General features: G+C 38.7%; 1 protein-coding gene across 1 annotated transcript; it reads right to left on the bottom strand.

Annotated features, from left to right (window-relative positions):
- Nucleotides 1–1,227: 1,227 nt before the first annotated feature.
- RLF (RLF zinc finger) lies at nucleotides 1,228–88,835 on the bottom strand. The gene is made up of 8 exons (XM_036102849.2): nucleotides 88,554–88,835; nucleotides 56,298–56,452; nucleotides 55,168–55,249; nucleotides 51,177–51,309; nucleotides 43,701–43,903; nucleotides 21,646–21,782; nucleotides 11,115–11,256; nucleotides 1,228–6,112 (listed from the first exon to the last, which is right to left on the bottom strand). The coding sequence occupies exons 1-8, from the start codon at nucleotides 88,788–88,790 to the stop codon at nucleotides 1,463–1,465; spliced, it is 5,739 nt and encodes a 1,912-aa protein (XP_035958742.2). The 5' UTR covers nucleotides 88,791–88,835; the 3' UTR covers nucleotides 1,228–1,462.
- Between the last annotated feature and the right edge of the window lie 25,443 nt (nucleotides 88,836–114,278).

Below are 114,278 nucleotides of genomic sequence, written 5' to 3' on the forward strand. Positions count from 1 at the left end.
AGATCTTAAAATTCTAACCATAGGCCTAAGAAAGGAATGTTAGGACTGTCGGAATCACTTCATTACTAGCTAATGAAAGCGACTTGAGAACCTCACAAGGAACAGAAAATAAAGCTGCTGTATTTGTAAGAACCCATGCTTTCCTTGTCATCAGACATACATGGCTCACAGTCCACTGAGGCTCAACACATCCAAAGACCAAGCTCATCTTGGCTTTCCATCCTCTTCCCCCAAATTCATTTCTTCCTTTTGTATTCCCTCCCCAATTGGATGCATCACTACTGAATCTTCCAGTTTTCCTCAAAATATTTTTTTCACCCTCCAAAGCCTAACAACCTTCTCTTTAAATTTCTCAATTTCATCTCCTCTTCCTTGTGCTGCAACCAACAGTATAAAATCTCATCACATTTGCCTCAGGTACTTCAACAGTCTTAGTATGTTTCCATTCTCAGCTCCTCAAATCATACTCAAGTGATCTACAACTTGTTATTAATTTAACATTATTACAATTAACATCATGTTATTTTGTTCAAATCCTTCAAAGGCTCTCAGCTGCCTGTGGACTCAAGTCCAAACTTCTTAGCATTCATGGTTGGGTTCCTGCCCATCTCTCTCTACAATAATCTCATCCACCTCAGTGCTCCCCTTTCATTGCAGCCTACCAAATTATTTGTAGTTCTCTGGAAACATGACTACATCCATCTATGCTCTTCATGTCCTGCTTGGTATTCTCTTTCTACCCAGGTAAATCCTGGACATCCTCTTTTGGGAGCTACCTTGACTCTCAGAGCTAATTACTCAATTTCAGAATTTTCTTTGCACAAAAATTTTAAGACAATAGTCATTCAGAAAGAAGCTTCATCTAAATGGTTTGGTTAATAAGAAACAAAAAACTACTGGGGCAAAATGTAAGTGCACATTCCAGAAAAATACAAGTGCAGTTTCAGTTTATGTATGGCATGAAAACTCATTATGAGTAAACAAGAAATGGGTGAAAAATTGTAATTTATTGAAACTCAACTCAAAAAATATAAGATGCTGTAGTGTACAATATATTACACAAAGCACCCTCAGGTGCACATTCAAGTCAAGTAAGAACTCCATATCCCTTTCCCTAGCCCTCCCACCCTGGGATCTTAGTATTTGTTCCATATACAATCATGCACACTTAATTTGAAAAAGGAAGCCCCAATATATTTTGATGTATTAATTAGCACCAAACAAGAGTACAGTTCCATTTTTTTAATAAACAAACAAACAAAAAAAACCCCAATCAATAAACCAACTGGAGAGCTAATGGACTCAGCCAATACTGCTGACATAGATATTATACATTCATGTAAATACACAGCCTATTCTACCCTAAACAACGGTGTGGCTGGTTCTCAGCCTTTGTTCAAGTTGGCAATTGTCCCCATGTTGCAGTGTTGGAGCCAGTCTGTTTCTAAAACAAAATTGCTATTTAGGAACTTCCTACACAAAGCTCATCTGTCTTTTTTGTTGGAAACAAGTCTAAAATTGGTGTGGAAAACTTAGATCTTTCAAGGACAACCACTGGCCGAAGATAATGAAGCTGTTTTAAGGCAAGCTCTCCACAGTCTGTTAATGCTTTGTCCAATACAACCCTCAGGTTTTCCAAGGAAGGAACTGTTGCTGTCTCAGCTACTATCAAAGGTGGGATTGCAGTCAGGTTCTCATGAATTGCAGAGTCACTGGAAGAATGAGGTATGTCAACTTCAGGGTCATTGTCATTCACCATATTATTTGCCATAACACTCCCTGTTAAGTCATTACTGGGTTGTGAAGAATTACTTAATGTTAAGTGCTCCGAAGGCTCCCAATCATCAAAATCATCTTCTTTCTCTTCACTTTCCTGAATAAATTTCAGAAATGAAGATTCAAATCCCATAGGTTTATAAGTCTTCAAGTCAAATGACCTGGGCTGTGGATGCTTCCTAAAATTCTCTTTTGGGACATGGGTTGAATTTTTTACAGTGTTTTCTTGCCCTGAACTTTGCTGCCCAGTTTCAGAGTCTTTAATCCTTGGTAAAGGCAGCTGGAAACTTGTGAAATAAGTCCCACTTTCAATCCCACTAGGATTAGGTATGGAATTTTCTATTTTACAAGGAGGAGGCTGAACTATATTACATTGTTCCAAAGAAGTGGTTTCTGAACTATGATTACATTTCAAAGTTCCTCTGTAGAGCAGATTATCTGCATCAAACACTGGTTTGCTTTCTGTACATCCTTTCTGACCTCCCTCCCTTTCCCCTGGATGAAGGGAATCCGTGTTCTGGGCAGTCACGCTACTGTCACCTGGGGAATGGCTGTGCTTTGTGTGCTCTGATTCACAGCTATTTTCTTCTTTCTTTATACAAGGCTCTGCTTCAGAAGGGGGCTCCTCCTTAATTTTGGTACCGTACTTAACACAGACGACAAGATTTTCCATCTGTTGCTCTAAATAGGCACTACTCATCTGATGGGTGCGTTTATAATGCCTCACTATGCTGCTCTCCAACTTCACCACAGATAAGCATCCTTGAACCATGCAGGGGTACTGTGTGTGCTCAGACTGCTCCACACACATATGAAGGGCTTCGGCTCTTGTTTTAAAACTAATTGGAGCCTTCTTTTCTTTGATTAAACTACATTTTTTAGCCTTAGCATTAAATGATCTCCTGGTAGTCTGATGTTCATGCCCTTGAGCGAGTGCCGTTGGACATACCTTTTCACTCCTTAGTAGCCTTTCATTTGCCACTTTTTGGCTTCTAAACAGATCATCGTAATAGTCCTTATGTCGGTAATATACATGTTGAGAATAATTACTCCGATGGGTGAAAATCTGGCCACAGCCATTAAGATCACAATGAATTTCATAATCTGAATGTATTTCTCCTTCAATATTATGCTGTTCCATCAAGTGGTGCTTCAACTTGCTGAATGTATAAAAAACAGCAGGGCACTGAGGCTGGTTACAGGAAAACCTTGCTGCAGATTCAGCTTCAGAAAGCACTTTAGGCTCTTCAATATGGTCTAGGTTATGAGAGTCACTACAGTGCTTAGCAAGAGCTTTGGAACACAGGAAGCGTTTGTTACATTCCTTATATTTGCAAGCAAATATCTTTTTACATTTGACAAGTTCCCTTTTGGTTCTTGCTTTGTCTTTCTCTAAACATAATTGTTCTTTGTTGTACTGATGTACAGTTCTGTAATGACGAATTAAGCCTTTTAGATTGGTGAATGAGGAGTTACAAGTTTTATGGATACAATGGAATGGTTTGTGATATTTATTCAAAATATAGCAGAGATTTCCTTTGGCAACAGTTCTCCTGCTACCTCGTCCCTCTCGTCCTTCACGTTCTTCTCTATGGCTACCTATTGGTGATGAAATATCAGAGGTTTTACTTTCCGTTTCTTCACAAGATGACTCCAAATCTGTTTCTGAACTGCATTCATCCTTTTTAGAGTGACAGTGTGGCTTCTCAGAGTTACTGTTGGGATCACCGCCAAGTTCTGCAGAGCAATCACCTTTCAATCTGTCTACTGAGCATGGGCCTTCATGATCACATTTTTCATTATCTAACAGTTTGTGAGTTACTCTGTCACTGCCAATTTGATGTTTATTTTTATAATGAATCCTAAGGTGTGTTTTTCTTGTAAATGACCTTTGGCAAATATGACACTGGAATGGGGAATACCGATGTTGAAACATGGTTAACTGAAGGACTTTTTCTTTTGAATAATTATGTTTTTTAAGATAATGCATTAACAAAGCCTCTCTGGTCACAAATTCATATTTGCATCCTTGAAGCTCACAGAAAAAAGGCTTAGCTGCCAACTGTGCAAGGTACTGACTTGGCATATTCTCATCTTGATTCTGAAAATTAAGGTCTGAGATAGTAGGTGAAACCGATTGAAGAGACTTAGCACCACTGGATGGGTACCCCTGCAATGACCCTGAGAAAGATCCGTGTGTTATTGAGTTTTTCAAGCTTAAATGTTTCAAGCGTAACAAAAGTTCCAACATGGTATCCTCTGTACATGGCCTTTTAGAAGCACAAATGGAAGCTTCTGAGGAATAACCTTGATATTCTCGTTTGCATTTAGTATGAATATTGTGATCTAGACCTTCATCCGGAGAGTCACTGTTCGTGTCTGAGCTGGGTTTAGGTTCTGCATCAAACTTTTCAGTTGTTTGATTATGTTCATTACCCAAACAGGGAAAGAGATCTTTTGTCTTTATCTTTTTGGGTTTGAAATGGTATGGATGAACCTTCCGTAGATGTTTTTGCATCCCTCTTGCATTTTTGTACGTGGAACCACAGCCATCAAAACCACAGGTAAACTTAGTCCCATCAAAACAAACTGCCACATTGGAACATTTTTCTTTTAAACTGGAGGGCACAAAGACTTTCTCATGAGATAATAATATATCCTGCATGGTTTCAGAGTGATCCAGTGTATCAATTAACTCTTCATTCATGGAAGCTGAAGAGCTATGACTTAACTGATCACTAGAATTACTGTCACTGTTTTCTTTCAGATTTTCTGCAGTTTCTATTTGAGAACTAGCTGATCCTGCACAGAAAAGAAGATCTTCAGGTAAATTTGATTTATCAGTTTGGTCAAGTAGATGGGGCTGATCAATACAATCTTGCTTTTCACCTGGTGCAGCCTCCTCAAGTTTCACCGATTTCTTCACATCTCCATTCGAACTTTCAACATTATGCACTGAGAGGTGATCCTGGTATTCAATTTTGGAATAATAGAACTTTTTACAGCCAACAAAGTTGCAGGTGTAAGACGCATCCCTAAAGTGTTGTGCTTCATGGTGGTAAAGCTGTCCCAAGTCACTGAAAACAATATTACAGCCATTTAATTCACATTTATAACGCAGATCATCATGTTTTTGCTTATGGTTAAGTAGTTCATTCACTGATCCAAACCTTGCATAACAATCTATAGATACACACATATAAGGTTGAGGACCACAGTGCACTTGTTCATGCTCCCGCAGGTGAAAAGCAGACATGAAATGTCGTCGACAATAAGTACACTTCTCTCTTCTGTTTTTCATATCCAAGTAGTGCTTGGCATTTTCATCATTATTTTGGTGTTCAGCTTTAAGATGCACACTTAAGTATTTAAATTGCTTAAATACACGGGAACAGTCTGTGCCAGGACATGGGTACAAATCTCTGTCTTGCAGGTGGCAATCTTCTAATTTGCTGAATGTGACATATTCATGAGACTCTCCTTTGGCTTGTTCATCCAATGACTGGTTTTGCTCCAGGGTTGCAGAGGGGCTCTTGGGACAAATTCCCTTTTGAGAGCCTTTCAACAGTAATTTCTTTCTAGAGCGGTCCCTTCTGCTTGGTGGCATTTTAACATGTTCCATCACATGAGGAACAAATATTTCTTTTCTCTTGAATTTTTTAATACAAACCGGACAGGTATAAATTCCATCTTCCATATGCATCTTAGAATGATGAAGAATCCTGGCCTCTATACATTCCCGCTTACATAACAAACAGAAAAATTTATACTGAAGCCACCTCTGGTATCGTTCAGAAGAACCAATGGGTTTTTTGTCTCTTTTCTCCTTATGCTGATCTGTCAAATCTCTTCTTCTGTATTGTTTATCTTCTTTACCTTCCTCATAGTCACTGAGAAATGACTCTAAAACATCTGTGTCATTAATAGACATTTCATAGCCACTTAGATCATCATCAGAATCAGAGGCTTCTTGTCCTAGCAGTTGGTGGCAGTGTCGTTTTAAAGTTTTCCAGTCCCAAAATTCAGGATCAAAAGGCCAGTGGGCCTTTAAAGCTAGTAAGAGCTCACATCGGAGAGAATTTGGAACTGGTGCATTTTCTTCATCAAATTTTTGATCTGGTTGCAAATACAGTTCTTCCAACATATTAAATCCATCCAAACTGGGTTCAATTAAGAATTCTGTAAGCTGACAGGCTCGTCTGACTTCTAAATCTTCTGGTAAAAGACAAGCAATTGTTTTACAAACTGATGCCTTCATTTCTTCATCCTCACTTGATCTGAGTTGAAGAGCTCTGACACACAGTAAAATTGACACCCCAAGACCAGCATCTTGTGCCTATAAGAAAAACGGGGGGGGGGGGTTATTATTCTTTTTCATTATGGAAATATTACATAACTTTCACTGGTAAGACATACACTTCTCAAAACGTTTAGAGTTCTTAAAATTATCTTTAATCTTTCTTCCTGCAAGTTACATTTAGATCCTTCTTGTCTCAACATGCAAAGGACTGGATTAGATGTTACAACCATGAACAATAACAATGTACATTTACAGAATGTCCAACTTCATAAGGCACTGCATATAAAGCAATCTCTAACCCTCAAGGAATCTGCTTATATGCCAAATGTATAAACAATAAAGGTACATGAATTCAAAGGAATTCAGGATAAATAAGGTCATTGAAGGATTCAAAAAAGAATTGTCTTAAGCTGGTTAGGAAGGACAGGGCTTAAATAAATGGGTATAAGAAGGAACACCTGTATAAAAGTGAGTCTAGGATTGAATTCAATTGAAGAAACACGTGTGTCATGAACAGCTGGGTGTTTTCAAAATCTCAAGGCTAAAATAAATGATTCTCCCCATTTCTTCCCCCGCCGTTTTTTAGAGAGAGGGAAGGGGCTGAGGAAGAGAGAGAATCTTAAGCAGGTTCCACGCCCAGCATCAAGCCCAATGTGGGGCTGGGTCTCACAAACCCTGAGATCATAACCTGAGCTGAAATCGAGAGTCCAGTGCTTAACTGACTGAGCCACCCAAGGGCCCCTCCCCATTTTCTCCTAAAAGAATTAGTACTTTAGTACTAATTAGCTATAGGTGTACTGTATCTCAGCTTCCCACGGGGAAAACAAGATAAATTTTAAAATCTCTCTATAGCAACAGGTTCTCAGAAACTAATCAAAAATCAGGAAAAAGATCTGGTCATATGTGATAAAAGGCTAGTGCATACAAGATGACTTACGTGAGAGGCTGAAATGGAATGTGAAAATACTATGAGCAAAGACAAGTGGAATTATACGGCAGAGTGGCTTAAAATACAGTACTTAAGAGCATAAAAATTTTTTAAAAAAATAATCTCAAACAAACAAACAAACAAATAAGTAATCTCTATGCCCAATGTGGGGCTCAAATTCATAACCCCGAGATCAAGACATGCGTGCTCTACCAACTGAGCCAGCCAGGTGCCCCAAGAGCACAGAATTTTCAATCAGACTTTGATGGCCTTTGAACCCCAGCTTCACTGCAGTGACAAGTTCTTAACTCCTAAGCTGTTGCTGCCTCATCTATAAAATGATAACAGCAGTGGTAATACTAGATTTCCCTCCTAACATTATTATAAAAATGAAGATAAAGTGATTACTACATTGCTGGCATATTGTTAAGTATTCTGATGAATACCATGTAAAATAACAGGATAAATTCTACTGTTCAAATCGGTAATCAATTTGTTAAGCAATTATTCGTTGGGCACCTTTCCAAATTCTAGGAACACAACGAAACAACTATCATCAATTTACAAAACCCTTACTACATTCTAGGCACTACTCCAAATACTCTTTTTATACATTATCCTCATTTTATAGATGAAGAAACCAAGGCTCATCACGTTAATTGCCCAATGTCACCAGGTAGTGAGCAGAGGAACAAGGATTTAAACTTAAAGCAATCTTTGTGCATAACCTCAGTTCTTAACCACTTTATAGCCTATAAGAATTCCAAAGGTTATCTGACATGGCTATAACCTATGTGCCCTGGATATAATATGCCACACCACTCTTGTTTTCAGCTACCTGATTTAAAATCAATTTAGTCATGTCCATCAATGCCTTCAAAATTCAGCTCCACATTCCATAACCTAATTCTAATTTATTCACCACTGTTTTAACAAGTAACTTCTTGTTATACCTGTTCAGAATGTATTAACAGTGTTTTTAGACTGTTTTTTTGAAAAGTGCTTAGTGATTTCATAGATTTTACCATTTCAACCAGATTTGGCTGTTTAGGAAAGAATGGACATTCTTTGCTATTTATCTCAGTCTTCTAAAAAGGAGTTTTAACAAATTAATAATAATTTGTTGAGAACCTATGAGTTATTTTAAAACTTACTAGACCCTTCAAGTCCCCTGTGCTCTGATTTACAAATGATAATCTTCTACCATATTATGCAATTTGTCAAAAGACCCATGGTCTAGTCCTGACTCTGCTGCAAACTAGTTTTATGATCCTTACAAGTCACACACCTCTAATTTTCAGCTTCTTCATTACTAAAGAGAAGGAATTCAACTAGACAAAGTCTTGTTTTGCAAACAGTAAGCACCGTATGTTCCACCAAAAAGGGCCATATGGCCAAATAAACTGGATTCAAGATGATCCTTCTTATTACTTTCATTTCAAAATATAACCTCATCTACATCCATTCTGTCATACTATTTTTAAAGTCTAACAACTCTAAGCACCCGATTTTTTTTTTTAAAGTAGGCTCCATGCCCAACGTGGAGCCCAACTTGGGGCCTGAACTCATGACCCTGAGATTAAGACCTGAGCTGAGATCAAGAGTCAGATGCTCAACCAACTGAGCCACCCAGGTGCCCCTACTCTAAGCACCTTTATGTGATGATCTGGTTTAAGCTATTTATAGAAAATGGAAGCCCAGAAAATAAAAAGGTACTATATAAAGCCCTCTCCATTATACACTCACTGTTGCCTTCTGCAAGAGGCCTAAACCCCACATAAGCTTTTCAGCATCATTAACCTGTTCCATCCCAAGGGCTATGTCACTGGTTATTAGTTGTCTCCCAATATCCTCTCCCCTTTTACTACAAAAACAGAATGACTGATTTCTATCTGGTTACAAAGTAATCTGAAATAATGAATATATCTCATCTCCCTTGCAGCTAGATACGGTGGTGTGTGTGTGTATTGGGAGGGAGTGAGAAAAGATTTATCATGGTGTGGTTTGTGTAGTTTGCCCCTCTCTCCTCGCCCCCTGCCACCTTGCTATCTAGAATGGAGACATGATACCTAGGACTGGAATAGTTAGGTCTTAGAATATGAGATGGAAACTTGTGTTGATGGCAGACAGACAAAAGGAACCTGGGTTTCTGGTATGTGGAGCCACTAAAAAGCAACTTTGGCCACTCTGCCTGGTTTATCTACCTATATGAGAGGGGGAGAAACTTCCATCTTCTTTAGACCACTACTATTGTGGGATATCTACCATTCATTGCAGAACTAGATCCTAATTGCAATAGGTTAGATCATCTCTCCTTAAAAACCCAGAGGTGAGTCTCTCAATTTGTAAAGAATTCTACACTCACTCCCCTTCCACCTACCAGTCCACACCTTTTCTACCCTTCAGGCTAGTTATCATGAATGATTATAGTGGAAGTACCCTAGACTAGGCTTAAAGAGAAATGGGTTCTGGTTATGCAAGTGGACAGCAAATTCCTTAGTCTGTGTCAGAAACCCATTTTCCCTAGTTCTCTAGTAGCTTTCCCATTTTCTGTGGTTTCTCATGGTAAGTAGAATTCTAAGATGACCTCCAAGTGACCCTCACCTTTGTATGATCTCCTCTCCTCAAGTTTAAGTGGATCCTGTAAATATGGTACCCATTCCTATGATTATGTAGATAGGTGCATTACCTAGGTGGGCTTGACCTAATCATTTAAGCCCTTTAAATCTAGGTCTGGAAGCCAGATTCGAATTAGGAGAATTTCTTATACCTCTGCTGGCTTAAAAAAATGCAGGTATGGGACGAGGGAGGCTTCTAGCCACTGAAAACAGAATGTGGCTGAGAAAATGAGGACCTCGGTCCTACAATCAAAAGGAACTGAATTCTTTCAGCAATAAGAATATACTTAGAAGCAGATTTTCCACAAAGCTTCTAGATAAGAACGCAACCTGACCAACACCTTGATTTCACCTTTGTGATACTCTGAGCAGCAAACCTTGCCATGCTGTGCTACACTGTGTCCTACAAAACTGTAGCTAACAAACTGGGTGTTGTTTTAAGTGCTAAGTTTGTGGTGATTTCTTATGTAACAATAGAAAACTAATACTTTCCTTAAAGGTTACAAAACTTTTTAAAGGCCAGTTCTAAAACTAATTTTTTAAATAAGTTCTATAATTACTTGCACATGTTGTTTCTGTGACAGAAGATACAACTGCATTCACAGTGATTAGAAATAATTATCACCTAACTTATCTGACCACAAATTTACTTTTAATAAAATATTTTACCTTTTCCAGTCTTCCCTGGAGAAGTCCAAACCAACAAACTTCAAATAAAATATAGGCTACAGACATTTACAACATTAAAGGAGACTGGATTTATCAACGATACAACTGTGTCTTGACTTTAGTATAAACAATCCTTGGATGTTGTCAAAGAAGTAACCCATAAAACATACCCATTAACCATTACAGATATGGGTATATTGAGAGCTCAGTCATGAGCAGATACTAAAAACAACATAAAAATAGAGCACAGTATAAGATTCATCCTGAATCTCTAGGCTGGTCTTAATATATATATAGGGCTGAACTCAAAACACAAGGCTTTATATATGGCACTTCATTTCTTTTTAAGAAATAAATATTTCTGCACAGAAGTTCACTATTTGTATAGAGTTGATTCTGGAACTGTTCTATTACTTCAAAACTTAGAAAATGTATCACTCCATTCTTAAGGAAAATACAAAAAATACAAATGTATTTTCTTCATTTATAATAATTATGTTAACATGTAAACAAACATGCCTGCATAAAAAACAGAAAATCGTTCTAGTAAAAATAGATATAGAGTAGTTGAGGTGACAGCCCAAAAACATAATCTTCCTTTCCTCTAATGGTCTGTCACTTCAAATCATTATTTTCCATTAAGAAAAGCTGTGGATTCCAGAAGGTCAATCTGCAGAAACGGCTAGATATGTCCAATTCCATAATCTTATTAAAGTCCATTATTTCTCATTTTCCCTCATCTAAGAGGAGTTGCCTGAGAAGTTATCTTCCCACTCATTTCTTCGTTTCAGGACAATCATCATAAAAAAGCAAAATTACTCACTTCAGTTTGTATAACTCTAATCAGGCAAAATAAATGCTGCTGTGTTTTAGCTATGACACCAAACTGACGACAGCGCTCCAAAAAAGTGTCTAAAGAAGGGTCAATTCTTCTTTGCAGTTTACTCCAAAAGAGAGTCAATTCCCTATAAAAAGAAAGATTAAGGTAAAACATTTAAAGCAACTGGTATTTGCTGTCCACCTCCCCATTCCATTTTGGTCTTTTATTTGTAAAAATAAGCAAAAACTAGGGAAAAAAAAGCTATCTATATTCCCTATTGTGTCCTCTCAAACTGGTAAAATTGTTGAGAATCCTCCCTGAAAATTCCACCACTTCTTTCTTCTTTGCGGTGGGGAAAAGTAAAAACAACAAAGACTACTTCCTTTATGTTGACTTTTTTAAGTGGGCTTCATGTTAGGCTAGGCGTGGAGCCCAACGAGGGGCCTGAACTTACAATCCTGACGTCAAGACCTGAGCTGAGACCAAGAGCCAGACATTCAACCAACCGAGCCACCCAGGCGCCCCTTTATGTTGACATTTTAAAACACTAAGATCCCGTAGTGTTCCAAAAGGTTTTACCCCTTACACTGGTAATTATACTGACTGAATTAAAACCTTATCCTAGTGGGCAGGGATCATCAAACATCCCTACACCGCTAACAAAATATATACACCTAATAAATATCCTAACAGTATACTTCTCCACGCTAATCTCCTGCCCCTTTCCGGCTCTAAAATGTCATGATGCTACTTAGGCATGTATTTGGGGATGTTTAAATATTTACTAATACAATTAGTAAAACGGCTCTCTTGGAAATGGCTAAAATACAAGAATCCTACAAATATTCATCATGGAAACAAAGAAAAGCTTGGAAAGATTAAGTTAATTAAAAGCATTGACTGGGTTAAGAGAAAACTCTTAAGGAAAAGCACTAGAAACTCAAAAATACCTAGGAAAAAAATGCTAATATGAACGTGAAATATGAATGCAAGGTAAGTTACTTGGTAAAACTAAAGAGAGAATGTTAGCGCTTAAAAAAAGTGACTTTTTTTCTGTACACTCCAATATATACTGTAATATTTGTTAAATAATTTTCATTAAAAAAGTATTATTTTCACAAGCCAGTTCTAGAACACTAATGTCTTACTGCTGTTAAGACTATTCTAGGAAGCTGGGCACAAATACAAAGCTTAACAAATGAACATATTTCTTTTTATAACAGAAAATAAACATATTTAACAGAACTTATTATACTTTTAAAGAGGTAACTGGGGTTCTCATATTGTGAAATTCTTACAAACATATAAAACTTGCCTCAAAGATTGAAATGGATAAACACCTTAAAAGATACATGATGAAAGCTTCTAATATTTTGTGATGGCAAATTTGAGTTATAATAAATAAAATTAACTTGAAATGACTTTAAATATTTGTCTTTGGTGACTAGTGTTGCTTTCCTAACCAGGAAAAATAAAAATTGAGACAGGTCACCTTTGAAAAGAGCTACTGGCCAGGCAAGTAACCGGGATGACTGTTCATTTTTAAACTCACAAGATTGCTTCTTTTAGATGTTAAGTACCTTAGTAATAAAAAGTTTTGAGGATAGTGCAAAATTCAGAATAACAAAGGAAGTGGAGAATTATATATGCTCAGAGATAAAAAGGAGTTCTATCAAAATATGTGTATAAAATCTAACCTATTTGAAAAGAACAAAATTACCAAACCAGTAAAACCTGATTATGAAGAAAAAAGAAAAGGACAAGGAATATCTACAATCTAAAATTCATCAATTGGCTAGAAGTTTAAAGTTAGGCAAATCTGATAAAGTGATTAAGTAGAGTTAAGAATTAAAAGTCTCTCAAGTAACTTTTTTTTAAAGATTTTATTTATTTATTTGTTTGTTTGTTTGTCAGAGAGAGAGAGCACGAGCACAAGCAGGGGGAGCAGGCAGAAGCAGCAGCAGGCTCCCCACGGAGCAAAGAGCCTGATGTAGGACTCGATTCCAGGACCCCGGGATCATGACCTGAGCCGAAGGCAGATGCTTAACCAACTGAGCCACCCAGGTCCCCCTCAAAAAATTTTTCCTAAGATTTGTTTGTTTTAGGGGTGAGAAAAAAAGGGAGAGGGAGGGAGAGAATCTCAAGCAGACTCCCTGTTGAGCGAGGAGCCCACCACGGGGCTCGATCCCATGACTGAAAATGACTTGTGAGCTGAAATCACAAGTTGGCCACTTAGCCAACTGAGCCACTCAGGCACCCATTAAATTAAAAAAATAAATCAGGGGCACCTGAGAGTGGCTCAGTCGGTCAAGTGTCTGCCTTCAGCTCAGGTCATGATCTCAAGGTGCTGGGAAATAAAACCCACATCAGGCTCCCTGCTTGGCAGGGGGCCTGCTTCTCCCTCTGCCTCTGCACCCCACCCTACCCCCGCTTGTGTGCACGTGTGCTCTGTCTCTAAATAAAAAATAAATATTTAGGGGCGCCTGGGTGGTCCAGTCGTTAAGCATCTGCCTTCAGCTCAGGTCATGGTCCCAGGGTCCTGGGATCGAGCCCCGCACTGGGCTCCCTGCTCAGCGGGGAGCCTGCTTCTCCCTCTCCCACTCCCCCTGCTTGTGTTCCCTCTCTCACTGTCTCTCTGTCAAATAAATAAATAAGTAAAATCTTTAAAAAAAAATAAAGAAAAAATAAATATTAAAAAAAATAAAATAAATCAGAATGTCTAGGGCTTGATTTATTCCAAATTAAATATTTCAAGCTATAGTTATCTTAAATCCAAATACCCATGACCAGAAAAGGTCATTGTTATCATGTATTTTGTTTTTATACTTATTTACACAATTACACTTCAATAATTTAGAACTGCTATTACCTACCCAAACATATAAACTTGCCTGAATGAAACCAAAACAAACAGTATATTACTCTTGAAAATGCCACGATGCCATCCATTCACATATGCACACTGGAAAACTGAAACCACCAATAAATAGTAACTCAGAGCCTGCTGGATCATACATGCAGCACTAGGAAGGACAAACACTTCTTCAATTACTACAATGATACGATTTTTTAAAATGGATAGCCATTAAAGAATATATATTGAAAATGATTCCACTGTATGGATGCTTCCAATGTTCAGATAATTATTAACCCAATGCCTCAAATTAGCCCCCTGCCTACCTCAAGTCAACAAATTATACACAAATTAATAAAAACTGGAAAGGAAATTTAGTTCTATTAATAGTGGGAAACACATTTTGGCAGAGATCTAGCTACCAAGCAAGAACTTTAAACTACACTGTGTTACGGCATAGCAGGAAGCCCGTGGAGTCCAGCTAATATGTCACACTGATATCCAGAACTTAGGCACTTTGGGAATGAGGCAAAGAAAACTCTGTGGAATTAAGGAGTGACCATCCCTAAAGGCAGCTCCTGCAAATACAGTAGTTGATTCTCATGATTTTTTTTTTTAACTTTTTATTTCCAACAAAATTGGGTTAAATAAAACATATATGGTGGTCTTTGACAGGCACTGAGGGCAACATACATGTTGACCCTGGTATATCAAAGTCTAGACTCAAGGCTAGGAAAGAATAGGCATGAAATTATATCTGAAAAACACAAATGTACAACATACAAGATTTAAACTAAGTTCTAAGAAAGCAAAGATCAACCTATCAAACTTGCTGAAAGCTTTCTGTAGAGGTTTAAGGTTCACCTGTATGAACTTTATTTTAAAAGTAGCAGTAGTAAAAATAAAATAAGATAAAAACAGGGAGGCAAACCGTAAGAGACTCTTAACTATAGGGAACAAACTGAGGGTTGCTGGGGGGGGCTGGGTGGCAGGATGGGGTAATTAAGGAGGGCACTTTATGTAAGTAAGCACTGGGTGTTATATGCAACTGATGAATCACTAAATTCTACCCCAGAAACTAATAATATACTATATGTTAACTAACTTGAATTTAAATAAAATAAAAATAAAAAATAAAAGTAGCAATAGTAATTACACATCTATATGTATACTGTCCCATTCAAAAATAGTTATCTTTATAATTTTTGTGGTTACTCTAATATTACCACTGCAGACATCTATAGGAAACTCATTCCTCCAGCACATCTTTGATTTTTGCAGAGAGCCAAAACTCATTTGGGGCCAGGGTTAATGAAGAAGCTAAGCAATATACCTTTTGAGATCAATAATATGGTGACTGCTATAAAGTAATATATTTTATTGTGGTTTATAAATATCTCTGAAGAAAATTTCTCTCGGGGCGCCTGAGTGGCTCAGTCGGTTAGGCGTCTGCCTTCGGCTCAGGTCATGATCCCAGGGCCCTGGGATCGAGCCCCGCATCGGGCTCTCTGCTCGGCAGAGAGCCTGCTTCTCCCTCTGCCTGCCACTCTGCCTATCTGTGCTCTCTCTCTATCTCTCTGTCAAATAAATAAATAAAATCTTTAAAAAAAAAAAAAAGAAAAAGAAAATTTCTCCCTCTCTTTTTTTTAAGATTTTATTTATTTGAGAGAGAGAGAGAAAGAGAATGAGCAGGGGAAGGAGAGGGAGAAGCAGACTCCCCACTAAGCAGGGAGCCCGACTTGGGGCTCGATCCCAGGACCCTGAGATCATGACCTGAGCCGAAGGCAAATGCTTAACAACTGAGCCACCCAGGCACCCCTAGTATATTTTTTAAAAAATAAGTGACTGCTTTTGTCAGATTCCAAATATTCCATATAACCTACTATCTTCAACACAGGAAATTTCTAGCATTTCTAGCACAACAAAAGAATCTATCCTATCTGAACAGAATTCCTGAGTTTCATTTTCTTTAGTAAAATTCACTGTTTTGTTGTAGTTATTCTAATTCCAATATCCAATATCCCAAAGCAAAACAAACAACTATGAAAACAACACAAGGGTAAAAAAAAAAAATGTTTCCAAATTTGAAAACTTTAGATCCTATTCTCTTTGAATTGCTTGGAAGAAGCTTAGTTTTAACAAAGTGTGAAGTGACTTAATATTTTCTTTACTCATTATAGCTTCTCAGGAGGCCAACAAGAGGGAAATCCCTGTTAATCCCTTCCTGCTGCAGGGGAGCAGCATTAATCCTAGAGCCACTAACATTCTTGGAAGGGCTAATGTGGCTGAGTGAAGAAAGGAAGAAAAAAAAAGTTAGGGGTCACTCTAAAAGGGAAGCTCTATCAGGAATATTAGAAGAACTGTATGACTATAGTTTTAAAATTATTTTGTAATCAAGAAAAATCTCAAATAAACAACCTAAACTTACACCTAAAGGAGCTAGAAAAAGAACAGAGACCAAAGCCAGTAGAGGGAAGGAAATAAAAAAGATTAGAGAAGAAATAAATGAAACAGAAACTAAAGAAAATAGAACAGATCAATGAAACCGGGAGCTGGTTCTTTAAAAAGATCAACAAAATTGATAAACCTTCAGCCAGACTCATTTAAAAGAAAAAAAGGGGGGGGCTCAAATAAATAAATCAGAAATGAAAGAGGAATAATAACTGACACCACAGAAATACAAAGGATTACAAAAGAGTATTATGAAAAATTATATGCCATTAAATTTGACAACCTAGAAGAAATGGATAAATTCCTAGAAACATATAACCTTCTAAAACCAAATCAGGAAGAGACAGAGAATGTGGACAGATCAACTACTAGCAGTGAAGCTGAATCGGTAATCAAAACACTCTCAAGAAACAAAAGTCCAACACCAGATGGCTTCATATGTGAAATGCCAAACATTTAAAGAACAGTTAATACTTATTCTTCTCAAACTATTCTAAAAAATAGAAGAGGATGGAAAGATTACAAATCCATTCTACGAGGCAGGCCAGCATTACCCCAATACCCAAACCAGGTAAAGCCTACACAAAAAGAAAAATACCGGATGATATCTCTGATGAACACAGATGCAAATATCCTCAACAAAATATTAGCAACCAAATCTAACAATAAATTTTAAAAAATTACTCATCATGATCAAGTGGTATTTATTCCAGGGATGCAAGGTGATTCAATATTCACAAATCAATCAACATGATATGTCTCATTAATAAGAGGAAGGATAAAAACTATATAATTGTCTCAACAGAAGCAGAAAAAGCATGTGATAAAGTACAATGTCCATTCATGATACACACTCTCAACGAAGTGGGTTTAGCAGGAACATACCTCAACATAATAAAGGCCATATATGAAACACCCACAGCAAACATACTCGATGGTGAAAAACAGAGCTTTTCCTCTAAGATCAGGAACAAGACAAGGACGTCCATTCTCATCACTTTTATTCAACACAGTACTGGGAGTTCTAGCCACAGCAATCAGACAACAAAAGGAAATAAAAGGCATCTAAATTGGTAAGGAAGAAGTAAAACTTTACTATTTACAAATGACATGACACTATATACAGAAAACCCTAAAGACTCCACTAAAAAACTATTAGAACTCATAAAAATTGAGTAAAGTCGCAGGATACAAAATTAATATACAGAAATCTGCTGCATTTCTATACATTAATAAAGTAGTGGAAAGAAAAATTAAGAAAACAATCCCATTTAACAGCTGCACCAAAAAGAATAAAATACCTAGGAATAAACGTAACCAAGGAAGTAAAAGACCTGTACTAAAAACTATAAAACACTGATGAAAGAAATTGAAGATGAAACAAACAAATGGAAAGAGTCCATGCTTATGAGTTGGGAAAACCAATTATTGTTAAAATGTCCACACTACCTGGGGCGCCTCGGTAGCTCAGTTAGTTAAGCGTCTGACTCTTGATTTCAGCTCAGGTTACGATCTCAGGGTTCTGAGATTGAGCCCTGTGTCGGGTTCCATGCTAGGCATGGAGCCTGCTTGGGATTCTCTCTCTCCCCCTCTCCCTCTGCCCCTCCCCAACCCCTCTCCCACTCTGTTAAATAAAAAGTCCACACTACCCAAAGCAATTTACACATTCAGTGCAATCCCTATTAAAATACTGATAGCATTTTTCACAGAACTAGAACAAATAATCCCAAAATTTGCATGGAACCACAAAAGACCCCAAATAGCTAAAGCAGTCTTGAAAAAGAGGAACATGGAGGTATCACAACCCCAGATTTCAAGATCATACTACAAAGCTATAGTAATCAAAACTGTATGATATTGGCACAAAAACCAATACATTATTCAATGGAACAGAATAAAGAACACAGAAATAAACCCACACTTTTATGGTCAATTAATCTACAACAAAGGAGGCAAGAATATACACTAGGAAAAAGACAATCTCTTCAACAAATGGTGTTGGGAAAACCAACACAGCTACATGCAAAAGAATGAAACAGGACCACTTTCTTATAGACCATACACAAAAATAAACTCAAAATGGATTAAAGACCTCAATGTGAGACCTGAAACCATAAAATTCCTAGAAGGAAACACAGGCAGTAATCTCTTTGATATCAGCCATAGAAACATTTTTCTAGATATGTCTCTTATGGCAAGGGAAACAAAAACAAAATTAAACTATTGAAGACTATACCAAAATAAAAAGCTTTCACAGTAAAGGAAACCATCAACAAAATGAAAAGACAAGCTACTGAATGGGAGAAGATATTTAAAGAAATTATACAACGGAACACACACAAAAACAAATAACCCAATTAAAAAATGAGCAGAGGGGATGCCTGGGTGGCTCAGTTGGTTAGGTGTCTGCCTTCGGCTCAGCTCATGATCCCAGAGTGCTGGGACTGAGTCCCGCATCGGGCTCCTTGCTCAGTGGGGAGCCTGCTTCTCCCTCTGCCTGACAGTCCCCCTGCTTTTGCTCTCTTGCTCTCTATCTCTGACACATAAATAAATAAAATCTTTAAAAAAAAATGGGCACACAAAAATACACTTTTCCAAAGACATATAGATGACCAACAGACACACTGAAAAGATGTTCAACATCACTAATCATCAGGGAAATGCAAATCAAAACTACAATGAGGGGCAACTGGGTGGCTCAGTCAATTGAGTGTCCAACTTTCGGCTCAGGTCATGATCTTAGGGTCATGAGCTGGAGCCCAGCATTGGACACCACACTGGGCCTGGAGCCTGCTTAAGGTTCTCTCTCTCTCTCTCCCTTTCCCTCTGCCCACCCCCCCTCCTTGAGAGTTCTCTCTTTAAAAAAAATAAATAAATAAAAAATAAAACCAAACAAACAAAAAAAAACCCCACAATGAGATATCACCTCACACCTGTCAGAATGGTCAACATAAAAAACACAAGAAATAACGAGTATTGGCCAGGATGTAGAGAAAAAGGAAACTTTGTGCTCTGTTGGTAGGAATGTAGGCTGGTGCGATCACTCTGGAAAGCAGTATGGAGGTTCCACAAAAAATTAAAAATAGAATTACCATATGATCCATATGATCCAGTAGTTCCACTCCTAGGTATTTACCAAAAAAACACAAAAACACTAATTCAAAAAGATATGTGCACCCCTATGTTTATTACAGCATCATTTACCATAGCCAAGATATGGAGGCAGCTCAAGTGTCTATCAACAGACGAATGTATAAAAAAGATGTGATATATATATGTGTGTGTGTGTGTATACATACAATATATATACATACATATGGGATATATATACATATCCCATAAAAAAAGAAGGAGATTTTGCCATTTTTAACAACATGGATGGATCTAGAGAGTACAATGTTAAGTGAAATCAATCAGGCAGAAAAAGACAAATACCATGACTAAACTCATAGATGGAATTTAAGAAACAAAACATATGCACAGAGGAAAAAAAGAGGCAAATAAAAAAACATTCTTAAACACAGAGGACAAACTGGTGGTTATCAGAGGGGAAGTGTGTGTGTGGGGGGGAATGGGTGAAACAGATCAAAGGGATTAAGAGTATACTTGCTAAGATCTCTAATCTGTAATGTATGAAAAAAAAAAACCTCCTCTACTTAATTTAATGATCAAAACCCTTACTGCTACTTAACTCTTTTTATTTGTATCACCTCTTTTTTAGTATCTTGACAAAATGCCCATAATGATTATTACAAAATATATTTAACTCCCTATTCCACTATCTCCTTTCTCATAGGAAATATAACTCTGGCATTGTGGACTGAGTGGTAGAAGACTACAATCTGAATTCTGGCCCTGTGCCAAGAAAACAACCAAAGGAGAAGAAAAGCACTGGATTAGCAGTCAAAAATCCTGGATGTGAATCTTAGCTCTATCACTTTAGCCTTAAGATCCTGGGCAATCACAAGACTTCTCGGATTCCTCTGTCCTCCACTGCCTCATCTGCACAATGCTAATTATGAGGATTGGGTAGGATAATTTACAGTACACAAATAATTTTTTTTTTTTAAAGATTTTATTATTTATTTGACAAGAGAGAGACACAGTGAGACAGGGAACACAAGCAGGGGGAGTGGGAGAGGGAGAAGCAGGCCTCCTGCGGATCAGGGAGCCTGATGCGGGGCTCGATCCTAGGATCCTGAGATCATGACCTGAGCCGAAGGCAGATGCTCAACGACTGAGCCACCCAGGCGCCCCCACAAATAATATTTCTATGCAAAATAGTACATAAAAAGAAATAAAGTAGCATAAAATGCTAATAATAATAAAATTGTACAAATACACACAGATGCTCCAAAAGGAGATCAATGAAGGTTAAAGTACACCAAGGGCTTTCCTGGGATTTCCTATAATCAAAATGCTCATTTTCAACTTCAAGCCATCCTTAGGTTCTAAAATGCTCAAGGTTTCTCCCATCAAGATCATGCAAATACAACCCATTCTTTGAATTAAAGCTGGTAATACCTCCTCCTTGACACCTTTCTTAAACATACAGTGAGAGCACCTTTCTCTAGTATCCTATAGCATTATCCATACTACTAATATGATACTTATTGACAGTCTTACATTCTAGAGGTTTCCTGTGTACCAGTCTGTCCCTTTGGCCTAAATAGATTCCATACAGTTAGAATGAAAGATCCATGGTTTACACTCACTGTTTCCTTCTTAGCAACTAAGTACTCTGTAGGCAAACAAGATATAAATTGAATTAAAACTAAAATAGTGCAATTCTGCTAATATAGTACCAAAATTGCAAGAGATTACTATTCAAATTGATTTCCTTCTCTAGTGCAAGGTTGACCTAGAAACCTACATAATTAGTGGGTTTCCAAATAAGAGGGGGAAAATGACTACCAGAAGATATAGTAAGTGTAAAGGAAAACGACCTAACACCAATTTGTTTCATGTTGCCATAATTTTGTCTTCAAAGACAATGTATCTTAAAGTTAACAGAATGATCAAGAGGAGCTCAAACTTTACCTTCACTTTATTTCTGGACTCTTCTGGAAAAAACTAATAATATTTTTAATTAAATGGTTTAGCTTCTAAACAAGATTTAATTCACATCAGTTAGGCTTTAAATTTGAAACAAGCCAATGTTTTACATAAACTCTAAATGCCTTACTCTGTGCTAAACAAATAAAGAGAATAAAAAGTAAATATACTTACCAAGAACAATATACACTTGCAGTTTGGAGCTGCTGGGTAAGGTAAGTCGTACAAAGAACAAATGCTGTGTTATCCTGACCCTCGGATTCCAGATTACATATGATGTCTAGTATTTCCTTGCAGTCGACCTTTGCAATCTATCAAAAATGAGAAGATGGAGTCAAAAAGAAAATGGTGACTTTCCTGTAAATTTTGTTATGAGATATGAAGCTTCTTTTAATGTTTTCTATCTTTGATAATTGATGAGGCAATTAGAAGGATATAATTTTCTTCTATTAACTCATGGCTGAGTCTTCTGGAATATTTCATATAAGAAAATATTAAAGAGAACACAGTAGACACTATAAGGAAGTTCCACTGTAGTCCCAATGCGGATAAAAACATTTTTGTACAGTTAAAAAAAATTATTCATGAGGCGCCTGACTGGCTCAGTTGGTACAGCATCCAACTCTTGATCTCGGGTCTGTGACTTCAAGCCCCACAATGGGCGTGGAGCCTACTTAAAAAAAAAAGAATTATTCATGAACACTGCTACCATATAAATAAGTCAAATTATACATAATAACTTCAGATTATTTTCACCTGAAGTACCATCACTTTTTTTTTTTAAGATTTTATTTTTAAATAATCTCCGCACCTAATGTGGGCCTTGAACTCACGATCCCAAGATCAAGAGTTGCATACTCCTACAACTAAGCCAGCCAGGCACCCCTATTTCTCTTTCACTTTTATTCAAGTCACTCTAGTTACAGATAGAAAAATACAAGGCTTATCCTTACTGCCAGTAAGGCTAAAGGAGGCCAGTTGAGAAACTGTTTTAAATTCAAATGCTTTCTCATACAGTTAAGGAAAAAAAAAAAATCTCTGGTATAAGTGGATTTTCAAACAACTAAGACACTTAGAAATACATTTTTTCATTTATGCTATATATAAGAAATCTTAAAACCACCTCTGGGCAAATCAGAGTTTTCTGGGGCTCTTTTTACATACTAATAAAACAGGAGAATAAGGCCTCTAAAGACCGTTTCTCAACTCTTTTTATCACTTCCCTATCTTAATAAAGAAGATGAAGGATAATCTCTCTGTCATTTGTCTATGTGTCAGCACTATAAATGTTAATTATACCAGACACCAAATGTACAAAACAATGTTAAATTTCAGGATAAATGAAGCATATATCAGGGTAAATGAGGTATGTAAGAGTTAGCTCATCTCTTCCAAAGTGCTATGCAGTTCCAGTAGGTGGTTCTAAGTCTCTAATTTTAGTCATACCCTCAGGTAGGCATAGAAAGGCTTCTTTCAAAGTTTAGCTCAAATGCCATTTTCTCAGAGAATCATCTCACTTCTAAGACCATGTCAGAATCCCCATCAAAAACTCTATTCTCATCAATTAAAAAAAACAAAAAACAACTCCAAAAGTCAACTATACTTCAATTAAAAAAAGACAAACCCACATTTTTGTAACATTTATCACAACTGCAATTCAATCATTAGATGAAGAACTTACTAGCATTTGTCTTCTCTGCTAGAATGTAAAATTAATGAGGTCATGGGCTATGTATACCTTGCTCAAAACTCAGCACCTAATAGTGTCTGAAACACATAAAAGAATAAGTAGGTGCTGATGAATGGAGTAAATGAATCAACTTTAATCAGGGTAAAATGTTCATGTTTACAAAGTAAACCTCATACAATTCTGTGTTTTCTCATGTTTTCAAAGACAATGCAACGACACAGTAAGCAGTATAGTACAGTGGTTAAAAGCAATCATTCTAAAACCAGATTGTGTATATTCTCTTCTCAGCTCTATAGCTGCTAGCTGTGTGACCCTGGATAAGTCACATAACTTATTAACTCTATGTATCAGTTTCCTCATCTAGAAAATGGAAATAAGGGATGCCTGGGTGGCTCAGTCATTAAGCGTCTGCCTTCGGCTCAGGTCATGCTCCCAGAGTCCTAGGATCGAGTCCCACATCAGGCTCCCTGCTCCGCGGGAAGCCTGCTTCTCCCTCTCCTACTCCCCCTGCTTGTGTTCCCTCTCTCGCTGTCTCTCTCTCTCAAATAAATAAAATCTTAAAAAAAAAAAAAAAATGGAAATAATAGGACCTCCCTCATGGAGTTATTATAAGAATTTAATATGTTTTAGTACAGTATGGTGACTATAGTTAATACTGTATTGCATATCTGAAAGTTGTTAGGAGAATAGATCGTAAAAGTTCTCATCACAAGAAAAAAAATTTGTGACTACGTACGGTGACAGACATCAACTAGAGTTATTTTGGTCACCATTTCACAACATATACAAATATTGGATATTATGCTGTATGCATGAAATAATACAATGTTAATGTGTCAATTATACATCAATAAAAAATGTGGTATCTGTGCCTATTACAGTTACAGCTAAGTCTTAAAAAATATGTTCTAACAGGAATTGGCTAATAGGGAGCATGTTAAAAGAACTGTTAAAAACTGTTTTCATGAAACATATAAGAAAAAGAAAAAAAGAAAGTCAACCTTAAGAATACTAGAAAGCATTTCAAAAGATCACTCTCAGATGCAAGACCACACTTGATGCAAATTTGTATCGAAGGAGTACTGAGAGGTAAAGTTAAGTTGTTAAAGCCTAAAACAAAGTTAAATTCAGTTTTCAGGTAAGGAAAAAAAAAAAAAAAGACCTCATCATACTTAATGAAGATGGAATTTTACTGATGCCCTAAACAACCATAACCTCATTCACAGCTAAATATATCAGAAGGGTCATGCAGAGACAAAAGGCCCACGATAGGGTGTTTAAAACTGAAGTGACTGAGGGACCAAAATGAGAATTCCACAGCAAGAGAAAACAACAGCTGTTCCACAGCAGCCATCTACCATCCAGGCCATGTTCAAGCTCCTGTCCAAAACCAAGAATCCTAAAATTTGATTTTGCAATGTAACAGCAATATCACATCTCTACACTGAGAAATAGCATGAAAAACTCTCTAAGTCAGACATATAAATCAGAATGGAAAGAACATACAACTTGCATTTCTAGAACATTTTTTATCCTTTTCAAATAACTTGAATGAGATAATTGTACTATCTCATTTTATCAGCATGATAAATATGTAAAATTGGCAAGGGAGGCAATATTATTTCTACTTCACAAGTAAAAGATGAGCCTAAGAAGAGACTATTTCTCATCTCCAGTCAACTGTGGCTAATAATCAGAAGAGTAAACAAAATGAAAAATGAATCTCATGTTATTTTATTCCCATAGGGAAGCTCTTACATTTTAAAGGGGTACAATTCAGAGAGGAGCTTTCACCTTGGAACCAAAGTGTTAAGAAAAACAGGACAAAAGTGAAGGAAGCTAGAAATACAGATTTCAAGTCAAAATTCACTAATCTAAAACGATGGGGAAGGAGATAATGATATGAAAAACCCAGATTAGTAGTTTATAAGGCATATATAGTTCTATTATTTCCATTTATTACAAATACTCTATGGATGAACACTACCTGTTAGTATATAGTAAGCCTAAACAAACAGCTCTCCTCCTCTCGCACAGCTGATCCTCCCCATCCTTCAACATTCAGTGGAAACTTTCTTCATCATGAAGTCTTCCTTATAGATTACTCTAGTGTCCAAGATCTCTTGCCCTGCTGTGAATTCACAGCATCTTATCAACATTTTTAATTGGGATATTTTTTATTCTACTTTGGGTCAACTTTAGAACTAATGACTCATACTGGCCTTTTTATTACTTTCCTGTTTTGAGCTTTTAACTTAAGCTCTCCAACTAGACTATGAACTCCTTGGAGACAAGACCATAGTCTTCCAAATGATATCCAAAATCCTCTGTGCACAAAATCCACAGGAAAAAAACAGCCATGTTAAAATTAAAATATACACGTGTTTCAAAGCAGTGCTATTTACTAAGTACTGGGGATACAAACTAGCCTGATTTCTGCCTTCATGGAACTCACAGCTGAGTCACAGATAATAAATGAGGAAGCAGGCAATTGCTGAGAATTACAATGTATGTTAACTGCTACAATGGGGATGTACAGAGTATTTTAAAACTACCTTTGCAGGTGCCTGGGTGGCTCAGTTGATTAAGTGTCTGCCTTCGGCTCAGGTCATGATCTCAGGGTCCTGGGATCGAGCCCTATGTGGGGCTCCCTGCTCAGCTGGGAGCCTGCTTCTCCCTCTCCTTCTGCCCCTCCCCCCTGCTCGAGTGCGGGTGCTCTCTCTCTCTCTCTCTCAATAAATAAAATCTTTAAAGAAAAAAAAAAATAGGACTAGTTTATAGTAGGGTTTTGTACAACCTTCCAATTCAAGAACTCATTTGCCTCACACATACTTATCGATGCTACTAACACAGGGGCATCCTTCTCGACTTTTTTCACTTTCGTTTAAGTAATGAAAAAAATCTGATCGTTCTTACAAATGAAGAAATTGAATCCTTCAATCTGTTACCTACTCTTCCTGATTCTAAATCCTTTGAAAGCTGGTACTGTATCTTATCTCATGCTTTTATCCCACTTAGTGCCTGCTTTAGAATCTTTATGTGACAAGTAAGCATTCAGTTAACATTTTTAGTTAAAAAGAGTATCAGTATTTTGCCCCCAAACCCCGTATTTTCTTGAATACAGAAGAAAAAGAGTTATGATAAAAGAAACAAAAGTAAGTAACAGGAAAATAAAAAATAGAAAAATCCAGTAAATTAAAATGACACACTTTTAACACTTCAATAGTAAGTATGATTATACTACTGGTCCCCAACCTCTTCTAATAAATACCTTAAGACCACACACTAAAAACCAAATTTATGCCATAAAATACTTTTCAGTTACTGTAAATTGAGGTCACTGACAAGCTTCTGAGAATTTCAATGAGTATCAAGGAAATACCTGCATAGGTACTGAAAGAATTTTTTTGTCTTAAATAGGATTCATATCTCTGTGCTTTACATTCTGTAGCTATTAAGACGAGCAGGACACATGCATCAAATAATTAAGTCTTTGTTTACTATCTTGCCTAGTAGAATATACGTTCTGTCAGGGCAAAAGTCTGTTTTTATTCACCAGTGTATCTTCAGTGCCTACAATGGTACTAGACACCTGGGGGAACGTCAATAAATATTTGTTGGAATAAAAGAACCACAAGATAAATAACATAGAGGCCACAGGATAAATAAGTGGGACAGAATGGAGACAAAATTAATGTGGACTAGAGTAAGCAAAGAAGGCTTCAAGGAAAATAGCTCTTGGGGGATATCAGGGTCTAGATGCATATGGGCGGGGATGGCCTGAAAAGAAAAAAAAAGATGCCAGAAAGAACGAACTATTAAATGTAAGAGTAATCATGGAATAGGAGGCGGGGAAAGGTTATGTGATGTAATTGTAAAGAATGATATTTACCACTAAAGCTAGCATTCAGTGAATAAAAGATTGGATTAAGTAAGGTTAGAGACTTTGGACAGAGCACAACTGCACACTAGAAAACATCTAAATAAGGCCATGTCCTAGAGTTGTGTAGTTTCATACTATACAAAGATAACCAGCTAAGGAGGTTAATGGAGGCTGAAATTCAGTCAGCTTGCCAAGCCCTAAGTTTTGGCATGAGATGCTCTTCCTCACAGAAGGGAGACCTTGGGAAGGCAACCATGTGAAAGAGGAGGTACTTTTTGCCAATTTCCATAAAGGTACCATATAGGCTGACAATAGTGGGAGACTGGAGGACATGTGATTGTTTTGTTTCTAAGAGTAGTCAATAAACATTTACTGAACTGAAATGGAAGGACAGTGAGCAGAACCAGCCAAGAACTTAAAAGCACCTGAAAGACTGGTCAGGAACATTCATTCCACACCTTAAGCCTTCAAAATTCTAACTAGTTCCCTCAGATTTTTCCTTACCAAAATCAACTTCATAACAAAGTCTGATAAGCTTAATGACACAAAAATATAAATCATGCATAAGCACTATCAATGGCATTTGTATTTAGAAGAATCAAAACTTTCAGCGTAAGGAATAAAGTGCTGTCTCTGGCTCGGGGGCGCCTGGGTGGCTCAGTTGGTTAAGCATCTGCCTTTGGCTCAGGTTATGATCCCAGGGTCCTGGGATCAAGCCCCGAATTGGGCTTCCTGCTCAGCAGGGGTCTGTGTCTTCCTCTCCCTCTCTCAAGTAAATAAAATCTTTCAAGAAAAAAAAAAGGAGGGGCGCCTGGGTGGCTCAGTCGGTTAAGCGGCTGCCTTCGGCTCAGGTCATGATCCCAAGTTACTGGGATCGAGCCCCACATCGGGCTCCCTGCTCTGCAGAAAGCCTGCTTCTCCCTCTCCCACTCCCCCTACTTGTGTTCCCTCTCTCCTGTCTCTCTGTCAGATAAATAAATAAAATCTTTAAGAAAAAAAAAGGAATAAAGTGGCTAATGCTGAAAATTCTGGTGGCAAAGATGAAAACGTACCCTTACCCTATGGATTTTATATATATAAAAACCATATATATATGTGGTGTGTGTGTATATGTATGTATGTATGTATGTAGTTACATACCTTCCTGCCAATCCTGGTGCTGAATAAGTAATAAAGAGTTGGACCTGACAAGAGTAATGCCTGCAAGTTCTCCCGTGGCAAAGCACTTAGAAATCCTGGGTAAAACAGAAATGCCTTTTATAGAATACACAGCCGAACATTCAAGAAATAAAAGAAATCGGGATGCCTGAGTGGCTCAGTCAGTTAAGCATCCGCCTTCGGCTCAGGTCACAATCCCAGGACCCATCAGGCTACTTGCTCCCTCTGCCTGCTCCTCCCCCTTGCTTGCGCTCTCTTTCTCCCTCTCTCTCTGACAAATAAATAGATAAAATCTTTTAAAAAATAAATAAAAGACATCATGAAGGGGAAAAAGTGTTTAAGTGTGAATGGACAACTGCCCTAACTTGCTGGATCATTGTTAATTTCACTAAGAGGCTTGTGTTTTACAACTCATGGATGGGAGATGATAAAGCTTGGACAGGGGAACAGGAAGTTGGCAGTGAGACCTTCTGCATAAAGTTAGAACTCCTAAAGAGCTAAAAACTCAGAGAAAGGGTGATGGCAATCTCATCCTGGGTTCTGCTGGGATAAAAAAAAATATCTGAGAATTTATAACCTGTCCTTCCAACTTGGAATTTGCCATACTACTACTCTGTTGTCTAAAAACCCAAAATGAGAAAAAAGAAAGAAAATAAAAAGAAGGTTCTGGCTGGTAACATCTCTGAACCACCTGGCAGAAGCAAATATAAAACTGATTTATAGAGACATATGCTAAATAAGGCGTATTAGAATTCTCAGAAATAAAGCACTCCTTATTCCCACCCCACCAAAACTGAGTTCACAATCCCAAACTATAAAATGCACAAATACACCAGTCATTCCAGAAAATGCAGCATACACAATAAGCAGCAGAACTAGACTCCCAAGAACATCAGATAACAGAATGTACAAAACAACACAACACAAAGGCTGAACCCTAACCATGGACTTTGGTTTGTTAAAAAAAGAAAAAAAAAGCAGAGGGGCGCCTGGGTGCCTCTGTTGGTTAAGTGTCCAACTCTTCATTTCAGCTCAGGTCATGATCTCAGGGTCATGGGATCAAGCCCTGCTCCCGGCTCTACACTGGGCGTGGAGCCTGCTTGGAATTCTCTCTCTCCCTCTGCCCCTTCCCCCAGCCCACAAGCACGTGCTCTCTCAAAAAAGAAAAAAAAAGAAAAGAAAAGCAGAGAGCAATAGGAGTGATGAAGGAAGGGAGGGAGGGAAGGGAAGAAGGAAGGAGGTATAAAGTCACAAAGTGATATGGAGGAACCTTAAATGCATATTGCTAAGTGAAAGAAGCTAGTGTGAAAAGTCTACATACTACATAATTCCTAGTATATGACATTCTGGAAAAGGCAAAACTGTGGAGGCAGTAAAAAGATCAATGGATGCCAGGGGCTTGGGGGGAGAGAGGAAAGGATGAATAAGCGGAGTACAGGACATTTTTAGGGCAGTAAAACTATTCTGTATGATACTGTGATGGTAGATACATGTCATTTTAAGTTTGTCAAAAACCACAGAATGTGTAATACCAAGACTGAACTTTAAACTATGGATTTTAGTTAACAATAATGTATTAGTTCACCAATTGTAACAAATGTAACAGACTAACGGCAAGATGTTAATAGGTAAAACTGGGATTTGGGAGATATATTTGGGAACTCTATACTTTCCACTCAATTTTTCTTAAACTGTTTCTGCTTTAAAAAAGTCTATTAATTAACAAAAAAGCCTTTAACCATTGTTAAAACTGGATTGTCTTTTTATTGTTGACTTGTAGGAGTTCTTCATATAGTCTAGATTCAAGTCCTTTATAAGATTTTTGGTTTGCAAATATTTTCTCCCATTCTTTATGTTGTCCTTTGGATGGAGCTGGATGAAATCTTGTTTTTCTTTTGTCGCTTATGTTTTTGGTGTCAAATGTAAGAAACAATTACCTACTCCAAGGCCTTAAATATTTATTCCTGTTATTTTCAAGATGTTACATTTTTAGCTATTATATTTAAGTTTATGATCTATTTGGAGTTAATTTTTATATATGGTTTTAAAAGTCAAACTTCATTCTTTTGCAAGTGGATATCCAGTTGTCAAAGACTCATTCATTGAAAAGATTATTCTTTCCCCCATTGAATTGTCTTGGTATTCATATAAATAATCATTTGTCCGTAAGCGCGAAGGCTTATTTCTAGATTCTAGTTCATTGATCTTTCTGCCTATTTTTTGCCAGTACCACAGACTTTATTACTCTAACTTTTTAGTGACGTGTGAGTTTAACAGAGAGAAGGGGCATGAGTTGCGAGGAGGGGAGAGGGAGAGAGGGAGAGAATCTTAAGCAGCCTCTAGAGTGGAGCCTGATGCCAGGCTTATCTCAAGACCCTGAAATCATGACCTGAGCCAAAATCAAGATGCTTAACTGACTGAGCCATCCAGATGCCCCTCCAACTTGTTCTTTTACAAGATTGTTTTGGCCATCCTGGGTCCCTTGAATTTCCACATGAATTTTAGGATCAGCCTCTCAATTTCTGCAAAAGAGGAAGGTGGGGTACCTCTATCTTTACAATATCAAGTCTTTTGATCCATGAACACAGAATGTTGTCCCATTTATTTTATTTTATTTTTTTAAAGATTTTTTATTTATTTATTTGAGAGAGAGAGAATGAGAGAGAGCAAGCACATGAGAGGGGGGAGGGTCAGAGGGAGAAGCAGACTCCCTGCCGAGCAGGGAGCCCGATGCGGGACTCGATCCAGGGACTCCAGGATCATGACCTGAGCCGAAGGCAGTCGCTTAACCAACTGAGCCACCCAGGCGCCCGTCCCATTTATTTTCTTTCAACATTTTATAAGTCCAGTGGCTACGTCTTCTACTTCCTCTTAAAAATTTGTTCCTAAATGTTTTTTTTTTTTAATGTTATTGTCCATGAAATTGTTTCCTTAACTTCATTTTCATGTTGTTCACTGTTAGATGTATATAAAGAAAAGTAATTTTTGTATATTGATCTTACTAGGATTATTTTTATACAAGATAATACATGCAAACAGAGACAGTTCCAATTTGGATGCCCACCTCCCCTTTTCTTGCCTAATTGTCCTGGCTAAAACTTTTAGTACAATAGTGAATAAAAGTGGCAAAAGCACCCATTCTTGTCCCTGATCTTAAGGGAAAACCACTGAATTTTTTATTTTAAATACGTTACTCACAGGTTTTCATAGCTACCCTTTATCAGGCTAAGGAAGTTCCCTGCTATTCCTAATTTGTTGAGTGTTTTTAACACGAAAGGTGTAGGACCTTGTTAAATGCTTTTTCTGCCTCTCTTGCAATGACCATGTGGCTTTTGTCCTTTATTCCATTAATGTAGTGTATTACACTGACTGACTTAAACCAACTTTGCATTCCTGTGATAAATTCCATTTGATCAAAGTATAAGTTGCTAGATTTGGCTTGCTGTTTTGTTTTATTTTGCTTATTAATCAGAGAGAGAGCGTGTACAAGCAGGGGGAGCGGTAGGCAGAGGGAGAAGCAGGCTCCCCACTGAGCAAGGAGCCCAAAGCAGGACTCAATCCCAGGACCCCAGGATCATGACCTGAGCCAAAGGCAGATGCTGAACCGACTGAGCCACCCAGGCGCCCCTGTTTTGTTTTTAAGATTTTATTTGTGAGAGAGAGAGCACATGAGCAGGGGGGAGGGGCAGAGAGAGAGGGTGAAGCAGATTCTCCATTGAGCAGGGAGCCTGACATGGGGTTCGATCCCAGGACCCTGGGATCATGACCTGAGGCCAAGGCAGACGCTTAGCCAACTGAGCCACCCAGGCATCCCTGGCTTGCTGTTTTTTGTTGAGGATTTTTGCATCACTATTCTTTAGGGATTTTGGTCTGTAGCTTTCCTTCTTGTGATGTCTTTGGTTTTGGTTATCAGGATAATGACGGCTTCACAGCAGGAGTTGGAAACATTCCTTTCTCTTCTATTATTTGCAAGACTTTATGATCTATATATATTTTGTACAATTCACTATTGAAGCCATGTGGATGTGGGTTTTTCTTTGTGGGAAATTTAAATTACCAATCTCTTTACTAGTTATAGGTATATTCAGATTTTCTATTTCTTTGTGAGTCAATTTTAATAGTTTGTATCAATTCTAAGCATTTGTCCAGGGTGTTCTCTGTCAAATAAATAAAATCTTTAAAAAAAAAATTCTAAGGATTTGTCCATTTCATCTAAATAAATCTAATTTTTTGGTATTTAATTCTTCATAGCATTCCTGTATAATCTTTTTTATTCCTGTAGGGTCAGTAGTAATGTCCTCTTTCATTTCTAATTTTAGTGATTTGAGTATTCTTTCCTCTTTTCAGTCCAACCAAAAGTTTATCAATTTTATTGATCTTTACATAGAACCAACTTTATTACTTTTCTCTACTAATTTTATGTTCTCTATTTCAGTTACTTACATGCTAATCTTTATTCTCTCCTTCCTTCTGTTTGCTTTGGGCTTACTTTGCTTTTCCTTTTCTAGTTTTTAAGGTAGATGGTAGGGTTTTTAACTTGAGACCTTCTTTTTCAAGATTGACATTTTACAACTATAAATTTCTCTCTAAGCACTGCTTTAGCTGCACCCCATAAATTATGGTATGTTGTGCTTTCATCATTCATCTCAATATATTTTCTAATTTCTCTTGTTTTTTTCCTTTGATCCAATCCTTATTTGGGAAGATGTTGTTTAATTTTTATGTTTGTGAATTTCCCAAATTTCCTCCTGTTACTCGTTTCTGATTTCATTCCACTGTGGCTGAAGAACATACTCTGTATTATTTCAATCAAATTTAAAATTTTTTCAAGGTTTCTTTTGTGGCCTAGTAATGTGGTCTCTCCTGGAGAATGATCCCTGTGCATTTGAGACTAATGTATATTCTGCTGCTGCTGGGTATTCTATAGATGTCTGCTAGGTCTAGTTGGTTTACAGTGTTGCTCAACCCTTCATTTCTTTGTTGTCTAGTGGTTTACCCATTATTGAAAGTGGGGTATTGAAGTCTCCAAATATTATATTTGAATTATCATTTCCCCCTTCAATTCTGTCAACACATATATTTTGGGGCTCAGGTGTTCCTCAGATTGGATAATCTCAATTGACCTCTTTCATTCAAAGTTTGCGGATTCTTTTTTCTAATTCAAATCTGATGTTGAGTCTCTCTAGCAAAATAATTTCAATTATTATACTTTTTCACTCTAGACCTTTATTTGGTTCCTTTTTGTAATTTGTATTTATTTCTCTATTCTATACTTGTTGAGACACTGTTCTCATATTTTCCCTTCATTCTTTACACTTGGTTCCTTTGGTTCTCTGAATATAGAGTTGATCTTCATTATTCACAGATTCTGTAATCACAAATTTGACTACTTGCTAAAATGTATTTTTGATTTCCAAAGTCCACTCATGATGCTTTCAGAGTCATTCATGAGCATGCACAGAGTGGTGAAAAATGTGAGTCCTCTGGTGTGCACGTTCCCAGGTAAGGCCAAAGTGACATTATGCCTTCTAGTTTCAGTTCTCATACTCTAACAAGTGTCTTTTTCATGTTCTATTTAGTGGCTTTTTTTCTTTTTTTGCGTTTTTATGCTTTTCATTGGTGATTTTGCTGTTTAAAATAGCCCCCCAGTGTAGTGAAGTGCTGTCTAAGTGCAAGAAGCTTTGATGTGCCTCACAGAAAAAATGCATGTGTTAGATAAGCTTCATTCAGGCTTGAGTTACCATGCTATTGCCTGTGAGTTCAATGTTAGTGAATCAACAATATATATTAAATAAGGTGTCTTTTAACAGAAGCACACATAGAACAAAATTATGTACTCTTCAGTTGACAAAAATGTCACGACCAGAGCCTTGCAGGAACCTAACCACATATTTCCCCTAGGAGCAATGGTTTCGGTATTTGGTAATTCAGTGTTTGCAGTCAGTATATAGAACATAACTACCACAAATGACAAGAATTGACTATATCTGTAATAGCTGATTTATAATTCTTTGTCTAGTAAGTCCAATATCTGGGTGTTCTTAGGAAAAGTTTCTACTGGCTGTTTTTTTCCCTGTGTATGGACTATCATGTTTCTTTACATGGTAAGTGGATATTTTAAGTAATATATTGTGGCAACTGTGGAAATCAGATTCCCCCACCTCTTTAGGGCTTGTGATTATTACTATTTGTTTGTTTAATGACTTTCTTAGAATAATTCTGTAAAGTCTGAATTCTTTGTCAGATGTGTGGCCACTCGAGTCTCTGCTTGGTTAGCTTAATGGGTGGCTACATGTTCAACATATTCAAGAAATTTACTTAAATACCTGAATAAGTAAGTCCCTGCTTTTGCCAAGCGGCTCTGTGTGTTGGGGCATACTTTCAATATTTCAGTAGGCAGGTTAAAATTCTGCCTTGCCTTTCTTTTCCTACTTGTGCAGAGAGTCTCAGGGTACACAGGAGGTGAGGGATTAGGGCCATCTTGGCCCATTCCTCACCAGACACATAGCCCTGTACATGCATGTTACCTTATAGAATTCTAGGAATATATCAGAGGTTTTCAAAATCCCCTATGGACAACCCATCTCCCAGTTTTTCTTTTTAATCTTTTTGGCCAGTCTCTTGTTAGCCTGACTGGTAATGCCTCCTCAGACAATTGTCTGAGGAAAATTGTCATGTTAAACAATTACCACTGATTGTTTCTGGCAAATACACTGAAGACAGAGCTTTTGGCATGGTGAGCTGTGAGCCAAATAAAGACAAGTCTTGAGAATGGAGCTTTTCAGAAAGATGCCAGAAAGATCAAATACTGACAATTCTCTGGGGATAAGCTTTTGCCGAGTTCCAAAATCCATTCTGCTTCCTCAGCTGGCTGCTAGGCTGCTGGTTTTCATAGCTACTGTAGTTTCGAGGGTGTTTGTTTTCAAGATTACTGTGAAACTGGGGAGGATATGAGAAATAGGGCAAGTTAAAATGCCACCAACTTCACTGTTCTTAGTGAGATTCATCTGTTTTCCTTGAGTAAAACCTCCATGGACTGTAGTAAGCCTTTAGCTAATTTCTGGGGTTCTGAAAAGTTAATCTTATTTGCTCTCTGGTTTCAAATGCTGATAACTTGGATCTCTTAATTTCCCACCAGACCTCTCCCTCTCAGTCTCACAGTATGTGAATACTGTCTCCTTCCTTTTCCTTTTTGTCTTGTTCATCATTGTGTCTCTAGTGCCTAACAAGAGTCCTCCAATGAATATATGTTAAATGCCTGGAAAGCAGGTCTACACTATTTCTTACAATAATATGTGAATCTAAAATTATCTCAAAACAAAGTGTCTTTTGTTTATTTATTTTTTAAAGATTTATTTATTTAAGAGAGAGAGAGCATGCAAGAGCATGGGGGTGGGGGGGGAAAGGGAGAGAGAATCTTAAGCAGACTCTCTGCTGAGGACAGAGCCCGTCACAAGGCTCAATCTCACGACCCTGAGATCACCACCTAAGCCAAAACCAAGAGTTGGATGCTTAACCAACTGTGCCACCCAGGTGTCCCAATGTCTACTTCTATTTTAAAAAGAAAAGAAAAAAGGCAACTTTGGATATTGTAGGAAATGAACTGTGGGGACAAGAACAGATACAATTAGAAGACTTTCATAATAATCAGCCAATTAAACACCAATGGTACAACAGGTAGCCAAGTGGCATAAGAGGAGGTCAGCAGAGGCAGCATATCTGCCTACTTATTTTCATGATTAGGCTACCAAGGTAAACTAGTATTCTGGTCAGTGCCATTACTGAAATAGTTTATCATTTATCTTTCTCTAGATTAGCAGTTTTCAATCTAGTATTTTCCTGATCAGTTCTAAGGCATAATGCAAGTAATTTGTTCCTCATAACGTTTTAAACCTGGGGCACCTGGGAAGATATCTCTTCAAAGCTATTTAAAAGAACTCTGCCTTAGGAAAGAAATTATTTAAATAGGCAAATCCTCAATTTCTTCATATAGCCGTTTTACCTTTAATGTATTTTTTGAGTGTACCATTCATTTCCCATATAATAAAGCAAAATTATTTAGATTTTAATTTTAAATTTAATTATACACTTTGTTATTATTCCTTGCTCAGGATCCATCTTAATCTTGATTCTTATTTAAGCTACACCCCAAATTTCTATGCTCCTGTTTACTTTTTCTTCTACTCCCAAACTGAATTCTCAATGGGTCCTGTTTAAATGTATTTGCTCTGTTTATCATCTATACCTAGTGACTGTGTCAATTCCCAACAGTGTTAGACTAGTGAGTAAATTAAGTCCTGTTTGTCTTTTCATTTCCCCATCAAGAGAAGAAACAAACCTCTCCTGCTGTGTCTATTAACATTAGACACTGAAGATACAGTGCATTCAGGGATTAAAACTGAAATGGACTCCTATCTTAACTATGCCTACAGTTCTACTGACCAATTCCTTGGCTCTTCATAATAATAGAAGTGTTTAAAACATCATTATTCTTATATTATACGTGGAAAACTTGATCTTTGCAAAGATTTCCTCTTTCAGTAATGAAAAAAATATAGGAAATATCCACGTGGGACACTAGGCCATGGCCAAATCTGTAACTTTAATTAAAAACCTTTCATATGGGGGCGCCTGGGTGGCTCAGTCGTTGGGCATCTGCCTTCGGCTCAGGTTATGATCCCAGGGTCCTGGGATCGAGCCCCGCATTGGGCTCCCTGCTCTGCGGGAAGCCTGCTTCTCCCTCTCCCATTCCCCCTGCTTGTGTTCCCTCTCTCGCTGCGTCTCTCTCTGTCAAATAAATAAATAAAATCTTAAAAAAAAAATAAAATAAAATAAAAACCTTTCATATGTAAAATTAATAGCAATATCATCTCATTCAACTCTAAATGAAACTAGAACTTGGGGATTCCATTGACTTCTGAATTCAGGGTACTGAATTTTGGCTTTCAAGCTGATCCCCTCAATTAATCTTAATTGTTATGTGTCTGGCTAAATCTTCCCCATCAGAGGTTTCCTATTACACACACCATTATAGTGATACCCACAGGAGCCAACATACAAGTACTTTTATTCCCAGCTGTTGCTCAAGTTAATTTGACTCTTCTCCTGAACTCAGTTGAAGTAGATGGCAAGTGTGTATCGAACTCTAGTTACCTTAGAACATATGCTGATTTTAAACTCCAATTAATGAACATCTAGTGATTCATTAGTACTTTTCCAAAGCAAATTTAAAAAATTCTCTTTAATTCTGTTGTCAGTTGCAAAAGAAAACATCACTGGAGAAGAGACTAATTATGATGGTAGCAGTGTTCCTTTTAAAATAATTTTATGATGTGTGCTAAATGTTTTTACATTGATATATTTAACTAATTAATCCCAATCATTATAAAACTGTTTTAAATCACACCTGTATATAAATGTATAAATCTGAACAGAATGATGTACCACTAAGATGTTTCCTATTTTAACATGGCTCATCATGTTTACCAACTGGAAGTAAGTTGTACTGTACTGCCAGGAAGCAAGGAGATCTGTGTTACAACCTGGGTTTGAACTCTCTAGTTTAATGCAGGTAGGGCCTTGGAAACATTATCATCTTGGCCTCAGTTTCATCACTGGTAAAACACAGAGGGTTACACTAAATGATATTTAATGTTTCTATACACTGGAAAATCTGATTCTTGTAGAGTAGAGGCCAGCCAACATTTTTTATAAAGTATCAGATATAAAATATTTTCAGCTTCGTGGGCCTGGTAGTTTCTGTTACAGCTACTCAACTCTGCCACTGTAGAGTAAAAACAGCCATAAACCATAAACAAATGGGCATGACTGTGTTCCAATAAAACTTTATTTACAAAAACATGCAGTTGGGTGGATCTGGCCCACAGGCCATAGTTTGCCAACCTCTGTTGTACAGAATCAAATCACATTTCCTCTAACTCCATTCCTTACAAACTCAACAAATTTGTTGAAAGGAATTAATTATGTAACTTCAGGAAAAAAATCCTGTTTTGTTGTCTTGTTATTAAACTAGGACAGGTCATGAATAAAACAAAGCCGATTATTCTCCCAAGTCCTCCCTGTTGTCCACACCACACCACACCTCTGCCATTCTAGTCGGTTAGCAGAACACTCCCATTCTTCTGGTCTCCCAGGCCTTATGAGGCTCTTGACAGCGTCTCTGCACATTATCCTCTTATTTCTGTCCTATCAGCAAGTCCTGTTCTTTCTCCTCTTGCTAAATGCAACTTTTTTTTTTTTTTAAGATTTTATTTATTTGAGAGAGAGAGACACAGCGAGAGAGGGAACACAAGCAGGGGGAGTGGGAGAGGGAGAAGCAGGCTTTCTGCAGAGCAGGAAGCCCGATGCGGGGCTCGATCCCAGGACCTGGGATCATGACCTGAGCTGAAGGCAGACGCCTAACGACTGAGCCACCCAGGTGCCCCTAAATGCAACCTCTTCTAAACCTAATACATCCTCTTTCTGTCTAAGCTTCCGAAAACACTATTTCAGTCATTTTACTTCCTACCTTCAAAACCGTCCTACTTTCTACTGCATCAAATCTTTCTTCTTTAAAAAATATTTAATTATTATTATTACTATTTTTAAGACTTTGAGAGAGAGAGCACTGGCGGGGGGGAGGAGTAGAAGGAGAGGGAGAAGCAGACTACCCACTGAACAGGGAGCCTGATGCTGGGCTCGATCCCAGGACCCCAGGATCATGACCTAAGTGGAAGGCATACACTTAACCGAGAGCCACCCAGGCGCCCCAATATTTATTTATTTAAGAGAGAGAGAGCACGCGTGAGCGAGGGGAGGGGTAGAAGGGAGGGAGAGAGAATCTCAAGCAGACTCCATGCTGAGCACAGAGCCTGATGTGGGGCTTGATCCCATGACCCAGATCATGACCTGAGCTGAAACCAAGAGTTGGATGCTCAACCGACTGAGCCACCAAGCGCCCCTCAAACCTAAGTTCTAATGCACTAGAGTCCCCAAGGACTTCCCCTTCTCCCCACCCAAGAGGTCTTATTTCTCCTAAGACCTCAACCTGTACTCTGCCGTGGCAAGGCGTGCTCTAGTGGCCCCCGGTAATTTATACGTTCATTTCTCTGCCTTTACTATCACAGGCAGTTATCCCAAAACCATTCTTTCTACCCATCCAAACCCTACCATCATTTCAAGGTGCAACTAAAGGATCAATTTTTATAAAGCCTTATATGCCAGTCCACAAAGATTCTACACTTCTACTGAATTTAGGGGCAATAGCATACAGCTTAGTATTTATCTTCCTAGAATTGTTTCTGGCAACCAAACTAGGCAATATATATTCTTCTGTTTTTATCAATGTCTCATACAATGCTACAAACAAAATAAAGTAAGTTTTAAATAAACAAAGGCTGAGACATTAAAGGAAAAGTTGTTACTGTTATAGAATGAAGAGGAATCAACCCATGGTCTAGTATTTTTGCTTCTTCTGAATTCTTCTGGTGTATATCAGGTGTTGAATATAACAATTACTGTAACTTAATTATGATTAAGTTTCCCAAACACAAAATATTGCAGCTGTTATTAGAGGTAAGCAGCCTCCTATCCCCTTACCCTTCTCAACAATGCAAACAAATAAATTAGCAAACAGGCTTATAGTTAGTCTCTCATGAATGCCTATTACGCTGCTAAGTATTCTTCTAGAGTGCAGGGATACAGCAGTGAACAAACCTATGTCCCCATCCTTACAGTTTTCAATCTAGTGGGAGGAAAAGCAGCAGCAAATATGATGTCTAGCGGTAGTAGTAATATAAACATAAAGAAGAAACAGGCAGGTAAGGGGACAGAGAATGAAGGGCCATTTTAGATGTATCTGTATATATTTATAATAATGACAACAGGTATTACTTGAAGAAAAAGAGTGCGAAGTAGGGGGATAGGATACTATTTTTTTTTTTTTTAAGATTTTATTTATTTATTTGACAGAGAGAGACACAGCAAGGGAGGGAACACAAGCAGGGGGAGTGGGAGCAGGAGAGGGAGACGCAGGCTTCCCGCAGAGCAGGGAACCCGATGTGGGGGTCGATCCCAGGATCCTGGGATCATGACCTGAGCTGAAGGCAGACGCTTAATGACTGAGCCACCCAGGCGCCCCTAGGATACTATTTTAGACGGGACAGTGAGGAAGGTCTCCCTGATATGGCAATATTGAAGAGGAATGTGAATGTTAAGGGCACAAGCCATCCAAATGATCTTGTGGAAGGGCATTCCAGGCAGGGGAAATGGCAATTACAAAGCTCTAAGTCAGGAATATGCTTGGTTTGTTCAAACAGCAGCAAAGACAAGGTGGCTAGAGAGCAGTGAGCATTAAGTTGTACAAGATACTGTCAGAGATACTTATAGAAGTAGCCAGAGGCCATGACACACACAATAAAGACTTCTGGATTTATTTTGAAGAAGATGGAAAGCTGTTGAGTGGTTCTGATCAAGGGAGTGACATGGCCCCACTTAAGTTTTAAAAAGATTATTCTAGTTACTTTTGGGAAGAATAAAATGTAGAGGGCAAGAGTGTAAACAAGGAGGCCAGTTCAGAGGCTTGTGGATTCCCCAATGCCTAAGATACCATTTGGCATATAAACCCTTAGTTATGTATCACCTAGGATAATATTTATTACCCTGTATCTTTAATATAATATTAGTGATAGTATACCAAACTCAGGTTTGAATCTCAGCATAACCACTTTCATGTAAGCACAAACCTATTACTTGATCTGAGCGTCTTTCCTCACCAATAAAATGGAGCTACCTCTGAGTTGTGAGAACTGAATGTGACAATCTTTTTTTTTTTTTTAAAGATTTTACTTATTTATTTGACAGAGAGAAAGACAAAGCGAGAGAAGGAACACAAGCAGGGGGAGTGGGAGAGGGAGAAGCAGGCTTCCCGTGGAGCTCGATCCCAGAACCCCAGGATCATGACCTGAGCCAAAGGCAGACACTTAATGACTGAGCCACCCAGGCGCCCCTGAATGTGACAATCTATATAAAGCATTTAGCATAGTGCTTAACATATAGTAAGGACTCAAAAAAATGGCAGCTAGTTATTCACTACCTGCCCACCTCCACTTCCAACACTGAGACTGGACGGCTACAGCCTTCATTCAGAAGAAAGCCCGTAAAAACAAAGCCCTAATATCAGGAAGATCAGGAGCTTAATTACGGACATGTGAAGTCTGGAGATGTTATTAGCCATGTCAGTAGAGATAGTGATTAGGCAGCTGGATATGAGTCTGGAATTCAGAGGAGAGGGCTGGGCTGGAGATTTCAGATACTGACCATAGTTGGTATTTAAAGCCATGGGTCTAAAAGAGATCACCAAGGGAGCATGTATAGGTAGAAAACAGAGGACGCACAAGGAGAGTCCTAAAGTACTGCAACTTTTACTCATCAGAGAGATGAGGAGGAAGAGCAAGGCAGAACTGAGAAAGACTGACCAGTCAAGTGCACAGAAAACCAAGAGAGTAAGTTATATCCTAGAATCCAAGTGGGAAAACCGTTAAAAGTTTAAAAGACAAACAAGTCAGACTAAGATGAAAACTGAGAAATCATCATTAGATTTAGTGATGTGGTGGACTGGCAGGGGCGAACGCCATATTACAATGTGTTCAAGGGTGCTTGGGTGGCTCTGTCAGTTAAGCATCCGAGTCTTGATTTTGGCTCAGGTCATGATCTCAGGGTCATGGGGCTTGATCCCCATGTCAGGCTCTACACTCGGCACAGAGTCTGCTTAAGATTCTCTCTCTCTCTCCCTCTCTCTCTCTCCCTCTGCCCCCCACATCTGGAGCTCTAAATAAATAAATAAAATCTTATAAAACAAACAATGTGTTCAAAGAGAAAAACGTCAGAACAGTAAATTCACACAATTCAATCAAGAAATTATGCTGAAAGGCCAGGAGAAAAATGGGGTGGTCTCTGGAAGGAGAAGTGGAATCTAAAGATTTCCTTTTTAAAGATGAAAGAAAGAACACCATACATGCTGACAGGATGGTTACAGCAGAGGGGTAACTGATGATGCAGTAGAGAAAAGAAGTAGTGTAGCATTATTCTTGAGGGGGTGAGGGCAGATGGGATGTGATACTGAAGTCAAGGGGACTGCCTTAGGTAGGAGAACAGATAGAGTTATCTTTAGTAATGGAAGCAAAGGTATGCATGCATAGATAAAGGTAGGTGAACAGATGTCATGGAAGCAGCTTTGGAAATTCTCTTCCAAATGCCTCAATTTCCTCAGAGAAATAGGGAGAAAGTTCATCAATGGAAAGTGCAATGGGGCAGAAGGCATTACAATATAGGTCTGAAGAAAAATAACAAAGAATGAAATAGTAATCTATGAAGTGGAAAGAGAATGGCCTAAAAAAATTTAGTGTGACTGATTTCAAGTAAAATCAGTAGGCTGGTTTTCTCCCACCCAAGTCTGACCCCACTGGTGCAGGTAAAGATATAGAGGAGGTAAAGATTTAGTGATAATCAGGATGCTGGTTAGTCAAATAAGCACAATTAAGGGAGAAACCAGTGGAGGAGCTGAGGGAGTGATAATTTTGATTGACTATGGAAAAGGAGAGTAAGGAGGGAAATGAGTACATGAGAAGGATGAGGGACAGTGAACAGGTGAAAGGATTAACAGATTTTTGGTCCTGGAGTGAGGGAGGTAGAAAGAGAGAGTTGCATTTGGAACAGGAAATTATATATAAAACTGTAAGTTGAAATTGTCATTAAAGTTTAAGAATTACTTTATGTCATAAACCAGACCCTTGGAATTCTTACCTTTAATAAGAAAAGTTCAGTGTAGAGGTAAAGTGAGAATCCATCTATCAGATCTAAGAGAATTATAGGTAGATGATGGAATATAGCTAGGAACTCCTCATCTTTCTCCGTATAATGTATCAAAAACTATTAGAGAAAGCAAATTCCACTTTTTTAAAGAAAATGATTCAGGTTAAAAAAATGTAATCTGACTGATAAAATAGTTTTTTAAAAAGACTCAATTGCTTTATTATTTTCCATGGTATCCAGTGTGTCCACTTAATAGTTCAAAATGTATTCATGGGTTCTAAAGTCCCACACTTCTCTGCTTACACTTACATGTATGAAGTAACTTAAACTAAAGCTAAATGCCATTCTGTTTAGTTTATCCCTTGATGTCAGTATTAATAATTTCGGCATTTCCCAAACACAGAGAAATCAATTAAAATAACTTTCACATTTGAAGATTTCAAAGCAAACCATTGCCCAAACACATAAATACCCATCTGCATATTCTTTAATTATCCACTTTTCAAATCCACCTACAAGACAACTATATATTCAATCTGTTGAACAGTTATATGCAAGTAAAATGGCACTTTTCAGTAGTCAGGGGAAAAAAAATAAGTCTTGGTTTTCATCCTGCCATGCAACATTTACCAAAATCTATTAAATTCATAAGTGTGAATGAAAAGAGCAGTTATTTGCTTCACTCACCTCCTTAATTGCATCTTCATTAGGGAGAATGGAACATAAGCATGTGATATAGGCTTGCTGAAAAGATGACACATTTGAAATTTCTTTTGATTCTGCACACAGTTTTGATAAAGCAGTGGCCTGAGGGATGCAGTTAGATTTCAACAAATGTTTTATTCGCATCTGCAGAAAGGAAGGTCCTTCTTGTGCAATCAATTTATTGACTAGAAAAAAGGAAAAATAAAAGTTTGATAACATACCTCATAATACATCAAGGTTAAGATGAAAGTTTGATATCTTTTGTTGTTGGTTTGTTGTATCAACTGAATAAAAATTCAGTTGATATACTTAGGAAGTTTATTCTGACCTCAATACTCATCTAATGGAGCAGAGAGCAAAATAAATTTGCTAATGATTCCCACATTACTTAGTAGTTTTATTCTGAACACCAAACCTCTTAATAAAACTACTAACATTTTATCAAAATTAATTATTTGACTTTCTCCTCCCTCACTTTCTGATAAGGATATTAAGGAATACGGAATTGAACTGTAAGCATAAGTGCAAGAAAAAGAAGTAACCTATGTAATATTAACAACTACCACTTGAACACTTTTAGGAGGTACCAAGCTTTAGGCTGAATGTTTCTATATACCTTTCATTTATTCTTCACACCACCACCAAGGCAAGTATTATTATCCCCACTTTAAGGTTAGGAAAATTAATACTCAGAGAAATTAGGTAACTTGCCAAGGATTCCAAAGCCAGTGGTGTTCTTTCCTCTAAACCAGGAATTTCTCAAAGTGTGTTCCACCGACCAAAAGACCTGAGAGATAGTCCTAGAAAAAAAAAGGATTCCTTGGTCAAATCTCTGAACAGTCCTGCAATAAAGAAAACTGTTCACTTTTATTTAACCCAATGTCTCCCAAACTGATTTGACCAGAGAACCCTTTTACACATATTATTAGTACAATGTAAAATATATGTTCCTGGTTCAGTACACACTTTGGAAAACGCTGCTCTAAGCCGTATTAAATATTACGCATCTGACCACTGACTTTTACAGTGTTCCAGACAATCCCTCAATTTATGAACAGCAGATACTCAAAAGTATGTGACATCATTATATACCATTATTTAAAGAATGGATAATATTGTATGTCAATACAAGTCATGAGCAAACAAACTGTTTAGGTGTTTCATCTAAAATAGTGTTTCTCAAACTTGAAAGTGCCTCCTGAATAACTAGGGGTATCTTATTAAAATGCAGATTCTAATTCACTAGGTCTGGAATAGGACCTGAGATTCTGCTTTTCTAACAAGCCTCTCAGATGGTGTCCATGCTACTATGTCTACAGGCCATCTATGGAGTAGAAATCATTAATATTAATGATAAACCACTGCAGGGAGAGGGATAAACCACTGGCCCAGTCTTAACTACATCAAAACTGTACAGTTTTTTATTTTTTCAAATTTTCATTTAAATTCTAGTTAATTAACATACAATGCAATTATTGGTTTCAGGAGAATTCAGTGGTTCATCAATTACATGCAACACCCAGTGTTCATCACAACAAATGCCCTCCATTAAAACCCATCACCCATCTAGCCCACCCCCACCCACATCCCTCCATCAACCCTCATTTTATTCTCTATCATTAAGTCTCTTATGGTTTGTTTCCCTCTCTTTTTCCCCCTCCCCTAGATTCATATGTTTTGTTTCTTCAATTCCACACATGAATGAAATCATATGGTATTTGTCTTTCTCTGACTTATTTCGGTTAGCATAATACACTCTAGCTCCATCCACGTTGTTGCAAATAGCAAGATTTCAATCTTTTTGATGGCTGAGTAATATTCCATTTTGTGTGTGTGTGTGTGTGTGTGTGTGTGTGTGTGTGTGTGTGTGTGTGTATACACCACATCTTCTTTATCCATTTATCAGCTGGTGGGGACAACTGGGGTCTTTCCATAGTTTGGCTATTGTTTATAGTTTTTAAAATTCTTTACAAAACAGGTAATAACCATATATGCACATGACACAAAATTCAAAAAGCACAAAAAATGGTGTAAAGTTAAAGTTGTCTCCTTTCTGCCCTAACTCCAGTACTCTAGTCTCCTTCCCCAAAAACCAATTGTTTCCAATTTCTTGTTTATCATTCCAGAAATATTCTGAGTACAGAGGACCTATTTATTTTCCCACTAAAATATATCATACAGTTCATTCTATATAGGTGGGAAGTGCCCATTTCCTGTGGTACTTCAAAAAGGTCTAGATTCTAGAGCTCCAACTCTGCAGATTTTGATTTAGCAGGTAAAGCCTGGTCCTGGGGTGGGAGGAGGGAGAGAGGGAAGAAGAGAAGGAGAGGGAGGAAGGGAGGAAGAGAAAGGGGGAGAGGGAGAAGGGGAGGGAGAGTGTGTGTGTTGGTTTTAAATTCCATAGATACTCTAATATGTAGTCAAGGTCAAGAAGTATGGATGGAAAACAGATCACTTCCACTTGGATTTTTCCATTTTGGTCTCACAAGCACTAAATTCCACAAAATGAACTCATAATCATATCTCCCAAATAGCTCCTCATTCCTTCTATTTTCAGTAATGGTATTCTCTCAATCATACAGAAATGAAATTTTGGCATTATCCTTCCTTACCAACTCTGTCCTTCAATTATTATTATATCCTTATTGTATCCTAGCAATTCTTTTTTAAACTCTCCAATCTAATTCTTCCATATATTGCCTGCCACATCTGCCACCCCAATATCCTATTCTGCCTAACATCAGATTCTGCTGTTTATTTGTCCTACCAGGTTGTAAGCATATTCACAAATCCCACCATGAATACAGGCATGTCATCTATACATCCTACCCTCTTCTAAATTTTCACAGCATTTTACTTCTTTTACTACACTTACTTTTCTCTTTAAGTACAGGAATAAAGGATTACAGTGTAAAGAGGTTAAGATCTCAGGTTCTGGAACCACCAATGTGAGGCTGAATCATGACTCTGGCACATACTAAGCTGTGAGACCCTTGGACAAATTAACTGACTTCTCTGAGCCTCAAGTTTCTTCATCTGTAAAAAAGTTAGTAATAGCTACCTCACAGAGCTGAACCAATCATAAATGAAATACCAGTAATGCAGATCAGATAGTTAACACAGGGCCAGGCACAGGGTAAATGCTCAATACTAGCTGCTATTATGTTTGTCATCTCCCTTCCTACATCATCAGCAATCTGTAAACAAATACTATGTCTTGTTAACTTTTGTATTCCCTACAGCACTAAGTACGATGCCTTACATTATTAGAGGAGTTTAATAAAACCATGTATTTTGCAACTGAGTGGTTATCACTCTTCAATCAAGAACTTTTAATATCTCCTCACCTGGGTTCAAATTCTGCCCTCCAATTTTAACTATGTGGCCTTGGGCATGTATAATCTTACCTGGTTTATGGACTAAATGAGATATGGAAAGCATTAACATGGTGCTTACCACATAACAAACACTCTAAATTGTAGCTATTATTTCTATGAGGTAAAACTACTTTACTCAATATACTACAACCAATTACACCACTGTATCAACTTTTAACACACAAACCAATGTTACATTTTATTTTTTTTTAAGATTTATTTATTTATTTCAGAGACAGCAAGAGAGTACAGATGGGGGAGGGGCAGAGAAAGAGAGAGTCTCAAGCGACTCCACACTGAGCACAGAGCCCAGCACAGGGCTTGATCTCACGACCCTGAGATCACGACCTGAGCTGAAACCAAGAGTCAGTCACTTAACCAACCAGGCGTCCTAATCTTGCATTTTAAAATTCATTTCAAGTTATACATCTTAACTTTTTTATTTACTTATTTTTAAACATTTATTTATTTTAGAGAGCAAGAAACAGCGCAAGCGGAAGGGGCGGAGGAAGAGGGAGAGAAAATCTCAAGCAGACTCCACACTGAGCACGAAGCCCGATGTGGGGCTCATCTCACAACCCTGGGATCACAACCTGAAGAAAAACCAAGAGTCGGGCACTTAACTTGACTATGCCACCCAGGCGCCCCTTAACTTTGTTTTTTAAAAAGGAAATCCAGCCATACATTTCAATATTTAAAATGAAAATAAAGCGTACAATGACAAGTCTCATTCCCAGCTGTATTCTTTCTGTATTTTTGTCATTTTAGTACAAAATAATTTTTTTTTAATTTTCACTTATTTATTTAAGAGAGTCCAAGTGAGAGGGGCAGAGGGAGAGGGAGAGAGAGAAGCCCAAGCAGACTCTCCGCTGAGTACACAGCCCTGTGTGGGGCTCAATCCCAGGACCCCAAGATCATGACCTGAGCCAAAACCAAGAGTTGGATGCTCAACCAACTGTGCCACCCAGGCACCCCAGTACAAAATAATTTTTTTTAGAAGATTTTATTTATTTATTTGACAGAGACACAGAGAGAGAGGGAACACAAGCAAGGGGAGCGGCAGGCAGAGAGAGAGGGAGAAGCAGGCTCTCCGCTGAGCAGGGAGCCCGATGCGGGGCTCGATCCCAGGACCCTGGGATCATGACCTGAGCCGAAGGCAGCTGCTTAACCGACTGAGCCACCCAGGCGCCCTTACAAAATAATTTTTAATCATATATCCTTTCTTTCACCTATATTCAACAATTGAACTGTTTTGTTGTATTTCTTTACTTAGCTTTTCTTTTCCTGAACCATTTAAAAATAAATCGCAAAGATCATGAGAGTTTACCTCGTGTATACTTCATCATGTAAAAAAATGGTAACATTTAAGGTCGTTAAAAACAGCCTTTTTTTTTTTCCTTTTTTAACAGGAAAGCCCATTTTTGTTTTTACTGGAGGCTCAAGTGGCACATGACAATTCATAAAATGGCTTCAGAGGTAGGGGGTAGAAGGGACACAAAAATAAACTGGGGTGGGAATAAAACCAGGAGGAGGTACAGGAGCTGGTTCCTTGTCAGCCTAATTTAGGGAAAGGAGTTGGTGACTCTGAACAAGGACGGAACCCTTCCTTCAACCCTTAGTAGGGGACAGAGGAAAAAAAACCAAAAGACGGTAGCTTTGGCCCTCTTGAGTCTCAAGGAAAAAGGGGAAAAGCCATTGTTTTGATGTCATAAGTTATGGGAAAGTAGGGGGAAGAGGGTGCCGGGTAGGGTAGAAGTCAATTGGAAAAACTAGCAGATACCAGATGGTAGCTCTGGGTGTCCTTTGAGTTGGAGTTGGAATCACTCCCTTATGGTGGTGGGGTCCCCACTGTTGATGGTGGGCTGAGGTCTCCTGGTCTGTGGGCTGCCTGGATCCAGGCGGCTGTTGCCATCACCGCTGCGAGGAGGGGCAGTTCCGTGAGTCCTGGGGCTCAGGATGGGAACCATCAGTGCAGCCTTAGCTGGGCGTGGTCTTGCCATCCCCACCTTCTGTGATAGGCCGCTGGGGATGGAAAGGCCTTCAGTACCTGGGCTAACATCTGGGTGGAAGAACCCATTATTTCCCTGCCGACTATGCCAGGCAGAAGTGCCAACAACTGGTACTTATTACATACTTCAGTAATAAACTGTTTTTTTAGGGGATGGGGAGGACACAAAATTCAAGAATTCAAAGCAGGAAAAATAAAAATCTTTTGTTTATTTATTTATTTATTCCAGAGAGGGAGGGAGGGAAGGAGAGAGAGAGAATGTGGGGGAGGGGGAGCAGGGGGAGAAGGAGAGAGAATCTCAAGCAGACTCCACTCTGAGCATGAAGCCCAATGCAGGGCTCGATCCGAGCACCCTGAGATCACACTGAGCCAAAACCAAGAGTCAGATGTTTAACCAACTGTGCCACCCAGGCACCCCAGGAAAAATAAAAATCTTTTTTTATCCAAAAAATAAACAAAAGCATTTATTGAGTTCCTTGGAGGCTAAAAAAATGTGTACTTTTATGCTTCTGATTAGTACATCATTGAACAGAGGACAATCAATGAGATGATAGTCACTGCTTTCTAGTTTCAAATATATGTTAATACCTGGGCTACAAGGGCGGTGGAGCCATAAAAGAATCTTCCTAATCTCCTGACCTGAAATTAAGTTAAGGGCCAACTGAGAAAGTAGGCAGACTATATAGGCTTATATGAACTGCCACTTATATGGCAGTTCACAGAATAATTCCTTCGATATGTAGGTGTTCCGTACCCACTCAGAGTCTTATAGATAGTGGGTACTTAATTTTTATTGAATAGATATGATACCACGAGACGTTAGGAGAATAGTGCTTCTCCCCATTTCTTGATTTTTTTCTATATGAAAAGAAATTAAGTACTGTTAATTCCTGAGGTGGGGTGATGTATTTGATTAGTACATCAAGAGAAAATAAAGTGGGGACATTTAACACCACTCCACCCTTCTTCCTCTTGGGCTTAGGCTTGCCTAAGAGAGTAAGCGTTCTTCCCGGCCCTAGTCAAGCCTCGTCTGGACTGGGATCTGCCTAATTCTGGGATTCTTCTGAAACTATTTGGCTCTGTCCTCTAAGCAACTTAAATTAATAAGAAAAGTGATATTTTAGCCTCCATCTATGTATGAAAAGGGATGACATTTACTGGGAACCTCAACAGAAAACAGTAAAACCAACCTTTTTCTATTTAACAGCTCTTTCTCTTATTCTTTTTTCCCTCATCAGTGTGACTAATAAGCAGTAGAATTAGCAGAGAAAAGGAACCAAGAGAAAACTCTTAAGTACTCTTACTGCCAATCTTCTCACTATACAGAAAACCAAACAGCATGTATATAGTAGGTTGTCAAACTTGATGAATGAATAAGATAACTGGGATATTTTAAGGCATCAATATTCAAATTGTCTGTTCAAGACCTAAATTAAAGACATGCCAAAAGTATAAAAACTCTTCTGAACTTCATTTTTATTCCAGAAACATACTTAACAGAATGTGATCCTTTTAATTTTCTACTAACTTAAAACAAATGAAATCACAATTGGTGGTATTAAATGAGATAATTTTGTGTGCCTAAAATGCAAATATCAGTTCAAATCCACAAATCTTCTGGTCTTAAACTAATAATTTTGCAAATAAAAATGTTCATTCTTTGCATTTCTCTACAAAATGCTAAATTCCAATATTTCATACGTTTAAAATAAAAAAGTAATTTTTTTCATGGTCTTAGTTGTAGTAACCAGTGAACAATATATGAGCAAAGCTCTACCATATACCAAAGACTAGAAACAGATTATTCATTTGTATCTCAGGAACTTCATATAAACACTGTTACTCAATGCAACATTTTAAAGTAAGTACAAGGAATATTTAAAACACTACTAAAAATGCAAGAATATTTAGGCAAAACATTAAATGCTAACGGTTAGTTTTTACTATTCAAAGGAGAACAGACTGGGTATAGATACACAGGTGATACTCACAAAATTTTAACCCATTAATGAATTCTAATTCTCTTAGATCTAAATCTTCCTTCAATATAGTCAGTGAAGTTTTAAGGCTTACCTTCTTCTGTTTCTACTGGCTGTTGAGACAGAATTTTAAGAAGAACTGGGTTTTTCCACACCCCTTCCTTGGTAACATGAACCAATATTTGTAGGTTATTATTCCCAAATTCCAATAATGCATCATGTGACTCCTAAAACAAAAACAGCACATCCAGAAAACAGGCTAATAAGCAATATAAAAAAGAGTTTTGCCTTTTCAATGTATCTGAACATCTATAAAAGGAACTTGCATTTCCTAAAAAGAAATAAGCAGGAAAAAAAACCTATCCTCAAAGCTTTGCGAATTGTTACTATTTTCTTTTCTTTTTCTTCTTTTAAGATTTTATCTATTTATTTGACAGAGAGGGAACACAAGCAGGGGGAGCTGGAGAGGGAGAAGCAGGCTCCCCGCTGAGCAGGGAACCCGACGTGGGGCTCAAGCCCAGGATGCTGGGATCATGACCTGAGCTGAAGGCAGATGCTTAACGACTGAACCACCCAGGCGCCCCTATTACTATTTTCTTTAAAAAATGAAACCAGGGTGTTTCCACTATTAAAGGGCACCTTTAAAATGTTTTCTTAAATTCACCTTAGGTAAAATTTTCACCACAATTCAATTTACAACCTCACATTACTAAATTATTTTAAGGCCACTGTTCAGCTTTCTTTTAAAGGATTCTGCAGTACTCACAAAGACAACCTATTCCTTCTAATAGAAATATTACTTAATGAGGCCAATTGACACATTTTTTCATTGTTTAAATTCTTCTATCAAATGATTTTTTAAATGAAAAGTGGCTCTATATAAAATGTCATGGTAAGTCTAAGTTATTGGCTATCATTCTATGTCCTCAGAAAACAAAATATAATTGTCAATAGTTTGTTCTTTAAAATATTTATGTACACAAAGGGTCAGGAGAAAGGGGTCAGAAATCTAACTTGACATAAAAGATTAAGTATATGTCTCCACTGTCCTCTATTACTAGTGAGGATTATTGGTTGTTCCCATCTTCTAAAATTTTAATGTGTTTTCTCTTATTTTAGAATGCTGAAATTCTCAAGAAACATAAGCTCCCATTTACAGCAATATTCTCTGGAAAATATACGTTAATGATGTCCACAGACCTAAGAATATAATCTTATAGTCACTTAAGTGAAATATAAGAAATAAAATTCATTTTTTCCCTTAACTTTAATGTCAAAATTATAGGTTTTTAACACATGCACTCCCAATGTGCTGAGTTACCTTCTGCAGAGAAAGGGTTTAAAATTGAGAATTGACACAGAAAGTGCTATTTCCACTTAATAGTTTACTAACAGCAGTATTTAACCAATGCTGCAATTTTTCCTTTAAGGGCTTGAACTGTCCTCAGGCTTCTTTCTCCTTAACTTAGGCTGACAGGCATTTATTCTACAGTGAAGATGAAGATTCCATGTAAAAATTTCAGAATTTGCAGTGTCTGATTACCTTATATGTAATATTTGACCTGTGTCATCACACTTTGGCAGAAAATAATACTATCCACCATGATACACAGAAACTAAAATAAAAGACCACAGTCAGGGTTAAAAATAAAAGCAGCTTTCTATTTTTCATCTGTTCAAAATACAGTATATTCTGCATAAGAATGATGTGTATAATCCTTTGTTGCCAACAGGTATATATTATAGCAATGTTACTTTTAAAGGGTAATACTAAAGTCTTTAAAAACTATGGTAGAGGGTGCCTGCATGGCTCAGTCGGTTAAGTGTCTGCCTTTGGCTCAGGTCATGATCCCAGAGTGCTGGGATCGAGTCCCACATCCGGCTCTCTGCTCAGCGGGGAGTCTGCTTCTCCCTCTCACTTTCCCTTTCTCAAACAAATAAAAAAATAAAATCTTAAAAAAAAAACAACTATGGTAGAATTTTAAAAATCATTTCAAAACTTAAATTTGTTTTTTTTTTTTTAAGGTAAAAAAAATATGAGTCCACATCTTGAAATCTACGATACAGAAATACCAGCACAAGAAGTTCACTTTAGCACTATTTACAATAAATAACAAATATTTGGCAAAATAATTTATGGTGCAACCACATAACAGAAGCACAGGCATTCCAAATAAGGGAGAACTATACATACAAACTTATTCATCTGTGATAAAATTAGGTTTAAAAAAGTTGCAAAAAATAGAATCTCATTTTTGTTTATTAGAAAATCCATTTCAGGGTATATTTTCATATCCATAGGTAAAAGACCCGGAAGGGTTACACAAGCTGAAAACAGTGAATGAGAGGGTTCTCTCTGTGGCCTGCTCTGATAAAACTATTCTCTTACCAAAACTTTCCTCAAAACTATCTGCTGCCTTGTCCATTTATCACTAAAATAACGAAACTTCAGGGTTTTAACCTTTTAGATTTCAACAGGGACCATGTCTTACATTTATCTGTACCTCTACTGCATTTATTTTATTGAACACATATTCAAAAATATATCCTGTATGATAAATAGTAGGAAAAGACACACAGGTAGAGGGAAAAGGCAAATATTTTATGCAGGCATACAATCTAAGAAAATAATAAAGAAATATGACAGTATTCTCTCTGCAAATAATACTATTATAAATAATAGTAACAACCCAAACAAGAATAACGAGATTTGCCCTTCTAGACTGTTGTATGACAGGACAAAACTACTGGCAGGCCTCAAAACATAGTGTGACAAAATCAGTGTGTTATGTATGAAAGATTATTTTAGCAGTTTTATGAATATGTGAGGAATTAGGATCACATCACAGGGATTAAAATAGGCCACGGAATTTCTCGGGGCGCCTGGGTGGCTCAGATGGTTGAGCGTCTGCCTTAGGCTCAGGGCATGATCCCAGGGTTCTGGGATCGAGTCCCGCCATCGAGCTCCCTGCTAGGCGGGGAGCCTGCTTCTCCCTCTGCCTCTGCCTCTCTCTCTGACTCTCATGAACAGAATTAAAAAAAAAAATTTTAAATAGGCCAAGGACACAACCAAAAACAATCCTCTTTTCCCCCAAAAGAAAAAGACTAACATTATTATCATTTCATTTTGGGTTATATATCCCAGAGGAAAGAAGTTTCCAGATAATGAAGTATGTCTGTTAATATTCAAATCCTTACTTGTGCCTACATGACACAGGTCCAGACTACTACACAGTCTGTGTCCTCGAGGAGCAGCTGGCAAAAAGCAAGCTCTGGCTATAAATCTGAGTGTAACTCTGGGCAAGCTAATCAACACTCTCTCCTGTCTCCCTGTTTGTAATGGAGATTCAAATGATCCCTACATTATAAGGTTTGTAATTTGATTACAAGACACAAAACACATAAAACAGTAGAGCAGTATTTAGTACACAGTGATAATGAATGACCGCTATTACCATTGTCTATTTTTTAGAATAGTTTTTCTGTCTCTATCAGTAACATGCAAATTTGCCTCCTGTTGTATTTTCCTCCTATCCTACTCTATCCTCCATAAACTTTCTGATGTGCTCACCTATTCAGAAAGCTGATAATCAAGCCAATATGAGAGCCAATGTAGCTCTTCTGTAAGTAAAATGCATGAATAGAATCTATGATGACTATTTTGGTTGTTTGAGAGACTTACAATGCTAGACACAATCCCTGAAGTGTTAGGGGGAAATTACTAGATAAGTGTACTTAGAATGATCCAAATACTGCTACCTTATAACCACATACAATTTTACATTTTTAATAGCTTTATTCTGTCTAAAACTTTGCTTTTGCTTTTAAACTTTGTTTCTGAGTAATGAAAACTTGTGTTGATTCCTAAGCTATATAAAGACTAACAAAACCAAATGAAAGACAAAAGCAATTTTTAACACACCCCTTCATTTGGAAGACCTCTTTCTCAAAATTTCATGAACTTAATATCAATATACAATATACTTGTTTTTCTTCCAAATTTTCCATTTCAGTTTGCTGGGAGAAATTAACTAGGTGTCTTGGATATCTAAATAGTGATCTTTTTTCAGCCCAAATCAACTCACCTGTAGAGACTGAAGGAAGAGTACCCAGACTTCACATGGCAGTTCACTTTCAGACACTGAAAGCAGTAATTCAAAACAACTCCTATAATGTAAAATAATGAAGTCAGGATATAAATGTGGTTATAAACATAATCAAATACAGTATGACAATGACACTGAATATACATTTTACATTTGTTTAGACTATTTGAAATTTGTTTCTTACTCTTTAAAATTTTCAACATAGTTATATTGGCTTTTCAACTTTAAAAAAGAGGAAAAAGAAAAACCAGGAGGCTTTATAGTTACATTGTGGCTTTAAAACATTTGGTAATAATATATTCCTTTTAGAAAAAATATTCCAAGCAGTTTAGTTTATTAGGGTATAGGAGGGTACTTGAATAGAACCGTTCTGATTCCAGAAGACAAAAACAGGAGCTCATGCTACTGTCAATTCAGCTGATAAAGAGATAAATATATGTAACTGTCATCTACGTAGGTTCTTGTCACTTGCAGAGGAAAAGAAGGATTGGGAAGGCCATTTCTTTACCTCTCACAGATTAGAAGTTATCCTTCCAAACAACCTGTAAACTAAACCAATCTAAAAACTGAATAGCTGTTGTACCTTTTCAATTTGCAGATGAAAATTACGTTAAAGGTGTAATTTTATCTGCTACTAGGCAGCCAAATATTAAAACAGCAGCTAAATTATCATGGACTCAGGGTGGTAATCTTATATATATCCTGATATTTTCTGCTAGTAAAATTATTCTTAGTTCAAATAACGTAATTGAACTGAAAAATTTCATAGTTATTTCCCCTCAAAGACCACTACAGTTTCCAGATACTCTGTTACTTATATTGATCTATACCTAAGGACAGAAAGAAAATGTATCATTCTTGGATGCTAAGCCTGAGTAAAAAGAGACTCTGGAGGCAATTAAAGATTATGTTGATTATGTTTGGCTGGAGCTTCACTTATACTTTATCTCCTGGGAACCAGAGTATGAAGACTCAGAGCAAAGGAAATTCCATTCAAAGGTATGACTTTCGGTGCTCTGAATAACGTGATGTCACAGTAAAGAGAAGTCAGGCAAACATTACAATCTAAAGTACTCAATTTTAACAGTGACTTAAGTACTTAAACTTACAGTACTAATCTGCCAAGCACTAAGAGGACATCTTCACATTCAGTAGTTAAATATGGGCGTGCACTGGCAAAGCTTTGGATGGCAAGTCGATATACCTCCAGAAGATACACCATATGTTCTGAGGCATTCTTGTTGCTTGCATATTGCAATAAGGTCTAAAAAAATAAAATTAAAGTATTAGTTAAACAATAAAAACAATAAAACAGACTGTCTTTGTTCTCAAATGCACGGTCCCTCCCCTTTTTTCTAATAAATGCATACACCTTTTATTTGCCTTTTTAGGCTCTGATTTGTTTAGAGAATTCTATTTTCGTCACTTAATGAACCGATTCTGCGGAGTTAAAGAAAAGCCAAAACTGCTCTTTTGACATGAGAATAAATCTAAGAGTAAAGCCATAAAATGTCTATAGCTGTTCTCAATAGAGGTCTGGAGTTTCGATCTCTGAAATTCAATAATGATGAGTTTCATTAATACATTAAATTGAGCCCCAACCATGTGCCAAGCACTGGGTATCCGAGAATAAGACTATGATCCCTACCTTCTACAAAAAGAGACTTATTCCTGAGTATGATCCTCAGCTCTATAACTTCATAAAATCCATTTTTCCCTGCATACACAGAACTGATTAGGCCTGATTTACACTAACCAATTTATGAAAGAATGATGTTATATTTGTATTTTTAACTAAGTTTATTTTTAAAAATTAACATGTAGGCCAGGGCGCCTGGGTGGCTCAGTTGGTTAAGCGACTGCCTTCGGCTCAGGTCATGATCCTGGAGTCCCGGGATCGAGTCCCACATCGGGCTCCCTGCTCAGCAGGGAGTCTGCTTCTCCCTCTGACCCTCCCCCTCTCATGCTCTCTCTCTCTCTCTCAAATAAACAAATAAAATCTTTAAAAAAAAAAAAAAAATTAACATGTAGGCCAAATGCCAATTTATTTGTTTATAGTAAGGGATAGTCATATTACCACACAGAGTACCCCATTATCCATACTGTGGTTATCTAAGACGGTACCTGGTAGTATGAAATCTAAAACAAAGGAAAATGGAATACAATCAAGCCTGATAAACTACATCTGTCCAACACAAGGAATTTGTTCAAATGATGGTGGAAAGCTGGCTTATGTTCTCTCTGGACAATGCTAGAAAATCACTACTGAATTCTTGTTTGGGGATTCTCTAGGTTCCACAGAGTTGTACTCTCTAATATATATCTCCCTCCTAAAAACTGATTAGGTTTTGCTTATGGTCAGTTGATATATCTAGTTAGGTTACCACTTGAATTACGCATAGGCAGGATACAAGTTTTTTCCTCTACGTTCTGACTGGGTTAGTCCTAACTCTTTGATTGGGGCTACTTCTATAGGAAAGGCTTATTTTCAGAGGGTAACTTTATCTTGAGTGAATTACATGTGACTTGAATTCATTACCCCCTGCCCCTGCCCCAGAATAATTTCTTCAAAAAGTCCTAACTTCTTATCTTTAATTTTTCTGCCTGAAGCACTACAAATAGCTGTGGTAGCATTGCAGGATTCCACTGGATTTTCTGCAGCTTTAGTTTCCAAACTAACAGTCTCCATATCAATTCCGATAATTAAGAACAGTCTTGATTACTTTAAAAAAAAAAAAAGAACCTTAAAGGAAATATATAATAAACAATTACACCATATATAGTAAAAACTGTTAGCTAACACACTGGATTATCTGGTCTTTGCACATCTGAATGATCAAGCCATTTATTTTAGTATATCAATTCAATTAAGTATCTTGCTGCCGTACCACACTTTATAGAGATGTGAGCTCCTTCTATATTTTCAGAACAGCATTATGTCCTCATTTAATCAAATTCCAAATTTTAATAAAAAAACTTAATAACACAGGATCATAAAACTCACCCCATAACAATCCTTTTTGCAGCTAAATGAGTACAGAGAAGGAACACAGAATATGTGCTTATCTGTTACATAAAAATAAGAGTTCACACAATCTCTCAAGAAATTTATTAAAATCTTTGTTAGAAACAAACTCTGTTTCAGGTCAGCGAATTACTTATTGTCTGCAATGGTTAATCTAAAACCAGAGAACTTGACAAATTTATACTCAATACCAGATTTTATGCTCCCTGAGGTCAGATACTATGTGTTATCAATCTTTACAGGCCTAACAATTCTCCACCCACTTCCACCACCACAGAATATTCTCTCAAGTCTGACTAAATGTTTTCTGATCCATTCACCATTTTCTTCACTGGACAAATATTTACGGAGAGCCTACTCTAACCTATGCTAGGTGTTGGGGAAAAAGACATGGGGGGGCCTATCCTCATGGAGCTTTCTGAATGAGTCAATACAGTGTGACAGTTGAAACCACACATGCAAATTAACCAACTGCTGCCTGAAGTATACAAAGAGAAGGGCACAGTGCATAAGATGAGGTGGGTCTTGCCAAGTCCACCTTCCCACTCAGAATCTTCTGACACCAACCTAGGATCTTCTGACACAGCCATTCCATTAAGACTTCTTCAAGTTACACAATTTCAAAGATTCAATACCTCATGGGTATTTATGTTTACAGCTTGCCCTATACTGATTTATATATTCTTATATTCCTGAATCTTTTCACCCTCATGTGTTAGTCCAAATAAATAGGTCCCCTTTAACATATCCATTATGACATACTTTGAGCATGTGAAGAATCACTGGAACAATCTTCCTCACTATCACCTTTTTAAAAAAAATTCAAGATTAAGTCAAATGAATTACAGACATCCAAATTACATTCCATCAGAAGCAGTAAAGAAAAACAGAGGTCTCATTTATCTTTAGAAATTTCAATTTTAGGGGCTCCTGGGTGGCTCAGTCGTTAAGCGTCTGCCTTTGGCTCCGGTCATGGTCCCAGGGTCCTGGGATCGAGCCCCGCATCAGGCTCCCTGCTCAGTGGGAAGCCTGCTTCTCCCTCTCCCACTCCCCCTGCTTGTGTTCCCTCTCTCACTGTGTCTCAAATCTTTAAAAAAAAAGAAAGAAATTTAAATTTTAGACACCAACAAAACTGAAAGGAAAGATAAGTAATAAATAGGACTCTGGGGCACCTGGGTGGCTCAGTCAATTAAGTGTCTGCCTTTGGCTCAGGTCATGATCTCAGGGTCCCAGGATCGAGCCCCATGTCGGGCTCCCTGTTCAGCGGGGAGTCTGCTTCTCCCTCTCCCTCTGCCCCTCCCCCCTGGCTCCTGCACGCTCAAATAAATAAAATCTTTAATTTTTTTTAAAGATTTTATTTATTTATTTGACAGAGAGATAGAGAGCACAAGTAGGCAGAGTGGCAGGCAGAGGGAGAGGGAGAAGCAGGCTCCCCACTGAGCAGGGAGCCGGACGTGGGGCTCGATCCCAGGACCCCAGGATCATGACCTGAGCTGAAGGCAGCCGCTTAACCAACTGAGCCACGCAGGCGCCCCAAAATCTTTATTTTTTTTAAGACTTTATTTATTTATTTGAGAGAGAGAGTATGAGAGGGGAGAGAGTCAGAGGGAGAAGCAGGCTCCCCACTGAGCTGGGAGCCCGATGTGGGGCTTGATCCTGGGACTCCAGGATCATGACCTGAGCTGAAGGCAGATGCTCAACCAACTGAGCCACCCAAGTGCCCCGTCAAATAAATAAAATCTTAAAAAAAAAAAATTAAAATAAATATGACTCCCACAAGTTCATTAGGATTCTACAGAGACCAAATTAATGGCTCCTCTCTTTCAGTTAACTCATTTATTCCACAAAGGCCTTCTATGTGGCAATACTATGCTGAGTACCTGCCCTTTTAGAGCAAGGTATACTGAGAGGTCAAATACATTTATATCTTTATAGATACCATCTTTATTAATTTTAAACATTTTTACTGGGGTGCTCTCATTCATATCCCAGGCAGATTACCTCTCAAGTCTTTGTTATATACCTCAACTGCCTATTAGACATTTCCATCTGAATGTCCTCAATTCTCAAACTCAGTATGTACAAAACAAACATCTTCCCCAGCAAATATGCTCTTCCTCCTATGTTCTATCTGCCTTTTTTCATGAGCGAGAGCTAAAAAAAAAATATCTTTGACATCACTGCTCCAGAAGTTTGTTGATTCAACCTCAGAAATACCTTTTTCCTGCCCCTATACTTTATTTCTATAGCCAGTAACCCTGACCAGGCCCCCAACATAGTACTATGGACTCACCTTGACTTATACAATAGTTTACTTCTCTAGGCTAAATACCCTCCAGTTCTGTATATGTGTGTGGTTTTTTTTTTCAAGATTTTATTTATTTGAGAGAGTGAGCAAGCGAGAGAGCACAAGCAGCAGGGGAGGAGCAGAGGGACAGGGGGAAGCAGACTCCCCGCTGAGCAGGGAGCCCAACATAGGGTTGTGGGGCTCGGTCCCAGGACTCCAGGATCATGACCAAGCTGAAGGCAGACACTCAACTGACTGAGCCACCCAGGCGCCCCTCTGTATATGTGTTATAATCAGAACATATTTGTACATTAAAAAAAAAGTAATGCACAAGAAAAAACCTAGAAGGAACTCAACTAAAATGCTAATATGGCTAGCACTGGGATAGTAGTAGCATTATGAACAATTTTGTGTCTTTATATTTTTCTGCACTTCCCAAAGTTTAATGAACATTACTAGGTTTACGATTAGGAGGAAAAAAAAAAATCTCCCCTCATCCGAATTTTTTTTCCTAAGAGATTTTATTTACTTATTTGAGAGACAGAGTGAGCACAAGCGGGTGAGGAGCAGAGGGAGAGGGAGAAGCAGACTCCCTGCTGAGCAGGGAGCCTGGTGTAGGGCTCATCCCAGGACTCTGGGATCATGACTTGAGCCGAAGGCAGATGTTTAACAGACTGAGCCACCCAGGCGCCCCTCCCCTCATCTGAATTCTTTCTATATTCCTCACTGCATGGTTTCAAAGAGATTGGCGGCATCCTATTTTCTAAAACTATCAAAGAGGGAGCATTTCTTTTTTCTTAAGTTTATTTATTTAAAGTAATCTCTACACCCAACTTCCTCAAACTCATGACCCCAAGATCAAGAGTTGCATGCTCTTCCAACTGAACCAGCCAGGAGCCCCAAAGAGGGAGCATTTTATAGAATGGTCATATTTTATGTAGAGATGTATCGCAATTTAAAACTCAAAAGGTGGGGCACCTCGGTGACTCAGTCAGTTAAGCGAAGTATCCAACTCTTGATTTCAGTTCAGGTTGTAATCTCAGGGTCTTGGGATTGAGCTCTGGGTAGGGCTCCACACTCAGCAGGAAGTCTGAGATTCTCTCCCTCTCCCTCTGCTCCTCCCCCTGCTCTCACGCATGTGTGTGCATGCTCTCTCTCAAATAAATAAATCTTTTAAAAAATGCCATTAAAAAATAATAATAATAAGTAAAACTCAAATGGTTCAAGACTAATATTCCCAATGGAATATTCATAGTATTTTTAAGCACATGGTATAAGCTAGGCATTCTCCTAGGAGCTTTACATGCTACTAACACAAGTTACAACAACCCTGTGAACTAGGTGACTTATCACCAGCCCATTTCAAAAATGAGGAAACAAAGGGGCACCTGGCTGGCTCAGTTGGTAGAGCATGCAAGTCTTGATCTCGGGGTTTTAAGTTCAAGCTCCACGTTGGGTGTAGACATTACTTAAAAATAAAATCTTTTTCTTAATTTTTTTTTTTTTTTAAAGATTTTATTTATTTGACAGAGAGACAGAGCGGCAGGCAGAGGGAGAGGGAGAGGGAGAAGCAGGCTCTCGCTGAGCAGGGAGCCCGACGCGGGGCTCAATCCCAGGACCCCGGGATCATGAGCTGAGCCGAAGGCAGCTGCTTAACCGACTGAGCCACCCCAGGCACCCCTAAAATCTTTTTTTTTTAAATGAAAAAACAAAGACACAGAGAGATTAAGTTATTTGCCCAGTCACCCAGTAGGTAACTGCTGGATTCAGGATTTAAATTTGAATTCAGGGTCATTTGGCTCCAGAGCCCACACTTCATTGCTTTGCTTCAGGTCTTCTCAGAATGCACAATTCTACAACTATTTTAAGTGTGCTTTTAAATTCTGCTTTTTTCCCCTTCGCACTATCTTTAATATTTTGCAGCAAGCAGAATCATTAAAGTGACGGCTTCTGGGAAGGTTCTGCGGCAATGGTGCTGATTGACACCCCACATGCTGGTGGTTCACAAAGAAATGAAAAAAGGTATCTGGTATTTATCATTAAAGCTACATGTCCTATGGCAAAAGGAAATTATGTCACTTTTAATAATAGAAGAGGATTTGCATTTTTCAAATTTTGCACATAAAGCGAGAAACCTTACTGATTTTAATTTCTCAACACATCAAAAGTCCCAGAATTAAATATATTTGAGTAAAATGTGACCACACCATGACAAACAGGCTTCCAGCAAGACTAAGTTCGGTTTCTGAAATATGGGTCAAGTTTGAATAAGCAAAAGTAAGAGGAACAGGACTCCAAATAGCAATGTTGAACAAAGTCAGAAATGACTAAAACAAATGGGGTCTAATGGTGACAAGACTTAACATCATTCAGTGAGGAAACACTGGAGGTTTCCCATGAAGAGACTAAGCCTGGTGTGAGATGAAAAAGAAGGCGAGGAAAATGGCTGGCTGCTCACACACAGAAGGTGGCTAAAGTCAACTAAAACCTTTAAGTCTTTCACATATGTTGCTATTGGGCCCCACCTCACACTTTCCATACTGGTTATAGTTGGTTTTTTAAACCCAGAAACATGACTTATTACTCTATTGTACTTACCTAATTCATCCATCCTGATTAAATTTCACTGGATTCAGTCCATCATCTCAGCCTACCAAGATTATTTTTAGATACTGATTCTGCCATAAGATTTAACTACACTTTCTTACATCATTTCATTTTGAATTCTAACAGAATTTTATTGTTCTGTCATAAAACTAGTATCACTTACTGTTTAAAAAATAGAGAGATGGAGAAGTAGAAATAAAAATATCAAGAATCCATACTACCATCCAGGTAACAGACCACTGTTAACAGATAATATTAAGTTTGAGAGGTTTTTATAATGCCTAAATAGAAGCATTTTAGTGGAATTATACTACACATTATTTTGTAAAATTTTCTCCAACCTCAGTATGTTATAGCTGCACAGCCTTGTATGTGCACCACAATTTATTACCGAATTCTTTGTTTCTGGACATCATGGTTTTAACTTTGCATTATTATAATGTTGAAAGCACTGCTCTAACTTCTTCCATGTATCCATGACAATTTTCTCAGAATAATATCCTATGAATGGAATTGCTGGGTCAAAGGATGCATTATTTTTAAGGCTTCACATAGTGCCAAATTCTGCTCCAGAAAATGTTCCAATTTACATTCCTATTATTAGTATTAAGACTGTGACAGATTGGAAGCTGTCAAAATTATTGTATATTACAATCTAAATACAATTTTTTGAGCATCAACTGGATAGGGGAAATACAATTATTGTGTTTATTCAACTTACAATCCTTACTGGTGAAGTTGAGTAAAATTTTCATATATTTCTTTTATGAGATCATCTTAAAAATTACCATAGCATCTATAAGGTATCTTCATCTGAATTATCAATAACAGTAAGGAAGAGAGCTTGGATGAGGACAGCTCCAAAAGTTAACTTTAATCTTCCAAAAAAAATCAAAGAGGAAGAAACACTCTCTAATTCATTCTATGAAGCCAGCATTATTCTGATACCAAAGCCAGAAAAAGACTACAAAAAACTACATAGCAATATCCCTTAGAAGCACTGATTTTAAAAAAATCAACAAAATACTAGTAAACTAATATCAATGGCATATTAAAATAGATTAGATACCATGACGAAGTGGGATTTATTCCTAGAATGCAGGGATGGTTCAGTGCATGAAAATCAATCAATGTAAACTACATTAACAGAATAAAGGGAAAAACCCACACAAGATCACTTCAATTAATGCAGAAAGGGCATTTGAAAAATTCAACAACTTTTCAAGATAAAAAACAGTCAACAAACAAGGAATAGAAGAAAACTATCTCAACATAATATAGATCCTTAGATGAAAAACCCACAGCTATCATTTTACTCAATGGTGAGACTGAAAGCTTTTCCTTTAAGATCGGGGAAAAAAGGGATGGCCTGGATGGCTCAGTCGGTTAAGCATCTGCGTTCGGCTCAGGTCATGATCCCAGGGTCCTGGGATCGAGTCCCACATTGGGCTCCTTGCTCAGTGGGGAGCCTACTTCTCCCTCTGCCTGCCGCTCCCCCTGCTTGTGCTCTCTCTCTGACAAATAAATAAAATCTTTAAAAAAAAAATGCCCACGGGGGCGCCTGGGTGGCTCAGTCGTTAAGCGTCTGCCGTCAGCTCAGGTCATGATCCCAGGGTCCTGGGATCAAGCCCCACATCGGGCTCCATGCTCCGCAGGAAGCCTGCTTCTCCCTCTCTCACTCCCACTGCTTGTGTTCCCTCTCTCACTGTGTCTGTCTCTGTCAAATAAATAAATAAAATCTTAAAAAAAAAAAATGCCCACTTTCATCACTTCTATTCAACGCAATACTGGAAGTCCTAGTGAGAGCAATTAGGCAAGAAAAAGAAACAAAAGGCACCCAAATTTGACAGAAAGTAGAAGTACCACTGCTTGCAAATAACATGATCGTATATGTAGAAAATGATAAAGATTCCACATTAAAAATAAACAATGAGAATAAACAAATTCAGCAAACTTGCAGGATACAAAATCAACACACAAAAATCAGCTGATTTTTATACACTAACAATGAATAATCTGAAAAGGAAGTACTATTCCATTTATAGTAACATCAAAAATATAGTTAGGAATAAACTTAACCAAAGAGACTTGCACACTGAAAACCACAAAACTGCTGAAAGAAATGAAAGAAGACACAAATAAATGGAAAGACATGACATGGAAATGTTCACAGACTGGAAGACTTACTATTGTTAAGATGCCAATACTACCCAAAGCAATCTACAGATTCAATGCAATCCCTATCAAAATCTCAATCACTTTTTTTTGCAGAAATAGAAAAATCCATCCCAAAATTGTTATGGAATCTCAAGGGACCCTGAATTGCCAAAACAATCTTGAAAAGAAGAACAAAGTTATAGATCTCACATTTCCTGATTTCAAAATTTACTACAAAGCCACATTAATCAAAGCAGTGTATACTGGCATGAAGACAGACATACAGACCAATGGAATAGAGAGCCCAGAAATAAATCCTTACATGTACGGTGAGTTTCCACAAGGGTGTCAATACCGCTCAATGAGAGAAAGGACAGTCTTCTCAATAAACAGTGTTGAGAAAACTAGGTACCCATATACAAAAGAATTAATTAGACTCTTACCCTAGACCATATACAAAAATTAACTCAATACAGATGTAAGAGCTAAAAACTCTTAGAAGAAAACAGGGGAAAAGCTTCATGACATTGGATTTGACAATGATTTCTTGAGTAAGATATCAAAGCATGGGTGAAAAAAGTAAAAAACAAATTGGACTATATCAAAATTTAAAACTTTTATACATCAAAGGACACTATCAACATGCTAAAAAGGCAATCCAAAGAACAGGAGAAAATATTTGCACATCATGTATTTGTTAAGGGATTGATATCCAAGATATATAAAGCAGCCTTAAAATTCAACAATAAAAAATCAAACAACCCAACTAAAAATGGGCAAAGGATTTGAATAGGCATTTCTCCAAAGAAGATACACAAATGGCTAAAAAGCACATAAAAACATGTTTAACATCACTAATTAAGAAATGCAAATTGGGGGTGGCACATCTGGGTGGCTCAGTCAGCTGAGTGCCTGACTCATGATTTCAGCTCAGGTCATGATCTCATGGGTCATGAGATCGAGCCCTGCATTGGGCTTCAAACTCAGCGGGGCAGTCTGCTTCAGATTCTCTCTCTCTCTCCCCCCACCCCTCCTCCTGCTCATGCTCACTCACACTCTCTCTCTCACTAAAATAAATAAATAAATCTTTAAAAACAAATTAGAAGAAGAAATGCAAATCAGGGACACCTGGGCAGCTCAGTCGGTTAAGCGTCCCAACTCTCGGTTTTGGCGCAGGTCATGATCTCAGGGTCATGAGATTGAGCCCTGAATTGGCTCCATGCTCAGTGCTGAGTCTCCTTGAGATGCTCTTTCTCCCTCTCCCTCTGTCCTTCCCCCACACTTGTGCTCTCTCTCTGAATAAATAAATAAAATCTTAAAAAAAATGCAAATCAAAATCACAATGAGATAACCACTTCATACCCATTAGGATGCTTATTATCAAACAACAAAACAAACCAAAAACAGAAAATAACAAGCACTGGCAAGGAAATGGAGAACGTGGAACACTTGTGTGTTGCCGGTGGGAATGTCAAATGGTGCAGCCACTGTGGAAAATGTCATGGTGGTTCCTCCAAAAATTAAAACAACTACCATATGATCCAGTATCCACTTTTGGATATATATCCAAAACAATCAAAAGCAGGGATGTGATGAGGTATTTGTACCCATGTTCATCGCAGCACTATTTACAATAGCCAAAAGGTGGAAGCAACCCAAGAATCCATCAACAAATTGTAGTATGAACATACAATGGAATATTATTCAGCCTTAAAAATGAAAGGAAACTTGGGACACCTGGGTGGCTCAGTCGGTTAAGTTTCTGACTCTTGGTTTCAGCTCAGGTTATGATCTCAGGGTTGTGAGACTGAGCCCCGCGTTGGGCTCTGTCTGCGCTCAGGGCAGAATCTGCTTGAGTTTCTCTCTCCCTCTGCTTCTGTTCCTACCCCCACTCTCTCTCTCTAAGATAAATCTTTTTTAAAAAAGGAAATTTGAGGGACGCCTGCGTGGCTCAGTTGCTTAAGTGTCTGCCTTGGGCTCAAGCCATGATCCCAGGGTCCTGGGATCGAGTCCCACATTGGGCTCTTTGCCTAGCGGGGAGCCTGCTTCTCCCTCTGCCTGCTCTGCCTGCCACTCCCCCTGCTTGTGCTCTCTCTCTCTCTCTCTCTCTGACAAATAAATAAATAAATAAAATCTTAAAAAGAAAAAAAAAGGAAATTTGACACATGCTACAACATGGATGAATCTTGAAGACATTGTGCTAAGTAAAATTAGCAAATCACAAAAAGACAAATAATGTATGTTTCCACTCATATGCGGTACCATAGTCAAATTCTTAGAGACAGAAAGAAGTATGGTTGTTAGAGGCTGGATAGAGGGAGGAATGGGGAATTAGTGTCTAATGGCTTCAGAGTTTTGGTTTGGGAAGATGAAAATGTTCTGGATATGAATGGTGGTGATGGTCTCATATCAATGGAATATACTTAACACCAGTGAATGTATACTTAAAAATGCTTAAAATGGTAAATCTTATATTATACACACTTCACTACAATTTAAAAAGCACCCCAAAAAAGAGTCAACTTTACGTCTTGAGATTTTCGATTAGCAACTTTCAAGAAACATAAGTGGGTGAGCATGCAACAGGAAGATGGTGAGAAGGAGAGGATAAATTCAAACATCCCCCATTTCTGCTTTAGTGCATTATTATTAATAAAAGGATTGATCTAGAATACTTTTTAAGTTTGGAGATTTTAAAATCCAAGCTTTATCACACTGGTGAAAAGTATTACAATTCAGACATAGCTGTGTAAAATAGTGAAATAATATGCCCTGTGGCTGTGCATTCAAACCTCTTACCCTCATCATTTGCCAGCTAACCTCTCTGGGTCTTGATTACTTTAAAATCAGTCAACTGAAACTGAGTATTCATTTTGCCCTAGACATTGTACAATACAGCTTTTAATAAAAGATTACAGTAAAAAAGAAAAAGATGTAACAAAATTTATCATCTTAACCATTTTTAAAAGTACAGTTCTGTGGCATGATGTATATTTATGTTGTTGTGCTACCATTACCAACATCCATCCATAGAATTCTTTTCACCTTGCAAAACTGAAACTGAACCTATTAAACAATAACTCCCTATTACTCCCTCCCTTCAGTCCCCTGGCAACCACCATCCTACTTCCTATCTCTATGTGCAATATTGCTTTCATATTATATTTTCTGTTCAAAAAAGCAACACAAGAGTAGGATAATGGCATCAGGGTAGACAAATAGATCAGTGAACAGAAGAGAATCCAGAAATACACCTACATACATATGGCTAATTGATTTTCAACAAGGTGCAAAGGCAATTTCTTAATTCAATGAGAAAGCAGTCTTTTCAACAAAAGATATGGAACATTTAGATATTCATTTTAAAAACACAAAAAACTTCCATCCACGCCTCATACAATACACAAAAATTAGCTCCAAATGGATCATAGATCGAAATGTAAAACCTCAAACAAAGTTCTGGAAAAGAACAGAAGAAAATCTTTGTAGTCTTGAGACAGGCAGATTTCTTATATATAACATGAAAAACATGATTCATAAAAGAGAAAGTTGATAGATAGAACTTTATCAAAATTAAGAACTTGTGTTCTCCAAGAGATACTGTTAAGAGAATAAAAAGAAAAGCCACAGCCTAGGAGAGTATTTTTGCAAAGAACATATTCGATTCCATTTTTTCCCCTGACCCATCAACTCTGTGTTATAGAAGGGATCAACTTAATAGAAATTAACCATGGCTTGGCTGCTCCTGTGCCCACCTAGTTATGTAGGACTTTTCTTTCCTGTCTTACCCAGTATTTCCTAGTAGTTCTTGACAGTATCTCACATGAGTTCACCAACACTTCTGTCCAGAATGTGTGACACCCACCTCAGTTTATCCTTGTGATTTGCTCCCTATAAGCAGGTACACAGCACCTCAGGCTTTCCCTGTTGGCCACATCACTACAATGAAATCTGTGTCATGGCCAAGGATGTTCCCTCCAGAGAGTCCCAAGTGAACCAGAGTCAGAATGTATATAACTTAGAAGTGATACAAATCACCATCCCCATTCTGCCCACTCTTTGCCATCTAAAGCAAAAAACCCCCCCCACACACACACATACACACACACACACATATCTGATGAAGGGTTTATGTCCAGAAACAGACCCCCACACACACCTCTCTCAAACCTCAACAACAAGAAAACAAACAATCCATTTTTTTAATGGGCAAAGATATTTCACCAAAAAAGATATAAGGATGGCAAATAAGCACATGAAAAAGTACTCAACATAGTAAGTCATTAGTGGGGCACCTGGGTGGCCCAATCAGTTAAGCATCCAACTCTTGACTTCAGCTCAGGTCATGATCTCAAGGTCGCGAGATCAAGCCATGTTAGGCTCCACACTCAATGGGGAGTCTGCTGAAGATTCTCTCCCTCCCATTCCCCCTCGCTCTGCCCCTCTCCCCACTCACACATCCACGCATGGGTTATCTCTCTCTCTCAAAAATAAATAAATAAATCTTAAAAAAAAAAAATGAGGGCCTGGATGGTTAGTTAAGCATCTCCCTCTCTCTCTGCCCGGCCCCTGCCCTATGCTCTCTCAAATGAATAAATAAATCTTTAAATAAAATAAAAATGTCATTAGGGAAATGTAAATTAGAACCACAAAGAGCTACCACTAATTCTAGAATGGCTAAAATGAAAAAGAGTGGCCACACCAAGTGTTGATCAGGAGGTGGAAAACTAGAACTCTCACACATTGTTGGTGGGAATGTAAAATGATACAACTACTCTGAAAAACCTGTCATGTGATCCAGCCATTCCACTTAGGTATTTACCCAAGAGAAAGCATTTGTCCACACAAAGACTCATACATAAATGTTCACAGCTACTTTATTTGTAATAGCCAAAAACTAGAAATAAGCCAAATGTCTATCAACAGGTGAATGAGCAAATCATGACAGAACCATACAATACCCAGCAAGAAAACATATTAACTAGTAATATAAACTTGAATTTCAAAATAATTATACTAAGTGAAAGAAGCCAAAGACACTGCAGAGTTTTATTTATATAAAATTCTTAAAAATGCAATCTAACCTATAGAGACAGAAAGCAGATCAATAGTTGAGTGATGGTGGCAAGATGGTAGGGAAAGAGGAAATGCAATGGAGTGAGAAGGAACTTCTAGGGGTGATGGATATACTCATTATCTTGATTATGGTGATGATTTCATGGGTGTTTGGATATGCCAAAGCTTACCAAATTGAACATTTTAACTACGAGCAGTTTATTGTATGTCAATTATAATTCAACAACGCCGGGTTTTTTTTAAGATTTTATTTATTTCACAGAGAGACAGCGAGAGAGGGAACACAAGCAGGGGGAGGGGGGAGGGAGAAGCAGGCTTCCCGCTGAGCAGGGAGCCCAATGTGGGGCTTGATCCCAGGACCCTGGGATCATGATCTGAGCTGAAGGCAGACGCTTAATGACTGAGCCACCCAGGTACCCCGAACAACACTGTTTTTAAAAAACATAAGGGCCACAGGGCGCCTGGCTGGCTCAGTCGGTGGAATGTGTGACTCTTGATCTCAGGGTTGTAAGTTCGAGCCCCACATTGGGCGTAGAGATCCACACCCAATGTGGGGCTTGAACTCACGACCCCGAGATCAAGACCTAAGCTGAGATCAAGAGTGGGACACTTAATTGACTAAACCAACTAGGTGCACCAAAAATAAAATGAAGACATATGGGCCAAAAGTACACAAAATCATAAAAGGAATTTAAATAAATTTTTTTTTCAACTGTCAGATTTATAATTTTTACTGCAAAAAATAGAAAACTTTGGTGCATAAATATAAAAAATGAAACGATAAACTGGAGAGAAGATAACCCTAAGGTATATGACCAGCAAAAGATTTATGTCTAACATACATAATTTCATAAAAACTGTAAAGAAGAAGTTGGGGTAAAAAAAAAAAAAAGAAAGAAAAAGTCAGGGATCCTCGGTGGCTCAGGTGGTTAAGTGGCCAACTCTTGATTTCGGCTTAGGTCATGATCTCAGAGTCGTGAAACTGAGCCCTACATTGGTCTCCGCGCTCTGCTTGTCCCTCTCCCTCCCTGCACTTGTGTGCGCTCTCTGTCTCTCTCACAAAAAAATAAATAAAATCTTAAAAAAAAAAAAAAGGTAAAGAAAAAGACAAATAAGGGGTGCCTAGTTGGCTCAGTCAGTTTAGCATGCAAATCTTGATCTTGGGGTTCTGAGTTCAAGCCCCATGTTGGGTGTGGAGATTACTTAAAAATAAAATCTTAGATAAAATACAATGGCAAATAACCCAACTAAAAGATAATCAAAAGCAATTCACAGAAGAGGAAATATGAATAGCAATAAATATAACTAAACGGGTAACTCCTTACAAGTAAACAGGAAAAAAAATTAAAACCACAATGAGATACCGCAGTCAACCCACGCGAATGGCTAAAATTTAACTACACTGAGTATTGGCAAGAATGTGGGGCAATGTTAACTTTCATACACTGGTAACTGGCATAAACTGCTACAGATACTTCGGAGAATAACTTGGCAGTATTTATTATAGTTGAAGGCAGGTCTATATATGAACCCAGAAACTCCACTTTAAGCATATACCCTGAAGAGATTTTTGTACCCATGTATCAAGATATATTGGAAAGATGTCCACCCCAACAGTTAATGTAAATAAATGCCTCTAAATCCATTAATAAAAGAATGGACAAATGAATTATAATATATTTACATAATAAGACACTACACGCCACTGAACAACGAATGTGCCAAAGCTACACATACCAATATAGATAAATCTTAGAAACATTATGTTGAATTTATTTTTCCATTATGTTGAACTTAAAAAGCTTCTGAAGAATACATATAGTACAGCATTTAAGTAAAGCTGAAAAATACATAAAATACTACAGACTGTATTAAAATGCACAAATGCTAAGTAAAGAGATGCAGGAGAATGATTAAATACCAAAATCAGGATGGTGGTGGGAGATAAAAGAATCTGTGAAAGGGTACATAGGTAGCTTCATCATTTAATTTCTTAGGTCATGTTCATTTTATACACTCTTTACTGCTTTGTATGTTGGAGGTATTTGACTTTTAACATATGCTTCAAAGTTCTGAGCAAAACTGGTTTTCAACCTAGATTCTTACACCAAGCCTAACACAAACAAGAGACAGGAGAGATCTCAGAAAGCTATCAGAGGGTATTCCTTCAGACCCAAAGTAAAGGAGTAAAAGGAGAAAAAGACTCAAGGGCTAGGGAAACAGAGAGGAGGGAGAGAAGCAAAGACAAGTACTGAAACAACAGCTGATAAAATGAAAATTAATTTAAAAGGGTTAACAGGTGGGGCACCTGGCTGGCTCAGTCGGTTGAGAATACAACTCCTGATCTTGGGGTTGTAAGTTTGAGCCCCATGCTGGGTGTAGAGATTACTTAAAAATATTTTTTTAAATAAAATAAAAATAAAAGGGTAACAGGTTAAGTACAAACCATATAAAAATACAAGAAACAAAGTGAATGTCCCACTAATTCATGCAACACATAACACTTTAGTAATTCTTTCAAAACTTTTTCGATACATCACTGCTTTATATCTTGGATATCCTTTTATACTAATACATATAGCACTACCTTATCATCTGTTTAAATTTTATTTGAAAAAATACTGAAATACAACAAAAGAGTAAAATTCACCTGCAATCCTACCACTTTAAAATTCTGTATGCAATAAAGAGGTGAAAAATCACACTTGTATTCCACCTAATTCCACTCCCAATTCCCCACCTCCAAATAACCCCTATAAATAATTTGGTACAAATGCCTTAGGTACATAAACAAAAGCTTTCCAATTCTTTGTAATAATCTCCTGGACTCAAATATCTTATGGTTTGGGAACGTTCAAAGGGTACTTATTTTTTGGCATTTCCAAACCTAAAATATGAAAGATTTCTGGCATTCCTACCTCCCTTAAATTAGTAAGGTCTTCCCTTCTTAACTGTATACTTGCTTCCAATTTTTTAGTTTGGCAACCAAGACCAATGAAGCTGACTATAGAAAAGTGGCATGGAAAATCATTTCTTTATAATCTATATCAATTGGAAAAGAACAATAATGTTTATTCAAAACCATTTATGTTAGACCTCAAAATTATTACGCAATCATTAAGCATGGAATTGTCTCACGCTCCTCTTACCTAAGGACAAACTAATTTGAAGGTGGATAAATAATCAAACACTGACTACGGCTCTATTGTATCAATAAGCAAAGATAACATAAAAATTGTTTAATGTTTATCTTCTCCACTAGACAATAAACTAGGAAGGCAAGAACCACACACATCTGTTTTTTCATCATTGTAGACCAGAACCCAGCATACTGAGTAGTATATAGCAGGTATTCTGTAATTACTTGCTTTTGATGCTTTGTACTATTATTAAAGGATTTGCTAACTTATTTTTGAAGTTTGATTAAGACAGTTTTTCAGATACATATCTTTGATGAGAGTAAAATACAACTGTATACTAAAATTCGGGGGTGCCTGGGTGGCTCAGTGTAGGTGAAGTGTCTGCCTTCAGCTCAGGTCATGATCCTGGGGTCCTGGGATTGAGCCCCATGTCAGGTTCCCTGCTCAGCAGGGAGTCTGCTTCTCCTTCTCCCTCTGCCCCTCCCCCCATTTATGCATTCTCTCTCTCTCAAATAAATAAAATCTTTTTTAAAAGTTCTAAATAAATAAAAATAAATAAATAAATAAAACAAATTCAACTTATTTGGTTCCAGATTCTCACTGCTTCATTCAAATCCTATAAAGGAGAGCAGCATAATGTTGACCAAACTGCACTTCTGGGAATTTTTAAAAGGAAATGGTTAGATCCTATTTTTTAGGTGGGTGTTCACATCAGATTAATGATGCACTAGCCATGAATTTTGTTTGGTGGCAAATAAATATGTCAATGTTCAGAATTTTACTGATATTATATTTTGATCCTCAGCCTACATCTTTTCCCCTTAAAAGTTTTAAGCTGGAAAGGGAGTGAACAAGATAACTTCTAAAGTTCTTCCCTCAAACATATGATTATGAAAACATGACCACCTTTTACCCAGGGACTCAAACCCAATGTGTTACAAATTCAAATCACTTTTGATATGTATGGATTTCAATAAAATGAAATACATAATTTAAATGCCAAACAATAAACCAAGTTAAAACCAATAATCAAATGAATCCAAAAAATTGTATATAGAATGATCTGTTAGTTACAACAGGTCAAACTCATTACATCCACTATATATGGATCCATATTGTTTCAACATAAAAAAAATTTACTGTAAATTACACTTCTAGTCTACAAAGCTCATCACAGGCTCTCTGAATCTAAACCCATACTGCAAATGCTCTATAAACATCTAGGAAACTTTTTTTTTTCAATGAGCTGTACATCAACAGGAAAATGGTGGAAAGCTGCCCTCCATGAAATTTTTTTTATTTTTTTTAAGATTTTATTTATTTGCGAAAGAGAGAATGAGAGACAGAGAGCAGGAGAGGGAGGAGGGTCAGAGGCAGAAGCAGACTCCCCGCTGAGCAGGGAGCCAGGTGCGGGACTTGATCCCGGGACTCCAGGATCATGACCTGAGCCGAAGGCAGTCACTTAACCAACTGAGCCACCCAGGCGCCCCATGAAATACTTCTTTAAAACATTATTCAGGATGGGCACCTGGGTGGCTCAGTTGGTTGGGTGACTGCCTTCAGCTTGGATCATGATCCTGGAGTCCCGGGATCAAGTCCCGCATCGGGCTCCCTGCTCAGCGGGGAGTCTGCTTCTCCCTCTCCCGCTCCTCCCTCTCATGCTCACTCTCTCTCTCTCTCTCTCTCAAATAAATAAATAAAATCTTAAAAAAAAAAAAAAAAAACATTATTCAGGATGGAAAGGAAATAAAGAAATTGACACACTGGGTACCTATCTGCTACCAAAACCTATGCTCACGGTAGTGTTATACTGTCCCACTTGATAATCACAACCACCTATCGGGGAACTTTCCATTACCCCCAAATTTTATAACAAGAAAAAGATCCAAGGCAATGTTTAAGGTCACAAGAATGTTAGAATGAGGATTTATTTTTTTAGTATTTTATTTATTTATTTGACAGAGAGAGAGCACAAACAGGGAGAGCAGCAGGCAGAGGGAGAGGGAGAAGCAGGTCCCCCCGCAGAGGAGGGAGCTCAATCCCAGGACACTGGGATCATGACCTGAGCCGAAGGCAGACGCTCAACGGACTGAGCCACCCAGGCGCCCCTAGAATGAGGATTTAGAGTGAAATCGCCTAACTTCAAATCTACTTTCTACTGAATATGCTATCCATTTCATAAGACAATAAAACATAAGACTGACCAAATCTGATGTATCCACATTTACTGTTAGATCTTTATGGGATAATTTTGTTCTACATTTAATATTCTCATTTAGCAAGTCCCTTAAACACTGAAATAAAGATTTCACTCTGAAGGAAAAAGCCAAATAAGGATAATGAACATAGCTAATGTAAACAAATAACTTCAGTTCAAATTAGTAGAGTGGTTTCCACTGTGTGGGCATTTATACTAGAGGGATAAGTAATATCCCACTGGGGGCAGAAATATAGTATTAACACTTTAAATGATTTTCAAAAACTTTATCACTTTTTTTTTTTTTTTAAAGATTTGAGAGAGAGCAGGACAGGGGTGAGGGGCTGAGTGAGAAGCAGACTCCCCGCTGAGCATAAAGTCTGATGCAGGGCTCAGTCCCAGGACCCTGATATCATGACCTGAGCCGAAGGCACATGCTTAACCGAATGAGCCACCCAGTCGCCCCAAAAATTTCATCACTTTTATATTTTTCTGTGATTGCTTATAACATAGGTACTGCATAAATAAAACATTTATTATTCATTTATTTCAATAAGGATACACAAATGTTTGGAGACGACTTAGAAAATAGTCCTTAGCAAATGTTTCTCAACAGAATTATATAATTTTGAAGGAGAATCAAACCTTAAAGATTATCTCATTTTTTTTTTCCCTTTCTTTTAAATTTTATTTTATTATGTTATGTTAGTCACCATACAATACATCATTAGTTTTTGATATAGTGAGATTATCTCATTTAAGCAGCAATTTGAAGCCCCCAAAACAAACTGATTTGGCCCAAGGTCATACATCCACTCAGTGGCACATTATTTGAAAACTTATCAAAATAACAATACAAGAAAAAGTTAGCTAATGGAAAGCATTAGGGTCTTTCCAGTTATTCAGGTATGACTTAGTCTTCCTAGAGTCTAGTAGCACTGGTATATAAAACATCAATATATGTTTGCTGGAAATGAGTACACGGACATTTCTCACAGCAACAATCAATCACTAATTTGTATCATATATTCCAATGGCTTCAGGTTAGGCTGCAACTAACTATGCGTCTTGAGAACCTCAAAGCAGCATGGAATCTTAAGTTTACATGATCGGGGCGCCTGGGTGGCTCAGTCGTTAAGCGTCTGCCTTCAGCTCAGGTCATGATTCCAGGTCCTGGGATCGAGCCCCACATAGGGCTCCCTGCTCGGCAGGAAGCCTGCTTCTCCCTCTCCCACTCCCACTGCTGGTATTCCCTCTATCTCTGTGTCTCTCTCTGTCAAATAAATAAATAAAATCTTTAAAAAAAAAAAAAAAGATTACATGATCACACTCAATGATTAAACAATCACATTTTAATGACTTTCAACTAGTAACATTTTAAAATACAGGTATGTAAAAAAAAAAGTAAAGACAAACCTCAAAAGGGAAAAAATTCAAATATCTAATACATGTGAAAAAGCATGCAAATGCTGTTAAAATGAAAATTAGTAAAATGGTATAAGAGCAATTATTTGCCACTATCAGACTGGCCAATATTAAAAAGTTTAGTAACACCAGAGTTACCAAGGATATAGTCAAACAGAGACTCCCAAACACTACTGATAGGAGTACATATGCAACTTCTTGTAGCCAGTATCCAGCAAAATTTAAAATAAACATTCTCTTTAACACAGTAATTTCAATTCCAAGACTTTATGCTATAGGTATTAATAACCACTGCTTAATGTTTAAGGATGTTCAATGCAACCTTATTTATGATAACAATAAAGAACACAATGGCTTAATTATGATACATGCTCAACATGTGTTGATATAGAAAATTGTTCTCAATATATTAAATTAAAACCTAAACTGCAGATTTGAGTTTTTAAGAATACACAAGAGATTTAACTCTTCTGGGGAGTGACTGGAGGGACTGAGGGGGCAGAAGAGGGCTTTTACTTTTTTCCTTAAGCCTTCCTATAACATTATATATTTTGAGCATGCTTTTATAGTTAATTTTTTTTTTTTTTCAGTTAAAAGAGTGTTGAGGGGCGCCTGGGTGGCTCAGTCCTTAAGCATCTGGCTTAGGCTGGGGTCGTGATCCTGGGGTCCTAGGATCTAGCCCCACATGGGGCTCTCTGCTCAGCGGGAAGCCTGCTTCTCCCTCTCCCACTCCCCCTGCTTGTGTTCCCTCCCTCTCTGTCAAAAAAAAAAGAGTGTTGAAGGGGGTGCTTGGGTGGCTCAGTCAGTTAAGCGGCTGCCTTTGGGTCAGGTCATGATCCCAGGGTCCTGGGATTGAGCCCCGCATCAGGCTCCCTCTGCTCAGCAGGGTGCCTGCTTCTCCCTCTGCCCCTCCCCCCACTTGTGTTCTCTCTGTCTCTCAAATAAATAAAAATCTTTAAAAAATAAATAATTTTATTTTTTAAAAAGTGTTGAAGGCTTTGCTACCTGCAGAATTTAAAATCAAGGTAGTTTTCAATGGAATACTATGCAGTTTTTTCTAAAATAGTAAATGTGTGTATTCCACAAGAAAGATGTCTGTAATATATTGTGTTAATATACAAGCTCGACACTATTTTTCTAAAAATATGTACATATATAGAAAAATTCTGTAAGTATACATTCCCAAACTGTTAACCTAAGAAAACTATTAACCTAGAAAAACATAATACTGAAGTATAAGGGTGTGACAGTTTTCATCCTTTACTCTCTTCTTTTACATTGTTCTAATTTTTTTAAACAATCAGAATGTATTTATGAATTGCTTGGACAATTAAAAATTCCAATCTTTAAGCAATCTTGAGAAAGAAAAACAAAGCTGGAGATAGCATTAATTCCAGATTTCACAAAGCTGTGAAAGCTTTTACAAAGCTGTAGTAATCAAAACAGTATGATACTGGCACAAATACAGGCATATAGATCAATGGAACAGAAAAAAGAGCCCAGAAATAAAGCCACGCTTATGTGGTCAATTAATCTATGATGATGGGGGCAAGAATATACAATGGGGAAAAGACAGTCTCTTCAATAAATGGTGCTGGGCGGGGCACCTGGGTGGCTCAGTCGGTAAGCGTCTGCCTTCGGCTCAGGTCATGATCCCAGGGTCCTGGGATTGAGCCCCGCATCAGGCTCCCTGCTCAGCGGGAAGCCTGCTTCTCTCTCTCCCACTCCCCCTGCCTGTGTTCCCTCTCTCGCTGTGTCTCTCTCTGTCAAATAAATAAAATCTTAAAAAAAAAAAAAAAAAGAACTTATACAACGGAACACCAAAAAAGCAAATAATCCAATTAAAAAATGGGTAAGGGACCTAAACAGACATTTCTCCAAAGAAAACACACATATGGTCAACAGACACATGAAAAATTGCTCAACAGCTCTAATTATCAGGGAAATGCAAATCAAAGCTGCAAGGATACCACCTTACGTCTATCAGAATGGCTACAATCAAAAAGACAAGAAATGACAAGTGCTGGTGAGGATGTGGGGAAAAAAAGGAACCCTTGTACATGTGGTAATGTAAATTGGTATAGCAAATTTTTTTCCACACTATGGAAAACAGTATGGAAGCTCCTCAAAAAGTAAAAATGGGGTAGGGGGGAGTAAAAATAGAAGTAGGTATGACCCAATAATTCCACTTCTGGGTATTTTCCCAGGGAAAACAAAAGCACTAACTCAAAAAGATAAATACGCCCCTATGCTTACTACAGCATTATTTACAATAACCAAGATATGGAAACAACTTAAGTGTCCATCAACAGACAAATGCATATACATACATATAATGGAATATTACACAGCCATAAAAAAGGATAAGATCTTGCTATTTGTGACAACATGGTTGGATCTAGAGGGTATGGTGCTAAGTGAAATAGGGCAGACTGAGAAAGACAAATAACACAGGATTTCACTCTCATGTGGATTCTAAAAAACAAAACAAATGAATAAACAAAAAGGAGAATCAGACATATAAATACAGAGAACAAACAGATGGTTGCCAGAGGGAAGAGGAGGTAGGACAATGGAAATAAAGGGTGAAGGGGAGTGGGAGATACAGGCTTTTGGTTATAGAATGGATAAGTCATGGGAATAAAAGACAGCATAGGGAATATACTCAATGACACTGTAATAACGTGTATGGTGACAGATGGTAGCTACACTTGTGAGCATAGCATAACATATAGAGAATTTGAATCACTATTTTGTACACCTGAAACTAATGTAATGCTGTCAACTATACTCAAAATTTTTTTAATTTTAATACTTATATATACACACATACTGTATACATATTTTTCCAAAAATCAGACTGAAACACCAGTGAGATTACATAGTGGTTTCACTTTCTTCATTTATACATCCTGTCTTAAGCTTTTAGAATGAGCACATATAAGAATCACAAAAAATTTTTAATGTAAATATTTAGGCTTTTTAAAAGATTTTAGAATTTATTTACTTGAGAGAGGAAGAGAGAGAGTGTGCAGGCACGAGCAGGGGTGGGGGGTGGGGGGGAGGAGCAGAGGGAGAGGGAGAAGCCTGATGCAGGGCTTGATCCCAGGACCTTGAGATCATGACCTGAGCCGAAGGCAGACGCTTAACCAACTGAGCCACCTAGTGGCCCCCATATTGAGTTTTATTACTTTAAGATACCTTATGTATTTTAAGCATACATATTTAAAAAGCAAACTAAAGAAAATGAAAGCACAATTAAAAATATGCCTATTTTATACAACTATATATCATAAAAATGCAATTTCAAAACTAGGCCATTCATTCTATCATATCATATCTATCATACACGTAATAATTCCTACGTGTGTCCGTATTAATAAAGCATTATTGTGCTGGCTAATGTTACACGCTTAGGCTATTTCCTTGGGAGTAAAAATACTATGCAATCAAATGTCAGCACAATAACCTAATAGATCCCCCCCAAAAAAGGACAAGCAAGGCATTAAAAAAACATATTAAAGAATTCAAACATAGCACAAAAATGAGAAGAAATAGACAAACACATTTGTAGTTCTCCAGCTAGCTATGTTGCAGAAATACAGGTAAAACTAAATGAATAACCCTGAACTCAAGATATGTCTGAAATAGGGGCGCCTGGGTGGCTCTGTCATTAAGCGTCTGCCTTCAGCTCAGGTCATGATCCCAGGGTCCTGGGATCGAGCCCCGCATCGGGCTCCCTGCTCTGCGGGAAGCCTGCTTCTCCCTTTCCCACCTCCCCACTTGTGTTCCCTCTCTTGCTGTCTCTCTCTCTCTCTGTCAAAATAAATAAATAAAATCTTTAAAAAAAAAAAAAAGATAGGTCTGAAATAGAATTCAATCTCAATTTCCAAAAAATTACAATACATGGAAATATTTTTCATATGGGACAGTAAGTATAATTCAAAACCTGCAAAAACTTTGAAGGGAAATTTTTTCATAAAAAGCTCATAGTCATGTTTTAGGCTGTAACTGGGGAATCAAAATTCAGTGGTATGCAGACATAAAGCAATCCACTCTTCCCCAGTGATTTACTTTGCTATAATGAAAGAAAAACATATGATAGGGGGTGATACCAGGTTTAGAACACGGCAAAATGTTAAATGTTCTGGACCGGCTAAGTTTGGCAAATGCTGCACAACACTTAATGCTCTCTAGGAGACTCACAGTGCATCCTAACATATATAAGACGACACATTAAAAAACATTTATCCCAACTTATATGAACATACAATCCTTACTTCAAGAAGTACTTACTAATACACAGAACTCATGGAACAAAACACAGTTTAGGAAATGCTGATATAGGAAAAAGAGCATGGACTTAGGAGTCTGAAGACTGCCACAGCTTACTAACTGTGTGACCCTGGGGAAGTTACTTTATTTCCCTGAGTCTCAGTTTTCTATCTGTAAAATGAAAATAACACCATCTAGGGGCGCCTGGGTGGCTCAGTCGTTAAGCGTCTGCCTTCGGCTCAGGTCATGATCCCAGGGTCCTGGGATCGAGCCCCGCATCGGGCTCCCTGCTTGGCGGGAGGCCTGCTTCTCCCTCTCCCACTCCCCCGCTTGTGTTCCTGCTCTCACTAACTCTCTCTCTTTGCCAAATAAATAAATAAAATCTTTAAAAAAAAAAAAAAAGAAAATAATACCATCTACCTGAGTGCTTGGCACATAAAAGATTGACTAATAAGTAAATAAACAGTCCCTCTAATTTTTCACATAATGGCTTATAAGCTGGCTTTAGTGAGCAATGAAAGCTTGAGGGATCTTTTTATACCATCTTGCCCAATCCCTTATCTATGTACAAGTTTTCAAGTTTGATGTCAATCATATCCAAAATGAATGTTTCAATCTGGCTAAGCAAACCCTGTTAAAAAAGGGGGGGGGGGGCTTTACTTTAAATATTTGTGGAATATAGATAACCATGGGAAATTCTTAAAAAGCATAAATAAAATTAATTTCTACTCTTTTATTTTAAAGATTTTATTTACTTATTCATGAGAGACAGAGAGAGAGGCAGAGGGAGAAGCAGGTTCCCCACTGAGCAGGGAGCCCGACGCAGGACTCGAACTCGATCCCAGGACCCCCGGATCATGACCTGAGCCGAAGGCAGACGCTTAACCATCTGAGCCACCCAGGCGCCCTAATTTCTACTCTTTAGTAATCAAGATAACAAAGAATAAGACCGGATCCCTACTGGGAAGCAACATAAACTGGCTAACCAAAACATGTCCCTATTTCTTAATAAAGACAGGTAAGACTTGTTACTCTCAAGAAGTCTAGTCAGGGATTTAAGGAAGGGAGGAGATAAAAGATCAACAAATCTTGACTGAATACCCAGTAAGTGTCAGCGACAATTCTAGGCACTGGGTAAACAAGAGAGTCAACACCCTCATGATGCTTACATTCCAGATGCAGAGACAGACAGACAGACAGACATATTTGTCATAGACATCAGATAATAGCTGGTGATTTAAAGAAACAGAAAGCAGTGTTAAGGAGTTGGAAGATGGGGAAGCCTTAAGATAAGATAGTCAAGAAGGCCTCTGGGAGAGGTGACAGGTGTCTACAACTAAGTGAAAACAAAGCACACTTTAGTTTACCAATGCCTTTGCAGGCTTGAAATAAATGGTGCTTTGTATTAGACTTTTTATTAACATTGTTCAGAAGAGCATGATCCACAGGTAGACACAGGAATCACTACTATAAAAGAGACTGGGTGGTACCAAGTACATGACAGCATCCAAAGTTCTCACTGCTTCACAAGTCACATTTATAATTACATTTTGGTCATAATGCAGTGCAATGCTAGCTTCTGCCATTATAACTACCTGTCATCTAGTCTCTAGACATCTCCCAAGAGAAGGCAGCACAAAAAAGAAAAGGTAAAGTATTAAAAATCCTTTAAAATAAAGAGCAAGAGCTCGAGTTTTCATGACCACCAATCTCAAGGAGTTAGGAAGACTGATTCCTCTCCAGCTCAACATCTTCAAACTGTTATCTTACTAGGTTGCTAACTCTTCCTCAATACTATAATGCCTCCAATTTTCTCCCTCCAACAACATTACTCATTCCACCGATGTAAATGTGTACATTATTATATGAATGTAGGCTAAGTTGACAAGTTATGTTTCCAAGAAATGAGCCAAGTGTCCTCTCCTGTTCCTTTACAGTAATTTCTTATGATAAAGTTGCTTTTTAACATACCAGATTTTACATCAAGTGTTCCTTTTGAAGTACTTACCTCTTGAGTATATCATGAAGTTCTACATATAATTCATTCAACAAATTAGTTTTATGCCAGGCACTGTATTAATTGCTAGGTACCAAGTATACAAAAAAGACTAAACAAGACCCCTGCTCAGGTTGGTTTACTAGTCAATAACAAGAGACAAAAAATAGAAACAACTATTCAGGTACCACACCTACATAAAAGATGTACATTAAGTGAAAGAATCACCTCATTCTGTCTGCTGAAATCAGAAAACACTTCTGAAAGACTTAATATCTGAACCTGTTCTTAAAAGATAAATAGGCAGATGGGGAAGGGAGGACCTTGAGGTTAATTAGGCCAACTGAGAGATGGATACTGTAGTGAAGGTAGACTCCCCCCCACCCCCCGCCCTGCCAAAAAAAGAAGAAGCTGGAAAGGTGGGAGCTGGGAGCTGGTAAAGGGGGAGGCAGTGTCCAGATTCTAAAAGGCTTTGTCTGCCAGGCTAGGCTAGTAAGTCAGAATTTTATCTTGTCTTTGGGGTAAGAAACTATTTAAGGGGCGCCTCGGTGGCTCAGTCGTTGAGCGTCTGCCTTCAGCTCGGGTCATGATCCCAGGGTCCTAGGATTGAGCCCCGCATCGGGCTCCCTGCTCCATGGGAGCCTGCTTCTCCCTCTCCCACTCCCCCTGCTTGTGTTCCCTCTCTCGCTGTGTCTCTCTCTGTCAAATAAATAAATAAAATTTAAAAAAAAAGAAACTATTTAAGAATTTTAGGGAATATAGTGCCTAATGAGACTATATTTACAATTTAGAAAGAATACCAAAATAGACTGTAGATGAAGCCAGTCAGAAAGCAAGAGAATTAGTGAAAACATTGCTCCACCGACATTATGAAGCCTGAACTAAGACAGTGACAGCAAGAAAAGCAAGAGTTAAAAGCATAGGTATGTACAAAGTGTCAAAAGAACACAAACATCTAAGAGGAAATTTATCTAGTGAAATCAGAGAAAGCTTCACAGGGGAGGTGGTATTTGCACTGGCCCTAAACAAGGAAAATTTGCCCTACAGAAAATGAGAGAAAAGGACAGAACAGCACAGTGAAAGGGAAAGAATGCTTAATGACCTGAGATCTTGTAAAAGTAGCAATTCTATCCTTTTGGAGATCAAGCAGTTGGTAAATATTTACTGAAAGCCTAAGACAGGCCTTGGATCTTGAAGAATCAAATGAAAATTAAGATCACCTTTCCCAAAATAACGCACTTGGAAATTCACAGGCAAAATTTTAATCACAGGAGTAACTGAGATCACATTTTGGTCCAAAAACCCCAAGTACAGTACCCCTAAATAAGAGTAGGATTATGGTGATGGGACTGGCTTGGTTAAGAGCTGAGAAGTAAACTGGGGGTAAGGTGGTGAAGACTTTTTATTCTAAAGTTAAGAAATCTGGGCAACTCGACAATTCCGGGAACATTGTTTTTTTTACAGATTATCTTATTTAGTCCATACAACAATACATTTACATGGATAACAAGTACTATTATTATTCTACTTGCCAATGAGAAAACTAAGGGTTATAGAAAGTAACATACCAAGGTCACATCTCTAGCTTAAATGGTGAAGCCAGTATGCCTATCTATTTAGACCCTTTGTACTCAGTCACTGACCTAGGAGAAACTTAAATATATACTGTAATTACTTATTTTAACATTTAAAAATCTATAAAGTCACTATTAGACTAGAACCTAGAACTGTTTCATATAAACAAGGTTTACTCATAAAACTACTTTGTCTGGTATTCTCAAAGTATAATCATTCATCCAATAATTTCAAGTTTGTTAATGTTACTTAAAAAACCTTCAAAATATGTATTACAAAGAAACTACCAGTTGTAAAACTTTAGGAATCATGATGCCCAAAATATAGCAGAAACTTGAGAGGATACTAGCAATTTTTCAACAAAACAAAGACTTGTTTTCTGAAGTTAATCTTATCCACACCATTTGGAAGACAATGTTTTCAGAAAAGGAATTAAGGGAAAGGAGGGAAAAGCCATATCCCACTGTCACTGAATACAAATGTTCACTGAATACAAGTTCATCTAAGTATCATTTTCTTAGTAACTATTACTTCTGAAGTTTCATTTTTATCATCTTCACAAACTTCTGAAAATTGAAAACATGCCCAGAATGAGACAAGCTCTCTATCCTTTCATATGTTGGTTTATTTCTTGATTTGGTGCAATTCCAAAGATAGAGCCATACTGCAAGAGCTAGAGAGAATATGGTCCCAGCCTGTTGCAGGAGGGATCTACTTGGTACAATCTAAGTCTCTGGAACACTTCTAAACTAAATACCTGATGGGGCACCTGGGTGGCTCAGTTAGTTAAGCATCTGCCTTCGGCTCAGGTCATGATCCTAGGGTTCAGGGATCAAGCCCCTAATCGGCTCCCTGCTCAGAGGGGAGTCTGTTTCTCCCTCTGCCTCTGCCCTGCCACCTGCTTGTGCTCGCACTCTCTCTCTCAAATAAATAAATAAATAAAATCTTTTAAAAACCCCAAAAAACTAAATACCTGATGAAAATACTTTTGTGGTAGTTAAGTATCCCAGAGAGCACAAGCCAAGCTACCTATCTTTACATATTAAGTGCTCCTAGAGGGCATGTTCCTATGGCTAGCACTTAGTGCGATGTCAGGCACACCACAGTGAGTGGATGAATAAATCTTATTCTGCCTTTCAAATGTGAAACCAAGAGCTATTCAACCAAATTTGAATGGTGATATTGTTCCTCCTTCATCATAAAATTATGAACAAGGACACCCTGAATTGATTTTATCTGGGCTATTGAAAAAAAAAAAGTGACAAAAATATTGTGACAAATACTGTGAAGAGTTGTATATAAACTTTCTATTCTACTGTTTGTATAAAGCATTATAAGGAGATAAAGGCCAGAAAACAAAATAAATTCCACAGGCACGGTTTGCCCAAGGTTATTAGCTAATAAGTGGTAGAGTCACAATTAGGACCCAACTAGCTCTCAATCCAATGTGCTTCCTATTATAACATATCGTCATCACAGGAACTTCTTTCTTATTTCATTTATTAGTCCAAAAAAATATTTTGGGAAAAATTTTAGGCCAAAAGGAAAACTCATAGAAAAAAATTATAAAAGTACTTTCCTTCTTAAATTCTTCTGTGCCCTTACATTTCTAGGTGTCACCAAGACTCAAGATATTAAAACATTGTTAAAATGAGATGAAAGCTGAAAGCACCAGGCATAAACAAAAAAAAAAAAAAGAAAAGAAAAAAAATACATATATGGTATCCCCTGACAAGCTTCAATTTGACTAGTTACATCCATTCTTGTTATCTTTCTAAGATAACAACACAAGCTAAGAAGGCTTCCCCCAAACCCACATTTCTTCTCCGGTCCTCCTCCTCACTCCTCCTCCTTGTCCAATTGGCTCCCCATTCTCCCAAAGCTTCAACTTTCCTTCTCATCTCTACCTTTTGGCGCTGAAATGCTCCGCTCCTCTCTCCTCCGCTCCTCTCTCCTCCCCTCCCCCAACATTCCCATGACTCATTTTTATCCTTTCAGACATAGGGGCTCCCTGGACCACCCTATCTAAAGTGGCCTCTCCCAGTTACTTCTAAGTTCATAACTACAACCCATAGTTAAACTTTTAATTTATTTTTACTAGTTAACTGTCGTTCCCATCAGGATGTCCCAGGATGGCTTTCCCCTCTCCACTGTCTCTACAACACCTCCTTTTCCATCATTACCAAAACAGTTTTTGGAAATACTGTTATTTCTATCACCTCCTCCCAACTGTAAGCTCATCAAGGGTAAGTGCTGTCTTACTCATTTCCTCAGCACTTGGTAAAGTGCCTGACACCATCCAATGCAGTCAGTAAAAGTTTGTAGAATAAATGTGTGTAGTAAAGTAGGAAGGTTCACTACTAGGGAAGAAGCAAAGAACAATTACACCTCAACACTTCCTAGTGCAGGGAAATGCTGCAGAGTGTATACATAAAAACTATAATGATACAATGTATTAGCAAGGACAAAATTCCATTTGAAGAGGTGAGATGTCTCTGGCTCAGCAGAGTGGATGAAGAAAAGCAATCAAGCAAGTCTACTTTTTATTTTCCATTGGACCAACAGAGCAAACTGTCCCCTAAAATTACAACTTTGAAACACTGCAATTTATGTAGCACACTCAACTACTCATCAAGAGTCCAAGTACCAACATACTACTATTATTTTGCATTTTCTAAGATACACCAGGTGAGGAGCAGAGGGTTGCCCTGAAACCTGGTAGAACAAACAGGATAAGTAATACTGGTGTATCTTTAAATTTATAGAGAAAAATCTCGAAGTGGCCATGGAGACCAAACTAAACATACCAATAAATATGTAACCACGGGTTAGGACCCACTACAGCACAGAAATGGTCATACCACTGCCAAAAGAGACCACACTCCACATCTTTCTCAATCCTCTTCTACTCAAAGACCGTAATAACCACTACAAGGCTCCACAGCCTCATTCCTGGTAGCACAATCCTCAAAGGAATACAGAAGAGGCGAAAAGAAGAGCTTAACAATCTCCCCTTTCCCCGCCTCAAAGAAAAAATAAATAAATAAATATAAAATAAAATAAGAAAAAAAAAAAACCAATGGGCTCCACAATCCCTAATGAGAAAGCCCTAGACGCCTTTCAAAGCCAACTGTCAGACCTTTTAGGGGCCCACATGACGTTGACTCCAAAGATAAGTCTCTGGCCCCAACACATATCTCCGGATTATTCAGGAAAACCCAGGTTTTCCAGTTTGGAGAAATGCACTCAAAAAAGGATCTCCCAGCAGGAACGAGCAATCAATCTCTCAGGAGGCAATGGCGCTCCAACCACCCGGCAGGGGGACAGGCAACGGCGACAGGGCACGGCCCTTCCAGGGAGCCGCCGGCGCCCTCCGGGCTCTCAGTCTGGCCCAGCGCAACCCGCCCTGGCGGTGGCCAAAGTCGGGCAGTGGTGAAGGGGGGCCAGCGGTCGAGCTTCCCAAGCTGGGCCTTCCCGGCCCGGGGGCGCGGCGAGACACGAAGGTGGCGCCTTTCAGCCCGGCCCCGGCTGCGGCAACGGATCCGGGGGCCTCTTCCCCTGGCCTCCCCACCCCGCCGCCCTCAGCCAGCCAGTCAGCCCCTCACCTGGCAGAAGCTCCGGCAGTAGTTCAAAGATGAGACCTCCGACACCTCCTGCTCCCTCAGCTCTGTTTCCAGCTGCCACAGACACGGTCGCAGTCCCGAGGCTCCCGGCGCCGGAGATGCAGGGCGATGACCCCGAGCCATGGACTCAGTCTCGGTTCCGTCTCCGGCTCCCGTTCCCGCCGGAGCCTCAGCCCCGGCCCCGGCGGCGACGGCGGCGTCTCCCTTTCCGTCCGCCATCTTCCCACGGCCCAGCAGCGCGTAGGCAACCAAGCCACGTGATTCAGACCTGGCCCCGCCCCCGGCCAACCGCACGTGGTGACGCACTCCTTGGCGACGCGGGCGCCGACCGGATTCCGTCACTGGGACTCAGGGTGCTCCTCCTCTCGGCGGCCTTCCTAACAGCCGCCCTGGCAACAGCTTGGAAGCAACTGGCCTCACTCTTACCTGCCTCAGCCTTTCCAGACTCTTTGGAGTCACGGAGTCACCGGGCCTGACATACATGTAGACATAACCTAGATATGAGAGGGATGACACTTGAGCTGCTATCTAAAGAGCGAGAGAAAAGCATCCCCAGTAGAAGGAACATAAGCAAAGGTTATGAAGCTGAAATGAAGACTAGTTCCGTGAGAAGGTGGTTTATAACAGTGGGCATTACAAATCAGTAGGGGAAGGATGAACTCTTCAAGAAATGGTGCTGAAAAAATTTTTTCCAATAGGAAAAAAATAAAATTAGGTTTCTACTTCAAACCATATCCAAAAATAAATCCCAGATGGATTAAAGGCCTCGAAATATTTTTCAGGAAATATATCTGTGTGATATCAAAATAAGGAGGAATTTCTTAAATAGGATCCAAAAAGCACAAACCATGTGGGAAAATATTGTTAGATTTGACTGCATTAAAATTTGTTAATTCTGTAACAACATAAGTTTAAAAAGATGCAACACAAAAACAAGCCAAAAACTAGATGGTATTCATATATACAAAACCATCAAAAGATTAATATCCAAAAAATTTCCCAAAATCAAAAGGAAAAAAAGCATACAATCCAGTAGAAAAGTAAATAAAGGATATACAGAACTAGTTCACCAAAAAAAGGTTTATGAATGGCCAATAAACCCATGAAAAGATGTTTAACTTCACTGTAATTATCAAAGTACAAATTAAAAACAATATATGGGGCACCTGGCTGGCTCAGTCAGAACAGCATGCGATGATCTCAGGGATGTGAGTTCAGCCCCATGTTGGGTGTAGAGATTAAATAAACTTAAAATATATATAGATATAATTTCATATCCATTAGATTGGCAGAAATTTTAAAATTAGTACCGTGTTTTAGGATTTAGGAATATGGAATTTATATATTGCTGGTGGAGGCACTTACTGGTACATCGCTTAGAAGAATGTGTAATATTTAATAAAATTGAAGATACATGTCCTGTGATTCAGCAATTCCTAATGATAATAATAAGAGTTGATATTCATTGAGATTTAATATGTCAGGCACTTTTTAAGGTTCCTTACATATTTCAACACATTTAATCCTACTAACAATACCATGAAAAGTTACTATTATTACTTTCATTTTATAATTCAGGCAACAGTCACAGAGAATTTAAGTAACATGACCAAAGTGACAGAACTAGTAAGTTATGGTGCCCGGAATTCAATCCCAAGTAGTCTGCTCCAAAATCTAACCTCTTTTTATTTTAGATAGGGGCAGGAGAGAGAGAGAGAGAGAATCTCTCTGGCACGGAGCCCAATGAGCTTGATCACACGACCATGAGATGATGACCTGAGCCAAAATCAAGAGTCCATCGCTTAACTGACTGAGCCATCCAGGCACTCCCAGAATCTGACCTTTTAACCACTATGTTGCTGATGTTCATTGCAACACTATTATAATGATAAAATATCAAAAAGAGCCTAAATGTTCAACAGTAGAGAGATGGATAAACAAATTATGGTATACTCACACATGGAAATATACAGCCAGTAAATGAATGAATGAAAGCTTCAGATATTAGCGTAGTAAACTGCATACATCCACATTGATTGATTAGCACCTACTGTGTGCTGAACACTTTCCCAGGTAATAGAGATTCAGAGAACAACATATTCTAATGGACAAATGTGACTAAATATTAATGTGTTAGATCTAGGTAGTGGACACATGGTTTTCTATAATATTCTCTGTACTTTTTTGGTATCTTTAGAATATAAATAATTAGGTTTTAAAAAAGGCAGGATTGGTGGAGTGGAGAGAAGGTCAGTGTATCTGTAGTGTGGTTCGAGACGGGGAAGGTGGCGAGGAGAAAAGGACCAGATAATATAGGATTTTATAGCTCAAGGCAAGCAGTGGGGATTTAAAGTGTGACAGGTAGGGGCGCCTAGGTGGATCAGTCCGTTAAGCATCTGACTCTTGATTTTGGTTCAGGTTGTGATCTCAGGGTTGTGAGATCTAGCCCCCATGTCGTTAACGGGCTCCGCACTCAGCAGCGAGTCTGCTGGAGATTCCTTCTCCTTCTGTCCCCCCCTCCCACTCGTGCTCTCTCTTACTCTCTCTCTCAAATAAATAAATCTTATAAAGTGTGACAGGTAACCACTGGAAAGTGTTAAGTGGTTGTATGATATCATCTGATTTATACCCTTGCTGCCACCATATGCAGAATAGGTGGTGGGAGGCAAGAATGAAGCTATTGTAGCAGTCCCAATTGTGAAGGTAAACAGATTAAGGAAACATTTTGGAAGCAGAACCAACAGACAATGCACTGGTTATGAGGAGTGAGGGAAAGAGGAATCTGAAATGGCCGCATGGCTTTGGGGTTGAATGGTTGGCAATGATGCTTACCGAGAAAAATGAAGAATTAGGAAAGAACAGGTTGGGGAAAAGGGGAGAGAGAACCAAGAGTTCTCCTTGGGATAGGTACAGGTTAATTTTAATTTTCCTGTAAGACATCCAAATGGATGTACTTGGATATATGTCTTTGGAACTTCAGGGAGGGCAGGCCTGGAGATGCAGAGCCATGTTATGTTCCTGCTATTAAGACAACAACAACAGAGAAAACCACAAACCTTCTTTGACTCCACCACATCCTCCTCTAGTTTCCGTCCCATTTCTCTGCTCTCTTTTATAGAAAAACTCCTATAGAGAGCTGGCCAAACCCTCCATTTGTACTTTTCTTCTCATTCTCTCTTGAACACTTTTCAGCCAGGCTTTCATCCCCACTCCTAACTGAAACTGCTTTTTTAATTTTTATTTTTTTTTAAAAATTTATTTATTTATTTATTTATTTATTTATTTATTTATTTATCAGAGACAGAGCGCACAAGCAGGGGGGAGCAGCAGGCAGAGGGAGAAGCAGGCTTCCCCCTGAGCAGGGACCCTGACACAGGGCTCGATCCCAGGACCCTGGGATCATGACCTGAGCCAGAGGCAGACACTTAACTGACTGAGCCACAGGCGTCCCTGAAACTGCTTTTTTTAATGTTACCAGTAATTTCCATTTTTGTTGAATCAAATGGCAAATTATCAGTCCTTTATCTCTTGGCAGTGTTTGGGCTTCTTGATTGTTCCCCAACATTGGATTTCACTTGGCTTCCATGTCTCCATATTCTCCTGGTGTTTCTTCCTGGTTTCTTTTCTTGCTCTCCCTTCTCTTTCTAATTTCTAAATGTCACAAGTACAGCCCTTCAAACTCTTTTTTTTTTTAAGATTTTATTTATTTATTTGATAGAGAGAGTGTGGCCAGTGGGGAGGAGGAGAGGGAGAGGGACAAGCAGACTCCATGCTGAGCACAGAGCCCAACACGGGGCTCAATCCCACGACCCTGAGATCATGACCCGAGCTGAAATCAAGAGTTGGACACTTACCTGACTGAGCCACCCAGGCATCCTAACCTTTCCTTCTACACTCATTGCTATACTCACCCAGTTCTAATACCATTTACATACTTATGTCCATTAATATTATCCAAAGGCACCATGCCCTGGCAAAAATCTCTCTCTCTCTCTCTCTCTGTACACATACACACACACACACACATACACTCTATAACTATATTAAAGAACACAGGTTTCTCTGTCTTACAAGATCTAGCACTCACCACAAAGTACAACTCTAAATATTTGCTTTTATAACTACCACTATTCAAGCTCAGGAACATCTTTTCCGTATCTTTTGCTCTATGTCCTCAACTGAAAGGCACCAAAAGAATTGAAAGCAAGGACTTGAGCAGTTATTTGTATACTCATGTTCACAACAACATTATTCATGATCACCAAAAGGTGGAAACAACCCAAGCATTCATTGAGAGATGAATGGATAAACAAAATGTGGTGTATGCAGACAGTGGAATATTACTTGGTCTTGAAAAGGAAGGAAATTTTGACACATGCTACACAATAGATGAACCTCAAGGACATTATACTAAGTGAAATATGTAAGTCACAGAGACAAATACGTGATACTACCTATGTGAGGTACCCTAAGATTTTAAAAACAGAGACAGGAAGTAGAACAGTGGTTGCAAGGGACTGGGAGAAGGGAGAATAGGGCGTTAGTATTTAATAGGCACTGAGTTTCAATTTAGGAAGATAAAAAAGTTCTGGAGATGGATGGTGGTGATGGTTGCACAATAATGTGAATATGTGGGGCGCCCGGGTGGCTCAGTCGTTAAGCGTCTGCCTTCGGCTCAGGTCATGATCCCAGAGTCCTGGGATCGAGCCCCACATTGGGCTCCCTGCTTGGTGGGAAGCCTGCTTCTCCCTCTCCCACTCCCCCTGCTTGTGTTCCCTCTCTCTCGCTGTGTCTCTCTCTGTCAAATAAACAAATAAAATCTTTAAAAAAAATAATGTGAATATGCTTAATGCCACCGAACCATATACTTAAAAATGGTTAAATGGTGGGCGCCTAGGTGGTGCAGTTGGTTAAGTGTCTGACCCTTGGTTTCCACTCAGGTCCTGATCTCAGGGTTGTGAGATCAAGCCCTGTGTCTGGCTCAGGGCTCAGCGCGGAGTCTGCTTGGGTTTCTCTCTCTCTCTGCCCCTCCCCCCCAGATAAATAAGTAAGTCTTTAAAAAAAATGGTTAACTGGTAAATTTTACATTATGCATGTTTTATCACAATATAAAAAACTGAGGGGTGCCTGGGTGGCTCAGTTGGTTAAGTGTCTTCCTTAGGCTTGGGTCATGATCCCGGGGTCCTGGGGTGGGTTTCCTGCTCAGCAAGGACCCTGCTTCTCCCTCTCCCTCTGCTCCTTCTCTCCTGCTCGTGCTCTCTCCCATTCTCTCTCTCTCAAATAAATAAATACAATCTTTTGTGTGTGTGTATGTGTGTGTGTGTGAGTAAAGCGAGAAGTTTATTTAAAGTGAAGGTACAGAAAAAGCTCTCAAGAGTGAAAGGGGTCCCGACAAGGTTGCCCAATAAATATAATCTTTAAAAAACAAAACAAAACTGAAAGGCAACTGCATCCTAATGCCTTTACAGTTTTGGGTGGAACCACTTAAGAGAAACAGGTACCGCTTTGCAGTGCCAAGAGAATTTGAACAGCAGAAGTACTTAGGTAAGAGAAAACACAAATTAATTTGTCATACTCTTCCTCTTAGAGCACAAATGCAACATATTCTTGCATAACCAAGTATTATTTCTCAGTAATAGTGAATGTTCCTTTTTTAAAATTGCTTCTTTTCATGTTCAAATTCATGGTTCAGAAACAATTGATGAATTAGCACAATTTTCCATAGCGGCTGAAGAAAATTTTGCAATACTAAACAATTCTTTTGACCCTTAAATTTTATATTCATATGTAACTTGTAACATAGGTGGAGAGACTGATTCTTTATATTGTCAATAGATAAACAATGAGTTGGGAATATATTGGGAGTAACTTTATTTGTATAAAAATATTTAATAAGGCAAAAAATAAAGTAAAAAATATTTAATAAGGCAATTTGGTTTTTAAAGGATAACTTTCTATTTCCAGCACTGTTTATATAATTTTTATTTGAAATTCTGATATTTGGGGGGGCACCTGGCTGGCTCAGTTAGTAGAGCATGCAACTGTTGATCTCAGCGTTGTGATTTCAAGCCCACACTGGGTGTAGAGATGACTTACATAAAGAAATCTTTAAAATTCTGATATTTTTGTATTTTATTTTGCATTTTAATGGGTAATTTGAATATTTTAAGACAAAAATAACATTTAAAACACAAAAAACAATTTTTGGCAGTTTATAAATATAAATTTAAGATTTTATTTATTTATTTATTTGACAGAGAGAGAGAGAAAGAGCACACAAGCAGGGGGAGCAACAGAGGGAGAGGGAAAGCAGGTTCCCTGCTGAACAGAGAGCCCAATGGGGGCTTCGATCCCAGAACCCAAAGGCAGACACTTAACCGACTGAGCCATCCAGGAGCCTCTAGTTATAACTTCTAAATAGCTCAACATATGGCATATGGATGGCCATTTGTGCTCTTATTCCTGACCTTACAAATAATAAGAGTGAACCTACTAACTATTACCACTGTCCTGACATCCAGACTCTGCCTCCTGTCTCCTCTACATATCTAACAAGCATCTCATACAAAACATGCCCCAAACTTTGCCTTTCCCAGTAAATGACCGTGTACTCATTCAGCTGCATAAGCCAAAGACTTTTTTTTTTTTAAAGATTTTTTATTTATTTATTTGACAGAGAGAGAGAGACAGGGAGAGAGGGAACACAAGCAGGGGGAGTGGGAGAGAGAGAAGCAGGCTTCCCGCTGAGCAGAGAGCCCGATGTGGGGCTCGATTCCAGGACCCTGGGATCACGACCTGAGCCGAAGGCAGACGCTTAATGACTGAGCCACCCAGGCGCCCCAAGACTTTGGAGTCATGCTCATCTCCATTCTCTCTCACACACTCCTTATCTAATCCATGCCCTAGACTGAAAATATATTCTCAAATCGAATCCATTCTTACCTCTTCAGCTCTACCCCACAGACTTCTTCACTAGTATCCGCTCCCCACCCCCACCCCCCCGCCCTGCCCCAGCGTCTAAACATAGGTGATAATCCTCCTGGTGAACTAGCTACTTCTATTCTTATCCTTCTGCAGTCAATTCTCCAAACAATAGCCACATTAATACTTTTAAGACATAATACAGATTGCATCCTTGTGCTCAAAATACTCCAGTGGCTTCCCATCATCCTTACCAGAGTCCACAAAGTCCTACCTTATTGGCCCCTGCTACCTCTCCAAATTCACTTCCCCACCACTTCTCATTCACTCCATTGTGGCTCCAGGCACAATGGCCTTAGCATGCTTGAACAAGACAAACCAGGTCCATGACTTTCGCACCTACTTATTCCTTTCTCTAGTGTACTTTTCCTTTTCTCATTTTATTCAGGTTCAAGTATCACCTCAGAGCAGCATTTCCTCATGACCCTATCTGAAATAGCTTTCTCTATCCCTTTCTCTTTTTTTTTTTTAAAGATTTTATTTATTTATTTGAGAGAGAGAGAATGAGAGAGAGCGAGTACATGAGAGGGGGGAGGGTCAGAGGGAGAAGCAGACTCCCTGCTGAGCAGGGAGCCCGATGCGGGACTCGATCCAGGGACTCCAGGATCATGACCGGAGCCGAAGGCAGTCGCCCAACCAACTGAGCAACCCAGGCACCCTATCCCTTTCTCTTCTTTAATTTTTTCAAATTAATTGGCTTTACATTATCATTATTTTGTGTGTCTCCCCTTGCCAGGAGGTAAATTTGTTTGTTTGTTTTTTCTAATTGAGATATAACTGACGTATAACAGAAGGTAAGGTCTTTGAAAGTAGGGTGACTTACTTTATCAATGTTGTAACCCTAGTGCCTCTGGTACAATAGGCCCTGGCATATTGTGGGCAACTGTATGTTAAATGAAAGAAGAAACTTTAAAAGTTTGAGTGTTTAAATGGAATTGGAGGAGCTCTCCTAGGGAAAGTGTGAATTAAGGGTCACAAACTCATTCTTTTTTTTTTTTTTTTAAGATTTTATTTATTTATTTATTTGTCAGAGAGAGACAGAGCACAAGCAAGGGGAGCTGCAGGCTTCCCGCTGAGCAAGGAGCCCGATGCAAGACTCGATCTCAGGAGCCCGGGATCATGACCTGAGCCGAAGGCAGACACTTAACCGACTGGGCCACCCAGGTGTCCCCCAACAAACTCATATTCTTATACACCTTTGGCAAATAACCTCAGTGAATGAAGCAGGCTGGATATCAGGTATTTGAAATACTAAACTGATTAAGAAATGACCCAGGCCACAGGTACTCAGCTCCAGCAAATTATTACTATGGGAGAATGTAGATCCCATTTTGTTAGATCTTCGAATTCTCCCAGAGAAATTGGAAATCCAGGTTTTTAAACACAATTCCCCATTTTTAAAGCTGCAGGCCATATAATGTCCACCTATGCATTCTGTTTGGATGATGAACCCATAATTTGTGACCTCAAACATAAAAAAGGAGGGGGGTCCAGGATCATCCCAACATTGATACACAAGAGTAGAATCTAGCTAGCAAAAATGTTGAGAAGGAGCCACCAAAGAGGTGGAGGGCAAACCAGAGGGTGGAATATTCCTGAAGACAAAGGAAGAAAGTGGCAGGAAGAGAATAGTATAGACTGCTAACAAGAATTTGGGTAAGATGAGGACAGAAAAGTGGCCATTTGATATGACATCATAGGTATTGTTAATAGCCTTGACTAGAGAAGTTTCTGTGCACCTCTGGAAGGAAGCCTGATTCGTGACAGTTGAACAATTAACTGGAGGTAAGGAAGTGAAAAGGGTAGGATGGGGAGGAGAGGAATTTTAAACTTTTGAAAAGTTTTTCCTGTGAAAAAAGAACATAAAAATGGGGCTGTGCTATAAGGGGATGTGAGATTTTGGAAGGAATTCTTAAAGATAAGGAAATTCTTATCTTACTTCAAAATAGTATGGTTGTGTGCATATGGAAATGATACAAGAAAACAGGAAAAAATGTGATGTTGAAAAGAGGACGGGGCACCTGGGTGGCTCGGTTGGTTAAGTATCTGCCTTTGGCTTGGGTCAGGATCCCAGAGTCCTGGGATCGAGCCCCACATCAGGCTCCCTGCTCAACGGGGAGCCTGCTTCTCCCTTGCCCTCTGACCCTCCCCACCTCGTGCTCTCTCTCTCTCTCTTTCAAATAAACTAATAAAATCTTAAAAAAAAAAAGAGGAAAAGAGAAAAGTCCCTGAGAAGGCAAGAGGAGATGGCATCCAGAATACAGGAAAAGGTTTGGTCTAGGGTAGAAATGAGAGACATGCTTTAATTTTAACAGGAGGGATGCTGGCAAATATGGGTATGGGTGTGGGGAGGTGTGTCAATGTGGCAGTGGAAGACTCTGGAGTCGCTGCCTGAGCTCTTCTTCCTCCATGAAGTACAAGATAAAGTGTTGAGCTGACACTAAGGAGGTGGGGAGAGGCAATGTTGAACGTTGGAGGAGAGAAGAAACTTCAGAGTTAGAGCTGTTTCAGAGCGAGATGGGAAAGAATACTTACTAATGCGTGCATGAAGACTGAAGGGCAGTGTTGAGTGGTATTCTTCGTTTGTTTAACAAATATTCATAGCCAGTCTGCTATGTTTCAGGTACTGTCCTAGGGGCAGAAATAGGTCATTGAACATTGAACTCAGCCAGTAAAGCATGTGACTCCTGATCTCAGGGTCATGAGTTCAAGCCCCACATTGGGTGTGGAGCCTACTTAAAAAAAAAAAAAAGTGTCATGAATAAAGGATGTCCCTGGGTTTCATATCGGTTTTTTTTTTCCCCCAGAAGTTACAATACAGTTAACTTATTTGCAACTTTGAGTCATGTTCTAGTTCTACAGATACCCCCCGTTCTCCTTGATGAAGCTGGGTATCCCTCAATACACCATCAGTAATACATTTACAAGTGATGATTTAGGGTAGTTTCATTTTGCAGATTCATCTTTTCAGATTCAAAAAACATTGTGGATATCTACCACGGTTGTGGTAAATTCTTTTCAAAATACATGAAAAGCAGAGGATTCTGGAGTTAAGTTTGCTGGGTTTGAATCCCAGTTCCACTGTGTATTATTTGTGGGCCTTTAGATCATTTAATTTCTTTGAGCCTCAGGTTCTTCATCTTAGGATGGACATAATATTAGCATGTATCTAAAGAGCTTTCGTTAGGGGCACCTGGGTGGCTCAGTCGGTTAAGCATCTGACTCTTGATTTCGGCTCAGGTCATGATCTCAGGGTTGTGAGATTGAACCCTGTGTTGAGCTCCAAACTCAGTGTGGAACTTTCTGAAGATTCTTCCTCCCCCTCTGCCCCTCCCCACCTCTTAAATGATGATAATAAAATAAAATAAAAGAGAAAGAGAGATCGTTGAAGTGACCAGAAGAGGTCTGGACACATAATAAGTGCTCAATAAATATGATTACTATTGTTTCTATGAGGTTGAGTCTCAGAGAATAACTTTAGCTTCCCTTATTGTAGACTCCCACACATAGTGACTATGGAAACAGTCTATTTTCGTGACTGTTGTGTGAGACACAAAATGATCAGAGGACAGACCTATATTGTGGATCATTAAGTTGCTGATTAGGCTAGAATTTCCAATTTGCAAGTTCAAGAACTTGACTCTATCATTTCACCTAGGCCGTGATTAAGTCACAAGAGCCCAATTTACTAATTCACCCTAAGAAATATAATGGCATCCCTATAGAAAAGTCAACTTGGGAAACAAAATTAGCATCAGAAGTTTGCTTAGGGCGGGTAGGATGGGTGTAAAGGGAGCTGAAAGATCTTAAATCACCCCATTCCACACCCAGGCTTCTTCATAATTATTTTCTTTTACTTCTTTTATTTATTTCTTAAGATTTTATTTATTTCAGAGAGAGAGAGAGAGAGCAATCAAGCTTGAGCAGGGGGAGGGACAGAGGGAGAAACAGACTCTCCACTGAGCAGGGAGCCCGACGAGGGCAGACGTTTAAATGACTGAGCCACCCAGCACCCGCATAATTATTTTCTATTCTCTCTCTTTCCTTTCCTCAAGATCTAATCAGGTTAGATTCCAAATCCTATCCATTTGTCCTCAGGAAACTTTCTTCCAACCGTCTTTTCTCTGACCCATTCCTACCGATCCATGCCCTGGGAATGGGTACATATACAGAACACAGCATAATGTCCTCTAAAGGTCTGAGAAGAGCAGGGAGGGGGAGAGAGTAGCTGCAAGGTGAGGGAGCAGTGTCTATACTCCAGAACCTCCTTTGAATGCTTAGCCCCCGTGACTGCCACCACACCCTCCCAGTCTCTCTCCTTTGGACTCATCACCTCCCTGGGATCCCAGGAGCCTAGTGTTCTATTCTGGGAGGCTTTGTTGCTGTGTTTTGATGAAGGGCTGGGGGGTCCCAAAGGCAGAGAACCCTCAGAGGAGATGCAAACTCGAAAACCTCACAGACGCTGTTTCAGGCTTCCTTCCTGCCAGAGATTCCCCCCACCCCCAGAGAACTATTCTTTGCTCTTCCTTTTGGGGGATTTTACATTTGTTGGATTTATGGAAGGACCGATTCCTTCCCTGTCCCACCACCATTCGACAAGCCCTACTTTTCTCTTGCTTGAGCTATCGCAAGAGTGTCCCAACAGTTATCCCTGTTTCTAGGTCACCCCACTTGTTCCCTGAAATTCATCTTCCTAAATTCACCTCCGTGGCTTAAAAATGTTCAGCCCTTTCTTGCTTCAAAAAGAATAAAAATCTTCAGCCTGGGTTTTAAATCCAACTACTCGCCACTTGCTATTCCTAAGAGCACAGAGCTCTTGGCTAGCTCCCCAAACATGTCACCATCACCCCTTATACATTTTTCCTACTTTTGTGTCTTTGCTCAATTTGTCACCTCTTCGTGGAACTCCCTGAGACTTAGACTAAATGGTATGAAGAGATAGTATTATTCAGTCCTGGTAGACTGGCCCTTCCTTCAGCCCCTCAAACCCTTATCTTTTTCTTACCTCAAGGGCTTTGTATTTGCTGTTCTGTCTGTCTGGAACATTCTTTACCTATCCAGCTCCTTCTCAATCTTCAGGGTTCTGCTCTTAAAGTAGGTCCTTTGCTTGTCTCTCTTCTAGCAGCCTGTTCTTTTTTTCTTCCCAGTACTTACTAAAATCTGTAATTATGCATGTAAGTATTAGTTTATTTGTTTAAGACCCCCTGCCACCACCTCACTAGATCATAAACGTGCAGGCCTGTGTGTTCCCCGCGCTATTTCAGGGCCTAACACAGAGGCCGTGGCAAGCATGAATACTCGCTGGATGCCCGACTGGAGCGACTGAATGGCTTATAATATGCGGAATTCGTGGTCCATCATCAGCAAAACCACCTGTATTCTCAGTCTCCTCTCTGCTTTAACTTACACCTGGCTCTCCCCACCCCTCAAGTGTTGTCTCTCCTCTTTTGTTTCCTTCCTGGATTGGGGTGTGGCACAGAGTAGTTGCTCTCTACATATTTAATTGCTTTCTGCTATGTCCTTTTCCCTTCTGTCTAATGAATGGTCAGGAAAGATAGCCGACAGAGTGAAAAGCCGTTACTGTTTTGAAGTCAGACAGACTGAGATCGACCCCTCATCTTGCTACTGACTCGCGGGCAATCTCGACCACGTTACTGAACTTCTCTGAGCCTCAAGCTTCACATGTCACAGAATTTTAACGTGGGCAGAGGTACCTTGTTAGGTTGGGCCAAGGTATTAAGCTACACTGCCCCCTAGAGGGCTTTTGTTTCTGGAATAGTGGACTCAGAATCCCAGGAATGTTTGAAGGTCTTTGCCAGCTACACTGACCCCCGGCAGAGGGGGGGTGGGGCCCTTCGCAGCCTTGCGGGAGTCGGCCCCCAGCATGGACGGTGGGCCACAGATGAAAAGTTCAGAGGCCTGGAAGAGGGCAGCAATCCTTGAGCAGCAGGGTGACAGTGGTAGTTCTAGTTATTTTTGAGAATTGGGGAGGGGACCTGGTTGAAAGACCAGATTTACTGCCACTTAAGCATTTGGTGGGTTGCTTAGAGCTTAAAAATTGGGGTTATTGCGACATGTGTGGTACATTTGTGCTAACCATGATTAGATGAGGTTATGGGTGTATCTGAGCCACACAGTAAATGAAGATAATAATAAATACCCACCTTTCAGGGTTGTTGTGAGGATCAAATGAGAAGATGGATTTGTGTAAAGTGTGAATATGGTGCCTGGTACATAATAGATGCTTGATAATTGGCCACTGGTACTATTGTTCTTGAAAATTAGGCAGCCTTGGGCGCCTGGGTGGCTCAGTCGTTAAGCGTCTGCCTTCGGTTCAGGTCATGATCCCAGTGTCCTGGGATCGAGCCCTGCATCGGGCTCCCTGCTTCGCGGGAAGCCTGTTTCTCCCTCTCCCACTCCCCCTGCTTGTGTTCCCTCTCTCGCTGTGTCTCTCTCTGTCAAAAAATAAATAGAATCTTAAAAAAAAAAAAGAAAGAAAGAAAAGAAAAGAAAATTAGGCAGCCTTTCCACTTTTCTTGCTTATGCCAAATGGCAAATTTATTCTCTAAAAATAAAGAATCAGAAAAAAGTGGATTAAAACAAGAATAGTGTCGAGGCGCCTGGGTGGCTCAGTCAGTTAAGTGTCTGCTGGGGTCATGATCCCAGGGTCCTGGTATCAAGCCCCATGTCAGGCTCCCTACTCAGCAGGGGGCCTGCTTCTCCCTCTGCCTCAGCCCCTTCCCCCTGCTCATTTTCTCTCTCTTTCTGTCAAATAAATAAATAAAATCTTAAAAAAAAAACAAGAATACGGTCAAACTATGTACTTTTTTGTAGGCAGCCCTTTGCTTTTTGGTTTAAAAAGGAAACACAGATATTCTGTTAATTAAGTGTGTGCAATTAAATATATTTAAAATCCATTAATAGATGTAATATAATTATTAAGTAGTTGCCAATGGCCAGGGATAGGGAATAGAAATTGATTGAGAAGGGACACACAGAACCTTTTGGGCTGACAAAAATGTTCTATGTCTTGATTGTGGTCATTGTTACATGTGTATATACATTTATCAAAGTTCATTGAACTGTACATTTATGTTGTTATTTTACTGTATGCTAGTTATACCTCAATGGAGCTAATTCTTTCTAAAAATCCAATCCTTTCTGGGTGCCTGGGTGGCTCAGTTGGTTAAGTGTCTGCCTTTGGCTCTGGTCATGTTCTCAGGGTCCTGGGATGGAGTGCCTGCTCAGCGGGGAGTATGCTTCCCCCTCATGCGCACTCTCTCCCTCTCTCTCTCAAATAAATAAATCTTTTTAAAAAAAGAAGAAAAATCCAATCCTTTCATAGGTTTTATTATTTTAATACTTCTTTTATTTAAATTGATTCAAGTAGTATTTGAATTTGAAATTATTTTTACTATTCATTAACTTATGCTTGACATTAAATAATTTAATAAATATTAATTTATCTTAAATAATATCATGATAATATCATACTATCAATAATAGAAATGAATCAGTGGGAGGAAATGCTGTTTTTATTATACATGTGAACAGGCCAGATGATGACTCTGACCTGGATACAGTGCTGGGCTCTTGGACTACAAATTGAAATAGACATGGTCCCCCACCTCAAGCAGCAGCTTACTGGGTAGTGAGGGGCCCACACATAAACAGATAATTTGTCTTTTAAAAAATTAAATATTTTTGAATAATTAAAATATGCCCTTGTTTTTTAAAAATCTGCACAGAAAAATAGTAAAAATAAGTCTCTCTGCGATCCCTGTCTCAGTCCCCCCGTTTCAGTATGGTATATGTATATGTATAATTCCATAATAAAACATATCAAACAGATGGTTTTCTTTCTTTCTTTCTTTCTTTTCTTCCTTCCTTCCTTTCTTCTTTCCTTTATTTCTCCCCCCCCCCCTCCAAACAGAGTTTTCAATATAAGGACGTAAAAATCGTGGCAGAGGGATGAAAAGAATGCAGTGGGTTCTGTGGAATACCACAGACTACTAGCTAGCTTAGCTTAGGTAAAGCTTCCTGGAGGATTGATGGGACAGCCTCATCTTCTTTGTGTGTATTCCACGATAAAAACACGCGAACTCATTAGTAAACCAAACCCTCTAGTTGTATACTAAACTGTGTGCTTCTGTCTGTAATCTGGTGGTTGTCTGATGGGAAGCAAAAGCAGTATGTGCAGACCAAGGATAGAGAAAGGATGCTGTACAGGAAGTGAGACCGGGAAGGGGGACTTACCTTTGTCTTTCAAGCAGAGGTGGGAGTTGGATAGGACTTGGTCCAGGAAGAACTAGAAGGCCAGTGTGTGCAGGGAAGCCTGGAGTTACAGATCATGTTTCAGATGACCCAGGGACTGTGATTAGGATTAAAGGAAGCTTATTTGTAGTTCTCTAACTAGGATTGCCAGATTCAGCAAATTAAAATGCAGCACATCTAGTTAGATTTCCAATTTAGATAAACAACAAATACTTTTTTAGTATAAGTATGTCCCAGATTCAAACATAACTGGGCTTCCTGTATTTTATCTGGCAACCCATATGAATAAATTAACTACTCAAAACCATGAGCTCAAAAACAATAGGGAAACAGACATGTTTAATGGGAAGAGAGACAAGGAAATGTGAGGAGGTAAAGTCAAGATTTAGCTAATGAGTTTAAGGCTGATGGGGCCCAGGCTAAGAAGGCAACTCTGGTGGGCTGGCCTGGGCTGTCAGGGCTGGGGCTGAAGTGTGGCTTGAAACGTCAGGACCAGTAGGCCCTCAGGGCAAAGGAGGCAGCTCTCTCACTCAGAATCAGTGGGGATGGGGCCAAGCAGATGGCTCCTGTGGTCAGGAGATTGAATAAAAAGTGAATATATCAAGAATTATGAGAGCCAAGTTTCTCACTGTTGGGGGAGACAGTTACAAATATGGAAATGGTAAAGACTAGAACAAACTCTGATGTTAAAAAAGGATTAAAGGTAGAATGGGACGCCTGGGTGGCTCAGTCAGTTAAGCGTCTGCCTTTGGCTCAGGTCTTTTTAAATGTGGCTTCTAGAACATTTAAAGATGCATATGTGGCTCACATTTTATCTCTAGTGCTGCCTTGCAGGGTAACAATTTGCGATTATTTAGCTTTAATGTGGACTTCTCATAGTTTGGCTTAATCAGGAAATAGTATTTCCAAATGTTTATAAACATACATTGATCATTTACCTCTACATTGCAATTATATTTTCAACCTACTTCACGTTAAAAAACCATTGAAATAAAAAACAAACCTACTTCATGTTAATATCTCTTTTTTTCATACTATCCTGGATTTAAGGCTTTTTTATAGATTTAACTTGTTCCATTTGATGACAGTCATTGATTTCAATATGTGGTGTAACTGTCCCCAAGTGTGAACATCTACTCACACTGGCCTGTTTACCTCCTCCAACACCATGCGTGAGATCCCCGAAGAACTGCTGTTTCCCGTCAGTAACAAGATGTACCAGGAGTTTCTTTGCCTGGAGATTTGGCACTGGCTGCCCTCCAAGAAGCCCTGCTTTCTTTTCATGAAGGAGAATGTGAGGGATTTAGGACCTAAGGCGGCATCTGTACTGTTCTCAGTGACTGTGGGGTGTCAGCTGGCCTAGAACAAAGCAGACTTTAACCATCTTATGGACTGAGTGGAAGGCTTTTAGTCTTAAGCTCCCTTTAACCCTCACCTCATTATTTTTATCTTAGTCTAATACAAATAATAATTTGAATAGAAATTAAACAAAATTACGCAAAAATCTGGATTCCTCAACAGTGCAATTCCATCTCTCTAACATTCCCTCATCTGCTCTACTTTTACCATGGTACTTAAAATTTTCAATATACCTCTCTCAATTTTCACTTATTTTCTTATCTGAACTGTCAGCTGCTTAATTTGTGATACATGATGTATCCATACCATATACATTTCTTTTTAAATTTTGACTTATTTATTTATTTAGGTAATCCCTATACCCAACATGGGGCTCGAACTCATGATCCCGAGGTCAAGAGTCGCATGCTCTTCCGACTGAGCCAGCCAGACCCCCCCCCCCAATACTATACACATTCTTAATATCATGAGAAAGAGAAAAGCAGCCCCTTCCACGTGGAGCTGTCCTTGTACTTATACCTCGGCCTTAGCATAGCTGGGAGCTGGCCTGGTACTCATGGCTTAGCCATGGTGTTCTCCTGCTGAGCATAAAACACTTTGCAGAACACAGACATCAGATAAAGGCACTCTATGATAGAGGCATACAAAACAAGACCACTCCATGATCACATCGGAATAGACAAAAACAATAATGTCGTCTAAATCACAAAAGCGACTGAGCACATGTCCTCTTCCCGGATAATATGACTGTTTCTGCTCCTTTACCTGTAGAGCTTTAACTCTGCTTTGTTCCTTCTGACTTTCGGATAAACGTTATTAAGTTACTCTCTCATAGAATTATTCCTGTTTCCTGAAAGTATCCAATCCAGGGCAAAGCCACACTTCCTTAAACCCTTTCCCAAATCATCCAGCCCAAGCTCACATTTTGTAAGTCCTTTATGACATCTTCTTACGGAGACACCCCACTGACCCCATGGCTTACTATCTCCCGGATGGCGATGAGCCAATAAACCCTACTTTGATTGACTACAGGTGTGTTCCTTCTGGTCTCCCGCTGGCAGACACTGATACACGCCATATATGGCCACACCAAATCTTTTGTTTAAATTACAATGCAGGGCGCCTGGGTGGCTCAGTTGGTTGGGCGACTGTCTTCGGCTCGGGTCATGATCCTGGAGTCCCAGGATCGAGTCCCGCGTCCAGCTTCCTGCTCAGCGGGGCGTCTGCTTCTCCCTCTGACCCTCTTCCCTCTCGTGCTCTCCGTCTCTCATTCTCTCTCTCTCAAATAAATAAATAAAGTCTTTAAAAAAAATAAAATAAAATTACAATGCAACTCAAACCTTTAGAAACATTTATATTCCTTTTTAAATATGGCAACTTGTTCCCATTAAATTTATGCTATGACTCTTCATAGGAGTCATATGGAATGACTTCTTTGGAAATGAATTTAACCTTTCCAGTTTACTCAACTAAATATTAATATATTCATAGGTAACGGATTCAAGATACTAGTAGCAATATCAAATTCACTAAAATTGATCTTATGTAAGGACATTATGAAGAAATATTCAGGGGCAGGTACATAGGATCCAATAGAATAATTTTTTAGACATTTGAACTAGTGTATAGACTCATTTGACAAACAATATACATTTGATTCAAAAAGATTACTGCATAGAATAAAAAACATTGAAACACTGCATAAAATCCGTATCACAACAAATAGCTGCCTATAAACTAGACTAGGTCACTAACATGGTGTTAAAACATAAATTGAGACATCCCATAATTTACCATATATCTTAAATTTATGTTATTTTTACCATGTGAATAAAATCTTTTGTTTATTTTCATCTCTTTGAATTTTCACATCGAGGAGATCATGTCAAAAAAACCCCTACTTTGGCTATTTCCTGTCAATAGGGGGAAAATGAGTTCCTTTGCTCATCATAAACAACTTTGCCAATAATTTAATTTTAAAAAACACAAAAGAAAAAAATAAGCAAGAAAGGAAATATAATTAATTTATGTAAATTACAAGTTATGATTTGGCTTTGCTTTGAATGATAAGTACACAGTCAAAACAGTAGGAATATTATGTTGTTGACTTCAACTTTTGGAGTCAACTTCTAGACAAGGCACAGAAGACTGAATGTAAACATTTTTCATCTTGGTCACATAAAAGTAGACATACAAATGATAGAAGTTGGGAGGTGAATGTGGCGAAGAATGCTGAAGGGAAGGAAGGTCGCTGATATTTGTGTTTTACAAAAATGTGGAGTCTAGATATCTTTCTATTGTTGCCTAGACATAAAATAAATATGTAAAATACTGATTAGAATTACTAATTAAGAAGAGAGCAGGAGATGGGGTGTCTTTAAGTAAGCTAAACCCCTATCTATTATAACAGGAAGCCAAAAATAGATGATAAATCAAGAAATAATGACACTGGGGCACCTGGGCAGCTCAGTAGGTTAAGCTTCAGCTCAGGTCATGATCCGGGAGTCTCAGGATTAAGCCCCGCATCGGGCACCCTGGTCAGTGGGGAGTCAGCTTCTCACTCTGCTCCTTACCCCCTTACCCCCTCACCCCACTTTCTCATGCTCTCTCTGTCTCTCAAATAAATAAATAAAATCTTTAAAAAGAAAAAAAATGGTGACATAGTGTATTATTTAGAAATATAAAGATAAGCACAAGGGGGAAAGCTTTTTTTCTTCAAGATTTTATTTATTTGAGAAAGAGAGAGAGAGCAGGGGAAGGGGCAGAAGGGAGGGAGAGGGACAAGCAGACTCCACACTGAGTGCTGAGCCCAGTGTAGGGCTCAATCCCAGGACCCTGAGATCATGACCTGAGCCGAAACCGAGAGTCGGATGCTTAACCAACTGAGCCGCTTAGGTGCCTCAAGAAAAAGAGGTTTATTAAGGAAAAGGAAAACTACAACACTATTAGAACTAATAAACAAATTGAGGAAGCTTTCAAGATAACAAGATTAATATAAAAAAATCAGGTGCCTTTGTACAATGAATAATCCAAAGATAGAATTAAGAAAACAAGCCTATTTATAATAGCATCAAAAAGAATAAAATACTTGGGAATAAATTTGAAAAAAGAAGTGTAAGACTTGTACAATGAAAACTAAAAATGTCGGGGCACGTGGGTGGCACAGTTGGTTGAGTGACTGACTCTTGGTTTCTCCTCGGGTCATGATCTCAGGGTCCTGAGATCGAGCCCCAGGTTGGGCTCTAAGCTCAGCATGGAGTCTGCTTGAGATTCTCTCTCTCTCCCCCCTCTGCCCCTCCTGCTCATGTTCTCTCTCTCTCAAATAAATAAATAAATAAATAAATCTTTAAAAAAAAAGGGAAGAAAACTAAAAATGTTGTTAAAAAATTAAAGATCTAAATAAGCAAAAAGATATCCCATGTTTGTGGATCATAAGACTTGATGTTGCTAAGATGGAAATATCCCCCAAGTGGATCTACAGATTCAAGGCAATGCTTATCAAAATCCCAGCCAAATTTTTTGCAGAAATTGACGAGCTGATCCTAAAATTCATATGAAAATGCAAGAGATCTCAGGGCACCTGGGTGGCTCAGTCAGTTGAGCATCTGACTCTTGATTTTGGCTCAGGTCATGATCTAAGGGTTGTGAAATCAAGCCCCACATCAGGCTCTGCACTCAGGAGGGAGTCTACTTGAGATTCTCTCCCTCTCCCTCTGCCCCTCCCCTGCTTGCACTCTTTCTCTCAAATAAATAAATATTTTTTTAAAAATACAAGAGCTCTAGAATAGCCAAAACAATTTTGAAAAGGAAGAACAAAGTTGGAAGACATACTTCCTGAATTCAAAACTTATTACAAAGCTACAGTAATGAAAACAGTGTGGTAGTGGCATGAGGATGGACAAGCAGATCAATGGAATTGAAGTGAGAGCTCAGAAATGAGCTCTTATACTTATAGTCAGTTGATTTCGACAAGGGTGTTAAAAACAATTAAATCAGAAAGAATGGTCTTTTCAACAAATGATTTGACTACATAACTATAAACTAAAAAGCATTGAAATGTAATTTTAAATAGGTGAATTTTATGACATGCAATTATATGTCAATAAAGCTGTTTAAAAATACGTAAGATGTCACTCCTCTGCTTTCAACCCTCCAATGGCTTCCCATAGCATCTATAGTAGTGGTTCTTGACCAGGGAGAGGAAGAAGGTTCCATTCCAGGGGCCATTGGACATTGTCTGAAGACCTTCTTGGTTGTCTCGTTGGCAGGGTATTTCCGGCATCTAGTGGGGAGAAGCCAAGGATGCTGCTTACTATCTTAGTCCTCCACAACAAAGAATTGTCCTGCCCAAAGTGTCAACAGTGCTAAGACTGAGACACTTTGATCTAGAGCAAAGAAAGCAAAGTCCTTACAATGGCCTATGAAGCTCTCCTTGATCTGGTGCTGTCTGCCCCTGTTGTCAGCTTCCTGTTCCTTCAGACACACTGGCCTATTCACTGTTTCTCAAACTCACTAGGCACACTTTTGCCTTGGAGGCTTTGCACATATCAGTTCCTCTGTTAAGGGCCTCCCCCTTCCCCAACCACATGGCTAAATTCCCCTCCTTAAAAAGTCTTTGAAAAAATGTCCTTTCTCAATGAGACCTACCACGACCATCCTATTTAAAATGACAACACCCCCCCAAAAAATAAATAAATAAAATAAATAAAATGCAATCCTTTCCTGCCCTGTTGTATTTTTTTAATTCCATTGTACTCATCACTTTTCAACATATTATTGAGTTTGCTTATTTATTATGTTTATTGCTGTTGTCCATTTCCCCTACTACAAGCACCACAAGAATCTTTGTCCTATTTGCTCACTCACCTATTCCAAGTGCCTGGAATGATGCCTGGCAGATAGGAGCTGTCAATAAATATTAATTGAATGAATTAAATGGATGGACTTCATAATTTCCAAAGCCTTTTTTTTTTTTTTTTTTGAGGGAGAGAAACAGTTGGGGGGGGCCAGAGGGAGAGGAAGAGAGAGAATTTTTTTTTTTTTAAGATTTCATTTATTTATTTGAGAGGGAAAGAGAGAGAAAGACCGAGTGCACAGCAAAGGGGAGGGGCACGTGCTGAGTGCAGAACCAGAGTGGGACTAGATCTCAGGACTTTTGAGATCATGACCCCAGTGAAAACCAAGAGTTGCATGCTTCGGCGCCTGGGTGGCTCAGTTGGTTAAGCGACTGCCTTCGGCTCAGGTCATGATCCTGGAGTCCCGGGATCGAGTCCCACATCGGGCTCCCTGCTCAACAGGGAGTCTGCTTCTCCCTCTGACCCTCTCCCCTCTCATGAGCTCTCTCTCTCTCAAATAAATAAATAAAATCTTTAAAAAAAAAAAAAAAAAAACAAGAGTTGCATGCTTAACCAACTGAACAATCCAGGTGCCCCGAGAGAGAATCTTAAGCAGGCTCCACGCCCAGAGGGGAGCCCGATGCGGGGCTTGATCTCACGACCCAGAGATATGACTTGAGCCAAAATCAAGAGTCGTACCCTTAACTGACTGAGCCAACCAGGTGCCCTGAAAGCCTTTTAAAACATAGATATTTTCTATTCACTACCAATCCCAAATTTCCAAAAGACTTTTAAAACTCAAGAATTGTTTTAAAAATCCAATTACATATTACAAATTATACCCAACAGTAAACTTTCACCTGCAGACAAAACTTTCTAAAAGTCCATAGACTAGTGTCTTACTTCACTATGCTGGTCTGCAGGAAATAAACTGCATAAATTAAACTCTGAGTTCCCAGAATCTCATTGCTTCCATATTGAGGATTCAAGACAAAATTGCATTCTGGGCCAGCCTACTTACCTGAGTTCTGCCCATTGCATTCTAAAAACACATTGCATTTAGATATTAAGAAAATTAACTAAATCAATCTCTGTTCATTTTTGTTTTGCCCCCAAATTTTCCAAATAACTGCAGACACAGAAAACACTCCTCTGGTATAAACATACATACACATGAGCACAAATTGCAGCAATAATTTATCTTTAAAAACAATAGTTTATTTTTGTTAAATGTTAAGATGTTCATTTTGTAAAATGTCTAAAATAAGAACTTAGAAAAACTCCAAATTATTCCCATGTGTCAGGCAGCTCTTACTTAGCAATCAACAACTACACCACATACAATCAGCTAATTCTTAATCTTTAACTATAATTACTTAAGGCAACTTTTATTTATTTTTCACTTTGTAATATATTTGGTCCACAAATATATCATTCTGAAATTTATATGTTGAAAAATTATGAATTTTATTAATCACTTAAGTTGAAGTAAGTTAAATAGTGTGTGGTAATTGTCAAATTGGAAAAAGTCTAAATTTATCATTCTATTTCTTACTTGCTGTCTTACGTTGGGCTTTGTGTCTCAGTTTCTTCATGTGCAAGTTGGGGATGATTGAGCTCACTTCATCAGGTTGTTGTTGGCTTAAATTAGATAATCTCTGATTCTGGTCCCTAACACAGAGCTCCTAAATCTCTTACAATTTCCCCAGGCAAAAGGAGTGTCTTTTGTTCTAAAGAGGTGACTCTTGGTAGACTCCTGGATAGCTTCAGGATGGGGCTGGTCACCAGAAAGACCAAGCCATGATTAGGTACTTGGAACTTTCAGTCCCCCACCCATCCTCTGGGAAGGGGGAAGGGGCTGGAGATTGAGTCTCTCTGTCAAATAAATAAATAAAATCTTAAAAAAAATAAAAAACATGTTTTGAAGATGAATACGGCTCATGGAATCATCCATAAATATAAGTTCTTTTAGTTAGACTTTAATATTAAAAAATTATTTTGTAGGGCACCTGGGTGGCTCAGTTGGTTAAGCGACTGCCTTCAGCTCAGGTCATGATCCTGGAGTCCCTGAATCGAGTCCCGCATCAGGCTCCCTGCTCGGCGGGGAGTCTGCTTCTCTCTCTGACCCTAACCCCTCTCATGTGCTCTCTCTCTCTCTCAATAAATAAATAAAAATCTTTAAAAAAATTATTTTGTAGTTGAAAAATATGCTTTACAGTTATTACAATAGACTTTTAAGGGTGTTGGCAGCATAGAGTTGAAGCTTGTGTTCTCTGGTAAAATCCTAGTACTCTAACCTCTGATTTGCGGGCAGCGGTGACCTTAAAAAGAATGAGTCCCAAATAGAAGGTATATTTGATTTTTTTTTAAAAGATTTTATTTATTCATTTGAGACACAGAGATACAGAGAGAGAAGAGAGCATGAGCAGTGGGAGAGGCAGAGGGAGAGGGAGAAGCAGACTCCCTGCTGAGCCAGGAGCCCGATGTGGGACTCGATCCCAGGACCCTGGGATCATGACCTGAGCTGAAGGCAGATGCTTAACCATCTGAGCCACCCAGGCACCCCTAGAAGGTATATTTGAGACAAGCTACATTCTCCAAGTTTCCTACTGTGGTAACTCTGAGGGCAACCAGCAAGCAGTCAGGGATTGCTGACCTCTGTATAGTTTAATTACCTTGTGTAGTCTGCAAATTTTGATAACTGCTCTTACGATGAAATAACCTTGTGTGCATTTTCTATTTCATTTAGAAATAACAGTTTTTATTTGTTCTGAGAAAAGAACTATGTCCACTTGGGTAGACTCTGTTTACTCTGATGGCCTAGTGTTTCTGGCTGATCTCCAATAAAGCTGAGCCTGAAGCATCCCAGTGCTTTTCAGGGCTAAATGGCTAGCCTTTTATTTTGCTTCTCAGCAGACAAGATTATCTCATCAAAGAGAATATTTATTAATAAGTTGGCATTTGTATTGTCCTAAATGGCTCCCAAACGAGCCGGACGAATTAAAGATAGAAGAACTTCCAATTCTTTCTAATTCACCCACAAGAGACCATTGAATGGATCTTTCCTAACACAAGGCTATTAATAAGAGGGGGAAGGGTGCTTATTTACTGGGTACCAGCAGACAAAGGAATAAGGAATAGCACCAATAACCTCATTCTCCTTAATTGCTCACTTCTCCCAGCAGTGCTCTCCCTCAGGATGGGGGTGGCTAGAAGTTCTGAGAGGGGCCCCTCCTGAACTACAGACTGTTCCTGGGCTATTTTTAGAAGGAATAAAGCCACTGAGTTATCTATGGTCTCAGCATATCATCTGAACAAGCAGGATGCACCAACAGGAGCCCACCCCCAGGGCATCCAATCTCCTCTACCGCTGAACCATCCCCTTTCCCCACATAAACAAACTAACACCTGTACTCCGCTTCTCATCTCTCAGGGCATGACTATCGCAAACAAGAACTTTCAGAATTCCTTTATGAAGGCTTAGACTCTCGTGAATTTGGATACTGTGAGTCAACTCTCTGATCCTGATCCTCTTTGGCTCACTAACAGAGCTTAGACTCTAGACTAGGAGGCCCCTGTTTGGGCATGTGACCAACTTCTCTGCATGTCATCCTCAGTTTATTTAGATGCAACCCTAACAATGACAACATTCCATATATTTTAATAAACACTGTCCTGCTAGGAAAAGGTAGTGATGGCTTCTTTCCAGTTGGAGCTTTATTGTCTCCAAAATGGGGGTCTTGTCAACCCGAAGCTATACTGTGAGCATGCTGTGGAACTGTTAGCTGGAATAGGCCCCTCAAAGATAGTTAAGAACCTTGCACTTCCCTGAAATAGAGGATATGTTTGCCTTGGAAGAATTCCCAGGCCCAATCAGCAGTTGCAGAGATCAAGAAGAGAGGAGTGTGTATTCAAACAATTTTCTTGTTCTGTAGGTACTTCGTGATAGAAAGACTATGCTGGGAGAGGCTCTAGTTAATGGGAAGATCCTTGGTTAATGAGGAAAATGGGTCTGGTGGAACACTGAGGAGTCCTTTACAGAGAAACAATGGGCTTCCTTGAAGCTCCCCTGTTGGAGACCAATCCATTCCTGTGACCAAAATAGATGTATTTTTTTTTTAAGATTTTATTTATTATTTATTTGACACAGAGGGAGACAGCGAGAGAGGGAACACAAGCAGGGGGAGTAGGAGAGGGAGAAGCAGACTTCCCGCTGAGCAGGGAGCCCGATGTGGGGCTCGATCCCGGGACCCTGGGA

This window comes from Halichoerus grypus, chromosome 5, assembly GCF_964656455.1.
Source record: "Halichoerus grypus chromosome 5, mHalGry1.hap1.1, whole genome shotgun sequence".
Taxonomy (NCBI): domain Eukaryota; kingdom Metazoa; phylum Chordata; class Mammalia; order Carnivora; family Phocidae; genus Halichoerus; species Halichoerus grypus.

Excerpts from the sequence above, each read along its gene's own strand:
- RLF (XM_036102849.2), bottom strand. The coding sequence starts at position 88,790 with ATGGCGGACGGAAAGGGAGACGCCGCCGTCGCCGCCGGGGCCGGGGCT. Across the intron at positions 11,257-21,645 it reads GCAAGTGTATATTGTTCTTG|GGAATTGACTCTCTTTTGGA; the intron begins GTAAGTATATTT and ends TTCTTTTTATAG. Across the intron at positions 6,113-11,114 it reads TTAGAGTTATACAAACTGAA|GCACAAGATGCTGGTCTTGG; the intron begins GTGAGTAATTTT and ends TTTTTCTTATAG.